Raw genomic sequence first — 140,607 nt, forward strand, 5'->3', positions numbered from 1 at the left:
CTCGCGGAGCCGTCGAATCGATGTGTGATGTTACACTTCCCAGCTGTCTTTTTTGATTCTGCGGATGTGCCCGCCGGTGCCGCCATCTGGCGGCGGTTTCGCGGACCACGCCGTTCGGAATTCGGCGGGAACGTTCGAACGGCTGTTACGAAATACGCGCGAAAACGTTTGAACGCGGAACGGAAACGGAAGCAGTCGAAATAATGCTACGCACATCGTATTCTAAATGTCTCAATAAATCGTAAAAATGATATAACGTGACTAACGTAATGCTGTAGTTTGAAATTGCGTGCACAAGGATATAATAAGAATATGAGTTTGCAGAACAGATTATACTTTGTGATATAATTTATTTGCGTATATAGTCTCATTTTCCACAGCATTATATAAGAACATAATTTAAATTTGTAATTTTACGTTCTTTAATCGTAGTATTAGTGTTTAACCGTTATGTCACGAAGCTCCATCGCATTTCGTTAGTAATGAATAATCATATCACAAGGACTTAGCTTACAAGCATTTAATTACGTATTCCCTGTCACAAGCGCGGTAAAAATGCATTCGTCCTTGTAACCGATATATTACAAGCGTTATATATCTTCGTATTTACATAAAAATTAAAGGGAGGTAAATTGTAGTAGAATTAAGTCACGCATGTTTTTGCCAACATATACGTATGCATAAGTATATAAATCGGTCGTGTATGGTACGAGATTAAATAATCTTACGAAAAAGTTAAGTCACCTTTCATCGACGTTACAACGATTTTATCTTGCAATGTGTCTTAATAAGAATAAATATAAGCCAGTGATGGATGCAATGTATCATCCGGTAAAATATGCGAATACTCGTAAATTAGAACGAAAGAAAAGACAATTAAGTAGATCGTTAGATAACATATGTGACTAATAGTCCCAACTAAAGATTTTCTCTATAATACTCGAATATTGCCTGTTCACGGAATTAATACGTCAAGATATATCGTTCACCCGCGATTATACATTTATAAATACATAATTCGAATCTTCGTTATAGAAAAACACAAAATACGCAAAATCTAAAGTAACCGGAATTTAAGGCCACCAAATTTCTGTCGTAATAATAATATTTATTATCTAACGGGACGTATCTGTTTACAATAAAATAAGCTGTACAAACAGGATGGAATGTTTCGTTAGCTTTAAGTGCTAAACGTCTTCTAGAATGTTTGTTACATTCTTGGAATAGCTATTATCGTACAAAGTAGGCATTTACAAGGTTACGCTAATCGCGGCATATTTCGATCAATTAACTTCATGCATTGTATATATCATTTTTGACAAAACAATTGAATATCTTCGTTTCTTTTATATATTGTCAAAATGTACAAATGGTTAAATTTCACCGTTCAAGCAGCTCCGTATCTACTTTCTTATCTTATTTAATACTATATGTATACAATGTGCTAAGCATAATGTGGTTTCCCGCTACAAGTTCTTAGAAAAACATACAAGAAGAACTCTGTTCTATGTCCAAAGTTCTTGGATCAGTTACGCGAATAGATCATGGAACAGATACGTCTGAAATATATTTTATTTACTATTAAGTTTGAATATATCCTTAAATTAAATAATATGCATTTCATAATAAATAAACGAATCGATCGAAAATAAAACAGATTACATATTTTACAGCGACCATAATTCTTCTTGCTATATCTTCTAATAGTATGATTAATTTTTTAAAATCTTCCAGCTTTCTGCCTGTACATTCTTTCTTTCTTTTTTTTCTTTTATCGACACAACGTATTTTCTAGTCTTTATCACTACGATAAAAGATCCACAAGATATTTTCTAAATGCGAATAACCTGTGAATACTAAGTGTTTAGATATTGCCTTATGCAAGAAAAGGAAAGAAATATTAATCTTATATTGTACACACTGTTACAAAATATTGAGAAAGATTAAACTGATTTGATGTAAAAACTTCGTAGTGTAGTGTGAAAAGTATAATAAATAAAGAACATTGTGTTTCAAGAATAGAAAAAAACAATAATCCTTCCTTTCAAGTTTAAAAATGTACAGATAAATTTTGAAATTAATAATGCAGTATGATTTCTTTCAAACAACATAGCATCATTGTATATGAAATAGTTTTCTAAGTCTTGTTTTTTAGAATTCAATGTTTCATAAAACATCGTAAATCATCATATAAAGCAGCTTATATCCTTTTTTAAACACTCTATACTTTCGTTTAAAATTTTATCGCTTAAATCTGCGATCTTATATTGTTCGTAAATTCCTTCGATAACAAGGCATTCTCCGCGCCATTCAACAAATTAAGATTATTAATTAATAGATCGTTACTTTATCTTAAAATTATTTACAGTTAATATCAGATTAATATTTGTCTATCGTGACAACCAAAATTTTTCCCCCAGAAGAAAAAAAAAAAAAATACCTCTTCGAAGCGTAATAATCAAAACATGGAATTACACGTAGAAAGTGAACAAGTTAATAAATTGTAATTCATCAACTGCTCCGAAACAGCATTTGAGATTACTTGTAAATGTTTCGTTAAATATAGCTTATAATTTTAAAAGTGCATTATGCATAAGATACTTTTGAATTATTGGTAACAGTTAAGTAATATTTAAACATACTTTTCATTGATTTGTCTCAATGATGTAACTAGCAGTCAAGAGACACCTAAGTCTTCAGAGTGCAGAAAAATGTTAATCCTGTTAAACAGTTAATCGTATTAGACAGTATACATGTTTTTTTTTGTATCTATGTGTATGTATATATGTACATTATATTACAGATATCATCATGAAAAGGGGTATTTCGTGCTAATCCACTCCAGCAAAGCCTTGTGAACCTTCGATTGCTTTTATCAATTTTTCCCTGAGCTGCTGATAATTTTCGTAAGGAGGAAGGTCAATGCGATTAAAACTGAAATGGGAATATTAACTATTAGATCTAATACGTACCTTTTTATGGTTTAACGGAAAATTCTACGTTCAAATTCGTAATATGCACTTAACATCTCCGACCAGCCGACATTTTCACTACTTCTGGCAAAACTACTCGTGTGTTCGGATTTAACGTATTTTCAATATCAGTGGAAACACTATCACTATCAGAATCACTACTAATTTCAGATTTAGAAAATTTTGTTCAAGGTCCTGAGCTTAATTCTTGTTGCTATGGCTACTAAGATTAACAAGTTAATCGTTGCAACGAAAAAATGAATTCTAACTGTATTTGAGTTCTATATAAAATTCTTATCGTTATTTTTAAATAAACAGAGCTATTCTAAGCTGATTCTGGGATATATGACATCAGAAACTTTAGAAAGTAAGTGAGACAAGAAACTCCCGCGCAAAATTTTCTCGGTCGTAACTGTCCTTCTCGTTACCATGGTTACTAGGCTAACAAGTTGACCGTTGCAACGACGAAACGAATTCGAACCATACGTATTTGATTTGTATATAAAACTTTTAACACAATTTTTAAATAAATATTGCTATTCTAAATTAATTCTGGGATCTACGATATCAGAAACTTTAGAAAGTAAGTGAGACAAGAAACTCCCGCGCAAAATTTTCTCGGTCGTAACTGTCCTTCTCGTTACCATGGTTACTAGGCTAACAAGTTGACCGTTGCAACGACGAAACGAATTCGAACCATACGTATTTGATTTGTGCATAAAACTTTTATCACAATTTTTAAATAAATATTACTATTCTAAATTGATTCTGGGAACTATGATATCAGAAACTTTAGAAAGTAAGTGAGACAAGAAACTCCCGCGCAAAATTTTCTCAGTCGTAACTGTCCTTCTCGTTACCATGGTTACTAGGCTAACAAGTTGACCGTTGCAACGACGAAACGAATTCGAACCGTACGTATTTGATTTGCCCATCAAATTCTTATCACAGTTTTTAAATAAACGGGGCTATTCTGAAGAAAAGTAAGACTGAAGAAACTCTGGAAAATTTTCTCGAAGCACGACTTTACTTCTTGTTGCCATGGCTACTGAGATTAACAAGTGATCGTTGGAACGAACAAATGAATTCGAATGGTACGTATCTGATTTGTCCATAAAATTCTTATCGCAATTTTAAATAAACGGGGGATGTCTCATGACATCAGAAACTTTAGAAAGTAAGACTGAAGAAACTCCCGCGTAAAATGTGGTTAGGTTTCTGGAGTTACGAGTGAAAGAAAAAATACAAATTGGAAGAAATTAACTTTGTTTGAAATACGTATCATGAGTTGATATAACTGAGAATTCTCAAATTCGGTAGGTCGGTAGATCGGAGAGGTTAAGATGAGCATTTTTGAAATCGTGACTTACCAAGTATGAGCTCTTGGATAATTGTCCGGCGTACCCCATTTTTCGATCGTAAATAACTGCGGCCCATTGCTGCCGTAAAGTTCCTTAAAACCGTTCATCGGTACTCGCGATGTTCCAGTAACAAATTGTAAAAGTCTAGAGCGCATTTCATTGCTAAACGAAAGTACCACCCGCCAGAACCACTGAACGACAATGTGATTGGCGTGATAGTCTCCTTTATACAACGTGTTCTGTTTCCAGTCTTTCACGTCAATATGTTGTATACCGCACATAAGCAATTCTAATTCGTGCTCGTCAAATATTTTCACCAATGTCGGCGGTACAAGAGCGTTGAATCCTTCCAAAAATGCATTCATTTGCTCTTGAACTCTCGATACGAATCGCCATTGTATAACTAAACCTATGTATTCGTCTTTGTTTACGTCTGTTAATGGTATATTAGCACCATCAGGCTTAAGTTCTCTTTGAGAGGTGTGCCCAAAGCTTTCTTCGTCGACACAAAACGTGAGTTCTAATTCGCTAGGGTCGTTTTCTTTGATCCACAATAACGAATTATAATATTCCGAGTCGACGCTTTCCATGTCTTTCAAGTCAATAGATTTACCTAACATCATTTTATAAAATGGCCGTATGAAAAATGCTGAAAATAAAATAGTTTTATTTATATTCATACTGCATGAAATGTATGCTTCTGAGGTAATTAAAATAATTTTTACCATCTAACAGTTTGCCGTGGTAAACAGCCATACCAGCTATACGACCGATAAATTTAAAGTAATTTAGATGTTCTTCGTTACATACTCCCGAGAAAGGATTAATTTGTAGTGTATAATTGTCCCTACAAGTATTTTAATCGTGATTACTATTTATATATTAGCGTAGATAATAGTTTAGCGTACGATACACTTACGTGGCGGAATATTCGAACAATCCGTAATAGGGATTGAACATTTCCTTAGATAAAAGGAAAAACCATTCTCGAGCAAGGCCTCCATAATCTAAGCCGATTTCTCCCTCAAATTCAACCCACAATTTAGTTTTCAATATTTCCACTCTATTAACAGAACTAATTATACGATACGAATCTTCCAGGATGTTATTTCGGCCAACTTTTATTTCAAATTTATTAGGAACATTATTCTAGAATAACACAATAATTACTGTAAAAATAGTAATCAAATTTCATTTGTCAAATACTTACAGGCTTTCTCAACTGAGACTTAAGATATTCGTATTTTCGTTTATAATCTCTCGAATATGGAACAGCCTATAACGCGACAAAATAATGTTTATTTAAATCGAAGTTTGATTTATACAATTACAAACTAATATACTTACCGGGCCAGCAATTTGTGGATTGGACATACGTGGATCTTCCCACTGAGTTGTTCTCGAATCTATTGCACAAAGAAATATTGTACAAATCAAACCTGAAATTCTAGAAAATAATTTTTGATAAATATAAACGTACTGTGATCGATAAAAAATATTCTGCCGTCTGTGTGAACCCTCTCTTCCCAACCTTCGGGAAGTGGTCCAAGTTGGTCTAAATCACTCCTTGGTGTAGTCGAAGGAGCAATGTGATTAGGTATAGAACTTGGACACCCTGTTCGAGGATCGATCCATGTTGTTGTCCTTTTAATATGATCGATAAAAAATACTCTACCGTTCGGAGCTAATTGCATACCCCACCCAGGTGGCATTCCATCGTTGCTTGACACGGGAAGCGTGGGTTTATGCATTTCAATCTAAAAATCACAACGCTCGATGTTGAAATAAAATATTTCGTTGCAGTTTATACGAATGCAAATTCCACTGGAAGCAGTACTTGCCTGTTCAGAGGATCGTCTAGATCCAGCTGGGCTATCCACATTATCATCAGTCTGTAAGTATAACGTGAGACTATAGTAACATAAAACTACACAATCCTGATAAAAATAAATACTAATTTACACCACAAATATGCTGATCTAATATTATCAGGCAACTCTGCAAATGAGGTAAATTATATTGTAAATGTTTTTAACACTTGTCGACACCATCATGCAACATGCCAATTATTAGAATTAATTCAAGAAACATAATCCAGAATCATGCCCAAAAATTACGTTTCTGTTTAAGACAAGGTAAATATACAGTACAGAAACGTATAGTAGAAAGTACATAATCTTTTATCTAAAAATTAAACACATAAAACTATTAGAGATTCTTCTTGATAACATTTGTTTTATTACAAGTGAACGTATGACGATGTTTCGTAGTTAATACTATCTCGAATATATTAATGGAAAAGATATTGTTATAAGAAGCGATGTTCTGTGTGGTAAATGCAGTTTCTTTATAAATTCTATATTTTACACGATTTGTACAAAAAAAAAAGCTATAGAAAGAAGCATTTTACAAAACTGAAAATAATCGTGTCTACATGTACGAGTACCTGGTCTTCGCATTCACTAAGGTAGCCATGTTGATCAACAGAACGTCCAGAGTCTGAAGAAGTATCCCCAATACCCCCTCCCCTATGATTCTCAATGTCATAATCTCTTGCTTCCGAATCTTCATCTTCCTTGCGGAGAACTTCACCATCCTTACACACACATGCACAAAATTGCTACATACTGCATGCCAATTATTCTTTTAGTAAGAGATTTATTATGTCATGTTTGGTAGGTCATTCGTATTCGCCATATTTATTGTTAGGTAAATCATGCATATCTAACTGAATTGATTAGTAAATAGTTTGTTATTATTGTAGTATTTGTTACGATGTTACAGCACGTTACCATAAACACGTATCAAAGCACAAGCCTATAATTAAAGAAAACATAACGCGTCCATGTTTATTAAGCTGACATATAAGAAAATTGGAGTTATTTGAGGCAATTTTCGATTTTTGTTAATTTACATGACCAATGCAGTTATGCATTATTTTGTAATGTTAAACGCACAGTAAGCAATAATGAGAATATTTACATAATACTTTTCCGGTATTTTTATATCATCCAAAACTATATTGACGTTACATAATCGCGTACTTGAAAATAACGAAGTAATGCCTGTATTTTGTGCGTGTGTGTGTGTGACTATTTACACACATATACTTTACGCAGACTATGAACATTATAATAAAATATAAAAGATAATATATTTTCATGATATGGAGATTTGAAAGCAAAGAGTGCTAGCTACGCAACATTGTAATCTACGCGTTTGACGGAATATCGAAGAATGATAAATTAGCAACATATACTACATAAAGTAACATTTAGGACGTTCATATAAACATAATTGATATTACAACTGAATGTCAAACAATTTATTCTGCTAACAAAGTCTATGCCAACTATTTAAAAATTAATGCAAATAAATTAAATAACAGACACTACATTTTTATACTTAAACTTCAATAATCATTTTACTGTAAAAGTGGACGTCATGGAATTTTAACTATATAAAATTTGTTTGCAGATTTTACTTTGGGACTTCATGATGCGAATCGTATATATAAAAAAATCGTTAATATTACCTGGTTAATCGAACTTCTATGTCTGTTTTCGTTATCCGCGCTAATATGAAAACGTCGTTGAAACTCTGTCGCAGCAGTACTGAAATTTCGCTCAACTGCAACATTTGCACTGGGCGAAGTATTGCTGTAAATGAATTTTAACGTTTTAAAACAATTAGTATTTACGCCTTAGTAAGCGGCTAGATTAAAGTCGAATATAAAACGCGCGAAACTCGTATATCTAGAACTTGTTATTATATCTATTACATACGATTCTACTGGTCGTTCCCATTGAGTAAATCGTGCTATATGATTAACATAATACGTTCGCCCGTTTGCATCCTGCCTTTCTTCCCATCCTGGTGGTAGCGGTGGCAACGGTGAGTCAAATACAACCTAAAAACAATTTCGCATAAAATGTTATTTTATACATAAATACGTAGTTACGACCACTAAGATTTTTTATTTAAAGCACGGTGTACACGTAACTGTCTGCATAGGACGATTGACATTTACTGGTTGAACCATTTCCCACCCTCCTGAGTCCGATGCAGCATCCCCATTGTCGCTGTCTACGGTCGATGAATCCGAAATATACGCGTGGTATACTTCCAAAGTACCTTTTACTCTCGAACGCTGACTGGAATGATTACTAGCCATATCCTCGTAAGTTATTCATTTTGCATTTGCAAACGAAAGGTACGAAAGAAACGTTTTAATGAACTAAATATAAAAATTGGTGAGATGCAACCAATAAATATGAACGAGATATCGTTTAGAAATTGTGCGTAACAGTGTGCATGAAACGATCAAAATGAAAATCAATTTTAAACTAACACGAACAGAGAACTATCGTAAAGTAAAATCTATTATTTATGGATAAATGATATTTGAAGATAAAGCTGAAAGGATCAAACTTGCAAAATATATCAAAATACACAGCTTGAAGCGCACATTGAAGAAAATACTTACCTACGTGGTCGAAGTAAATAACGTCTAGCAGGGATCGTTTGACCCTCTTGCTCTTTAGGTAGATGAATTAACGTTAATTCCACCATTCCGAGAAAATCATCTCTTGTCAATCTGTTCTCGTCAAAAACTTGTAGCACCAATTTATGATCGACAGGCTTAACCTGATAGATATAAGCTTTTTAACAAAATTTTATGTTCATTGCTATTACCATCGAAAGATGTTAATAATAGGCTTACTCTAAATACAAATTCCTCCTCCCATACTGGATTCAAAGTCTTTTTTTTAGTTTTTGTAAGCGCAGAATCCACTGTCTGATCGCCGTTTACAGTATTTAAGTCGACACGTACATAAGGATCGCTGGCACCGAAGATGTCTTTCTTAGCTAATTGGTGCCCAGCAATTACCTTTAATCTCAGCTTGCTAGTAGCCTCATCTCTCTAAAGAGATTGTAAATAAATCGAAAACAAAATTATTGCAACCAAATACAATCGATAATTTAGCTCTAGCATTATAAATACAAGTTCTCTATACATTTAAAAAGAATTAAAGCTCTATTTACGAGCAGTTAATTAAACAATCGCTCTATTTATGTTTAAGTGTTTATGCAATAATTTTTTATTAATTTCTGTGCATCCGATGCAATAAACTCGCTTTAAGTTATTTTATTATGATATAATTAGTTTAATGATAAGGTGGACACGTACGAAATAAAAAATATACAAAGAACACGCGAATATACACGCAAAATGTTGAAAACAGGTAATCCGTCTTAGTTTGCTTGTGTATGTACAATATAAATATAGAAGAATTTATATTGGCAAGTGTGATCCGCGTTTCGGGATAAATAAACACTACGAGGACAATTTCTGTTTTGATTCTCGTCTATACGACGTAGTCTTTCGTTCGGTGCAACGGTATCTTTAATCGTCGAATCAACAACTTTCTGGAAGTAACACCCTTTCTGGAGCCTATCAATCAAAAATCCAACCTGTACTTGTCAAACTGTCAAAATAGTTACGTACAGATTCCCCGTCAACTCCGGGCGGCGGATTATATCCGTAAACATGTTCCTCTGCCATTAACGTTATGTATAATTGATTTGTTTCTAATCGTCGACTTCTGCTTCTTACAATTTAACGAGGTTCACAGTTTCTTATGTGCCATCAAGAAACCTATTTTGGCTTAGCCCCTCTCCGTTGCTATTGCACGAACGAAACGGATATGACATACTCGCGTTTAAAGATGGCCAGCTTCCTTTTAAATATTCAAATATCCCTGAGGTTTACCCTTCCCGTTCGATCTGTTTTTCAAATCGCCGAATTCATGCTGTTCGTCGCGATACCGGCGTCTACTTCAAAATGCGCGTTCGTTCTGGTCGCGGAAATTCCATCGACGACGAGAAATGAATATTTTTAGAACCGGGTGCCTGCGAAACGATTCTGTGTACCGCTGAAACGACAGCTCCTAATGCGCCTGCGAACGTCTCTGCGAATTTTCCTAGACGTTTTTTATCATCGTTTTGCAGCAGGATGCGGGACGTTGTGAAAATTGTACTGTCGGCATGAACAGTAACTTTTCGCGACGTTTCCGGTACGTTTTAACGATCGAAACGCGTGAAAGTGACGCATGGTTTGGAATGCATTTTTCTCGACTGTTCCTCGATATCTCGTCGCATTGTCTTAATATTAAAAGGATTTCATGTTGACAGTGATAAGGAGATTATAACAATGCGTATGATAATCTACGGTTATTTTTTCATTCAATTCTACATGTAGATACAATAGGTATAATTGTAAGGATAAACCATCTATACTGTGAATACATTTACGATTTTAACATGTTTATATAATTTTTTACATACCACAGGCTCTGCCAACGACAATCGTCCAGGTCTTCTATTATCTGGCAATACTCGAGATCCAGAACGATGCTCGTTACTCCAACTGTAGGACCGGTGTCTTTGTGGAGGTGATTCTACACCAGCATATATTGGGTAGGTCAATGTTCCTGGCATCTTGTTTTGTTACATACGTTCTATTTTCTAGTCTTAATATTTAGTACCGCGACCGCCTTTAGTACTTGTACATGTTAAAACTCTTTGTATACGCTCGTGCGTAGCTTCAACAGAGATTAAAATGTGTCAATGACTAATCTTGCTACTCTTTGTTATATAAGAATTTATTTCTAGAGTAGAACCACATATTTAGCAAACTTCTAACGCAAATTTTAAACAACTGTATAGGATGCTTGCAACACAATGCACAATATTATCGGAACTACCAATTTTATATACATATGAACACTATAAAACCACGAGTTTGTAACAAATTTTAATCAAAGGATGCAAAGTAGAACGCAAATACGATATTTATATGTTTAATTAATAACTGATATTTGCACGTAATTATTAATGAGTTAATCACGGATATATTTTTATTTATATTTAAACTTTTAATGGATAGAAGCATAACAGTATGTAGTCTTCCACAACAGCAATATCACTAATTTCCGATCTGAATCTTAAATATAATATTCACTTGAGATAAGAATGCTTTAAATCATTGACGCGATAACGCGCACTTAGAAAACGGAATTAACTAGTACATTGAAACTTTGATAAACACATGTATTTACAAGTAATTCTTCCACGAACTAAAAACATATCAAACAAAAGGTGTAAGAAGTGATTGAAATTAAAAATAGTAAAATTAGGGCTACAATTAAAAGCTTATTAAGTATACTAACTTATATTCTAAATATTTGTGTATCATTTTATGCTACATTAGGATTGTATATTTAATATTATACAGAGTGTTTGGCCATACCTGGGAAAAATTTTAATGGGAGATTCTAGAGACCAAAATAAGACGAAAATAAAGAATACCAATTTATTGATCAAGGCTTTGTTAATAAGTTATTAACATTTAAAGTTCCGCCTGTAGAACGGCTACGCACGCGTGATAGTGGTTCTCATTCACAAAACTGTGAGACTGTCGATACGTCAGTTAGTAGAGTTTCTCATGCTGAATGAGAACCACTGCCACGCACACGCAGCTGTGCGCCGTTCTACAGGTGGAACTTTAAACGATAATAACTTTTTAACGAAGCCTCAATCAACAAATGAGTATTCTTGATTTTCGTCTTATTTTAGCTACTAGAATCTCCTATTAAAATTTTTCCCAGGATTGATAACTTCAATTGATATAGTTTTCGTATTTCTTTTATAGATACACGGTGACGCTTTTAATGTTTTTAAAAGTCAACTTTCGGTTGTTTCTGAAGAATTCGATAATCGTTGCAAGGAAAAATGTTTAAAATTTATACCTTATCGAACTTCCGCTTATCGACATGTGAATACGTGGCGCGTTGAACATTTACATTTAAAACATTTCATAAAGACGCTTTTCTCGCAATTGAAATAACAATACATTTGTAAATATGTACATACCGTTATTGGTTGATATAAAACAAAGGCGTGAATATTAACAGTTGATTTTATAATTAACACGCGTGCGTTTCGGTTTGTTTTTACGTATGATATAGGTTAACAGATGACGAATAAATGTTGTTCTCCGGTTTAATCTGATTCCTTATAAGTTGTAACAATGTTGAGAAGACGGAAAGTTAATATTAAAGCTGTCAAAGAGCTAGATGCATTTCCCAAAGTTCCTGAACCGTATGTTGATAAAACTGCAGTTGGAGGAACTTGTAAGTTTCGTACAATGTAATTCGATATCTCGTTTACGCCTGAATATAAAATTGCATGTTTTTACTTGCAGTTTCCATATTCACGATCTGCACTATTATATATCTAATAATAGCAGAAACAAATTATTACCTCGATAGTAGATTACAGTTTAAATTTGAACCAGACACAGACATCGATGCGAAGCTAAAAATAAATATCGATATAACTGTTGCAATGCCATGTGGTCGCATAGGTGCAGACGTTTTAGATTCTACTAATCAAAATATGAAAGGCCACCAAACGTTAGAAGAAGAAGATACATGGTGGGAATTAACGCAAGAGCAAAGATCTCATTTCAAAGCTTTAAAACATATGAATTCTTATTTAAGAGAAGAATATCATGCCATTCACGAACTGCTGTGGAAATCTAATCAAGTTACCTTGTATAGCGAAATGCCAAAGAGGTATAAAAAACACTGTTCCCCGACGGTATATAAGAACATACTGTTACAATTCTAGAAATTTACTTGTATGTTTGTATATTATTAGAACTCATCAGCCTAGTTACGCCCCAAACGCGTGTCGTGTTTACGGTAGTTTAAACGTTAACAAAGTCGCTGGAAATTTTCACATAACGGCTGGAAGATCGTTGCCTATTCTCAGAGAACACATACATATTTCAGCTTTTATGACTGGTAATGATTATAACTTCACTCATAGAATAAATAAGTTTTCGTTTGGAGGGCCTAGTCCAGGCATTGTTCATCCTTTAGAGGGGGACGAAAAAATTGCCGACGATAGTGAGTTGAGATGATAGATAAGATACAATTAGGAACATCGTGACGTGTATATTTACGGAAAATTGTATTTTAGATATGATTCTATATCAGTACTTTGTAGAGGTAGTTCCCACCGACATACAAACTTTATTTAGTACTTCTAAAACGTACCAGTATAGCGTGAAGGATCATTATAGACCTATCGATCATCAAAAGGGATCTCATGGGATTCCAGGAATCTTTTTTAAATATGACATGAGTGCATTGAAAGTAAAAGTCACTCAACAACGTGATACAGTGTGTCAATTTTTAGTGAAATTGTGTGCCACAATCGGAGGCATTTTTGTTACAAGCGGCAAGTATTCGTTTGTTCAAACTACACGATTTATCAGAGATAATCTAAACCTATTAAACTTTGCAGGATTGGTAAAGAATATTGTGCAGAGTTTTTGGTACATTGTATGCTGCAAATTCCTAACACCCAAAGATGTAAAAAACGATCAGAAATATCCGATTCCAGTGGCTCGACAGAAGTTACGAGTTCCTGGAACGATAAATCTCTTGGATGTTCCGACACCGGAAGGTGTAGACATCATTTAAACCTCGATGAAAATAATATTCTAATTTAATTTTTAAATGATTTTCAGACATTGCATGATACTCTTAAATTCGTAATATTTGTAAGCAAAAATGGCCTTGAATAATATATTTGTAACGATCTTGTATATAACAATCGATTATTAATAATAGTAATTTTATATCCATGATTTATGTTTAGAACCCGCTGCATGGATCGCATCGCGTCTCCATTTTTCCTCGTTTTCTTTAATAGAATAATTATAGAATTGGACGAAGAGATCGAAGGAATTTTGATTCCTTTTATCTATTCATTTGAATAATATAAGAATATACGTATAACAGATTGAAAGGATTAGGATTTCTTTGTCCTCTGATACTTCGCAAGTACAAGGTCGTTAGATACGAATCCCAACTCGAATAAACTATTATCTAAAGAATATTTTGCATATTTCTCGAAACGTTAGATATTTAAAAAATAATTTGTTCGTTGGATTAATTGTTATAAAGTTCGAATGACACCATCTAGCGTTTTATTTACCGAGGGATTCGAAAAAGAAAATATTTGGCGCGACGTATTCCCCTCGATCGTCAAGAATTATGGGTAGTTGCGTGGAAACATGGAAGAAGAAATGTCGAGTGATAATCGTGCCCTAATCACATTAGAAACGTTTGATCGAGAGATACTTGCTGAGTATAATTTACGTTTGTTAAATCGATGCGTTTATGTTCTGCCGTCTTTGTAACAAAAGCATCGGTCGATTGGAAATCTTCGCATGCGCTTGACCGAAGTATTCGGCAGGACGGAATTCATTTTATCCTCGAACGGGAGTGCGTAAACGTAAACTTTTCGAAATGGCAGATATCAAACAGGAACATAAAGGCGAGGACACCGACAATTATGGAATGGGCAACAGCGCCGATCCAAAGAATATGCAAGAATTGACGCAATATGTGAGTCGGATAATGCGGTTCATTGTTATGACATTTATTTTTTTTTTTTCGATGACTCAATATTTGTAATCGATCAATCGTCCTTTTCTTTTTCTGTTTAGGTACAAACGCTATTACAAAACATGCAGGACAAGTTTCAAACAATGTCAGATCAAATTCTCGGACGAAATATCCTTTTCTCGAATTGATTGCGTTTCCTTGTATAACCTCAAAAATGTAAATCAAATTTACATTTTACTTCGTATATGAATACCTTATACGATAAAATGTTAATGTTTTGCGTTTATGGGGAATCGAGTTTGTTTAGGAAAATCAGATATTATTTCAGTAAACAAAATATGTGTTGTGTCCTTAATAAGAAACAATAGATGAAATGGGTAACAGAATAGACGATCTCGAAAAGAACATCGCGGATTTAATGACCCAAGCTGGAGTGGAAGGGGGAGAAAAATAATTGTATTCTTTACAAAGTTAACATTGATATTTGAATAAGGACATCTCTATCGACATCGACAGATATCATAAAAAAAGAACATTTGTAGGATACTAAAATGCATCTTTTGAATACAAAAAAATAAACTAACAATTTTTACAATAACTTTATAAACATAATTCACTTTTTATTTTGTTTTTTTTTATATATAAATATTACGTGGTACAATGCACTGCCGAACATTAAACTAAACATACTTAACAGTTAAAGGCATTGTTAACGACTTCTGATAGGCAGGAATTGGTGGTACCGCTTTAAATACAAAACGCGTTGGAGTTTTGTGTCCAGAGATCGCTTTCATCTAGAATTATATAAAATATTTAGGTTAAACATTATTTGGTATTACATAGATTTGTGCCTGGTTCTCACAGGCTTTTCTTTGATAGACTCAGATTCCGTTTCTTCGGAGCTGTCCCCGTATTCTTCGATTTGTACAGATTCCGAAGAATTTGTTTTTAAGCTGGACTTTGTAGAATCCTGGAAATGCGTTCATTTAATTATCAGACGTCGACATTAAGTAATATTTTACTTACTATGGAATCAGCAGTACGACTGCCCATGTTTTGCGGAGACATAGGGGAAGATGCAAAACGACTGGCTAAGTTTGTGAGAGAGTAAGCCTGTCTAAACGAAGTTCGGCCAACGGTAGTCAATCTGGCAATAGAATCGGGTACCCGCATCGTTTCGCGAAATTCCTAAGCACAATTATCAATTTTATCGTCTCAAAATATGGGAACATAAGTATTTAGAGGATTTTTTATAAATTCATTTCAATAAAATACATGTAACTAGTCAGGCAAGAATTTACCCCGTTCATGTTTCCTCTTGTCACTTGGAAGTCCTGCGAGAAGAATGTTAAAACAATCCTAATTTTAAATCTATGCGATTGCAGAATAGATTTGACATAATTTGCGAATATACTAACATTTGACTAGAACAATTTACAAACATTACGCGTCTCACCTCTAGATCCTTAGCTTCGTCGATCTCGGCAATATCTTGGTAAGCTTTCGTTAACAATTCGAGAGTTTTCGAGTGAAAACTCAACTGGATAACGACGAAGTCTAAAAGGACAGTTTTCAAATCGTGTAGCTTTCGCTTCTCGAACGAGTCGATTTGTTCTTCTAAGCCTTTTACGACCCGCGAAACTTCGACGGAAGCTTTCACAAGTTCCGATTCTGCTTGCGACTGTTGTTCAATTTTAAGGACGTGCTATAGACGACACAGTCGTTTTAACAAATTTCTTTGATGAGAAAATACATATCTGTTTAATTACATTTATACTTAAGGATACGATCATTTGTTTGTTTCTAGGATTTCGTTCCCTGAGCCTGTCCAGGTGCCTTTTCCTCGTCAACTCCTTATCCCGGGCTGTGAACGTGTTTTTAACATCGTCGCGGGCATGTTTGCAAATCGTCGAGTACTGAGACAGTGGAGCGATTATTTTCGCGTCGAATCTCTGCACTTCAGCATCCCTAATAATAACAAATAGAAATTGCAAATGACAATTCGTGCAGGAAACTTATTTTAGTTTTTCTTACTTTTCTAGATTTAAAAAGCAGATTCGTGTACCTATAGTCGCCTATTACCGACAAAGTCGCCGAGAAATTTGTCAACCCATTAGTGAGCGATCGATTCACGGTTTCCGATTGCGCGTAAGCTTGTATCGCTTTTGCGATTTCGTCTCCCTTGTCGCGTAATCTGCAAATAACAAAACGATAGTTACGACGTGCCATAGAGAAACAAAAGAAATAATCGATGCACAAACCTAGCCGCTTTTCTCGTGTACGCTGCAAACGTCGTGCACAGTTCAGCAAAATGTTTCTCCACGTTGGATATTCGGTCTTGTACAAATTTAGCTTCGTGTTCCCTGAATAACGAATGTAATACGTCAACTATCGATTCGAATTTCGCTCGAATTTGTAAAAAGAAATTTGAAACGCTTACCAGACGCTGCTTTGGGACCTCGAGCGTAACATTTTGCGACATACAGTTTCGCGATTTTTTTTTTTTTCAAATTTGAAACGATCGATTATTCGTGTGAAACTAGCACGCTTTTAACGTTACGTTCGCTCGAAGTCCCCACTGACAGTTTACTGTTGGCAGGTGGTGCATTGTGGCCGCAGGTGAGGTCGATTTTCGTCTATACTCTGTTTCCCTTAACTGCCTTTGTGCATACGCTTTCAAGCGTCTATTGACAAAACTGTCGTGTTATTTCAAGGACGGGGTTCTTTAAAAATTATTTCCCATTATAAATGATGAGAGACGTTCGACCAGCAATGTGTGTTTTATTTATGTACATGTCGGAAGTAATATACATTTATAAATTAGTCAAGATTTTTTTATTACAGCAAACGAGTGACCTGCGCCACTTCCAACGCGAACCGCCGAAAAGTTAGAAGGCAATGGAAGCTGTTCTGGAATTTTGGTGTCCTTCGTGTGACCGTTCCCGCAGTTCCCATGCTCGTTCCAACCCCAGCAGAAAATTCTTCCATCCTCTGTAACATTAGTAAATGTAATTTCCTTTTTACTTTTTCTCCGTCTTACACGTTCATATTTTACTTATAATTTCCAATACCATTTAAGGCGACATTGTGTTCCGAGCCAGCAGCAACTTGTCGAACCCTCCCAAGATCCTTAACACGCATGATTTTCCAAGATGACGGGCCCTCGATCTCTCCGACACCCAATTGACCGTACGTATTTCGACCCCATGAAAAAATCTGACCATCTGAAACCAGGTTAATTTCACTTTTCAAGAGACCCCATGTGATGCTCGAATTTAATTACCGCTCAGTGCAACCGTATGCGACCAGCCGCTGTCCACTTTAACCGATGGATCAAATCGAACATCAGGTAGCTTGATCGGGAAGGGCGTCTCCGAGGTGTTAGTATCTAACCCTAATTGGCCATGTTTATTATCGCCGAAACCATAAAGATTCCCGTCCCCCGTTATCGCGATCGTGTGGCGTTGGCCACAAGCAACATCTCGTACATTCGCCAGCATTGGAACTATTTAGAAAATACCAGGAAACCCTTATCGTCAAGTTTATTTTCATTAACAAATTACGTCCTTTACCTTCCGTGAAAGCGTATGCAGCGTTCCCCGAGGCATTTAAACCTAATTGCCCTTTGTTACCTGAACCTGCCACTAGAACTTTACGATCCTCTGTTACCAGAGCCATGTGTCTTAAGCCGACGGATACTCGTTCGATTTTTCGATCTATTACGGCCTCGAAAGGTTCGTGTGTCCATTGAACGACGCAGGGTTGTTTCCCCAATTGTCCAAAATGATTCGCGCCCCATAGAAATAAAGTGCCTCCTATTGTCAACGCTGCTGAACAATCCCAGCCGCATGCTACGTCCACGATACGCTCGCCTTTCAATTTGCCCCCTATTTCCCGAAACGAAAGCGTGTCCTCGTTTACTGGGAAACCCGCTTGCCCTTTATTATTCCAGCCGCATGAGTAAACGCGACCGTCGTTGTCCAAAATTAACGTGTGCCCAGCCCCGCCGACTATCTTGTTTATTTTACGCGATTCTAACGAGCATCCAGATAGATCGATTTCGCGAGCCAACAGGCATTCCTCCGTACGAACGCCTTGTCCCAGTTGACCGTGAGAATTGGCACCCTAGAAACCACAAACAGCGTTTGAAAGTTTAATTTTCTTAAAAAGGTGAAGCGGAACGGGGCTCCACCCGCGCTTCATTTTGGCGCCATTTTGGCTCGCGAGTAGTAGCCTCGATAACAGTTGTCAAGGTTACGACGTTCCCGCGTAAATTCTGTTTTATCGATCAGGATACGCGACCTACGCCAACTGCACGCTCGAATGCGTACGTACGATCTAATCGTACTTAATAATTCGTGACAACGAAAATAATTGCACGTGCAACGCGTATAGAGAGAACAATTCGTTACATTACCCATGAAATTAAACAATAGCTCATTGTTACTTGTTTCTTTGCGCATCGTACGACTTCGGATACTTATATTTAGATTGTAACACGGAATACATATCGCGATTTTCTTTGGACTGAAATGTGAGTACCAGCATACCGAAGCAAAAACTCACAAGAATCGAATTATGAGACTAAAGTGTTTGATTAGACGCTGTAGATGGCGGCAAACATGTGTGTCTGTATGTCGTCCTTGTATTCTGTGTGTATTTAATACGTAAAAGGATCAGTTCCTTTCTTGGGATGCGTATCGTAGTTGAAATGTAGCTATTTGAACGATTAAACAAAAGATCGATGAAAGTTATTTGCACGATATGGAAGAAGGTATAAAGTTTGATATAAAAGAGGTTAAGTCCGATCTTTTGCGCGCGATAAACGAATGTTCTCAGCGTGGGTTGTTGCATACCACAAAGTGGTATGTAAAATTTTTGGGATAGAAACTCGACGAGACGATAGTCTAATTATCGAAATATATAAAACGTGTGCGTCTTTTGCAGGTTAGCAGAATTGAGTTACTCTTTAAAAGATGTTAAACTAAACATGCATGATATTACACCTGATATGTACGTATCAGATCTGAGCGAAGAAGAAGATACATACATTTTGGCTAAATCTTATTTTGACTCGAAAGAATATGATAGGGCGGCTTATTTTACGAAGGAATGCAAAAGTTCAAAAGTTAGGTTTCTGCACTTGTATTCTCGGTATTTGTCCGAAGAGACGAAAAAGATATATGACACAACGGTAGTGCCTCCAGACCCTCTAAAAAACGACAGTTTGAAATTGTTGTGTACCGATTTGCGAAATGATCATCTGGCAGATAAGTTAGATGGTTTTGGTTTATATCTTTTCGGCGTGACCTTGAAAAAATTACAACTGGGACGGGAAGCTATGGATGTATTGGTCGAAGCAACGCACAAGCAACCTATGCATTGGGGATCGTGGTTAGAATTAGCTTCTTTAGTAACCGATAGAGAAAAATTAGAAAACCTATGTTTACCCAATCATTGGATGAAACATTTTTTTGTGGCTCACATGTATTTAGAATTACAATTAATAGACGAGGGTTTAGCTTTATATTGCGACTTACAATCAATGGGATTCGAGAAGAATGGTTACGTACGCGCTCAAACTGCAATTGCAGTACATTATAGGAGAGGCGAGTCGACTAGTCCAGAATTATAAATAATATTTTAACTTAATATATATGCTAAAGCATGGTTTCACTTCAGATGTTGACAATGCTATAGAGACATTTAAAAGAATAATTAAAGAAGACCCCTATTGTTTGGATAATATGGACACATATTCCAATTTACTTTACGTAAAAGAAATGAGAGTTGAATTGGCAAACTTAGCTCACAGAGCAACAGAAATAGATAAATATAGATTAGAAACGTGTTGTATAGTAGGTAAGTTTGCCGCACTTTTAATAATAGAAATTAAACGCCCATTATTTTTCTATCCGGTAGAATTAATATTCTCTAGGGAATTACTACAGTTTAAGAGGGGATCATCAAAAGGCAGTGATGTATTTTCACAGGGCATTGAAAATGAATCCGCAGTATCTTTCAGCTTGGACGTTACTTGGTCATGAATTTATGGAAATGAAAAACACTAATGGCGCTATTCATAGTTATCGTCAAGCTATTGGTCCGTATATAAGTGTATGCAACTAAATATGGGTATTCGTGTATCTGACTTTATTTTTATATAGAAGTGAATAGGCGGGATTATAGGGCTTGGTACGGTTTGGGTCAAACGTATGAAATCTTGAAAATGCCGTTCTACGCGATCTATTATTATAAACAGGCGCAACTTTTGAGGCCACACGACAGTAGAATGGTATTAGCTTTAGGAGAAGCGTATGAAAAACAAGACAAAATACAAGATGCTCTCAAATGTTATTACAAAGCATGCAGCGTTGGCGACATCGAAGGAATGGCATTGTTAAAATTAGCTACGTACGTGCTAACGTTTAATAACATTCGAGATATAAGTATACGTTCTAACTGAAGTTTTTGTAGGCTGTATGAGAAGTTGGGTGAACACGATAGCGCGGCAGCAGCTTACAATGACTTCGTTATGGACGAGTCTAGAAACGCGGATAGAACCGATTTGAGTCACGCGTATAAGTATTTGACACAGTATCATTTGAAACGGGAACAGTTGGACCAAGCTAATCATTACGCACAAAAGTGTTTGCAATTCGATGAAACGAAAGAAGAAGCTAAAGCACTACTGAGAACGATCGCTCAAAAGAGAGTAAAAGTAGAGGAGACTTCGATGGTGGTAATTAGAGAACACTTATTATACTTGAAGAATTTAATTATCAGATTTCATAGATTACGTTCGTTGCAGGTAGAGGATATGAACGAAACGGATCCTATAATCGATCGAGGAGAAAGAACCGATTCTACTCCGGGGAATCAGTTGTCGCCGATGAATCTATCGTTTATGCCCACGCCATAAGGCATTATGATAGGGGGAAACACACGCGTCAATTGTTAAAGTTGTCGCTTTGTACGTTGTATATATTTCTAATAAACTTTTGAAACGGATGCGACAGGGAGGATGAAAAAAAATGCGCCGATCTGTTTGCATCGTCTTTATTGCACATTTGTTCGTAATTCTGTATATACATACACGCATATATGTATGTTTTTTCTTTGTCAATCACCGATAGTAGTTGTTCCTTAAAATATTTTTTAAAATTTTTGAAGACTCAACGTTCACAGGAAGGTCCATGAATTCAGGATAATTGTAATAAAGGTGTCTCATAGGCGAGGGAGCTCGCGGTACGTTCGCCGCCGTTTGGACGACCGACGAATAATTATCTTTCGAAGTCACCGCCACCGCAAACTGCTGTTTGGAGTCGTAGTTGGAGGACGTCAGCGGCGGATTCTGAGGCAGTTCAGGGAAACCTGGCGGGGCCCGACTGCATATTCGAAAAGCGTTATCGGAAAGCGTGTCCGGAGTCGCGGATACGCGTTCGTCGAAGCCAAGATCCGTCGAAGAGGAGGACGTACTGCACGACGAGATCCGTTTGCGCGTGACCCTTTTAAACCCGTCGGCGGAATCCTCGTTGTCCGCTATATAATTCAATTCCTGCTCCACCTCCTTGCCCTAAACAGAGAAGTAATAAACGATAATAAACAATTACAGAGACTCGTCGACGCGAATAAAGCAAGACAATCAACGCACCTGTAAGTGATTGGACAGCGATTTCCGGGCAGCGTGTTTGCAGCAGAATAGTTTATCAGCCAACTTGACATCGATTGGAATCATTTCGACGTCATCGTCCGAGAAAGCGCTGTCCGTTTGCGTAGCCGTTTCCTTGTACTTGGTATCCTTCCGTTTCGATTCCTTATTTTTCACCGGTGTCCTCGACGATCGCGACCTGTGTTTGCTAGGAGTATCGTGACGCGAGCCATGCTTCTCTTCCCGCGTTTTCGTCTCGGTCTTACGATCGTTTTGCCTCTCGTGTCTATCCTCGTCGCGCGTCACCTTTCTTCTCTTGTGCTGGGCAACGTCGGAGGACGGTTTCTTCGTCCGTTCTCTGTCGTTGTCCTGCTGCTCCTTCTTCGATCGCGAATAGTTGCTCTTCTCGTTGCAAAGGAAATTAGTCTGTTTCGCCCTCTCGCGTTTGTGGGCGACGAAAGGCTTGCAACGATCGGACGCGATTTCGTCCTCGGAGGATGTGCACTGCTTTTGAAAGATCCTCGCGATCTCCTCGTCCACCGAGGAATTACTGCTCGAGGATTTATTTTCAACCGCGCTGTCACGCGACGTCTTTATCGCGGAATACGATTTCTCGTGAGTCTGTTCCTCCATTGATATGTCCATAGGTTCCGTCGCTATCGCGTACGACATTGATCTTTCAATGTTATCGTAGTCCATGGACGCTGTGAGCATTGTGCTAGTCGCGTTGCTCCAATGCTCCATGGATGAATCGGAATCCTCCTCGGCGGTGACCATGTCGTCGGTGGATTCCTCGTCGTTTTTATCCTCCGCTTTCGAACGTTCTTTGGAGGTCGATTCGTTCTCCCTAGATTTCGAACTCCTCCGCGACTCCCGCGACTTATCTCTGGAGGTTTCGACGCCCTTCGTGCCCCTTTCCTCTCTTACCTTCGCGCTCTTCTCTTCCCGCACCTTCGTGCCCTTCTCATCTCGTTTATTATCTCGCGTTTCGTCTTTCTCGTTGCTCGAATTCGCTGGCCTTGCTTCTCCGCTTTTCTCGGAATCGATGGCCCCCGAGATCGTGCCGAATATGCAAAACCGTAAAAGATGTAACGGGAACATGATGTATTTGATACCATTTTCGATGATTCCACCGCTAATCGAGTGAAGTACCTCGATCGACGGCATGGTCACGATCTGTTTTTCCATTCTGGAGTCTCTCTTCTGCGATTCACGGACAAAGGGGCTGTAGCGATTGCTTCCGATCGCGGGTTTCGTCGATCCACGTTCACCAGAGGACGCAGCTTCCTGTCGAATTTACAGAAATACAATCTTTATTATCTATTCTAACTTCGATTTTGTTTCGCAGGTTGCGAACAACGATGCAACAGAGTCCCCGAGCGTCGTAATCCCCGCAATGACGCGAGTAACGTGCAGGAATCCTGGAAGACGGTCGAAGCTACGCGAGATGATGATACACCGGCGTGCACGAGCGCGAAACTATAAACTATTCGTCATCAAAGCGCCCGGAACGTGTTGCAGATCGGATCGCCTGACGAAACACAATTGGCGAATTTCGCTCGAACATTGCCCGAGGAGATAATCTTGTCAAAAGTAAGCGTGTTCCTTCGCGAACCAAAGAAATTTATCGTTACGTAAATATTATTAACACCGAGATAATTTAAAACATAATTAGCGTTTATTTATCTAGCGAGTGACATCACCGTACACCAGATGCTGTTACCGTTCGCTGCTACCGGACGATAAGTATTTAATTATTGGAATTCCCTTGGTCTCCGCTGTTCGGTAAATAGTACACAAACCGAGCGCAATCGACGACGTTTATTGCGAAACGTTCGCGCTCGGTCTCGCGTCTACGATCTTTCGAATTTAATCCGGTTTGTACGCACGAAAGTACTTACGTTATCGACTTCGGGGCACTGACGTCTGCTTCTTCTGTTCGTGTTTTTGTTTTCTTTAGGCATGATTGCTGACACTTTACTCTCGTTATCGTCGCGTCGCCGCCAAGAGAAAAACGATCGATTCGAATTTCCGTTCTCGTCACTGATGCACGACACACCTGAGGAATCGCAAATGAACTGGAAAATGAATGTGGTGTTGTATGTAAGGCGCTCGTACACCCCGTGTCCCGTTCCCTGATTGGTTGACCGACGCCGGTAGGTAGCAGGAGAAATATAATATCGAGACTCAAAGGATCCAGGGGTGATTATCCCTTCTGACGAGTCTTGACCGTAATGTTTTGTACTCCTTCGCTTTCAGGTCAATTCGCTCCCCTCGATACCTTGTCCATTTATTATTAGACACGTTGATTAGACCGAGGTCGATCCGCCTTTTAAAACAACGATTCACTCTAGTTAAATTTCCAGAATTTTTACTCCATTGTTTGCTCCGACGTTCGAGAACGATATTATGTGTTTTTGTGATTTTTATATCACTCACGTATGTATCTATTCACTTATCGCCAGGCACATCAGATTAATTTTTCGTTACTCACGGTGATGCTATAATCATCGCAGAAGTGCAATCGCAATACTAATAACAACGGTCATGGTACAGATATCTTATAGACTCATTCGATTACTGAATCTCTTTTCTCTCCTCTTTCCTTTCAGACTAACGCATTAATGTAATCAGAATTTTTGTTGTTTACCCTTTTATATCTGTGCATTTTGCGTAGGCAGCATAACTTACGTAAAATAATGGATTTCTACCCGTTCAATAAATGAATCGATAAATGAAAAGTATTCGTTTGATAAAACAGACATTCTGCATATTTTAACGCGTCTATCAGAATGATTGCACAGCGTATAAATTTCGTGTGATCCTGCATATATCGATGCTTACAGCAAACATATAACTTTTAATATTCTTAAAAAAACAGGTTTAAAAATTTAACGATACTCTAAAATTGAATATACAGGGTGTTCGGCCAGTTCTGGGGAAAATTTTAATGGGAGATTCTAGAGGCCAAAATAAGACGAAAATCAAGAATAAATAATTAAATTAAAAAATATCAAATCGTTCTGAAAAAATTATTTTTGGTTGCGGGGCTCAATAACAATCATTTTTGGTGAACACACATACCCTTAAAATCCTACCCACTTTCGAGAAAAAAATTCAGAAAGGTGCGTAAATTTTCCGACGAAAAAAAAATTTTTCAAATCGTTTTAAAAAAATTATATTTCGTTACAGGGGTCAATTACAAGCATTTTTGGTGAATAGACATACTTCGAAATCCTACGCACTTTCGAGAAAAAAATTAATCAATAAAAAAGTTAATAACTTTTTTACGAAGCCTCCATCAACAAATTAGTCTTATTTTGGCCTCTAGAATCTCCCATTAAAATTTTTCCCAAGGGTGGTCGAACACCCTGTATTGAGTTTTATTTTATTGATATTTAGAATTACAATAAATACATGTAAATATTAGTAAACAATAAACAGCATCTTTAATCAATAAATGACACATCGATAAACATTGGACGGTCATTGCCATCATTCGCGATAGTGGGTTAATTAGTAATGATATAATAGTAAACATAAACAATCAGGAACTACTTGTAGCATATAAAAATCTAAATTTAACAAATCGTAGATGCACAGAATGCATTCTTCCTGTTTACCGATAGAATATCCAGGTAAAAGCGGCGATTGCACCTAAAACAAAAGGACATCGTGTACCTGACTTGCTTTGTACCCTTTAATACAGGCCCACTAGGGCATTAAGAATAACAACCTTGTTTTGGCAAGTCCTGTCCACGAGACACGAGTTACGACTGTTATAATTTGTAACCAGTTTTCGAATATTAATTAGCACGATGATTCGGACAAATGTTTGTTTGCGAAGCAGAATTTATTAGCCGCGTCTCGTCGTATTAAAATATTTATCGCGGCGCAATTACATCGAGTAAAGATCGCGCATCTGTGACATCGAATAAAGTTCTTCGCGCATTAATCATTCGTCTCTCTTTTTCTTTTTTTGTTTTTACAGGCTCAGCAATATTTTTCCCGTGTACTTCGGTATATCTACATTGGAGACGCAAAGGCAGAACCTTAACGATTACGGAACAGTGTTACGGGATACGAACTCACGCAAGCATGCCACATGCGAGAGTGCACGCACGCATGCACGCACGCATGTAGTTGCGCACGCACGCGAGAATTGACGATCGTGTACACCTGTACACTTGACGCACGCACGCAAGCACGCGCGCATGGTTTGTAGCCTTAATATAATTTTTACATGCTGACAAATTCTCTTTTTCTTATTTCTTAAATGCGTTGCTTTCCTCGACGAACATAACGATCTCTTTCAGCGGTTCGAAGAGAATTTAAGAATTGCATCCCTAAAAATCACAAATAGAAGTAGAAATATTAAAGTTTCGCCGATTTTCCCCCATTTCTCGAACAAATCAGTCGAAGCAGCTCAAATTCAAACATCTAACGGATTTTACTGATTAGTGTAGTTCTTCCCCCCCTCGTCCCTTCCCCCGACGTCTTTGTAACCGCCATTACTTTCTTTTAGTAACGCGAACACGAGTAATCGGAACGAATTTTCGAAACGAAGAATTTCTCTCGAGCGAGTAAATCGAACACGAGCAAGATGTTTCTCCGCTAGTTTTTTCGGCCAGCATGCAAGAAAACAATTAGTTTCATCGATTATTCGTCGTTTCTAGTGAGATTACTTCAAAAGTGAGTGTTGTTATAAGAAATTTAGTGTTCGGTATATCGATAACCGTTTCTAACGTCCGCGCGCATTTCAACGAGCAGATCATGGCGGCCATATTGACTATGTATTCCCAACCCAGCACCAAGGCACCAAGGATGTTTGTGCGTGCCTGGCACGGCTGCTGTTACATCGTGATCGTTGTCGTCGTCGTCCTCGGTATCGTTGTCGTTGTTACCCCTTCGTTGTCGTCGTCGACGACGTTGTTGTTGTCGTCGTTAAGTTTTAATCGCGACGACGCGAGAACGTGCCGAAGATATTACGTACGGGACCCAGTGATAACGTTTTGACAGATTCGACACTATCCGCGAGATGTCAAGTCAAATATGTCTAAAATGGAACAGTTTCTTGAACAACATCGCGACGAGCTTCGAGAGCCTCTGGGAAGAAGAAGGTCTAGTTGATGTGACATTGGCGAGCGATGGACAGTGTCTCACTGCACACAAAGTGATTCTTTCAGCCAGTAGCCCATTCTTCAAGAAGGTATTCCAGGTTAGTAATTTGCATTCTTTGCTTTACCCTCGACTACGCGATTACGTTCACGTTTCGATCGTTGTTCCGTTGTTCGTTGATATTCTTTGTCGTATCGATTGATCGGTAAGATGTAACGAAGAGATATTTCGTCAAGTATTGTACTCTAGGTTAGTTTAGTTTGGTTCGTAAGTCCATCCAGATCTCGATTTTGCTGCTCCGTTTTCCGAGCGAATAGAGACGTTTATGTCGTTGGTTGCAGACAAATCCGTGTCAGCATCCGGTTATAATACTGCAAGATGTACACTTCAGCGAGTTAGAAGCTTTACTTATATTTATATACAAAGGTGAAGTAAATATCGAACAGAAAAATTTGCCGGCCTTGTTGAAAGCTGCTGAGACCTTGCAGATTCGGGGACTTTCCGGAGGAGATATATTTGCTAAGGAATCGTATAAAAGATTAGCAGAATTAGAGCAGGCGGTGGAAGAAGCAACAACCCCTGCTAAGGAGGAAACACCAAAAAAGAAGCAGAAGCTCAGTAAACATCACAATAATTCTATTCTGGAGACTGCACTGACGCCTAAGGTATCTCAATTGGACAGTACAGACGAGTCCACGACCAGTGAGCAAGGTGGGAAAGAAGGGGATTGCCCGTTGCAAAAGAATTTACAGAATCCTCTCTATCATGGGTTGGAGATGAAGGTTAGTCAAGGCCAATGGTAGTACTTGAAATTATATAATAAACTGGGCCTGGTAGTTACTTCATTTGTATTATAGATAGAACCATTGGAAGCAGTGGTGGAGGAAATTCAGAAACAGTCTGCAGCGGATAAAGATCCAGTGGAAAGATTAGACACCGGTCAAATTGACGGAAGTCAAGGTTAGTGCATAGAAAATTTACTCTTGTTTCATAATAAAGAATGGGATAAGGATAAGCATCGATATCTGATCTGTGGAATATATTATTATTATTTTGTTCCTTGCAATTTGTGTATATTTTATGCTCAATATTTATGTGCAATTTGTTGTGTCTTATTTTCAATGGTAGTCTGTTGTTTCATGTTTTGTTTTTAAATTTTATTCAGCGAAGTTTAAAACCTGGTGCAACGTAATTTACGTATCTACATTTATCGAAATCATACCTGAATATTCAGTCTGGACAACGCAAAATGTTTATTTGAGGTGTACTTGATTGAAAAAAGCTTACGCTATTAGAAATTTTCCTGTTCCTGCGACCTAGATACGTACAAACGTATGAAATTGATTGTGATACCACGCGACAATATCCCCGATTCGAATCTAAAGCCAACGAGCACCAAAACACCATTTGGTTTCGATTCACTCGTATCGTTTTGTTTTTTGGACGCTTGTCGAATCGTTGAGTTAGCTTTGATCGTTTCTTCTGCTTTATTCGATTGGTGTGGCACGTATTTCTTTCGTTTCTTTTGGTTGTTGCGCTAAGCGAGTCGCTAGAGATGAGGATGGGCGCGTGCAATTCAGGCGTTAAACGAAATCGAAAGGAGAGATCAAGGCGAAGGCAGCGTTACTTTATCGAGCTAGACTAGTGACTAGACGAGAGACAAAAAAAAAAAAAGAATGTAGTCGAATCGTTCCGTTTGTCGTTGTATCACTTGCGCGTCGTTTCTCGCTAGAGGTTCAAACTTCTAGCTGTTGAGAGTGAAGTAAATATACGTGCACGCGGGACAGAAGAGACAAATGGAATGATAACGCGGCATTAAAGAACCTCGCCGAACCTTTGCTTTATCGCTCGGTGCAACTCGCTGCAACCTAGCCACGCGCCAGGGGGATCCGTGTCTAAAGCAGGCTGTGCTCTGATGTGTGTGGCAGGGTCTGGGAACAGCCCTGCTGAAGACATTTCCGGTTTATCTGGGTTATCCGGCCTAACTGGATTCTCGGACGTGAAGCCACTGCTTTACGCGTATCAACAGCTACCTTACGCCGATCTTCTGCCGAGTCCGGAGATTATCTCAACCTGGGCGTCCTCTCGACCGATGGATCATTTGGCCTGTGACCTTATGAAGATCCTCTTCACCCCGGAGGAGAGGATTCTCTGTAACGTAAACGGCAAGATGGGCAAACAGCAGTTCGATAGTAACAAAATACATTTGATAAGAGAAGTTCTGTTGCACTTTAGTGGTATTGCACCCAATAGCGTCGAGTGGGAGGAGACGTGGAAGAATTGCGTAACGAAAATCGACACTAGCAATAGGGGCTTGAAAAGGTATCTGTTCCAGAGGCGGTCGGTTTACACTCAATGACTAGGGCGTTTCAGGTCAGGGGTAAAACGGAAACGTTTTCACTGGCTAGAATGAACTCTCTTTCTCTCGCTGAGGATTTAGGATCATCTTCTGGATCGCCTCGAGGTTTCCGTATCCTTTCTTCTCTTGCAGATCTTCGACTCTCGAGCGCGATAATAGGAAACGGATATAGGAGACACACGCGCGACTCACGAAACGTGATCGTTTGCTTGGGGGGGGCGTGGCTAGGCAGGGAGGGGTGTCCAAGAGACAGAATATCTCCAAGGTCGGGTTAAGCCGGGGGCACGCGAGCAATCGAAGCGACGTGCGTCTCTGTGTTCTTCCTTGTCTTGCAACTGAAAACAACAAACGGCGTTCCTGTCTTTTCAATTGCAAGACAAGGTGCCCCCGGCCTTAAAGCACACGAGCGTCGAAACGACATGCATTTTTATGTTTCTCCTTGCTTACAATTGAAAACAGACGTAGGAACGCCAGTTGTTCTCAAATGCAAGGCAAGAAAGAAGATAGAAAAGTGCGTCGTTGGGACGCTCGCGCGACCCTAGCCTAATAAAGAGACAGTAGGGAGACGGAAAGCATTCCAGGCAGGGGTCCAGGTTACCTACACGCTTCACGTTTGCTTTCACGTGGCGAATGATCGTGTAACTTGGAAATTGTTTATTCGATACGAATCTTTGTACCATTGTCTTTCGTTTGTTGGTGAACGATCCGCGCAACGCGTGCCTCGATAAACCGTTTTCACTTCGTCCATTCCGTTTTCTTTCTTTCTCCTGTTCCTCGTACCTGGTAACTCGAGCAACGTAACATTCCTTCCGTTCATTTTACAAATGTTCACGCAACTACGCACTCTCGTTGTAGACGATCTACATAAACACGCATTAATATTAAGCGCGCTGTGTCGCTGAGGCACGCCGGAGTCTTTCCTACACACACGCATTTACCGTACACGCGCGTAGCTACACACGTAGGTGTGCGTCACCGTCGCACGGGTCACACGCGGTCGAAATATTATTCAAACGGCCGATAAATTGTTCGTGTCGTGTCGCGAATGACGATGTTTCATTCGTGGAATAATCTAGATAGAAATCTGTCCGAATAACGGTCAACTCTCTGTTGCGTGTGCGCGCAAACGCGTGTACGTACGCGTTGAATGCGACCCTACGTACGCATAAAAAAGAATAAATCGTAGCTCGTACGATGAAGGAACTAGTATAAGATATGCTTGTAGAGTATTTAAAAGCAAAGAGTATAAACGCGACGATGCTCGTACCGCGTATCGTTCGCATCTGTCGCGACGTTGCACGGATAACATTCGTGAACAAAGAAGCTGCTCTGTCGCGTTTGTTTGCCACTTTTCCTTTCGTTCGATCCCGCGAGGTTACGCTTCGAGTTGATTATTATTTAAATCTATACGATTGTAGACGAAACACAACACGACTGGTTACAAATAAACCTATTTTACATTTTTAATTGTCTCGTCATTTCCCGGCTGGTCGCTTTCCCCGTGCGCGCGCGCGCGGGATACGCGACAGCCTTTCGACTTCCTACTGTATCCTTTCAACTCCAGATGGATGGGGGATTAAAATTAAAATTTTCCAATTACAAGTTTCCCCCTCCACTCCTGATCTAGATAAACATCTCTGCTACCAACATTCCCCGGGTAGTAAATTGTTGAAGTGGTCGCAGTTGCGTAGATTCGAAAAAAAATGAACACCCAAGAAGATCCCTGCCCGAACCATCATCCTTCGAAAAGTCGAGTCTCCAAGGTTGATCGAGGAAAGTTTGAAGTCCCGGACTGGAATTACTTGCAGGGTCGTCGTCGAAGCCTGGCGTAACGGTGATCGCCGAAGCGCGGGAGATCTCTACGCCCTCGCCAGGTCGAACCCCACCCTGGAGCAGCTCTAAATCCGCGGAGGGGCTTCACTCGCCCAGTCGCTCGTACTCAGAGTCGATGGCCGACCAACAGGAGTCGAGCGTCCTTGGCGCGGAACAGGACGGCAGGGTTCTGCGTTCCGCTTTCCCCAACCGCGCCGCAGTCGCTGGTAATTCCGATTTCCCGGAAGAGACCTTAAAGGGCGCCGCTGCGTACCCGCCGTTTCCGTGCCCCTTCTGCGACAGAGCGTACACGAGCTGGGGCTTCCGACGGAGGCACATCAAAGCGGTTCACACGATCTCGCCGTCTCTTAATTGCAAATGGTGCTTGCAAGTACGTGGGGGGGGGACGAGGTGAAGACGGTCACCCAACGAACCGGCGTATTGACTGTGATCCTGTTTCAGGTTCTGCCCACGCATGCGGCCTGGAGACGACACGTGATACTGGCGCACAATCTGTCCGCCAGCGACGCGCACAACGGCCTTCTGATTTTGGAGGAGGCGCACATGGTTTTGCAAATCGCGCGCCCTACCAGGTTGGACACTTTGCTCCAGGGTAGAGCTTAGATATCCCAATGTACCGGGTGCTCTTACCCCTTGTTGTATCCATGCTCGATGAAAGAAATTTATTAGTTTTAAGGAGTTAATAACATACATGTAATTCCACTGTTTTCATACTAGCAAGTAAAAATTGTGTGTGGGTGTTGTTGCATTGTTGCGAAAGGATACCGAATTTATTAAGAAACAACCGAAGTAAGTAGAATGAAAGTTAAATTGATTTTTGTTTATTTTAAGGGTGCCTGCGCGGGCGACTTTTGCCCCCTCCCTTGCCACAGGCCTGTTTTGGTTAACGCAATTAAAACAGAATATAATTTATACACTACGTAAATTACTAATATATATTTCTTAAGTATAGGGTCCTGCGGAAGTATTCCACGATTTTGATCGTGCAACGATCGTTGCTGTGATTCGCGAGTGAAATTGGAACTGTTTATTTTTATTTTACAAGTGCCTCGTCGCCTTTTTGGCGATAGTTGTTTATTTTTCATTAATTTTTTATATATGTATATTGTCGTTATACTCTTTGTACATATCGCTTTTATAGTCACCATCGACGGCCAGTATTGTACTGTGTTGCGTACAGTATTTTTATTGTTGTATTAATAGGAGTTTTATAAAATAAACGTTTAACGCGCGACTAATACTCCTTTCGGTGTGTTGGTATAAATTACGTAATTAAAAAAGAAGCTTATAAGATTTTAGAAAAAAAACTATCGTCTTAATCAGGTTGTTGAGTATATGAACACATAGTTAGAATGTATTTAATAACTGACTAGGTGTTAGTATTAAAGAAGCGGGCGGACTTTTTAAAATTGTTTATTCTTTAAAATATTTCTGACAATATCGTGCATCAGTCGATTGAAACTTTTTATAAATATTTATTTCGTAAAAGTGACGGGAGTTTCGTGCTTTTCGATAGAACCGATCGTGCAAGGGTGCACTTTTACCAATAATTTCATTTAGTCGGGTATAACTGTTCGATTCTTTCGGTGAACTGTTGCGTGCGATGAGTGTGGGTGCGAAAGCGTCGTCCTCGAATCAAAACACGTACGTCTAAGTGACGCAATTTCATCCGAGAGGAACAAAGATTCATCTTATTGTCAAATATTCTCTTCTGTATTTTAGAATCACGATCGATGTGTCGCCAATGTAAAAAAAGTGACCAAAAATGTTCGGCGTCTGTAAGGAGCATTGCTAACTGTTGGAGAAACCGTTTGGCGCGTTTTAGAGTCGAATACCGTTTTGACGAAAATCATTCGTATGTCGGACAAAAGTGCCGGGCTTCGCGGTCGCTCGAGGCACGGATGAAAAAATTACAAAAGAGAAGTAGCGTCACGTTTCTATCTCTTTCTTTTTTTTCTCTCCAGTTAAAAAAAGGGCAAATAAAAGCAATAAAAAATATACGTATGTACATATTTTCAGGGTAAAAAGAAACATCTCCGAGTCAGCAACGTCGATGGAATTGGGTAACGTTCGTTCAGAATCATACGAGTCGTGCATTTGTTCCCGTCGGGACAGCTACAGGCATCTTTCAGGCTTCTCGTCGGTTTTTTATCTCTCACTCTCTCTTTCTCTCTCTTTCTCGCGCGATATTAGCAATTCCAACTGGTCCAGTTTTTGCCCCTCGGTTCGATACGCAAGAAGCTTTTCGGTTGTTGGCTCGAATTTTACAACTCGGCCACGTAACCTTCGATAACGATCCCTGGCGCGATCTCAGCGGTGGTGACACTCTCGGAGACGTTTCTTCGTCCACCGCTGGCCCGATCCTCTCCCCAGGCACCCTCTTTCCCGTACTTCTCGGACATCCTCACCATCTCGTTGGGACTCCACTCGGGGGAGTCTCTGCGGCTTCCTCCGCTTCTGTAAACGACGTTCGACTCGCTACGGTACCCAGAACCTGGCAGTGGTGACGGAGAATAGCTGTCGTAGACAGGAGTGCGCTTCATCGATGCTCGCTGATGGCTAGTCTTCCTCAGCATCCCCTGTTCAGAAATAGTACAAGAAACATGTGAGATACGAATTGTTGTATCTAGGATAAATGCATAAACGTGTGTATATTAGCTGCAATTCAACTTGGAAAACGGCCATCTTGGATCATAATATAAAATAAATATAACAGATCTTTTAAATGTACTGTACAAATATCAGAAATTTCTATAAAAACAATTGTATAGTTCCATATCATCGAAAAGTGATCGAAAAGAATGCTGAGAAGGAACCTGGGTTTTCTCAAAATTCTTTTCGAACATTTTTTGAGAAATAGAACTGTACAATTCTTTTTATACAAATTTCTGATATTTATTAAGTATATTTAAGATATCTACTGTATTTTTTTCTACCCTCGTGGCGTTAAAATAGAAATTTAGATAGAATATTGTGATCCAAGATGGCCGCCGTCTTCCAGGCGAGTTGTAGAATATTGTGATCCAAGATGGCCGCCGAAAGACACCACGTGACATCTTCCAGGGCGAGTTACAGCTAATATGAGATTCGTAGTCTGGTAATATCAGTAAAAAAATTCCTGAAATTTGTTCTCACCTGAAAGTTGAAAGGTGGGTCGTCGTCCTCGTGGCCCTCGTTGTTTCTTCGACCTATCATCTGCATTTCCTGAATCGGATTTATACTGAAGCGAAAGAAAAACACGAAAGTAGAACAGTAGAGTTTAATAATCAGGTTGGTGCGTATGAAAAGTGATGCTCGATGAAAAAGTTGTACGCTTTAAGGAGCAACAATTTTATAAGCGTCAACCTGACCGCGAATTTACGTATGCATGATCGAACCGATTAGCGGTGTTCCTATTAACTCTGTCCTCGAACTCCCAATCGTTGCTGCCGGTGTTCACGTTGCTTTTACTTCGACTGTCCGAGCTATAGTTGTCGGCGCTACGTATCGGGGGTGGTTGTGTCTGATTGAACGGAATGGGTGGAGGCGGTGCGTGTTTTCTAGAGCGTATCGACCCGGTGCTATCGTAATCATTCTGAAAAGACAGACGATCATATAGGAGAGAACGCGAAAAATACTAACAAGAGGAGTGCAAGGCTTCAGGATCACCGATTTACTTAAAACTTCGCAAGAAGGGTAGATTTTGCTCCCCTGTCGATGAAGGCACACGATCACATAGACCACTATTCAATAATTGTTTAGATCAATCCTTAAATTCTTACAAAAATCATTCCGTTAATTCGACGAATCTTTATTGTTTCCAGACACGATTATCTAAAAAATTATTGAGTAGTGGTCCACATAATCGTCTATCTTCAGCAACAGGGTAGAAAAATCCACCCCTCTTGCAAAGTTTCAACTTAATTGACGAAGGTGTTGCACTCTTCTTGTGAGTAACGATGGAAACAAAAAGGATTGGAGAAGAAATGGGCACGTCGAACTTACTGAGCGAGGATTATGAGCGTTAGCAGATGGTACAGGACTACGGTTGCTCGAATGATGTTGAAATCCGGTGTTACCCATTCTGCTTCGGGACGTGTCTTCTGGTGGGCATCGGACCGAGATATTCGGGTCTCTGGAAAACGGAGTGTCGATCAGACTCTTTCCCTCGGCGCCTGAATGCGCCACTCGATGTGGCGAGTTCGTCGTTTGAACCTCGACGTCTGAAAAATGCAGAGCAATCCGATTGGAGAGTGAGTTCTCTCCGGGGAACAGAACAGTCGCCACTCGGTTCAGGCAATCGAGACTTTCTCGTTTTTTTTCTCTCGACGCCCGACTATGCGTCTCCTAAGGACCCAGTCTGGTACTTTTCGTCCAAAATAGCAATCTTTTGCGTTTGGTCTATGCCTTTATCCTGTAAATTGCTATTACAGAGTTTTATAGAATCTTTATCAACACTTCCATTACGCGTAGGAGCTTATTTGCGATGAAATAAGAATTGTTAATTTATGTACGTATCTCTTATACATTCCTGTCCGGAATTTAACGGTATTCGTACAATAGACATTTTTAAAAAGTGCTCGACGAGCCCAAAGTACCGGTGGGCAATAAACTGCATCGTTTTCACACCTGGCAAACAGGTGTTAACTATCGTGCCTCGGGTCAAAAGTAATTAACGTTCGTCCGTAGTCAAGATTCCAACTCCGGAGTACAAGTTTTTACAATTGTGCGCAGTTTTCTCTGCAAATTCAGTGTACAAAAAAGTCAAAAACAACGATAGTAGTGAAAAATGAAGCTAGTTTATAGGTGTGATCGTTATACGTATGGATGGAAGATTCAAAAATCTACAAAGCTGGCAATGATGCTGTAGAAAAAAAAGAAATTTGAAAAAAGAAGAATAGGCGAAGGCTGTTGGAAAATGAAAAAAGAAATTTTGGGCCACGTATCTTTATAAAATGCCTGGAACAAGTCTGGAACTCAATTTCAAGCAGAACCCAAAAGATTACAAAAATTCAAGGATCACGGCGGCAGATTTAACAATAAAAGACAATGTTATACGTAAAGTGGACCTCCGTTTCAAGATACTTTTAAAGTACCAGACTGGTCCTGGAAGAGGAACGCGATTCAACGAAACTAATATTGCAGTTAACCGGGCGAACGAAGCTCCGATGAAAACGTATCGAGTCGGAGGAGTCATACAGGACATGGAAATGCTATCGTTCAACGTATCCTTTGTTTCGTTTTGTTAGCATTTTCTTGTCCGCCATTTTGGTAAATCGAGAGCAAAAAGATAGGGCGAGCGATAGTTGAGAATGTACGAAAAATGTATAAAAAAGGGGGTTGCTTCGAGAATGTTGGCACCGATGCGTCCTGGATGAAACATAATGTGATAGGCACCTCTGGTACGAGTGTTCCTGATGGCCCAAGGCACCGTTTGTCTCCGTAATGGCGCGTCCCAGGCCTCGTGCTCGTCGTCAGACGCCGATGACGACGCGGATCTGCGAGAACGTATTTCTCAGTTGACGCCAGAAGTCTCCGAAAGAGTTCTTAAGCGACTCTTACTTCGATAGAGACGGCACACAACGGAGAACGGAAAACAACGGAACAAAACGCTCGACACGATAAAAAATACAACACAAGAAGCGCATGAGACAAAACCAAGCAACCGAGAGATTCGTGTTTTTTTATTTTTTACGAACAAATTACCGCGACAAATTACCAAATGACGTCTACGCACGGCACGATGAGCTCAATGAAGGATGATATCTACTGTTCAGGGGTACGAATATTTAACTAGAAACGATCACTCTCGTTTAAGCCCTTCTATCAAAAACAAGAAACATCGTGGAACAACGCGAAGTCAACTTACCCAAGACCTTTCATTCCGCTAGTGCTCTTCAGGTTGGAAAATGGTAACTCGAGATAAAAGTTGAAAGGTAACTTGTGCACTTGGGGTGGTCGCGCGTCGCCTAGGAAATCGAGCTTCGAAACATTTTTGTTGACTTTGTCTAGGGATGCTTGCTCACTCGTCGCATCCAGACTTGCTACTATCGCTTGATTGAACAGATGCACCTGTTAAAAGAGTTCTCCTTTTCAGCGAGGCGTGTCTCAATGCGGTTGGACTACTTAATTGGAAGAGGATCCACTCACTTGCTGCGAGAACTGCACGAGGTCTTGATAGCGGGCTGCACGGTAGCGTAGGAGGACTTGGAACATGCTCTTCGACCTCCATTTGCTGCTGTAGAACTTCATCATGTCCATCGTCTCCGGATCCATCTGACTCTTCCCCATCAGAGGCCCCATTTCCTTCCTCACCGTGTGACCCCTGTACGCTGTTCATGAAATCATCTGTCATAGAATTGTCAGGACACGGTCGAACGAAAGACAGAAAAAGAATAGCTTTTGGAACTACCCAGACTCGTCAAAAATCAAATCTCCGTTCTCTGATCGCGCCTCGACGGCCCTACCTTTCTGTATCATTATCGCCGCCTCGTCCTCCGACATATCCACCGTGTCCTTCTTCTTTATAGACGCTTTCTTCACTGAAACAATACCCGTTAAATTCCCCGTAATGGAACAAAATACGAGCCTCTCGAAAAAAGATGAAAACCGACGCGAAAAATAGGAATCGGCTCGCACCCCAGGGTCGATCGATCTACCTACCGATATCCTTCTTCACCGTCGTCGTGATCTTCGACGCCATGTTTTTCCGTGCTAGAAACGCTCTCATCATACACTGAACCTTCACGATCTTTTTCACCTGCGTCTCGTACAACCTCGACAAATATTCTTCGTTATAATATTTAAGGAAGACCTTAGTCTTCCCGATCATCCAACCCTCCATTTTCAATCTGATTAACAACAAACGGCAGTTGTCCTTGGTGATCTCGACGTTCTCGTCGAAGTCGAACGCCAGGAACTGGTACCTAGGAAAAGTCGCGAGAATCAAGGCTAATTATTATCGAATTACAGGCAAATCACCTTCGAAGGAATTCTTGGAAAGATATTCTGCAAGGGTAGCCGCGTTGCCTGGCTTTGGCAGTGTCCAGAATGGCCAGAGCTCTGATCTGCTGTCTGACGACGTCCCGATAGAAGCCTCGAGGCGCCCCTTCGAGATCTGATCTCAAACACCTGACGAAATGGATCCCTCCGCTTCCACCGCCAGTTGAAAAATTCTTCAGGATCTCGAGGCTGGTGGATTTAAAGGTAGCTGCACACGTTCTCATCTTCCTTGTCTGGGAGTATTGTCCTCTGGATGCAGTGTTAAACTTCTGTTTACAAAAACAACAAATGCTAACTTTGGAAGGCAATTGCCACCAATTGGCAAATTGTAAAAGAAACTTAAGCAAGCCTCACCCTTGGTTTAGACGTCTCTTGCATCAACGCGCCCCATTTCCCTTTGCTGGTCTTCTTCTCCGCGATTTTGGGATGGTCCACGACTATAGTCAAGTTTCCAGACTTGGTCAGCTTGTTGGTGAACATTTCCTTCATGGTTTCTAGGCTCGATTGCCTGAGGGTCTCGACCATTTCCGGCGGGACAAAGTCCCGGTTCTTCTCGGCGATCTCGCTAGCGTCGTAGACCAGCTTCCCCGTGTAATGAGCGACGGTAAATTCGTGAGAGCTCACCGGTTTCACGTAAAGATTGTCCGACTGTTGCTGTATCTTCGTCAGAACGTACTGATAATCCATGGCGTGTTTCGAAGCGTCGTCTATTATGCTGAACAGTCCTCTGCTCTTGCTCAGCAGCTGATCAATCGCGTCCTTGTTGTCGTAAAAGTGTAAACGTTGCACCGGTATATCCTCCTCTTCTTGTTCTTGCTACGAAAGAGGATCGTTCGTAACCTGCGTACCTATGGAATTCGTTTCTCGAGACTCACCATCTCCCATGCGAATATCCTCTGGTTGTAATAGCACTGCATCTGTTCGTTCATGGTGTTCGCTATCAGCTGCTCGAGCCGGTTCACCGCGAAGCACTCGAATCCGAAAAGATCCATCACGTTGATGGCGTACTTGTCGCCGCTGAAAGGCAGACGCATCTTAATTAAGCGGCTCGCGAATCCTCGATTCCGCTTCGAAACTCACAATAAAGCACGCGTAACCGTAAACTTATGATTGATAGTGTTCACTATCCAGTCGACCAGCCGCTGGTAGATCGTGTTCGCCAGCACGTCTCTTGCCTCCTTCGCCTCCTCCAAGCTGTGCTTCCTCCGTACAACGCTCCCTTTGACAATCACGCAGTAATTCACCAGGGCCCAGACAAACTTCTTCTCGTCCAGATTCAGAAGTTTCGCCGCTGAGAACGTTAGCAATTTCGTAAACAAAACGTCTTCAGGGTTTATCAGAGCTATGGAACTTCCAATGACGATTCAAAATAGATACAAGGTAGGTTCAATTTGATTCGAGATACACCAGGATACACAAAAATATGAATTATTTTTTGTAGGCCTAGAAAGTCTTCCTACCTCTGTTGGCCGCCTCGTTGTTGTCCATGTCAGCTTCTCCGTTGTTGCCCTCGACGAATCGGATCTCGCCCAGCGTGAGGATCGCGGCCAACACCTTCCAGATGGTCTCGCAATACTCCTCCATCTCCAGGACCCGTAGATTTTCCATCAGCTCCTCGAACTTGACCACGTTTCCCCGCGGATCGTTCCTGACTTTGAACGATCGTTTCCGTTCCGTTCCTTTGTCGCTGATCCTCAGATACCTCATCCTTCTGCCCGGCGGCAGATCGTACTGCTTCAATTTGCTCGTCGAGTCGAGGCCGTCGTAGAAGTAGTAGAACACGTGAAAATTCGATTGATTTCTGTCGGGAACGCATTACGGTGACTACCGCGTCCAATCGATAAACGCGCGATTAAAGCGAGCCGCCGCTCGTAACGCGATTCTGAAATCTAATTTGCAAGCAAATTGCTGGTTTCTAGTCGCGCGGAACGATTGTCAGGCATTAGATAACGCAACGGTACGAGCAACGGATTCTTAATGCGATCTTAACCTGTCGCGGGTAGAAACGCGCCATTTTTCCAGCTGATACAACCAGAATATACCGCCGGAAGCCTTCCCGGACGATCCGTACGTGGTCTGGATTTCCAGGATGCATCTGGTCGAGTTAGGATTCAGCGGCGTGGCTGCGTTGCTGAACGCGTGGACCACCTTGATGGCACGGAACAATCTCGCCCCGGTGTCCTGCAAACTCTGAAATCCAACGACTCGTGGAATATTCTACTTGCCCTGTGTTTTCATTGTAACGATTAATTACTTTTCCCAGGTACATGAGATGTCGAACGAGATGCATCATGTTCGTGGTCTTCCCCGAGTTGCTTTCGCCAGCTAGGAGGATGTGTTGAGGTTCCTCGTTGTGCAACACGTCCTGATAAGCGCTGTCCGCCACGGAGTATATGTGAGGCGCGTTGTCCGATCGCGATTTGCATTGATACTTCGTGTGAAACTGCAAGGGACATTAGTTTTATTTTTGCAATACCGATCGTTAGAGATACTCACGTCACATCCGTAAATGTCCTGCTGTTCGTTGGGATTTAAGACTAATAGTATGTCGCCAACGAAGCTGTGATAGTATCCTTGGCGCAGTCTTTCGTGAAGCTCGTCCAAAATGGTGTCCTCGGTCAACGTCTCCAGCGCCGCCACGTCCTCCATGAACATGGGCTCCAGGGGATCGGTTTGATGAACCTCGAGAAAAGCAAAGAAGTTACGTGTGTTTAATCTAGGAGTTGCAACGGAGTTAGTTTGAAACGTTACCTTTAAGAAATTCTTTCGAACTATCACTTCCGCTCGCCTGTCCTGTTTACCTTTCGGGCAGGCGTCCATCATTAGCACCTTGATCTCCTTAGCCAGCTAAAACCCATCGTTATCAGTGCTTTCACGCTTTCGTAATCTTCTACAAACGTTGTATTACCAAGAATTCGTTGTCGGGCAGTTCCGATAAAAAAGGGTGCTCGAAGATTTCCGCCATGAACGGTCTGTTCTCCGGATTCTTCTCCAGGCACCTGAAACCAAAGCAATCGGTTAGTAAATTTTCTACGAATATTCTTTAAACCTGTACTGATTGTAAATATATGTTTTAGAATGTATCGGACGAACGTACTCAGCGATGAAGTCGTTGAAGGTTTGCGTCCAGTTGGAGGGCCTGTACAAATTAGGGGGAGGATTGCGAACGATTTGAAAGAGCGCCCTGGTGGGGTGCATGTCTTGAAAGGGTGGTTTCCCGTCAGCCAGCTCGATGGCGGTGATTCCAATCGCCCAGACGTCCGCTCGACTTCCGTAGCCGCTGTCGGAAGCGTTCCCTTTGCTAATGGCGACTTCCGGCGCCATCCAGCATGGCGATCCCACGCAGGTGTACCGTTTACCCATCTCGCCTTGTATCATCCTCGATAGCCCGAAGTCGACCAGCTTCACTTCCCCCTCTTTGGTCAGCAGGATGTTACTGCCGCGTATGTCGCGGTGGATCACGTTGTTCTCGTGCAGATGGATCACTGCCTGAGGAACATGGCCACTCCGTTATTATTAGACTGCGGATCTTCATGGAAATTCAGATTTTTATTGATAGAACTAACGAAATAGGAGCATTCTTATATTTCTGTAGTCTTCGGAGGGGTAAAGTTACCTATAAACGCATAAATATCCGCAGTGCAACCTCGTCGGTTGAAATTTCTTGTCGCCGACCGAAAGAGGATCGAGGAAGATTCTTTCTTCTTCGCGCGTTTCCCCGCGATTTCGCCCGTGCAGTAGAGACACCGGGTGCCTCGTTCTTTGCGAGCATTTATTTCGCGTGTAATTTGCCGGCATTAAACGTCAACGTGGTCTGATTTACCGCGCGAGCAACCGTGGACGAATCGCTACTGGGTCCATGGAACACGTACCAACGCGAACAAGAAGGACTCCGGGGGAGAAGAAGAAGGGGTTGCGTGTATTTTACGAGAAGGGACGGGTGGAACGGGCGAAGAAAGAGAAGAAGACCGAGGCGGGACAGGAACGGAGAACGCAAGAAGCATCGTGCGTGCGCGTGGTATACTCGAAAAGCGGACTCGCGCAATGATTTAGCGACAAACTGCTCGACGCGTAAATTTCAGCGAGGACGAAGCTCGTCGCTGGTTCTTACGGATCGGCTTGGGAACGAATCGAAGACGGCACGAAACCGTGGAGGTGAATGGCGCTCGTAATGTTCGACGTTAACTCGTTTGCGTCCGTTCGAAAGCATAAGATATACACTCTCGTCGCCAAATTGTTTCCTATTAAATCCTCCCAAGCCACGGTAGACTGTTAGTTTTTTTCCTTCGATGTAATTACCGTTTACGAAAGAAATAGTAATGTTGCAAATGGGTCAGAGGATCTATACGATCTCCGCGATCTACGCTCGTAACGTAATAGGTTAGATCGTAGGAAAAGTCGATTCGCGATTTATCGATGGATCTTTGAAAGTAAATTCGAAGTGCGAGTAATACGAGGCGTGTGGAACGAAATGGTTGTGAAACTCGTAAAAGGGGACCAACGGGACCAATTTTCATGGGGGCACGAGGCTGGAATGGGACTTCCTGGATTTAAACAGGTCTAAAACCTCGATTAAGCTGATGTTCCTTTATATCTGGGCTGTTGTTTCGAATGATAGTCTGGTGCAGGGAATTTCGGCGAAGTTGGTGGGCTCATTCCGGCCAAATCCACTCACCTCACCTCCTCGTGGGGCCCCTGGGACCCTGTATTAGATACAGGGTGCGAAAGAGTGAGTGGTAGGAGTCAACAGAAGATTTGAAGGTGAACGTCCTTATATGCAACTTTGTTTAGAGTCATATATTGAATTTGGGGCAGTTAGTGGGTCAGTTAGATGCTTGAAGCAACATTCACTGTTGGATTTTCGTGTAATTCAATGTAATTTTTGATTATAAGTTCTAATAAACTCAACTGACCCTTGGATTCTACTTGCAACAAAGTTTTGGTTATGTAAACGTCCTTATATGCAACTTTACTTGGAGTCATATACTGAATTTGGGGCACCTACTATTACTTGGAGCAAAGGTTTGGTCATATAATTAAAATATGTGACATTTTGTACAATATAAATTTAGTCTCCTGATATTGTTAGTGTTATCAGTTTGATATTTCTCGACACGAGTATATTTATAAAAATGAACTTTGTTGCAGGGAAACGTGTCGAAACCAGCGTGGAATTGCAGAGAATTTTCCCCGATCGTAGAATGCCCGGATCGATCCGCCAGGCGTTGCGTTAAATTGTACGGCGGTTCGCTTTCGTTCTATACAATTTGTCGTGCGCGGTTTCTCGTACGATAAATCATAGCGTGTACGGGCCCTAAAACGGGGTTGGTCCGAGTGCCATTTATCTCGCAACCGGAGGCCTTGAGCGACGTTAAATCGCGAACCTTCGAAACCCGAGGCGGTAAGGCGAAGCCTAGGGTATGCTGTAAAAATACGTCTAAGGTCGTCAGCATCTGGTGAAACCGTACTAAGCATAAACAGATTAGCGAGATCGTCGATAAATGCAATAAAAAAGCATCGACCGCGGAGTAAACCGCTAGGCACGGAATACGGATTTAACAGTGACGCGTATCGAGCGTCTACCGTTGGATGCCATTTGACAGTTACATCGATCCGATCTCCCCCGTCGCGCGTCGATTGAAAGTCGATAGGTTGATAGGTGTTGCAAGTACCATGTACAGTCGACGGTAGAAAGTAATCCACGGATCGTCGATCGAGGGATCAGGTTCGCGGGATTCCCACGCCACGGGTAGATAATTAGCAGAATCCATTTTATCGATTTTACGGCGGCCCCTCTCGGCGTTTTTGTCCGCGAAGAACGGAAGCTGCACCGCGCACGATTCGAACCGGAAACGCTCGTTCTACCCTCGGCGATCAGGTTCGCGGCGCTTGACGCGCAAATGACACCCGTCGTCCGTGGATTTTTTCTTTAATTGTTTGCTTCTGTTCCCGTCTCCATTACGCGGTTTGTTTCACGACGACATTACGGTAAATTATATTCAGCGGGTATGGGGAACGGAATTATGGAACATTATCTCATTGTAAACCGAGCGAATCGTTTCCCTCGGCGAAATTATACACGACGACGGGAAACGTTCGCTCAAACAATTCGCTCTTCGTTTTCGTTCTCTTTCTGTTCGCCCGGGGGAGGCGAGCGTTGCGCGCGCTCGCGGTTTTGCCCGCGACTGTAACGCGGGGCTTCTCTTGGAAGCGAAGAAACGCAGGTACGCGTCGGAGGAGAACGGGACGGAAGTCTTTGCGCTCTTGATCCTCCGGGTGAACGCAGAAGAGAGAACCGCGGAGAAGGGCGAACGGAGCGGGCAGCCTTTCATTTGCGAGCAGGTTAATTAGCGAGCCATCTCGCCTGTCTTATTTGTAATTTATACGCCGTAGAATGCTGCCCCATTGACGCGCGATCCTTCGACTTCTACGATTTTTCGCGCACGATCGGCAAAATGTCGGCCACGTTGCCCCCCCTCCCTCACCGATCGAGAACTCTTTTCGTCGAGCTTGCGTAATACTTTGCATCGCATTTGCTCTTTTATGGTCCCCCGTTTCACGCCAAGACCCCCACTTTCAAGCTTAACATTTTACAAACAAATATTAACTCTGCGTTAACAAATCGTCGATGATAAATTATCTATAGTTGTGAATATTCGGAGTATCTCAATGAGAAATTGTGGATAGCCGGTTACCCAGTTTTTAAAGTGAGTTAGAACTTCCCCTGCAATTAGCAGATCCGGTCAGACAACGATGCTCAACGAGGGATAAGTGATTTTATTTATTCTCTAATAATAATGCTAATAATTGCCACGTTAAATCGCGCGTGAGCCTCGTCAGAGCGTTTCTTACTGCGCACGTACACGACCCATACATAGTCGGATTAATTAACGACTAGGATCCGACTGCATTAGCTCGATGTCTGAACCCGTAATCTAAGCTTAATCGATTTTAATTTAATATATAGTTCGTGTTTTCTCAAGCACCTGCCATATTAATTGCATGCTCTCCTTATTGCAACGAACATTAGTGTGCTCCTCGTCGGCGAACCGCGAGCCCTCCATTTTGTATTTCATCGAGGATACTCCGGAGGTATAATTTTTCTCATAAAAATCAAAATTACTCGAAATTTTGCCCATGTTCGACGCTTATAGCGTTGTTTTGTAAGTTAAACAGTTTCATTGTACCAATTTTAGGTACACGTCGTAAACACGTTTAAATTCAATCTTCGGTACGAAGTCGAAGTACGAAAAGGGAAGATCAAGAGACCGCCGCCTCTGATTTTGATCCAAGAAACGGAGGTATCTAATTTTCGAAAATTTACCTTGATCACTTCCTTCAGGATATAACCTATATGTTCCTCGCGCAGTTTCTTGTCCATGGATACGAGGCCTCGCACGAGGTCCATCACGGGTCCTCCATCGCAAAGCTGTAAATCACAAAATGAAGACGATTACATGTTCGTTCTTCGCCGGAGTAAGTGGCTTCTATATTACAAGCATATTGCAGTAGTTCAGGAAAGCAATCTTCGATTTGCATCGCCGCTTCGTACGTCGCGGATAGTTGTACGCGAAATTGCGGAAGCAATTTAGATTGACTATTCCGGGACGGGATTTCATTTTCCACCGTGATTTTATGTAATTGTTCGCTTTGTCCTATTCCTGGCGTATCTCTACTCTACAGAAGCTTTGGATAAAGGAAACAGAGGAGTCTGCGATCATAATTACTGCCTCTCGGGTTCCTACGGTGGACTTCCGGCGACTTAGGTTCCGTCTTAATATTGTTTTCGATCATTTTTCAAGAAATAGTATCATACAACTATTTTTACCGTAATTTCTGGTATTTGTTAAGTGTTTTCAAGAGATTTGGTGTGTTTGTTTTTACCCTCGTGGCGTTAAAATTGAAATTTAGATAGAATATTGTGATCCAAGATGGCCGCCGTCTTCCAGGCGAGTTGAAGAATATTGTAATTCAAGATGGCCGTCGATAATTACCACGTGTTTTACAATCTTATTATTAGACTACAAATGTAATGGGAAATTTTACTTCTCAAAACACAAATGTAAGAAATACTTAACGTAACAGGTTATAGAAATGAACATAAGTGAAAGTGAGACAGAAAATTAAATTACAGAAACATTTCTGGCCATACATTACATTTTCAGTAATGAATTTTTTTTCTCGAAACTGAGTAGAATTTCGGGGGTATGTCTGTTGACCAAAAATGCTTGCAATTGACCCCTGCAACTAAAAATAATTTTTTCAAGACGATTCGAAAGTCTTTTTTTTCATCCAAAATTTTCAGCACTCGAATTTTTTTCTCGAAAATGAATAGGATTTCGAGGGTATATCTAATGACAAAAAATGATTGTAATTGAGCCCCGCATCCAAAAATAATTTTTTCAGAATGATTTGAAATTTTTAAGTTTCGCTGCACCTATCCTCCATCGATTTATCTTAAAAATTCAATTTTTAATTTCTAATAAATTACTTTGAAGCTCCACGAAATTGTCGTTTAATATCTCTTTGTAAGTATCCATGACGTCCACTTCATAAATAAATTTCAATGAAGTACGCTCACTACTTAGTAAATAAATAATCGTACGATTTCAATCAGTTTGTGAATTCATTTTAGGTTTCGTGATCGATGGATGTGGATGGAAGCACACTCGAGCTGTAAGCGGATTGGACGAGCACGCGATGCACGGCAGTTGGATGCATTCTCGTCGCAGCACGAAAAGTTCGCCTACTGCAGGCCGTGTACGTGCCCGTAAAATTCGTTCGCGATACGATATGAAATACCATCGGCCATAAATCTTTGCCACATTGTCGTTGCGTGTCGTTCCTCTTTTCCAACTCGCTCCCAGCCCCGTCCTTTCTCCTGGTCGAGCATCCGCGAACGTTTACCGAGCTTTTTACCGCGGCTGATTGACTCGCAAAACCGTTGTTATTTCCTTCGATGCTTGTACCCGGCCACCTATTTCACATCTGTTTTTTGCACGCGTTCACCATCTTCGCTCGTACAGTTGCGCCGCGAGCGTCTATAATCTTCGGGAAACGAACGATCCGGCGCGTAACTTTCCTTCAAACGTTTCCTTCGTTTCCAGATTGTTTATTAGAATCCAACATTTAATACTCGCACGTCTCCCGGCGTCCCCGTCGGTTGGATCAACCCTTTATGGTCTTCACGAGTCACATTTTTGTTTCTGAATTTTTGGCGAGGGAACATTTAACGATACATCAATATCTCGAGTAGTAAATTGTGAAGTAACAATTGATGCCCGTGGTATTGTGGTTTATGGACGACGGTGCCTCCATATTTTACTCCAGTAGACAGACTTAATGATTTTTAAACGGATAGGTCGTAAAGGACCCGACCTGCTCGATCGCCAGACTCTTATTTCCGAAGCCATTTGTAGATTGTTTATTCAACACCCTTCGCTAGTGTTGAACTACTTCACAGAGCAGCCTCTGTAATCAAGCCGTCCGCTAATCAGACACGTCCAGTAATTAGTTACTCGACTGGTTCTGCAGTTTCCAGCGTGGATTCTTTACTTTCTCACAGTGCATTCATTCTTCTCAGAAATCACGCGTAATACGTTTTCGATTTAAAAAATTTTAAGTAGAGACCAGTATCTTTGAACACTTGTAATTTCTTTTAATTTCTATGGTTTCAGGGGAAGCTTGAAGAGCTCCAGCCAGGCGACTCAGGGGTTGAAACGCACCCCATGCATTAAATTGTGTTTGGGCGACCGTCGAAGGTCGTACGTGCGCGCGTACGCGTTAAATCGAATATCGACGCTTTGGTTAAGATAAGTAATAAGATTTCGTGCGCACCGCGGAGGTCCACCCGTAAATTAGGGTCGCGACGTGCCGGGGCTCACCTGCGTACACGAACGAGTTTAATGATTGTTTAATGGCCGCGCGTGTCGTAAATTATCCGTGTATTCGACCGTCTCAAATGCTTGAAATTGCCTCCAGGTCCTGGCATGGTTACGTACAGCAACTCTTCCCTCGACGCTGCCTTCCTTTTTCTCTTTTTTTCCTTCTTTCTCCTCGTCCTCCCCCACCCCCGTTCTCCTCCAGCTTCACCCTTCATGTTCCGTGTCTGTTCTCGGTCTCCGGGCTTTTCTTTTTTCCTCGGGAGAATTACGATGTTAAAGGAGTTACGGATATACCGTCGACGTCGATAGGCGTCCCGACGCGGTATTCGATATAAATAACGAGGACGACCGTCGCGACGATAAAGTTCGCGATCCAAGAATGCATCCAAAGGAGCGTCAAAGTGGTTCTAATAAGCTCCAACGATGAACAAGTTTTATTTGAATCATGAGTTTCTAAGCTCTCACCTCCATGACGAACCATATTTGATCGTACTCCGTCTTCTTTCCAGATCTTCTGCGATAAATCCCGTAAAACTCTGGCAAATTCGGATGGGTGGCCAGGTCACGGAGGACCTTGTACTCCTCGATGATCAACGACTGCGACTCCGGAGTCAGTTTCTGCACCTTCACCGCGACCTTCTTGTTCCCTGAAAAGGAAACAGTGATAAACAGCGGGTTCTAAATTTGTTAGCACTAATTGCATTTTTTAAACGCACCGGCCTGCTGGTCGATGGCCTCGTAGACGTCTCCGCAGACGCCAGAGCCTATGCACTCTCTGAGAAGATATCGTTTTCCAGGATCTTGGACGCTGTCGAGCCTCTGGAGGGTGGTTCTTCGATCCCGATCATCGTACTCGTCCTCGTCACCCCTGCTTCTGCTTCGTCTGTCGTGCTCCCTTCCGCCTCTCTTGCCGTATCCGTAGTCGTTCATTCTCAGGATCACCTGAACGCCGAACAGAGTCGTTCCAAGAAACTATAAATTTCGTAAAAGCGTTTTAGAGATAGAACGAAATTTAAGAGGAATAATTGTAGAGCATGTGTCGATTTCCAATTATTTGACATCGAGTGAAATAATCCAATTGATATCGAGGGTCCTCGTAAGGGTCGAAAGCGATTTTCCAACCGAACGAGTTCCCATGAGAAGGACTCGGGATCGAGGAATAAACGGTTCCGATCGAGTCGCCGCGCGGAGCGAAAAAACCTGGAATTTCGGGTGGAAGACGCGCGACAAAAAGTTCATTAATTTCGTTCTCGTTTCCGAGCCTGGAGTGCTCGTCGATGCAGCGGGACACGAAGGCACGAAGAGGTCGTCGCGCAACCTCTTCACGCTCACGGGGAACGCAGGGTCCGCGCCTCTTTCCATCTGTTCGACCGACGACGAGAAGGTCGAGAATGACTCTTCGAAGAGGACGCTCTACCGGATTTTTTTACGAGAGGCCAGGTTCGGCCGGTCGAGGGCTTCACGGCGCATCGGCACAAAGGTGAGCGCTAATTATATTCTTTCTCGAGTGCCGCGTGAACGAGTGGTAATCGCTAATTAGTAGCTCGCTTTCAGAATGCTTCGACGAGGGAAGCCTAAAGCCGCGGAAAGATATCGTGTGGTCGACTCGAGATCGACTCGTGCACCCACCCTCCTCCTCGTTGGGTGCACCGTAATCCGGCCGTGGAACTGTTTTCCCCAACATTTTCCGCGCCTAGAAACATCCTCTGTACGGTGCAACGCGTATGTACGGTTGCATCGACGCCGGCACGGGGTCAGCAAGCCCGCGACGGAACTTGCGGGATTTCTATGGACTTCAATTTCTAAGCTGCAGCGAGGCAGCCATCTCGGGATTCGAGACCGAGGGAACAATCGTTTGTCGACGATCTAAATAGTTCGGGTCTCCATCAGCGTTCTCGACGTCTACAATTACCGTTTTTTACGGCTTCGTCTGAACACCTGGGTGGCTCGTCAGGCCCCGTTCTTGGGTCCTTAACACGTCGCGTATGCAATCCTACTTGTATTCGTACGCTGCGATGGTGATTTGTAAATGGAAAGTATCTTGTTTCTTATACAAGTAATGCCCAATTACATATAATAACGGGAGCAAGTGGTGTTCTCAAACAGTCAGCCATTTTAGTTGTTTGACTTCGGTGGTCGACAAGTTTTTGTTTCTAATTTATTCAAATAAGCTCGATTCATAAGAAACAAGCTTTTTCTAGGGAATCGTCATTGTAGTGCATGGATACAAGTGGAAGTAACTATGACGTCTTCATTTTCTTATCTTGTATTTCTTTATCCAGCGACACTTGTGTGTTTAGGCTTCTAAAATTGCTAATTTCACCTATTTAGAACGTTATAAATCCCTCCAAAATTAATAATTAGCATCTAAGTAACAGAACTTCTACGTTGAAATGAACATGTTACTATTTAATATCTATGTTACCTCCATTGATTTTACTGAAAAAAACTATTTTGCAGGTGAAATGGAGCAATTGGTATCTAACTGATAGAACATCTAGCTGGAACGAATGCATTAATATCTAAGTTACTTCCATTCTGGTATAATATGCATGATTAATATAGAGCAAACTATTTTGCAGGTGAAATGAAGCCGATACATGTCCGGACCGGTCAATTTGGAGTAGTTCTCCCGTCCCCGAAAATGAAGAGAATCTTTTAGCGCGCGTCTGGCAGCTTTTCTTCTGTTGTTCATGCCTCCGGGGAACTTGTAGGGCTGCGGAAACGTTGCAGGGTACTACATATCCCATTTATCGGATCCCACGGATTGCGTAAGGGTATTTAATGGGTTACGCGAGTTCGCGGGTAACGGGTGGCTCGCTCAGCCGCTTTGCGTTTCGCGGTCCCGTCTTCGTAGACGATGGAGGACCTCCTCGTTTCTTTTCCCGCCGTTTATCGCGCGAGGGGGGCAGTTGATAAGCTTCATCGACGCGACGGTGCTCAGCAATATCCACCGTTATTGGATCATTAGCCGTCGGTGCGTAATCCTTCGGGCGATCGTATCGATCAGCAAGCAACATTCGTCGAGCGTTCCTGGGCCCGCTTTCGCGCGAGGTTTCCGCAAAATCTCGCAGGTCTGCGAAAAAGGAAAGAGGGGCGAGAAATGAGAGGATCCGCGTCGTTAGCCAATTCATTTATTCCCGGTGGGTCGGCGCTCGTCCGGCATAATCCGTCGATTTGTCGGCGCGACGTGTCCCGTGTAATGCTGCTTCCTGCCGCTTCTTGCCGCTTGTAATCGAAGAAGGAAAGGGAAAGGGAGAAAGGGCGAACGAGAGAAGAGGAGGGCGACGCGTCGGTGACTATATGTGAACGAACGTACGCAAGAAACCCGGGTTGATCCACGACGTACGCACGGTGGCTCTGTTCTCCTCAGTTTTCTCAGTCGTCTCGCGACCCCCTACCCCCTTCGCGTCTCTGTTCCTTTTCCTCGTTGCAGTCGTGCAGGTTTATCGGTACGACAGGGCGTTAAATTATTGATGCCCGACCGCGCGTCGCGGGAAGAAAGAGAGACGGGTCCCCGTGATTTCAGAAAAAGCTTTCCGTGCCACTCGGTCCATCGGTTCTTTCTCCTTCCAGTCTTTGTGCAGCGAACCACGCTCTTTAAAAGGGAAGATGCGTAGGGGGGGGAGGAGGGGGAGTGAGAGGGAGAAAGGGGGGGACGTAACGCCCGTTGTGGGAAAGTTTCGCGGCTCGAAAAATCGGTCCTCCTCGTTCCTGAGGGCCTATTCCCTGCGCGCCTCCCTTCGCTCCCGATAAGACTAAGCGAAGCGAAACGAAAGAGGGGCGGGCTCAGGGAAGCTGTGGGAAAGTTGATATTCGTTGGCCGCGTTCGGTCCCCCGCTACAGCCGGAATGTTAGCACCGCGAATCCCTGGGAAGACTGCGCGCAACGGTAGTGGCGGTGGACGGAGGTGGAAGAGGAGGAAATAAAAAGAGGCGCGTAGGCCCCGAAAACGATCGGCAGCCGACCGGTTCGGCCCGTTTGAAAAGGGTTCGACACTCCTTTCGCCCCGGAAAGTACGGTAAACTCGGTGACAAGTGGCCTTCGGTTGGTCGTTTCCGTGAAAAACCGCTAATCGAATTGGCCGCCATCTTCCGTTAAAAAGTGGTACCAAGTTCCGTTTCTTGCGCCCCCCTATATCTCTTTCTCGAACCTTTTACAGATTCGAGGATCGATCCATTCGGCAGATAACGTTCCCTCGGATTCCGTGGCGGAGGTGTCGGTGTTCTCGCGATCGAAAAATCGGCTCGTACGTCGCCTGGTCGTACGTTATTTCCGTCAGGGGGTTAATCGATACCGGGAATCTCGCCGCTGTGTTCTTCTTCCCCGAAGCTCATGCAACATTTAACTTTTCGCTATATTCTTCCCCTCCCCCCCCCCCTTCCTCTTCGAGCGTCTCTCTTTCCGTACCACAATGTAATCTTCTGTTTTTCTCTGTCCAGGGATCCTCGTTCACGTTGGAAATACCGATACGTCGCGCGTCCGTCTTCGTCGTTCTTGCCGCGGCCCGAAGTTGGCTCGAGACGACACCTGCCTGGATTTACCTCCGATGGACGCTCGCCTCCGTTCCCTCTGTATTTACGGGTTTCTCTCTTTTTACCCGGGCAAAACATCCTGAAACACATGTTCCGGCACCTCCGAGACGCGCACCGTGGAACGTAAAGCACCGTACATACACCACCTCTTCCCTCTCGTCGTTCTTTTTCCCCTCTTCGTCGCACTCTCTGTTAAAACTCGTCGATCGTAATCATCGTAAGATGCAGGAATTCTTCTAAATAAGATTTTCCACACGTATCGCGTGAATTAATCGCGAGCACCGCGGTCGTAGGCGGATGTAGACGCGGCAGAGGGCTCGTATAAGATCTAGGCGACGGACGAAACGAAGGGGTTTTGCGGAAGGTGCAAAACACTTACCCGTAAGGGACAAGTAACGGGTTCTTGGGTGCTCTTAGGTTGGCTCGCGATGAAACTCACCTCTAATTAAAACGTCTGGCAGGTTGTGCAGGCCCTGCGGCGTCCACCCTCGCAGTGTTCGCAATGCTCGTGTGCCGGAGTAAGAGCCGAGCTCTACGACGCTCGTGTAGGGCGGTGTAGTCACGATTGCGTCGAGGGGGTGCCACTGGGGTGGGGTGCTTGGCTTCCATGATCCAATAACGCCGACTTAATGAACTAACTGCTAACTCGCAAGCCTGTTAGCTCATTGATTTCGTCCCCGAGATCGTCGTCCAGCCCCAACACACCCTCTCTTTGTCTTCGCGGATCTATCTTCTCCCCTTCATCGCAGTTTCTCGCTTTTCTGGATACTTGTCCCCGAATTATATATTTTTAAACCGGTCCAAAGTTCCCCCAATGGCTCGTTGCAATTTCGAGGAGTTATAGCCGAACGTATTGGACGTGTCGCGAATCATGATCTAACGGAAATAATTATTGTTCAGGTTGGAGAGTAGCTGTAAAAAGCGTCGCGTCGTGCTCCCGCTTCTAATCTCGTTGGACGGATCGATGCGCCTTGAAAAAGATCTCTCGAGGGTCGCGCGATAAATTAATGCGCTTTATCGCGGCTTCTTCAGGGTCGTCCTGGCTGGCGTAGTTGTCAAAGGGAGCCGCGGTTAATGCGAATACGCGTCGTACCGCGACCCCGCGCCGCCATCCTCTTTTTTTCAACGCGGTTTCCTCGGAGTTTCGCCTTCGACACCGCTCGAAACGGCCTCGGAGCTTCTCATCTTGAAATTTCTCTTATGAGACGATTTCTTTCTAAATTAAGAATACTCAGAACACAGAAATTCGGTGATTAATTATTTGTTAAGCAAAAGACTAGTGTATAGGGGTAGGTTTCATAAATCAACAAGAGTCACTGTCTTTTACCGCAACTTAAAAAATATGTTTATTAAAACGAGTAATTGATTTAGGTATTGCACGTTGATAGTACACTGAGGTGGTTAATTATTTGTAAAAGAAAGGACTAGTGTATAGGGGTAGGTTTCATAAATCAACGAGAGTTACTGTCTTTTTCCATAACTTATAAAATATGTTTATTAAAACGAGTAATTGATTTAGGTATTGCACGTTGATAGTACATCGAGGTGGTTAATTATTTGTAAAACAAAGGACTAATAAGGGTAGGTTCCGTAAATCAACAAGAATTACTCTCTTTTTCCATAACTTATAAAATATGTTTATTGAAACAAGTAATTGAGTCAGGTTACTTTGCACCTTGATATTACATAATATTTTCTTCTTCGTTGCTAAACAAGGGCTTCTTTCTGAGGAAATATCATCCCCTGAGCTTTCCCTTTGATCTCAAGAAGTATCAACAACCTCTTGATTTTTTGAAGTTCCTTTTTAGACTTGAAGCTTGTTTCAGTGGGAGGGATTTAGCAACCAGAGTTCCAATTTACCTTTCTAGAGTAAAATTATAAGTTTCAGGGTTCTAAAATCATTACTAAATGGTCATTAATAGACACCCAGATGTTTGTGCACTTATGAGGAATTTTAGTTCTCAAGAAAACTACAGAATGCACTTAATATGCAAAAATATAAGAAATACTTAAAGTAAGAAACTAATTATTCAGTGATCGAGACAGTCTTCTACAAAGTTTCTAATTTATTAATTCTATTAATAGAAACGTTTGCTTAAAGATCCGCAATCTAGTTATTATTTATGTATTTTGGTATTTCTGATCAATTAGTTCGCTGAATGATGAAGGAAGGTAAATAAGTAATAGTTCATCAAATAGTAATATTTCACAGAATACTATTTAGAATAATAGTACACCAAGTAATAGTATTGAAAATAAGAGGTTTATTTTCTGTGTAAATAACTGGAACCATTAAAATCTGAATGTCTCATTTTCCGTTCACTATTTTCTATATTTTATCCGAGTGCAAGCAGTAAATAGTATTCTCTCATGATTCAAACATTTAATCAAATAGTATTTGTGCAAATATTTCAATGTTTACTATATTTTATATCAAATTATTTCAAATTTTCCTCAGCCTTGCACTGTACAGCTTATCGAACAATTATCCAGAGCTTCCATTAACGAGTAACGTACTTCCCCTTTTACTTCCTGGAGGATAAAAAATATTCCTGGACGTCTTCGTCTTCCTATTTAAAGATAAATTAAAATACGTGCATTTCTGTTCTCAGGTTCATCGATGGACGAAGAAGTTGTTTAAAATCGCCGGTGGCAGCGCTTTGGATTATCCTGTAGGGGTTGACGTCGCGGGAAATGCACCGACCCGCGCGAAATACGATTATAAAAGTCTTCGTCCGATTTCGGAGCTAATCTAGACTCGAATACCCAATTTACCGTCTGCGATTTCCAGGGGCTTTCAGCTAGTCGATCCGGGCCAGCGAAGCGTGTAACGTGAAACGCGTTTCGACGGTAGAGATAATTATTCCGTTTGTTATCGGATGTTATCGAGCAGCCGGAAGCCCTTGTTGGAATCGTACCGTGTAGAAAATAAGAGCCGCGAGTCGGAAGATTATCGCGAAAGCGCACATTTCAAAGTTTCGTCGCGTCCGAACGGTCTCGTATCGCTCCGGTATGTAAGAGGGATTGGCACAGATTTTTTCCAAGGTTTTAACAGAGGGAGGGGGAGGAGAGGGACAATTCATCGTTACGATCGATGAAAAAGAAGGCCGAACAAATCTACCGGTGCCAGGAATAAAAGTATCGGAAAGGCTTCGGTCGTCTGTAAATCTGCCCGAAAGCATTATGAATTTCAGCGACTTCCGGCGTACACCGAAATTTCGAACGGAAAGATATGAGAAAAGAGACAATCGTCGATCGAAGGAACTCTTTATTGTACGCGCATTATCGAGTTGTATACAATCGCATCCATTCGCAATTTCTTAAGACACACGCGCAATTGCTTCGTCTAATAATACTGTGGCGGAGGTGTTACAGTTGGTGTTGGATATTAAAATTATCTACTAATTAAATAGAGCAACGTTATAAATAAATTATAGGCTCGCTTAGACTACCGATTAAATTATATTACTCGCGCGATTGATAAAAGTACGGGTCACCGAAACCCGCGTGCAAGGCTCACGCCGTCGTTGTGTCCCGGGCGGAAAACGTTTTACGATTACCGTACGCGGATCTCGATGAATTTTTCTCAGTCGAGTATCATCCTCTTAGGCGATTAAAATGTCGTGATTCTCAACGACAGGGTAACGACCGAACTGGGTAATCAGATTGTACACGGAGAGCACCGTTCCCGTACCGTGATCCGCTTTAATCCGTGTATCGGGCGTTATTACACGCGACCATTATCCCGGCGCGTCGTACTCGATCCGCCGTTTGTCGTGCCCGACGAAAGGTTCGATTATCTTCGATCGTTCGCGATCCGCGAAAGAAAACCGAGGAGAAACGATTCCCGTAGAGCGTGTCCCGTTCACTTGCAAACAGTGATCCACTCTTCCACGGTGCAGTTCTGGCACTGCACCACGCAACACCAGTGAAACTTGCATCTACACCTCTCGACGCGACGTTGCCTCACGACATTGTAACCCCGTCCGCAGCAGAGGCTGCCGCATCCGTCGCCGCCGGAGCTGGTTTTGTTGCACCTGCGACCAGCGGTGCCCGGGATGTCCGCCGCGGGGTCCCTCTCGCAGAAATTGGGCGACTTTTGGTAGTAGAAGAGCTGCTTCGCGAGATCTCTGGGCCTCCTTTTGCGTCCGCCGTTCCCGGCGCCGCCACCGCGATGCTTCCTCTGTCTGTGTCGGTCGGGCCTCCTCCTCCTCGATCCCCTCACTCTGGTCAACGGGGTCACGCTGCCCAGGTTGCTCTGCGCCACCAGCACGGCGTTCCGGAAACGGTCCTTGAGCGTCTTGCCCACCAGCCGGAAGTCCGGCGCCACTTTCCAGCAGGTCTTGAGCTCGCAGGAACCCGACATACCGTGGCACTTGCAGCGCACTTGCATGTTGCTCGCCACCGCCTGAAATTCCATGGTGTTTTACAGGTCCCCATCGAGGCGAGGAGGGATTAGAGGAACACGTCCACGACCCGAACGCGACGAGAGAATGGCTACGGGAACACCATTCGACGCAGGAAGCTCGCGCGGAGTGGTCAAGAGTCGCACGAACAGCGGCGGAAGAGAAAGGGGGCAATTTCTTTTAGACAAAGAGGTGTCGCGTACCAAACAGTTAATGAGTCTACGGCTGGGTGGTCCAGCCCCGGGCCTCGTCTTAATAACGTCGAGGCGAGACCGAGCGTGAAGAGGCGTACGGAGGAGAGGAACGGACTCCGGCTGCTCTCCTGCTCCTCTCCACCCCTATATTCACCTTCTTCTTCTGCCCTGCTCTCCCGCCGTCTGTCTTTCTTTTCGCCACGGAACCAGGAGGCAAGGATCGCCCCGTTAAAACGCGAGAAGGATGTATATTGTCGCTGGAATGAAATATTTATCGCGAACAGGAGACGCCCGGGACTGCAAAGAGAGGGCGAAATCAAAGGGAAGATTAATCAAACGGGCTTACCAAGCGGCCAGCTTGATTGTTGTGGAGATTGACCGTCGACTGTATGTCCCCGGCCCTCTCGCGCGTGTCTAGGAACTGTCTCGAGAACTCCATGCCGTAGTCGAGGTTGTGAGAGCAGCCGCCCCACTTCCATTGCGTGCCCCTGGCCTTGGCTGGCGGCTTACCCTTGTAGCTCGACGGGTCGCATCCGCAGGAGAGCAGCCGGCCCATGCTGCACGCGCGGGCCACGCTGTGCGCCACCCCCGCCGCCGAAATCGCGAACGCGAACGCCGTCTCTCTATATCCTGTAACCAACGATCTTTCATTTACGGTCAAATATTGACACGCAACTTGTTCTTTACCCCGTTACTGACTCAGTCTTGTTACTTCGTAGGAACCTCTGCTGTGCTTCTGCTGCTGGAGGCCGAAGACATCACGACATTGAATAATCGATCGAGGAGCGTCAAATAGCTTGCGAGAGAGATTAGAGCGTGGCCCTCTGATGGCGAGTACGGGAACTGTCGTCACACCAGCAATTATTCTTCAGAATCGTTTCGAACGTTGTATATTTTTCGCGCGTGCTGGAGTCGCAAAGGAGGAACAATTGGTAGGAGGGTATGATCGAGACGCCGGGGACCGGTTAGCAAATTGCTGCTCGTCCACGGTGACGCCGGGGACGAGAGTAATATACGCAACGCATCGCGACAGCGGCGATCGCGTTCGTCCGTTTCTCTCGCGAGCGACGAGAACGCGAAGGCAGCGGGACACCGTGGAGCCGGGCTTCCGTAGAAGGAGCTCCGGTAGCGAGCACCGACGGATCGTTCGACGGATCGGCCGACAGACAGCCATCAGACGAAGTTCAGAGGTAGATTATTCAGCCGTCCGTCAAAACAAAGCGTGGCCATCAGCAGCGGCGGCCGGCGGGCATCCATTGACTGCATGTATAAACGATCGCTCGGCGGGGTGCCCGAAGACGCAATGCCAAACTCTGATCACGGCCAATTTTATTCCGATAGTCCAGCTCCGAGGATTCTCGCCACCTCAGTAACCTCAAACTTTGTCTCAACTACTCTAGGTTAGGTCTGGATAGGGATTCTCACCTTCTGAGATACCTGGAACCATGCTTTAGGTCTTCTAGACTAGGTTTAGGTTAGATTTGGTTTGACTCCAGAGGCCTATAACAGTACAGTTCTCAAGATTTGCTTCAAGTAGAGACCTAAAACTAATACTGTATACTTATTGTAATTGCGTTGCTAGTTTCTAAGCTCCCAAATCTAATTTATCTTGCATTATAATAGGGGCAATTCTGTGATGAAGAGGACGTGGAGTACAAATAAACGAAGATCAACTCGCGGATGGAGGAACTATACCAGTACAGTTCTAGAGATCTAATAGTAATTACATTACTAGTTTCTAAGCTTCCAAGTCTCATACACGCACATTTTAATAGGGACAACTCGGTGATGAAGATGACGTGGAATACAAATAAAGGAAGATCAGGCATGTAGAGAGGAAGAATTTGGAAATTCGCGGATGGAGGAATGGGAGGTTGGAGGGCCCGGGCCATTTCGATAAGTAATGCGACGTCAAACGCACTTTTTCTTCGGTTACCTCCAAGGTCTCTCGTCTCCCGAAGCGTCGCTGGAGTCGGATTGACGAATGGCCGATCGTCAAACCGCAATGGTGGCTGTCAACTTACAAACGATACGACACACGACTGCCCGCGGACCCTCGGAATACGCGGTTCGAACTGTCCCTTTCTCCCGGCGACTCCTCGACAATGCCCACACATTACTCTACCCCTCTTGTCCCTCGTTGGAAAGAGCTACTCCAATCCACGGATACCGGGCGGTATTTGCAGTATTCATGAGAGCGAGATACCGGGGAGACGCGCTAAAGGCACATTCGAAAGGATTTGTGGTATTCGTTCCCGACACCCGATGAAGCACTGCGCGCTGTCGTTACGCCGTCCCCCTTACGACGACCACCCCTTTTGTTCCTTCCGTTTTGAATCCATGTTTCGAACGCGACTCGCGACAGGGACCGGCGCTGGGCAAACGATTTCCAACGATCCTCCTTAATTTCGCCTTTGAAAAAAGGAGGCTCGCGATAGTACCCGGTACTTGTTCCGCGATTCCATTGGAGATTCCACGAACGTCTCCTTTTACCTCGTCGGATATTCCGGCGGGGCAAAGATTCGTTGGTCTCTCGTCCAACGATCGACAGGACGAGCCGGCTCCGGGGAGCGAGATTGGACAGCCGGTAGTCGATTACGTCGCCCTTCGTCGATCGTACGAAACACGGCGACGTTAAAGAGTCGAGCCTCGCCACGGCCTCCGGGAGTCGGGCAGATTTTTTGGAAGATCGCTGGCACGATAAAAACGTCGACGACGCGGACCGATCCAGGAGGGTTCCCGAGGCGGACCGATATCGCCTGCCTCCGTTTCGGAGGATGATAACCTTCTTCGTTGCGGCGAGGACCGGCTTCCAAGACGAAAGGGAACGAAAACGCGCAGCTCTTTATATGGCCTCGCGGTGGGAGGGGTTGCTGAAAGCTTACGCTTTATACGGCTATTGGCAGCAACTGTTTTATAATGCAGATAGCTGCTGGAGGGCTACAGCTACTGCAACTGCCGTTGCTCCTGCTACCGATGGTAAGAGGAGCACCGGGGACTCGTAATAAATCCTCCACGGGGAGTTGTACGTCTCTTCTCCTGGACAGTGGAGAGAAACCGAGGCAGAAGGAAGAGGAGGATGAGGCTGAGGTGCGCGCAGGGCCACACAGCCTCTTTACTCTTCGGCCCTTGACGCGGGGACCTGGTGACGGATGGCGCGCAGACCTTACCCTGCTACCCTGTGTCAAGCCCAAATCACTGTTTAGATAACTCAATAGATAGCGTGCTCGCTAACGTCTACGGGAGCGTGCGCCTCCTTTTCGGGTCGCCTAGCCTCGACTCTCTTATCCCTCCGTAGACGGGTTTTCGAATTAGGCTCCCTCGTCCACGTTTCTACTCGTATCTGATAAGCAGTTTACACCCGGAAGCCCCGGGTCCTTAGTTTTACTTTATGCTTATAGAATATAAGAGCCTCGAATAATGTAAACATCTCTCTGTTAACGCTTCACCTACCGGTAGCTGTTAAACGTTAAATTGAATCTAGTAACATTTTTTATTTTCGTGACAACCGATTGATAAGCTACCGGTCGATAAAGTGTATTAATATTAGACTGTCACCTCCCGTACTCGCCGCCAGAGGGCCACGTTCTTGTCTCTCTCGCAAGCGCTCGACCGACCCTTTCGTTTGCAACAAAAGTCGACTGACTGTCCAATAACTCGGTGTCTAACCCAGACCTTGTAGAAGGAATTCCGTCGTTCGTATCCGGCGGAGCGAATCCTATCGCGCTTTTATAACCGTAAACCCTGTCATCGTTCGTCGGGTGTCTCGTAGTAGGTCGCCTTGTGCGGGCCTTTGAGGCCCCCCGGAGGAGAGGGAGGACCGTTTCGTGTACATTTCATAATACATTAAGTCGTTTTGCCGAGGTTTAACGAATACGTGGCAAAAGAGAAGGTCGAGGAGGGGGGGAGACGGAACAAGCCGGGCGAACGGGACCCGCGGGGAGAATGAAAGAAGGAGCAACGAGAGGGCAAGGAGAACCGTGTCCGAGAGATTTAACGACGCGCGTTCTCTTGGAGATACGCAGCCAGCACGAATTTGACACGGTGGATTTCTCGAACGACCGCCGCGGACCCTCACCTGGGCCACCGATGTCGTCCTTAAAAAGCCCCCGCGCGGAACCGTTGGGTAAATGGTGAAGTACGGCCCCGTTTCTCGGAAGCTGCTGCCCTCTGACTTCTCTCGGATAATCGGCGGATCGACCTCCTCCTCCTCCTCCTCCCCGCACGTAAGCGTTTCACTCGTGGTCGTTTGAGGGGGGCGGCCGGGAAAAAGAGTCGTGGAATCGACACCTCTTGTTGACCGGTGGGCAAAAAAAGGTGTACCGATCCACGGAGACAGATAACGCCCGGAGACAGACGTGGCGGGCACCGAGATCGTGGCTGAGGACGGAACGATGTTAAGCTTTCAGGTCAGGTGCGCTCGATGTCGCGCTCTCGCGCACTCGTCCGACACGATATATGTTTCCTCTTTCGACGCACGTACGCGCCGCGACGAATTTATATGTCACACTGGAATAGGACAGCCGAGGGGGCAATCTTTTCTCCTCTCGTCTCGCCTCGTCGTCTTCCTTTCTCTCAGGGATTTTGGGGACAGGTTCTCGGGGCCGGACGCGCACACACGGCGTATTCTGATTTAAGGAAGCGCGGACCGTCTCTCGCCTACGCCGTTTCGTCGACGTCAACGACGTCGTAAAAGATTTCACCTTTCCTCCACCGCCCCCTCCGTCCTCCTCTAGCGTGATGGTCCCAAACGAGACACCACAAAAGTTCTGCGTGCGTTCGTTTTTTTTTCTCATTTTTCTTACCTCTTTGTAGAAGAACGCTGCTCTGCTGGGTTCTGCTGCTGGGCGTCAGGGACGAGCAGTTCCACCTGTGCCACGTGAACTGATGCTGGCACTCCGATATAGCCATTTGCAGGCCCTTGATCGCCGCCACCGTCACGTCCGGATTTCTGTGGCATAGCTCGCGCTGCTCCTTCGACAGGCCTGGAATTATGCCCTTGCAGACCACGGCGTTCCCGCTCGCCCAATCGTCCACGGAGTTGCTCATTAAGCAGGTCGCGCTGCAAATCAAGCGAAATTTACCAATTAAAGTTCCCCTTTCGCGCGGTCCAAGGACTTTTCCCACGGGAGCGCACGCGTTCTCGATCGCTTTGAGTGATTTTGTGTCCGCGGAATTCACCCGGGACACATTCCTCGTACTTACGGCGCGATCTCCTTCCGAACCCTCTCTGCTCCCCTTTACCGTACCGCGCGGACCACGGTTATCGAATTCCCGATCGCGAGCGCGGCCGCTTTCGGATTCATCGCCGATTAAACGAACACTGTAGCCTTTAAGTACCTCCGCCACGCCTTTGACGTTTCCACAAACTCGCGACGCGATGCTCTCGAGGGCTGCCGGGGGGTGCAAACACTGTAAATGTTCATTCTGAACTTGTTAGAATTTCTCTGTCGCGAGATTCGATACAAACAACCCCTAAATATTATTTTCAGTTCAATAGCTTGTTTTGTTTCATAGATTATAAGGAACTTCTGAAAACAACCCCCAAATATTATCTTCACCCTGTTCAATAGGTTGGTTTGTTTCACACATTAATTATAAAGAGCTAATTTCCTGAGAAATGAAATAGATGATATAAATGACCAAATACAAGAGTCTATTCTTCATCTCAAATCAAATTAATAGCATTAAATTTACTTGCTTGATACATTCTTCATGTAGAATGGATAAATATAAGGGGTTGGTCAACGTTGCTTTTATAATTGACTAAGGTTGGTGAGAAGATCATTGCTATAAAGAAATAGTTTTCTATAATTTAACAATTCTAAAATATTTGTTACTCTGTTGCAGGGAGAACTGTGCTTTGAGAGACGTCCTTGCCCCTATAAGGGGTTGGCCACCGTTTCTTTCATAATTGACTAAGGTTATTGAGAAGATCATTGCTATAAAAGAATAGTTTTCTATAATTTAACAATTCTATTTTGCAAATTCTAAAATATTTATCACTCTGTTGCAGGGAGAACTGTGCTTTGAGAGGCGTCCTTGCCCCTACAAGGGGTTGGCCACCGTTTCTTTTATAATTAAGGTTGTTGAGAAGATCATTGCTATAAAAGAATAGTTTTCTATAATTTAACAATTCTATTTTGCAAATTCTGAAATATTTGTTACTCTTGCAGTAGAAATTGTGCTTTGAGAGGCGTCCTTGCCCCTACAAGGGGTTGGCCGCCGTTTCTTTTATAATTAAGGTTGTTGAGAAGATCATTGCTCCAAAAAAATAGTTTTCTATAATTTAACAATTCTATTCTGCAAATTCTAAAATATTTATCACTCTGTTGCAGGGAGAACTGTGCTTTGAGAGACGTCCTTGCCCCTATAAGGAGTTGCCCTCCGTTTCTTTTATAATTAAGGTTGTTGAGAAGATCATTGCTATAAAAGAATAGTTTTCTACAATTTAACAATTCTATTTTGCCAATTCTAAAATATTTATTACTCTGTTGCAGGGAGAACTGTGCTTTGAGAGGCGTCCTTGCCCCTACAAGGGGTTGGCCGCCGTTTCTTTTATAATTAAGGTTGTTGAGAAGATCATTGCTCCAAAAAAATAGTTTTCTATAATTTAACAATTCTATTCTGCAAATTCTAAAATATTTATCACTCTGTTGCAGGGAGAACTGTGCTTTGAGAGGCGTCCTTGCCCCTATAAGGGGTTGGCCACCGTTTCTTTTATAATTAAGGTTGTTGAGAAGATCATTGCTACAAAAAAATAGTTTTCTACAATTAAACAATTCTATTTTGCAAATTCTAAAATATTTATCACTCTGTTGCAGGGAGAAGTGTGCTTTGAGAGGCGTCCTTGCCCCTATAAGGGGTTGGCCACCGTTTCTTTTATAATTAAGGTTGTTGAGAAGATCATTGCTCTAAAAAAATAGTTTTCTATAATTTAATAATTCTATTTTGCAAATTCTGAAATATTTGTTACTCTTGCAGTGGAAATTGTGCTTTGAGAGGCGTCCTTGCGCAGGAATCGTCGATAAATTCCGAGGGTGAGGCGGCTGCAGCGGTGCACTTTAATACGCGCGTGCATCTTGCGCGCGTCTGCTTTCCTTTAGGCAATTTTACGAGGCCGGGGTCGAAAGGTGCGATAGCTCTCAAAGAGCCGCTCGAATATATCTGTTCGCCTCTTTCTTCGTCCGCATCCACCACCCCCTCTCCGTATCGGTCGCCTCCCCCGGTTACCCTTTTTCCAGCCCCCGTCTGCTGCCCTCTCGCATCGTCGGCGATAACGTTATTCACCTCTCGGAAGAAGAGCTCTTAAACCGCTATCTTAAGCGACAGCTTCTGCCTAATGGCGGAGCATTACGAGGCTCCGGGTGTTAATTAATTTTCAGATAAAATAAAAGTATCCCGGGCCCGAAAATCTCCTCGATACGAACGTGCGTTGATTTGTTGCGGTTCTTTGCGCTTTTATACACCAATTACTCGTACAATTTTATTGTCTCGGCTATCGTATGTTTACAAAATAATGTACCATTAAAATCGCATCAGTTTTTTGCGAATATCGCCAAAGAGAATGACTCGTCTGGGTCAGGATGAAGCAACAGACAGGTCGTTCGTCGAGAGAGATTTGGGGTTCGTTTATTTGCTCGCGGCGAGCAGGAATGGTCAATTTTCTTGCGGAGAGGGTCCTCGTGGTGGACGTGTCACGGACGGGTGCAAGATTCTCGGTGGGTCGGTGGTTATCTGCGGGTACAAATTAGCCGACGAGCTTCTCCTAAAGTAAAAGCTGTGTATAGCACCCGCGCGAACGAGGAAAAGAGAGAAATGAAAGGTATAAAGGGACCTCGGGGACAAAAGGGAGAAAAGGAACGAAGAGAGGCCCTGCGCGACTCGGTTTCTGCGTAGTGTGGGAAAAGAACGGCGGAGGAGGACCAAGATTTTAGGGTCGCGGAGGTTATTGAGGGCTCCCATTACCGATACACCGTTGCATCGCCGCTATCTTTCGCGCTATTGATGATCTACCGAAAGCAGATTAATGATCTTAACTCCACGAAACAAATTACCGAAGACATCGCGTACCTGTGGAAGTCCGACCGCGTCGACGGATTCCTCTGCGTTACCCTTTCCTCCCCGTTGTGCTCTTTTGACCTTCGTTTCTTATTTCTTTCCTGCGATGTCGCGCTATCTTTTTACGGGGCACCACGAATAGATCGGTTGCGTTCCACAGCCACGCGAAATATATTAAATAATCCCCGGCGGTTGGTGCATTTTTCAACGAGACTGCGCGATAAAGCGATACAACCTGACGCAACGTGTATCCATCTGTTCGTTTAGATTATTCTGCAGTCGTGCCCCATTTATCTGAACGCGTCCGGGAACTACAAGGTTCGGATAACTGGTACATTTGTGTAATAGCTAGAAAACGTTTCCTTGTTCGAATAACAGGGACTTGGAATAATTATCTCATATCTCAAGCCTTACTCTACTGGTTCATCTTAGCTATTATCGTTCAGATATGTAAAATCGTGCAAATTAATATTTTTGTTAGTACAATGGAAGCTTTTTTATACCTAAATAATTCTAAGGCTTGCTAACAGGCCCTGAGATATTAAATAGCCTGTCGAGGAGCGTATATGTGCAAACTAGAGGTCAATCGAGCACTTGCGAGAGAGTTAAGAGCGTAGCCCTCTGGTGGCGACTACGAGAGATGACACTATCTCACGTATTTCTTATATTTGTACATATTACATCTACAATCTAATAATAATGTTTGACTCTATGGTTAAAATTAATTAATTCCTGTGCATGATTGAAAAAACTACTGTAATTCTTTGATCTATGTTTAGAGATAAATTAATAATTTGTCACGTTTCACGGATGAAGCGAACCTTTCGAAACACAGGAGGATTATTTAATACAAGAATTTATCACTTCTTTCAGGTATTTTTCCTGATATTCATGAAGAAAGTCTTAATGATACTGCTTGATATACTTCTGTACCCATCCATTCATTCTTTCGTGGCTGATAAATGACGGCTGGATTGGAGACATGCTTGAAACACCTGGGCTTCTGTAATTTTCCAATCATGAGTAATGGAATTTATGCGACCCGGTGGCATTAGAGCAAATCATAATGGTTTACGGGCCTTACGCTTGGTAATGGTTACCGCATCCGAAGCTAATGACTTTCGAAGTAATCTTCGATAAATGCCACTTTCATCAACATTGTATACGCAATCTTTTGAATACTGTATTTCGCGTTTGCTGAAAGTCTTTCTTCTTTGATACTTAATCCTTTCGGACGTGACAGTAACATATGTTTACGTGACATTTTAGTCTGTAATTAATGATATATAATTACGAAATTATGCAATTACGTTTCCCAATATATTTTGCACGTTTGTCAACAATTACCGCGATGGAAATTATTATTAACCGAAAACTAGGTCTGCAATTCAGGTCCGTCTAATTTTACATTAAATTACCAGACGTTTTCGCATAAAGTTGGCCCCAGGTGTATCATTAGCGCTCTTCTGCGAAAGTCATAAATTAATTGTAGCTTCCAAACATATTGTTTTCTAGAGTTAATACGATTTTACTTTCACATTTGCCCATTTACTGTTACTGCCTCACACTTTTGTATTTTATTTTTATCAGGCTTTATGTAAGGCATGATTTTTGATGTTTTTAGCGTGTCGCGGTGATTTTAGCACTCCATAATATAAACATCTTTTATTTCACTATCTTTAGGCATAACAGTATTTTCTAGCAACTTGTAAGATTCTATTAAAAGCACAGAACATCCTAAATTTAATTTACAGTACTACATATACAGTATTCGTTCTATGCATTTTATAAATTTAAATAACAACTATAAATTCTACGTTAAGTATATAAATCTCCATATTGTACGAATTGTATAATTTTAAGTTGAAGTCATGTTATCGAATGCATCCAAAAAATGCGTGAGAAAGTGCTAAGAACGAAAGTATTGTAATTAAAAGATCGTTTAATAACAGGAAGTCGATTACGTATCGAAGAGAGCGACTCTGTTTACGATATGCGCGGCAAAAATGATAAGAGCGTAAGTCGTGAGAAGATCTTTGGAGCAAATCGAAGGTCGCCTTTCGCGAGACCGTCGTTGCATTTTTGCAATGACCCAATGGGTCGTCGAAGAATCCAAGATGGCGGACGGGGGTTTGCACGTATTTTATTCAAGTTGCTCGCAAGCAAACGAACTCGAAAGAGAGCGGGGACGAGGAGAAAAAAAAATAAAGAGAGAAAATCACGGAACGGAATTTCGCGTTTAATGGAGGTATACCCGCGGAGAGAGAACTCGTTACGCCTGACTCGCGAGAATTCCACCGCGGCAGATATCGAATCCGCTTTGCTTCTCTCGTTTTCGCGCGAGATCGGTTCCCTTTTGCTCGACACGGCGATTCCTTTCATCGTGTCGCGATTTTCTACTTTCGTTAAGCCTCTCTAGCTTCCTGTATTAATTGCATTTAACTCCTTGTTTACAGTTAGTTTCCATATTCTTGGAATTGTAGTCAATTGGTATTTCAGATTTGTTAGCACCGATGATCCCATTTGCTTTCTTACTAATAGTTATTTATTGCATTTCAGGTGTAGCAAGACTGGAGCAACCCATTAAAGAAACATCAACGATGAACACAAAGTATTTCCACACAAAAAAGGAGCAGCTACATTAAATGAAACATTCACTAACGACCTATATGTAGTTGGGGGTACATTAGAGCAGAGTAAACAATTCACTAATCATCCACTTTACTTCAGAGTAATCTGAGGTCCAAGACACTGGATTCTGGATACATATTGCAACGATGACCTCATTTGTTTTTTCACTAATGATTCTTATTTATTATATTTAAGGTGTAGCAAGACTGGAGCCCATTAAAGAGACATCAACGATGAACACAAAGTATTTTCATACAAAAAAGGAGCAGCTACATTAAATGAAACATTCACTAACGACCTATATGTAGTTGGGGGTACATTAGAGCAGAGTAAACAATTCACTAATCATCCACTTTACTTCAGAGTAATCTGAGGTCCAAGACACTGGATTCTGGATACATACTGCAACGATGACCTCATTTGTTTTCTTACTAATAGTTATTTATTGCATTTAAGGTGTAGCAAGACCGAAGCAGCCCATTAAAGAGACATCAACGATGAACACACAAAGTATTTTCACCCAAAAAGGAGCAACTACATTAAATGAAGCTATATCTAGTTGGAAGTATATTTTTGTTAGAGTATGGAAGCCATAAAGAATTAGAAGGTAAACAATTCACTAATGATCCACTTTGTAACAGGATATGGAACCGCGACCTGTCATGGCGTCACAGGGGGGTCCGGAGTCAGCGACACAATGGGAGGGAGAAGCGTTTGACGGCGTTTCGAGGCGGAAGCCGTCAAAGAGACGGCGAGGAACGAGGCCAGGCCTCGAAAGACGAGTCCTATTCGGTTAACCGGAATCGGTGCACCGGCTGGCGTCGGGGTGCTAAGCGGTCGTGTCGCGCAAACTGGTTTATCGGCCGTTACATCACGGGAATTATTCGATGCCGTAATTCAATGCCGTTCCGTAAATACGCCGAAGCGCACGCGTGCCTATATCTACGCGCGTCGGTGCGCGTACGGCCTTGTTCCAGGATGCTGTTTGTAATTATTTACGAGGAGCACCGCGTGGGCACGGAGGAGTATGTCTGGGGGTCCGCGTCGCGGCCGGACGGCATCATTGTACGCCCGTGACGCGCTCGTATCTCTGAGACACAACATTGTCGTAGATAGTCGACAGAATGTTTACCCTTTCATCTGCGCGCGATTCGTGTTCTCGGAAGGTGACGCAGGAATTTAACGCGATTCGGGGAACCTCAGAGGTTTGCGCAACAAATATTTAAGCTTTGGAACCACCGATACACCATCTCAAAAATTGCAATTAGAATGATCTCCGAATGGGAAGTATTTTTTAGAACTCAAGTTGTAATTTACAATGTTTGGAACGTTGGGGAGTCTGATCTGCTTTTAACATCCCCCAGGATGCACTTTTAAGGTGTTAGTCACCTGTAAATCAAATATTTCAGCTTTGGAACCACCGATACACCACAAAATTGCAATTAGAATAATCTCTAGGTAGAAATATTGTCAATGTAAGATCTCAGTAGTTTTCAATGTTTGTAATCTTAGACGAACTTTTAAGATTCCTTTTGCTAGAAACAGATTATGAACAGGGACTCCTTGCAAACCAGATATCTGAGCTCTTGTAACCACCGATAGAATCCTACACCGCCTCGAAAATTGCAATTAGAATAATTCCTAGTTATAAGTATCTTATAGGATCTCAAGTAGCGTCCAATGTTTGTAGCCTTAGGGGGTGTTTCTGCTTTTGACGTCCCCCCCCTAGGACTTGTAGGGTTCTCTTTGCTAGGACCAGAGTGTGAATAGAGACTCTTCGTCCCGATTCGCGGGTCGAGGCTTCCGGAAAACGGACTTTGGCGATCACGCTGGCAAAGAATGTCGGTCGCGCGAGACGAACCGGACGGTCCAGCGATTCTTTGGCGAGAGAAAGATTCGATTAGAGCGTGCAGGGTGTTCGACACAGTGCTTGGGCGAGATCGGGGAGGCATAATGAAGATCGCAGCGGGATCGTTCGTTGTTCGTGCCACGGAGCCGGTTGAAAGGGCCTATTTGCACTCAGTCATTGTGCTCTGGCTCGGAGCCGTCGATGCGACCGCCGCCTCGACGAAGCGTCTCTATTGACAGATTCTTTCCGCAAGAGGCGGAAAGAGAAGAGCCTCGCCATCAACGCGCTCGTAAATTTCTCTCAACGAAATTCGACACGACAGTTTGCGTCCATGACATCTTTCAGTCTTTATTCTGCTCTGGTCGTTGTCTTCATCGTTCTAGTCACCTTCCATTAACTTCTTGGCATTCAGCGTACTGATCGAATGCCTTCAGCTTTTGATTCGCAGGGGGGATGCACGACCCACGCATTTATTTAACCCTTTGAGAATTTTTTGGCACTCAAGACTGTGACACACCTCGTTACATCATGGTTTATCAATATTGACTGCTCGTTTTTTTTCAACAGCCTTGAACTCTCTGAAAGACTGTGTTTAATAGTTTTTAATTGACTGATAGAGCTCTGCTGGTCAGTAGAATTATTGTTAATAAGTAGAGAGAACTGTAACTGATCTAGATAGTTTGGATTTTATGTGAAAAGTAGCACTTGACAATCTGCGTTCATTTAAATAGCTTTGTAGAAATCTGGTGTTAGGTGATGTTGATCTCTGATAGAAGTTTAGTGATTGATAGCTTTGAAAGGCTATTTATTATTATTCTTTTAGAATGTGCATAATTCCAGAATAAAAAGAATGGATCTTGCTTAATTTAATATAAATTTAACTGAGAGGCATTATTTGAATGATCTTCATGTCTTCTTCATTGACAAATGTGTAAATACTCAATCTTGACCATGTATGGGCCCTTTAAGGCCCCGCCACTCGATATTCGCTAATATTAGAACGACATCGTAAACAATGGCGAAACTGTCCGCATAGCAACGAGGCGACGATGGTCTCGCGAACAGATCCCCGATGAAAGGACCATTATACTGCTAAACTTTGCAAAACAAAGTACTCAACGAGGTCGTATCCGACTGTTTACATTGTTGTTTCAGCCAGAGTGAATATTCCCATGCATTTGCATTGCTCGATGCTATTTCGCGTTTATGTAAATTGGTCGTAAAATATTTATTTTGCCAGTGAGTAGTTTTGAAAGCAGTTTCTAGTATTGCGGATAATTTGCCTCGAATTGCTGGGGGGCATAACTCGAGTCAGCTTGGATTTTATTTAACATGGAATGCCTTTTAATTCAAATTAACTCAGATTCTGTTTTATTGACAATAGAGATACTTTGTACGACAAAATGTACATTAAAGATAATGAAGCTTCAATCCCTCGTGTATGGGGGGCACCCAACAGGGATTCGTTGATCCTTTAATTTGCTATTCAGGGGGATGAAGAAAAATATTTGCCCTTCAGAGATGTACCTTGTGATTTTATTTAGGATTTAATATTTTAAGATTGTTGACAATATTTAGAATTCTTTTTAGGATTACATAACAAATTAATTTCAATTATCTAGAGGGAAAAATCCCCAATTTACTCCTCGAGGTTTTCATCTAATTACAATAACAATTGATTTGGTATTTAAGTTGCATTCCTCTGCTTCAAACGTCTCATTTGGTGATTTCAATCCCTTCCAAAAATTATGCTAGGACCCTGACTACTGCTACCCCTTTCTACACTCGTGCAAACGTTCTATACTTCTCGATATTATCTTACAAAAATTCAGTACCGTTCTATTCAAGTTTCCACTTGTTCCTATTTACATAAACTCAAAATGGTCGCGTTTAACGTTCTAAGTTCCACGAATCTCGATCCTGGTCTACAATCTACAGATAAATAAATATCCCTGAACACGATACTCGATCGAGACGCTGCCGGGCGATAGTCGAACGCAAACGATTTCTTTCGGGTGGCGAGATGCGACCGGTGCAATAACAAACGCGAGAAGGATAAGATAAAAAGGCGTGTTCGATCGTGTCGAGAAAGTTCCATCTTCTAGTTTTTCATTTCATCCAAGAACTCGATGAAACCGATAAATACAGAGTAGTTCGAAAAAAACTGTTCAAACACGTGTAGAGATAATTGCGTTAATGTAATAGAATATCTCCGTTTTTAGTAATTGTTCATGTTGAATCATCGATATTGTTGTTTCATATTAATCGTGTCATCTGTTGTCAAATATGAATGATAACACTAGGTGCTCTGTATCACTTGTGTGATTATTACTTTTAGTATTTTATAATTACTTATCTTGCTTTGGTAGCTAAACAGTTCAGACGTGTATAGCGGTAGCTTGTAGAAAGAATATAGTAATGCAGTTCAGTTTTTAGTATCCCTATTCAAAGTGTTACAATTCAAAGTGTTGGCCTCTATTTTTTGGTGTGAGAAAGGGATCTGTTTTGTGAGACATATGATGATAGAATCTGTTTCATTGCATAATTAAAATTCAAAGTCTTGTCCTTTATTTTCTAGTGTGAGGAAGGTTGCAAATCTGTTATAAGTTCTATGAGACATCATCATAGGATATGATGATAGACAATATGATAGAATTCTTAGTACAAGCGTGTCTGTTCTGTTTCAGTTTATAATTACAATTCAAAGTCTTGGCCTCCATTTTTTCGTGTGAGAAAGGAATCTGTTGCAAGTTCTGTGAGATGTATGATGATAGTATGATAGAGTTTCTAGCACAAGTGTGCTTATTCTGCTTCATTTTATAATTACAACAGTATGATAGAGTTTCTAGTATTATTGTGCCCAGTTTGTTTCACTTTATAATTGCATAAGTATGATAGAGTTTCTAGTATTATTGTGCCTAGTCTGTTTTATTTTATAATTACAACAGTATGATAGAGTTTCTAGTATTATAGTGCCTAGTCTGTCTCACTTTATAATTGCAACAGTTCAAAGTCTTCCTTAGTTTTCAGTGCAAATCTCTATCGTTAAACAATTGTACAAGACATAGGATGATATTTAGCTGGAACTGTTCGGTTTCTCTCGAGTTCTCGGACGGTTTCGCTGACGATACCTCGGTAGAACCGAGTTTTCCTCGAGCCTTAGCCGTAGGGACGGTACTTACCGACGATTCTCGAGGAGAATCAGCAACAGGGCGATGGTGGGCCCGATCCTCGTGGCGATCCTAGACGGTGGTCCTTCGTAGACGCGTCCTGATCGAGGCATCCTGTCATCGCCCCGAGGACGTCTCTTATTCTTTGCGCGGTTTGCCCACTTTAAAAAAAGAGTCGAGTGCGACCCCTCGTCCAGGGCTGCACACCCCTAGCACCCGAACGGAAGGACCCCTCGCTCGACGATGCCGCGCGTCTCTCACTTTCTTTCTCTCTGTTTTCCTTGCACGGGGTTTCTTTCTTTTTTCCCCGAATCCCTCTCCTACTCTTCCGTCTCTCGTCTCCAGCGGGCGCGGTGCCTGTGATCAGCCGCCTGGCACGCGTCGAGGACTCCTCCTCGCCCCGGGCACCGGCGCTTCTGCTTTGACGTTCCGTACGGATTCGAGAGCTTCCAGTTTCGCCGCTTCGAGGGGTCGAAACACTACACCCCGGGGACACAGTATCTCGATGAACGGTCCTCGGTTCCCGACGCCGTCTCTCCTCGTCCACGGAGAAAAAGGAATAAATACCCGGTACTTCACTGACACTTAGGTCGTCGCGGACGTTGCAACGGCAACATCGTTTTCCCGGGCAGTCGACGTCCCACGGAGAGGCACACAAGTTTTACGGAGGACTCGGTGGATTTCTCAACGACGGATACGCGCGTGCAGGGGCACCCTCAGGTCCCCCAGGTACCGTGTCATTCCGCTCCCGATCTCGTCGTGGCAAAAGAGGAGGACCGCCCCGGGGACGCACGGGCTCCGGGTACTTCCGGTGTGTGCGCGCGTTCACGGCGAAGTGTCAAGCTCAAATAAAAGAAAAGTCGCCCTCCGGGATCTCTTACTCCTCCCACGCACACGTCCCCCTCCTTCGGCTCGTGTTCCTCTTCCACCGTTGGTCTCGTCCCGTCTCTCTCTAGCCTCTCGCGCGCGCGTAACCACCTATCGTTTCGTCGCGCAAACAGTCGAATAGCAAACTTCCCCGAACAAGGTCGAGAAAAACGTAGAAATAATCGAGAAACAAATTTTTTCAGGGAGGGGGATGTAAAGCGAAGAAGTAAACAAGAAGAAGAAGAAGTGGAGGAGAGAGAGAGAGAGAGAGAGAGAGCTATCACTTCCGTTATCCCCGTACGCGTTTCCGCGTTCGTTGTCCCGCCACTGCGAGCCGAAGAAGAGATGGACAGAATCTGATGATTCCACCTCCGTTCAAGCCCGACGAGGAGCTGTCAGGGAGATCGGTCTGTCTATGATGAACTCGGTGCGCAGTGCGCGGCTACGGGGGCCCTCCTCGCCCTCCCATAGGGAGAGAAAGGAGAGATAGGGAACTACCCTCCCCACCATAACCACCACCATCCGGACACGACCACCACCACCACCCTGAGATTCAAACCACGGAACAAGGACGGGAAGAGCGCCGGAGAAAACCAGACGCGGACAGGGAGAGGCCCTCTGGCACGGCCTGTGCTTCTCTGCGTCTCCCACTTCTCCCCGTCTTTTTCTCTCTCGCTCTGCCTCCTTCCCCCCTTCTACTTTTTTTTTTTCTCTTCCTCGGAGGCTGAAAACGCCTCTTCGCGGACCAACAGGTACTCCCCGGATCGTTTCGCGCGTCGCGGTCTACGAAATTTTGAGTTTCCCGCCGCGCGAAAGGTTCGTCGACTGGCCTGGTTCGTCCATCTTGAGAATGAGGAAGGAAGGAAGGAAGGAAGGAAGGTTGCTCTCGATCACGTGGCAGGAAAAGTGGGAGGAGCTTCCCCTACCTGCCATCCCCCCCCATAAGAGGATGCTCAATCGGCATAATTGAAGTTTATCTCGTTCCCTAACTCTCCGCTTTCCGCCTACGTAACCCCACCGTGCGCGTCTCTCCGATTTCCGTCCAATTCCGCGCACGCGCAGCCCGCCGGGGATCCACCGGGTAGATCTGGATCCAGGGAAACAAAGACACCAGAGGGGGGGCTGGTGCGCGGGCACCTGGGACTTGAAAATGCTTAAATACTTTTATCAATTCTCTCGAATCGATTCTCCCGTAGCCAATTAGCAGCGCTTTCCGATATAATAGTCGAAGATCCGAGTCGGTTTCGCGATTACGGGACGTAAGGGAGCACCTAGCTCCCCCTTGGAACCAACTTTGCCCCCTCTACGCCCCCCCCCCCTCCCCCTGGGGCCATGGTTCCCCTTTGTCCACTTTGTTGTCCTTTTTCCTCCGCCGTTCCTTCGCCTGGAATCAGAGTAGATTTCATTGACGTGGTCGCTGAGCTGGCAATTAGTCGCATCGACCCTGTCCGCGTACCACGGCTCTATATAGCCACCCCAACCGTGCCACGTGGTCGAAGATCAAACGACGTCCTGATACAAAGCGAACGCGGTTGGGGTCTGTCGCGGTCCGCGGCCCCGTTGATCCTCCGGGATCGAGACAAGACGGAACTCGTTTGATACGCCGCGATTTACCTTCGTCTAATTAGACTACGAGTCCAAATTCCTCTTCCAGGTTTAAACGTGCTATTTTATCGAGGAATGCCTGGCAATTAAGGGTGCATCCTAGGCTGCATCTCAATACTCCTTCGATAATGTCTTCATCCACTGTGTTTCGGTACGCTTCTCTAGACTTCTGTGTGCCCCTTCAATTTTAATTAATATTAATATAGTTATGTTTAATTTTAGTGGACGAGTTGCAAGACAAACCACAAGCTTGGACGGAACATCTATAGAGACTTCAGAGTTTGTTGCTTTTCTGGGGATGCATAGCAATTACGGGTCCTTTCATAATGTCTTATGTCGCGATTTACCTTCGTCTAATTAGACTACGAGTCCAAATTCCTCTTCCAGGTTTAAACGTGCTATTTTATCGAGGAATGCCTGGCAATTAAGGGTGCATCCTAGGTTGCATCTCAATACTCCTTCGATAATGTCTTCATCCACTGTGTTTTGGTACGCTTCTCTAGACTTCTGTGTGCCCCTTCAATTTCAATTAATATTAATATAGTTATGTTTCATTTTAGTGGACGAGTTGCAAGAGAAACTACAAGCTTGGACAGAACATCTATAGAGACTTCAGAGTTTGTTGCTTTTCTGGGGATGCATAGCAATCAGGGGTCCTTTCATAATGTCTTATGTCGCGATTTACCTTCGTCCAATTAGACTACGAGTCCAAATTCCTCTTCCAGGTTTAAACGTGCTATTTTATCGAGGAATGCCTGGCAATTAAGGGTGCATCCTAGGCTGCATCTCAATACTCCTTCGATAATGTCTTCATCCACTGTGTTTTGGTACGCTTCTCTAGATTTCTGTGTGCCCCTTCAATTTTAATTAATATTAATATAGTTATGTTTAATTTTAGTGGACGAGTTGCAGGAGAAACCACAAGCTTGGACGGAACATCTATAGGGATTTCAGAGTTTGTTGCTTTTCTGGGGATGCATAGCAATTAGGGGTCCTTTCATAATGCCTTCATCCACCACTGTTTTAACGCTTCTAATTATTCTATTCTCCTTCAATCTCCATTCATATTAATATACTTACTTTTTATTTGCAAGAGGAGGCTGAGGCTTGAACAGAACTATGAAGGCTTCAAACTTTGATAGCATACTGGAAATGCATAGCAATTGAGGGTCCATTTAAGCTTGTATGTCAACTCACCAATAATATCTTGATCCACCACTGTGTTTTGGTACACTTCCAATTTCTCTATGCTCCTTCAATCTTTATTGATATTAATATACATATTCTTAATTTTGGTTGGTAATATCAAGCTTTAGCTTTAATGAATTGCTTGCAAAGGGAGGTAGAATCTGATTAGATGCTTGCTCCCCATATTTGCAAGTATCTTCCTAGAATATTCATTTCTCCAATTAACAGACTAATCAATTCCAACTAGCCTCTTCTCTTTGCAGAATTAACACGGAAATCTGGCAATGCCCTCCATTTTTGTTGAAACTATGATGCACCAGTAACTTCAACTTTACATATTTTATATATTTCATAGGTAATATCCTCCATTTCTATTAAACTATACCAGTAACTGTTCTCATTTCATATATTTTGTAGGTTCCTAATGATCTATATTCTTCTCTGCAAGATCTAAATCCTCTCATTAGGTAATCTCCCCAATTTCTATTAAAACTATCGTACATCAATAACTTCTTCTCACATATTTCATATATTCTATAGGTTCCCAATGGCAATATAAAACATTGTTGCACACAATGTACCTAAAAACAACATATGACCTCCTGCATGCTCATCAACCCTAAACTCCGTCTCAAGATCCACAAGCTTACCAAAAGGGACAGAAGAAAGAAGATTAACAGCCTCCAGCGTTACAATACCATAACAAACAATAATACAAAGTCCCCAGAGATGGCGTAAGCGATACAGGGGTAGAAAATGAACCGCCTCGGCGCGGTCAGTTCGGTATTCCGGGTATGCGTCTCGCGGTTTCCGGGGCGACAGGAGGAACTATCGACGGTCGTCGCTGGCCGTGGAATCGGCGAAACTCGTTTGGTTCCGCGCGCCGCGATTATTAGCTGTAGCTAATTAGAATCCCCGAGCGAACAAACGAGCGTGCGTTGGAGCTCTCGAGGGTCTCTCTCGTCCCTTGACGAGGGAAGAGGAAGAAGGGTTCAGGGATGCCTGGTCGGTCGAGGCGAACGACTGTTCCCCCGGACGCAAACGAATTTCGTAGCCGGGGCAATCGCGTACGCCTGGCGGACGCGGCGATATCGTTAAAAAGTATTTGTCGAGGCACGCCGGGCCCAGCGAGTCTTTCTTTTTTTTCGTCGTGCACGCGAGAACCGACGACTACGTTCCATTCGTTTGGTGGACGCTCATTGCCCGGGCCAGGTACCTCCTCGCGATAAGATCGTTCCTCCTCTCTCCTCTCTGCTCCTTTTAGTCGGATCGTGCTCCCTCTCCTTTGCACCGTGTACCCTCCGTCATCCTATCTGGGTGCATTACTTATCGGGCTATCGAGTGTCCCGACCATGATCTTGGCACGCGAGCGCCGATACCATCGAACCGCTCGATCATCCTATCGCCGTGCAATGCGACCCGCGGTGCACTTCTGCTCGGGAGCCTAATTGGCCAGGGTTCAAAAAGGGGTACCAACTCGCCTGGCACCTGCTGCCCTCTGGAAAACACGTTCACGCGTGCTTTCCCCGGCGCTCGCGCGAACACTGCCAGTTTGCAGGCTGCTCCGTCCCTTCGTAGCACGAAAATCCCTGTAAACGAATTATCTTTCGCTGGCGGAGGGCGTCAGTTATCGCGCCCTCCTCCCCGCCGCCCGTCTCGCCGGTTTCTTCTCCCGCAATTACAAGACCCCTCGCGTCCCGGCTCGATCGAGATGCTCGAGGTTCGACCGCGACTCAGAAAAACGATCACGTTTCGAGCGTGATAATCGATCGATCCTCGGTCGCGCGGTGTCGCGAATCGTTTTCGCGGGACGGGAGCCAATCGCTTTCGACCTTAATTGAGACGTCAGCCGGGTAACGAGAAGTCCCTAACGAGAAACGCGGAAAAAACTAGCCACCTGATCGGTTATCGCCAAAAACCTGACGCGGTACAACTTTTTGTCGAGATCAGACTGCCGATTGAGGTTGGTACTATGAGATAGGGTTCAGATTAAACCCACGAGTCATTTTTAGATTAGGATGTAATTCGGGTAATGACTAGATACTTTTTAAATGTCAGCGTTAACAATTATAGAGATTTCAGGGGGAAATAGGTAACTTGTTTCAAGTTTTTATCATGCAAAATCCAACTGTTGATAGGTCAAGTTTGGTAGCCTGAAATAGGGTTAATATTGGGGAATCCCCTACGTCCATTTTAGACTAGTCTATATTCTAGATTATCTATTGTATCTCTACAGAGATTTGAGAAGAGAATGGAGGTGCAAGGCAACAAATATAACTGCCATGGCAATGAAAGTATCAAATGAGGTATTTCCCATAAAATTCAATATTAGGGCACCTCTTGAGTCCTTGTTAGACTGATTAGCATAAAATTCAGGGACCATTTAGGTATTTTAAAAGCATCACCATTAATAATTACAGAGATTTGAGAAGAAAATGGAGGTGCAAGGCAACAAATATGACTGCCATGGCAATGAAAGTATCAAATAAGGTATTTCCCATAAAATTCAATATTAGGGCATCTCTTGAGTCATTTTTAGACTGATTAGCATAAAATTCAGGGACCATTTAGGTATTTTAAAAGCATCACCATTAATAATTACAGAGATTTGAGAAGAAAATGGAGGTGCAAGGCAACAAATATGACTGCCATGGCAATGGAAGTATCAAATGAGGTATTTTCCATAAAATTCAATAGACATGAGATATTGCTTCCAGTAAAAAACTCGAACTTATTGTCTGACCTAATAGAGGTGTCTGTTGAACAGAGAGAAGCCTGACAATTCCAGCGATTCATTCACCATGGAAACGTCAAAGGGAGCTACGCGGGATCCACCGAGACAGAGAACTGTCCGGAATGTTTTAATAATATGCATTCCTGCTGGCTGAACGCGTCTAGAGCACCTCTGAGGGGGGGTTGGTTCTACAATAACTCCGATAGAATTAACCCAGCCATTTTTCTCGTGTCGGAAGAATGCCTTTCTCGAACAATGATTCGTCGGAACGCCGGGTAACGCGATACACTTATGGATGCAATATTTAAGGGGGTGGTTACTTCCTACGTTTTGTAGGATCAACATTGTGCGCTTTGAGGAACGCGGATCGGTGGACGAATTCGCTGGATGCTAGACGGGGCCCCGTCATTAAGTATTATGTCGTACAACGGTGCGTCAAGTGAGCGCAACACCCACGCACGATGGATGAAAGGTGCACGCACGACGCTCTGTCACGCCCCCATCCTTTTAGCGGAGGCTCGCTGCCTTGTTCTTCGCGATTATTTCGGCTCAGACGCTGAACGATGAAAAGGATCGATGCCAGAATCCCACCGGAAAGGAATCGAAGAGGTGTTCCCGCGAGAACCTCGTGGAGCCTCCTGGAACACGGTCTCGTTTGACCCACATTCTTCTGCGTCTCCTTAGTCGTATTCTACTGATAAAACTTGTATCTCGCGAACTTCTATACCAATTACCCTTTTATCAAGGTCCACCAGTTCTCTAGTCACAGAAAGGTGAATTGCAGCTCTCAAACTAGGGATTTTTTGGCTACTCTTGGGGGGAGTCTAGATTAGGAGATTCTTTGCTCAACGGTCGAGTATTTGCGTACATTTAAAATAGAATTTAAGGGTTGGTAGGCACTAGAACTCTCTTTACGCCAAACAGTCCCTCACTTTTATGATTGTTAAATCAGAGCTCCGAGTCTAGCGATAGATCCTAGCATTTGCGTAGATTTAAAATAGAATTTAAGGCTAGATTAACGCTAGAACGTAGAATATTGATATCTTCGCGCCATGTAAACTCCGATTCTCGCAATTTCACGAGTCTTGTAAGATTTGGAGCGGCTCTGTTTCCGAGAACCGATCGCTCCCAAGCGTCCGTCGCATCTCAGCGTAACGTCCGTCGTTTCTTGCGTTGGTCGCGGGTCGGCAAAGCCGTTGTTATTATCTCGAACGGCGCGTAAAGCGATCTTGAGGGAAGAGTCGATCCCCATTGAGAGCTGGACGCGTCGTTAAACGGCTGTCGATCGGACGTCTTCTTTCTTTCGAAACGATGCGTGGCGAAGGGGGAGTCTTAGAGAATGGATCCCCGGTATTTTTCACTCTGTATTGCGAGAGCGGCGCGGTCGAAAAGATATCCGTTACAAAATGGTAACGCTCGATCGCACGATCGACGAGGAAAGATGCGCCGGGACGCGGGCATCGTTTCCGTTAAAAGCCACTTGTTGGAGTGCGCTCGGCCATGATCGATTTCCCGGGCTAAAAGTAGCTGCCGGATAATCTGCTTTCGAGGATCATAGACCAGGGCTTGTTTATTATTTGCTCCGTCGTGCGTGGCCGGGCTCATGCGTCTGTAAAATGTCTCGACACTTCAAAGAAGTTTTTGCCCCTCGAACAAGTTGGAAAAACACCGGGAAACCGGGCACGACGTTGCTTATTTCGCACGGGATTGTGTCGCGAACAATACCCGCCTCGAGAGTATCGGCCGATCCGCCTGTAATGACTTAAGAGGATAAGAGGATCTCCACCGAGATTTTGCTTCCGTGTTCCTATTGTTCGCGCCGCTATTGCCTACTGTACACGTAGTAATTCTCAGGTGGATTCCATTTGAAACAGAAACGTTTGTATTAGGAGACTCGCAGATTGTTTATCTTGTTATTGAGTAGGTTGCAAACTCTGTTGTTGTGAGCAATTCTATCCTTCAATAGTTGGAATAAACATGAGTTCCTCCATTTTTGATAGCTGATTGTCTTTTCTACAGACTGATGGTGCAACAGTGGGGGTTCCATTGCAAGCAGTGTCTATGCAAGAGGAGATGGTTCATCTGGTTATTAACTATGTTGCAAACGCTGTTATTGTGAGCAATTCCATCCTTCAATAGTTGGAATAAGCATGAGTTCCTCCATTTTTGATAGCTGATTGTCTTTTCTACAGAACGATGGTGCAACAGTGGGGGTTCCATTGCAAGCAGTGTCTATGCAAGAGGAGGTGGTTCATCTGGTTATTAACTATGTTGCAAACGCTGTTATTGTGAGCAATTCCATCCTTCAATAGTTGGAATAAACATGGGTTCCTCCATTTTTGATAGCTGATTGTCTTTTCTACAGACTGATGGTGCAACAGTGGAGGTTCCATCGCAAGCAGAGAATATTTGAATCAGAAGACTAGTTATTGGCCATGCTGTGAACTCTATTATTGTAAGCAAATGGGCTGATCAATTCTGCCCTCTGTTTATTGACAGCAATAAACTTCCTCCATTTTTGCTGAGTGATCTTTTGCAGAGATGGTGCAACAATGGAGGTTCCATTGCACCGGCAGAGCGTCTAAACAAGAAGGGACCGGAGCAGAGGAGGAAAAAAATCAGCATTCCAGGGAAGCGAAGGGGGCAGGGAATGGCGTGGCTGAAAATAAGGAGCATCCATGGATGAGGAATGGTAGCCCGGGAGATAGAGGGAAGGCCGAGGAGACGATGGGCCACCATGCTCGCCTATTATGGCAAAGGAGCCATGGGGATTCGAAGAGTGGCCCTCGACCAACGGCAATTCGAATAAATAAAGAGGAAAAATAAGATATATGCGCGTGGGTGTGGCGGCAGGCGGGACCCAAGCTCATTGCCACCTCCGAAGCTGTCGGATCTCACACTCCCCGTAGATGTGGCTATCTTGCTATGCATATGTATAGGGATCCAGCTCGATCCTATGGATCGGACCGTTTCTTTTCCCGCTGCCTCTCCACCCACCCCTCTCCGTCCGTCGATGCTCATCTTTCTCGACCTCTTTCGCTCCTACGTCGACCTCGACCAGGTCCACTCTACAACGAATTTTATTAATCCAAGCTTAGGCTATTTCGACAAATATCAGTTCCTTTCTTTTATTCAATTGCAAATTATATAGTAGCGATAAGCAAACTAGGTGACAATGTTAGGTCTGGGATTATATGTTACAATATTGCTTCTTTCTTTTCTTTGATTCCACAGTTGCAAACTATATAGTAGTAATAAGCAAACTAGGTGACAATGTTAGGTCTGGGATTATATGTTACAAAATTGTTTCTTCCTTTTCTTTGATTCCACAGTTGCAAGCTATATAGTAGCAATAAGCAAACTAGGTGACAATGTTAGGTCTGGGTTTATATGTTACAACATTGCTTCTTTCTTTGTAGGTGTCGGTGTTGGTTAGTGTAATCTTTGTTATGTATCAGAGGCTCTTTACAAGCGTGAAATTAATGATTAACTGACTGCACAGAGGTGGAGAACAAAAAATAGATATCATTGATTTGTTGACGATAATCAATTATGGATTTAATAGGTGGCGACGTTGTCACTGTTGGAAATGATGGATTCCTTGTAACGAGATAATCGATACGAATGGTCCTTTCTACTGCTGCAACTATTGCTAATGGAAGTTGTTTGTAAGACTTCAATTTTATTATAGGAAGAACTGAAGGAAACAAATCTGAATTCACAGTTGGAGCACAATTCTATCTAGAGGACTAGATTTATAGAAACAACTCAATGAAACAAGTCTGAAAGTCTGAAAGTTGTCTGAAAGTTTTCTGTACTGACTAGATTTACAGAAACAACTGAACGAAACAAGTCTGAAAGTCTGAAAGTAGTTTGTAAGTTTGCTATATTGACTAGATTTACAGAGACAATTAAACGAAACAAAAATTCGAATTTACAGCACAATTCTATGAAGAGGACTCGAAAGTTAAAGTGTCGATAGCGTTCCAAGATGGAGAAGAAGGCAGCCTAATCGTTGTTGTTCTACTCGCGAGCGCGTCAGATTAGGATCTCGACACCCACGCCGAGATCGCCGGGGAAACGCGTTTCTCATGCTGGCTTCCCCCCTCGTTGTCCACCCCCTCTGCCCCCCTGTTTGGGGTTCTTGTGTTTCTCGGTATCGGTAGTGTTGTCTGCATTTAGTTGGTATGTTAAATACGCAACGAAAGGAAGGGTGCTCGAACGTCTGGGCAAAACGGAAGGAAGGGGGACAGATAAAACGAGTTTATTGGCTCGTTTGTTCTCGAAGGTGGCGGTTTCTTTGTCGCGACTAGTAACGATCGTTTTACTACCGGTTTCGACGATTAGGGCTATCGTGACGTTTCGCGAATAAACAGAAAAAAAGAGAGACGGGGAGTGATTTACCGGTCGTAAACGATCGTAATCAACCGGAGAGCCAGGCTCGAGAGCCGGTGCATCGGGCACTTCGGGGTGTTCGAGAATTACGAAGAGATATATATTAATTAAAATATTATGCAGCCTCTTTATATTCCTCTCGAACGATTCTCGATAATTTCTCGTCTCTCTCTTTTCTTTTTTTTTAAGGAAAGTCGTCGCTTTTTGACTCTGCGTGAGTCTCGTTTCGCGACAAGCGAATGAAAATTGATCGAACAATGAAGTGTTAATTGCGTTATTATGGCCGAGCGCTTATCGAGCCACGTCTACCGAAACGATCGCGATCTTATCGGCTCGCGTCGACCCATTGTACGATTATTAAATACGATGATGCGGCTCTATTATCCGAGAGCATCGCTCGATCCGATCGGATCGCGATCCGATCGAGCGCCACGAGAAGATCGAGAGGACGCTCCGAGCGGCGCGCGGTAGGTCTGTCGTCCTCGATCCAGCGCCGATTTCATCGCGGACAGATCTCCTCGTTGCCACTCAATCCGTTATTTCAACAGTCGAAGTCGCAACGCGTCCAACCGCGCCATTGCAACTAGAGCTGGACCAGCTCTGAGCCAATCAGAGCTCTGCAAAAGGGATTCAAACATTTTTTATTGTAATTACTTTCGTCGTAGAAAATATCTATTGAGCGCCAGAAATGTACAAACTATAGTCCTCAACGTCAACCCTTTGACGTATACTATTTAATTTTGTTCTAGAATGTGAAGACTTGATGATAGGCTAGAGCTGGTTTAGGTCTGGGTTAGAGCAAAAGTACTGTAGTTGCTAACATTAGCCCCCTGACGATTCAATTCCAAATAATATTGTCAAAACGTGTTGATTTTAATAGATAAGACTTAATGTCAAGTTGATATCCCCATGATTGTAAAACTTGACATCAAGAACTTCAACAACAAGCAGTTACAACAACAGAACAAATGATATAGAGAAGGATTAACTGCTTTCAAATGATGTGCATAGTATTGTCAAAACGTGTTGATTTTAATAGATAAGATTTGATGTCAAGTTGATATCCTCATGATGGTAAAACTTGACATCAAGAACTTCAACAAGAAGCAGTTACAACAGAACAAAAATTATATTGAGATAACTGCTTTCACGTGATGTGCATAATATTGTAAAAACCTGTTGATTTCAATACATAAGGCTTGATGTCAACTTGATATCCCCATGATTGTAAAACTTGACATCAAGAACTTCAACAAGAAGCAGTTACAACAGAACAAAAATTATATTGAGATAACTGCTTTCACATGATGTGCATAATATTGTCAGAACGTGTTGATTTCAATAGATAAGGCTTGATGTCAAGTTGATACCTCCATGATTGTAAAACTTGACATGAAGAACTTCAACAAGAAGCAGTTACAACAGAACAAAAATTATATTGAGATAACTGCTTTCACATGATGTGCATAATATTGTAAAAACCTGTTGATTTCAATACATAAGGCTTGATGTCAACTTGATATCCCCATGATTGTAAAACTTGACATCAAGAACTTCAACAAGAAGCAGTTACAACAGAACAAATCATATAGAGAAGGATGAACTGCTTTCAAATGATGTGCATAGTATTGTAAAAACCTGTTGATTCCAATACATAAGGCTTGATATCAACTTGATATCCCCATGATTCAACATCAAGAACTTAAACAACAAGGGGATACAACGACAGAACAAAAATTATACAGAGAAGGATTAACTGTTTTCACATGATGCGCATCTGCAATAATATTTATCCATAGGTCTGAACCATCATTCATACCGACTGTAGCAGTTCATCCTTCCCAGTAGCAATAAAAAAAAAAAATGAGGACCCGACGTCCGGTTTCAGTTTCCAGCTACTCGAGTGCACCGAGTTTCGGAACGGCTCTAGTTGTAACGCACAGTCCCGGCTTTTTCTCGATTTTAAAGTAGAAACAGCAAAAGCTGTTGTTCCCGATCCCGGTTATTCAACGAATCAAGGCCCCGAGACCACCCGCCGGTCCGCGTACACGACGAGGCTCGCGCGTTTCTTCGTGTACCGATGACCATCGATCCGGATTCGCGATCGATGTTCGAACCACCCGTAGAGTCCCCGGAGACTCGCGACGGGATTTATCGCGATCCGTGCGTTCCGTCTAGATCGTTTAATGCGAAACGGTGTGGGTTTTACTCGAATCGACAGCTTGGAGACGGTTTTTTACCCCGATTTCGCGGAATCCCCCTTGCGCCGTCGTTTCGAAAGCGCGCGAAATTTGAATGCCCGACTCGAGAACGCGATTATCGATAAGTTCCAGCCATCGGGGATCGTTTGTCGTTCGATCGTCGAAACTCGCCGCGACTAATCGATACTTAATCGCGGCGCTGGTGCTCACGTACACGTACACGTGCGTGCAGCACGTGCGAGAAACACGTGTCACGTGCTCGCGGCGCGCGCACACAAGCGGAATACCTATACGAGCGCGCGACCGAGGACACGCTCGATCCCCGAGAGCCGGTTAATTTCTTTCTAGCTCCCATTCCCCCCTTATTCTCGTTCCCTTTCGCGGGCTTTCGCGAAACAAGTCCCGGGGAAGGGACGCGGAACGGAGCAACGTTTATTAACGTTTTGTTTGTACATCTCGATTAGAGCTAATCGATCCTCCGGCGAAATGAGGCATAATATAGAGCCGTGGCGCGCTCATAAATACTCATTTGTGCGGGCAGCCTGGCCATATCCCCCCCCTTGGCATTTCCACCGCCGCCCAAGTCGACTTCGTTACGCTTATGCGAGTGGCAGCCTCGAATATACGAATTTGTGTACATAATTAATGAGGGCTATTAGCTCGTAACTGTTTTTATCGCCGCTCCTCGCGGACGGGATTTAACGCGCGACACCTTGTAAGTCGATGAACGACGATCGGTATTAATAAGCCGATCCGATAGCCAGGACTGAAAATGGTCGAAGGAATGCCATTGGTATAGATATATTGAAAAATAATGAGAGATACAATTAATAGCGAACGGTATGAGCATATATTAAGATGGCGTCTGTTTGCTTTAGTTGACGATTGATCTGGCAGGTGGCATCTTCAACTTCTGCCCTCTGAAATCATATGCAGTATTGGTTTAAGAGTTCAGGCATTTGTCAGGATGAAAATGATCATATAAGAATGTTATTGCAATGAATATATTGAAGAATAGTCATAGATGCAATCAATATTGAATACTGTAACTGTAAACCAAGATGGCGTCTATGTGTTTCAATTGCCAATTGATCTGACCTGCAGAATCCTCAATGTTTGCTACTTGGAAGCATATTTAGGGTCTCTACAGGTGTTCAGGCATTTACCAGGATGAAAATGGTCGCAGAGGAATGGTATTCTAAAGGATAAGTTAAAGAATAATCATAGATGCAATTAATATTCAATACTGTAATCGTATACCAAGATGGCGTCTATTTGCTTTAGATCCCAATTCATCTGACAGGTGGTATCCTCAACGTTTGCTACTTGGGATCATATTTAGGGTCTGTACAGGTGTTCTGGCATTTTCCAGGATGAGAATGATCATATAAGAATGTCTTTGTAATGGATACATTGAAAAATAATCATAGATACAATCAATATTGAATACTGTAATCGTATACCAAGATGGCGTCTATTTCTTCTAGGTCCCAATTCATCTGACAGGTGGTATCCTTAACCTTTGCCCTCTGAAATCATATGCAGAATCTATCCAGGATTTCAAACGTTTTCTAGAGTACAAATGGTCATACAGGAATGTCATTCTAAAGGATATATTGAAGAATAATGACAGATACTGTGAACTCTACTTTGAACAGAACAAAATGAAAAAAATAGAGATTGTAAACTTTGTTAACGATTACAAAAGTGAAAAAGTCGAGCTTTTCATGACACATATGCTAGTATTTAAGGGGTTTGGGCACTTCATGCACAGGCAAGTATAGTGTGACATGATCGCTATCTAAAATAAATATACATACGGTAGGAAATAGTAGATACCTTAAAAGTAGATGAAACTAGACAATGAAGTACCTAAACTACACATTATAAATTATTAAATCAATTGGTATAAATTTGATTTCAAAGGCAACCGTTTTAAAACATTCCGTTCAAAGCCTCTTCGGTTATTTGTTGCTTGGAATACTTTGTAGAGTCGTGGATTCAATGTTGATCGTAGAAGATGTTTTGCTTGGAAGAAGCTAAACGACTGTACAAGTTTTCTATCCCGTCGAGCGTTGGCCGTCTCGCAGCGGATTACTCGCGGATCGGGGTCCAATCTGCGATTCGTCTCGGCCGCGATGCTTGACCCTTTCCCACGCTACCGCCACTTCGAGCAAGGAAGTACCATCTTCGAGGCTTCTATTAATCACAGTACGCGTCTCTCGTCTCGCGCGGTCACGGAAAATCGACCGACGAGAGCGAAATTAATTTCTGTTTGATTTTAAAGTAGCTCGACTCTCTGAACTTTGCCCTCTCGCCTCCCCCTTTCTCGTTTCTATTCAACGAATTATTTGGCGTCTCGAGAGCACCTAATCTCATTGTGATACAAATATCAAATTAGATCAAATGCAATCATTTTTATAATATTGCACAAATGTATTCATACAGTAGGAAATAGTAGATAAAACTAGACAATGATATACCCAAACTTTAATTTAAAAAATTCTGTTCACAGTTGCCCTTTTATTCAATTGCGTTACTTTGTGAAATCGTGTGTTCGATGTTGATTGTAGAAGATGTTTTGCTTGGAAGAAAAACAAAGGGTCTGCAGCGAGCAGGGACCTATGACGAGGCTGTTTCCGCGCGTAACGTGGCATCGGAGCTCACAATGCGCTGGCCACTACAGGTACCTAATCGTGAAAGATGTTTCTCATTGTCTCCCAAGTCCTGTGGGAACCAATTTTCGTAGAAAACGAGATAAAGGATTTCATGAATGAAGCCGATCCCCACGGATCCTTTCTATTTTCCTCGGTTTCTCTTTCAGCCTTTTGGATCCTCCCTGTATCGTTCTTCTTCTCTTTCACACTCGTTGCGGCTTCCTCGGAGGATCCGAACGATCGTTTCGAAAGGTGGAGCTTTCTCCCTGCGTCCCCCCCCCTCCGCCTCTTCCCCTCCGTTTTCGACTCTGTCACTCCTTTTTTACCCCATCTGCCGAACCAGCATTATCTTATAATCGACCGGATGATTCTCCTGTCCGCCAGAATCGCGCGACCCGCTGCGCCACACGTTTCACTTCGTTATCGTTCGCTCTTCACAGCGAGTCCAAACGATTTGATGACTTCCTTCCAGACTTTGCCCCCAGGCAAACGTCTTTACCCCTTACTTATCACTTTAGCCTCTTTGGGACGAAATTGTCTTGTTCTTAATAAACAAAAATGCAAATTGGCATTCATTCCTAATTTTAGTGATTATTATTATGATGTAATATTCAAAATAACTTGTATACTAAATGTACACATACGAGTCAGTCTTCTGGAAGAGGCTGAGGGATGACTTTGGCGGTGATAGGCTTTTCTAGAGCCTAGGATTTCATATATTCACAGATTTTTGTGTTGTACTCGTGTCTACGTACATGTACTGTCGATACAATTTATATTTGAGTATATTTAGATATTGTTTTAGAGGTATAGAGTGCAGAACTGGTATAGTGCTTGTTAGAATAATGAAGAGGATTAATAGGGAAGGTTTTGTTACTACATTACTTGTACTGTTGATATAATTTACGTTTCACTATATCTATGTTTCTTTACAGGTGCAGAATGCAGAACAAATATATAGGGTGTTCGGTCAACCGTGGGAAAAATTTTAATGAGAGATTCTAGAGGTCAAAATAAGACGAAAATCAAGAATACTAATTTGTTGGTGGAGGCTTCGTTAAAAAGTTATTAACGTTCAAAGTTGTGGCTGTAGAACCGTCATTTGTCCATCTATTTGAATTTTTTTCTCGAAAATGGGTAGGATTTCGGGGGTATGTCTATTCACAAAAAATGTTTGTAATTAACCCTCTTAGCTAAAAATAATTTTTCCAGAACGATTTGAAATTTTTTAATTTTGTCGAAAAATTTCACACATTCTCGAATTTTTTTCTCGAAAGTGGGTAGGATTTCGAAGGTATGTCTAATGACCAAAAATGATTCTAATTGACCCCTGCAACCAAAAATAATTTTTTTAGATCGATTTGAAATTTTTTAATTTTCTAGAAAAATTTGCTTCCTACTCTATTTTTTTTCTCGAAAGTGGGTAAGATTTTGGGGGTAGGTTTATTCACCAAAAATGCTTGCAATTGACTCCTGCAACCGAAAATAATTTTTCCAGAACGATTTGAAATTTTTGAATTTAATTGTTAATAACTTCTTAACAAAGCCTCCATCAACAAATTGGTATTCTTGATTTTCGTCTTAATTTGGCCTCTAGAATCCCCCATTAAAATTTCAGGATGGCTGAACACCCTGTATATGCTTGTCAGAATAGTGAGAGGATAAATAGAAAAGATTTTGGTTTGCCACTCATCACTACATACATATGATACAATTTACACTGGATTACATCTACATATTTCTTTACAGGTGGAAGGACATTTCAGGTAGAATGCACAAGTATGCTTCTGAGAATGATGAAGAGGATAACTTGAGAAGATATTGAAGACAATCTACAGACTTCCGTACTTTATTATATTGTTCAGCTGAGACCCCAAGTCTCAAATTTTGTTAATTTAGCCTGCAGTCCCAAAGTCTCGTCCCTTAATAGCAATAAGCATATCCGTATGGAACACCTGTCGCGTCCACTAGTCCTAGATTTCTCGAGCTATCGGTCCGTTTCGCGCCGAACAATCCGTTCTTGTGTTCGGCTCACCTGATCGCGACGTGTGCGGTCCGTGACGTCATAATTCGAGGCCCCTTCGAGGCGTTCCGCCCCCTTAATGCGGGCTCCGACACCTCTCAACTCCGCGATCCAGCACGCACTTTCCTCTCTTCTTCTTCATCTTCCAGCCTCGCGCTTCTTCCCTTCTGCCTCCCCCCCTCGCGTCCTTCTCTCTCTCTGGAACCGTGGTTTCCTTTTTATCCGTTCCAACAACGTCGAAGGGTACCAGGGGAGGAACGAGGGTGAAAGAGAGGCGAACCCCGGGTTCCCTCCTCTGGCTCTGCCAGTGTCTCGTACCCCCTTTTCTCCTCTGCCTTCTCGTAGTGACTGAAGACGCCTCGATGGGTATATACACCTCGAAGGCGGCCAGGGGGGATATAATGGCTCGGTCGGACTTCACACGATGCCGACCGGGTACGTCGGCCCCGCAGGATGATACGGACTACAGTCAGCGAGAGACAGAGAGGCGAAACAACGCCGGACCTCCGGGGGAGGGCTTTGAATCGCGGAAGGAGCTACGCTCGTGCACGGCGTCCTCGCGACCGCGAGTCCCAGGCGTCCCCGGAGCGTCCCGGCGCGTCGTGTGCGTGTCCCGCGACGGGAACGGAAACCGAGTAACCGAAAATAGACGGAAGGAGCGAAAAGGAGGCGAAGCGGCTCGGGAGGAAGATTAGGGTACTCGAAGGCGTCGGTGAGGAGTCGACGGTGGGGCCTCTCGTGCAGAAGAGTCGGAGGGTGGGCACCGTTAGCCGGTTTTGTACGAGGAGCCCTCGCCGCTGTCAGCCCGCGGGGGCCTTATTTCAAGACCGTACCGAATCAGGCACGACAATCGCTCTAATATCCACACGAATGCCATGCCGGAGGCCCCCGTGGGCCCAACGGGCCCCTCCCCACCCTCCGTCCCTCGCTCCTGCCCTCTATCAACAGCCACGGACCATCCTTACCCACGAGTAAGAGATCTCTCTTCATTTTTACCTTCCACGGACTCTACCACCTTCCACGCCTTTTCTATTAGGTCATCGAGCGGGTAATGAGTTGACCACGTTATAATGTACTGGGGTTCCTCCGAAAGTAGGCGTTCATTAACCCTTTGATTGCTTTAGTACTTTATTATAGTAGCAAATATATGAAACGAATAATTGTAGTCTTATAATTTGATAATATTCTTTGCGTGGAGGCGATAATGGAAACTGTTTTTAGTGCTTTATTATGGTAGCAAGTATGTAAACAAGGAAACTGAAATCATATAATTTGACAATGTTCTTTGTGTATGGGTGGTACAATACAATGCATTCTGCTGACATTCATGGGATATGGAACAATTGGAATAGACTCTGCATTGGTAGGAAAAACAGGCTATAACATAATAGAACTTGTTTTTAGTACTTAATCATACAGACAAATATGTAACCTAGAAAACAGTATTCTTTGTATACAGGTGATGCAATGAAATGGATTCTGCTAATATTCATGGGATATGGAACAATTGGAATAGACTCTGCACTAGTAGGAAAAACAGGCCATAACATAATAGAACTTGTTTTTAGTACTTAATCATACAGACAAATATGTAACCTAGAAAACAGTATTCTTTGTATACAGGTGGTACAATACCAATGCATTCTGCTAATATTCATGGGATATGAAACAATTGGAATAGACTCTAGTAGGAATAATTGGCGATAGTCTAATAGAACCTGTTTTTAGAAACTGAAATCATATAATCTGACAATGTTCTTTGTGTACAGGTGGTATAATACAATGGATTCTGCTGACATTCATGGAATATGGAACAGACTCAGCACTAGTAGGAATAATTGGCGATAATTTAATAGAACCTGTTTTTAGAAACTGAAATCATATAATCTGACAATGTTCTTTGTGTACAGGTGGTGCAATACAATGGATTCTGCTGACATTCATGGAATATGGAGCAATTGGAACAGACTCAGCACTAGCAGTAAAAATGAGTAGCAATTTAATAAAACCTGTCTTTAGTACTGTATTACAATAACAAATATATAAAATATAAAGCTGAAATCCTGTAATTTGACAATATCTTTTGTACATAGGTGGAGTCTGCAAGCATTCATGGGATACGGATTAATTGGAATGGACTCAGCGCTAGGAAAAATTGGCGATAATCTAATCGAGCCTGTTTTTCTTGTTGGGGAGATTAATGGGTCAATCTCGTGTCAATTTCTTGAGTAATCACCCGGATGACCTATAGGAAGAAGCCCCACTGTTGAACGTCACATATAGTTTGCACATAATACTGCACCGCATCAGCTCGGGCCTTACGAGCGATTTTCTACCAGCTAATTACTGCTCAATTAACCGCGCTCATAGATTTAAGAGTTAATACCTCCCCAAAACAGGCGCCATTATCGCGAAAGTAACCTTTCCTCTAACAAATGCTGTTACGACCGTTCGCTTCTAATCTTGACCAGTAAAGTCTTTGTTGTATGCATCGGATAATGGCGACCGTTTACGATATTTGCGCCCGGAATTACAGTTTGTTTTCCCGTGATCGGGATATCTTTTCCATTTGCACCGGGGATAAACCGTCGCGCCAGAAATTTCCCCCTCGATAGACGACTAGTGGATTAATACATAATGCATTCTCGAGCTTACATATACAGAGGCATTCCTCGCGATCGGATTCAACCGTTCCTCGGCTCGAACTCGAAAGCTCTTTTATCCGTTCCGATGAAAGAGGCTCGTGCACCGTGGCGCGGCTGATAAACGGATTAAGAACTTTGGATCTAATTGGCCCCCGGTCCGATTGTAAAAGAAACCCTCGACGGCCTTATTGCCAGCCGGCGAGATTAGGATACGTTCGTATGTACACATATATACGTGTATACATACCCTTCGAAAGCTTATCTCTCTTTGGACGTTGCTTTCCAACCTGCGGCGGAGAGAACCTGCCTCTATTTACTCGCGTATCCCGTCGGTTTCGAATCGTTTTACGGTCCTCTAATCGTCACTTCCGCATAGTTGGCCGGCCCCGTTCGGTCCCTAACGGCGGATCGTTATCGTTTCCGTTATCGCGAGCCAATCGTTACGTTTCGTTCGGAAATTGTTAACAGGACCGGGACACTTTTCATCGACCCATACTTTATCCTTCCTCTCTCGCCACCGACAAAAGGATCTCTGCGGGCCTCACGGTGGTGAAATCCGCGGATACGAGACGAGGGATACCCAGGGAGGACCGCGTGGAAGAAAGAAGCGAAGATGGTGCCGCGGTACCACGGTATAATAACAGAGCACCCAGGCCCCGACTAGCTGATGACTTCATTGAACTGGTCTCGCTCGGCCCCCGGGCTCAGGACCTCCCTGAAACCGTCTGAAATTATAACGCCGGCCTCGGGCCAGGACCGCTTTTGATGCGCCCCAGACACGTTTCCGAACATTTAAACGGGCCCGTACACGTTTCGATTTCTCCTACCAAATGTCCTCAGTCTCCGTAACACCCCATGGTATGTTCATTCAACTCAGGCAACGCAAATTAATGGAAACGTACAAATTTTTTGGAGGATCTACAAGCCTTTCCAATTGTAAACATACAATATACACGGAGGCATTGTTAGGTATTAATTATTATTCATTTGTTCAGGGAGTAAAGATTCCTCATACTTGTTCAATTTAGGCAAGTTAATTAAATATACATTTGGAGGGTTTGACAGTCTCTCCAATTGTAAAGATACAGTGTACATATTGGGGACATTGTTATTAATTCCTCATACTTGTTCAATTTAGTAAAATTCATTAAATATATATTTGGAGGGTTTGACAGACTCTCCAATTGTAAAGATACAGTGTACACAGTGGGAGCATTGTTGGATATTAATTGTTATTCATCTGTTTTGAAGAGAAATTCTTTAAGACAAGAAGAAGTGATATGTAAAGACAAACAAAGTAAAAATTCCCAATACTTGTTCAACAAAGATACCATGTACACATTGGGAGCTTTGTTAGATGTAATTATTATTCATTTATTCACAGCAAAACACCTTTAGTACAAACAGAGAAGTGTGTAAGAACAAACAAAGCAAAAATTACACAAGAGAATCGTGAAAGCTGCTGAAGTAATTACTGTGCCTTGCAAGAACAGTTTTAGACTTCTTGAGGACTGTCGTATCCTTGACGATGAAGTTATCCTTGAGTTTAATGAATGAAGCCAGTTAAGTATTGAATTAGTAACCTGTGAAAATAATTACTGAACCTTGCCAAGATAGTTTTAGACTTTACATTCTTTGTTCATAGGTTAAGCAGTAAAATGGAGGACTTGAGGACTGTCGTATCCTTGAGTTTAACAAATTAAGTCAACGTAGCTCGATTAGTACCTGAAAATAATTACTGTACCCTGCCAAGGATAGTTTTAAACCACCCAAGAACTCCCATTCTTAATGATGAAGACATCCTTGAGTGTAATTAATGAAGTAACCAATTGGTAACTGGTGAAAATAATTACTGAACCTTGCCAAGATAGTTTTAGACTTTACATTTTTTGTTCATAGGTTATGCAGTAAAATGGAGGACTTGAGGACTGTCGTATCCTTGAGTTTAACGAATGAAGTCAACGTAGCTCGATTGGTACCTGAAAATAATTACTGTACCCTGCCAAGGATAGTTTTAAACCACCCAAGGACTCCCATTCTTAATGATGAAGACATTCTTGAGTTTAATTAATGAAGTAACCAATTGGTAACTGGTGAAAATAATTACTGAACCTTGCCAAGATAGTTTTAGACTTTACATTCTTTGTTCATAGGTTATGCAGTAAAATGGAGGACTTGAGGACTGTCGTATCCTTGAGTTTAACGAATGAAGTCAACGTAGCTCGATTGGTACCTGAAAATAATTACTGTACCCTGCCAAGGATAGTTTTAAACCACCCAAGAACTCCCATTCTTAATGATGAAGACATCCTTGAGTGTAATTAATGAAGTAACCAATTGGTAACTGGTGAAAATAATTACTGAACCTTGCCAAGATAGTTTTAGACTTTACATTCTTTGTTCATAGGCTATACAGTAAAATGGAGGACTTGAGAACTGTCGTATCCTTGAGTTTAACGAATGAAGTCAACGTAGCTCGATTGGTACCTGAAAATAATTACTGTACCCTGCTAAGGATTGTTTTAAACCACCCAAGAACTCCCGTTCTTAATGACGAAGACATCCTTAAGTGTAATTAACAAAATGAACGAAGCATCCGATTGGTAACCGGTGCAACTCTATAAAACGACAATTTTTACTAAATCATAGTGTCCCTATGTGATATTTAAAAACTTGCAGAGTGGAAAATCGATTGGGGGGGGTGGAATGGCCCATACACGGATCTGGCGTTTGCGCTTCCGCGTGGTCCCCTAGTGCCAATAAATCGAACATCGAGAGAGGTACAACGCAACGGATCGCGGGAAACACGAGCGTTTCATAAGGAACGGTCGTTGTTAGGCCGTGGCCTATAAACTCGCGGCTTACAAGCCACGATCGCTTCCCTCTTTCGTCCGTAGATATCTCGTGGACGGGGCGACCTTCGCGTAGGTTCCCCGGCGTACGTTCCACGAAATGTAATGGAACGCTCGGTCGCCTATCCGTCTCGCTGTCCCCCGTGGTCGCGATAGACTTTCTTTCTACCCGCGGTATAACATGGTTCCCCGGTCTATGGGCGATTCATCGTGCCAAAACCTGTGAGAACCGTTCCGTGTGCGGCGGGATAGACGGTCGTGATCGCTCTTTGGATCGTGTACTCGTATCGGGGCTCAGCGTTCGATGAATAAGAGGAAAGCTCCGAGCCGTTCGAGGGACAACGTTAAACCGTGGAAAGAGAAACGAGGGGGAACGAGCATCGGGGACAAGTGGAGAACACGGGGCACGCGGAGTCGTTTAACCCGAGCGGGTCAGCCGGGGTCGTCCGTTGGATCGAAACGTATCGATTCGTGTATGCCTCTCCCGCGAACGAGAGAGGAGAGAGATCCTATGGGAAATAGAAAGTGGCCACGCGGTGTGTGCTCGCGGTTGGCCGTGCGTGCGTTTAGCCTACGTGAAATTTACGAGCGGACTGCCTCGTAATTACCATTGTGGAAACTCGAGAGAAACAGGGAACGTGGAAGGGAAGGGGGGGGGGGAGGGGAGGACGGAGAATAAAAAGAGGGTACCCGAAGGTATACCCGCGGGGGAGGAGGGGGGGGACGATAAAAAGCGAGAGGGGAAGGACGAAAAGGGGGAAGAGAAGGTGGACGGAGGAGGGGGAAACTTAGATTCTCGGGACTATATACGCCGGGGCCTGTAAGTGCCGTGTAATTGCTACGGCGCGTTTACTCGGGCATCTGTTTACCCACTTCGATCGCGAAACGTCCAGCTGTAAACGCCCATTCGAGATCGGTTTCCATCTCGGCGAGAGCGCGCTTATTATCCGCAGAAACCGCCGTGGCTGCCGATCGGTATCTGTTTCGTATTTAACGACGCTACCACAGTTCTTTCGAAACCGTTCGACACGGTGGCCTTCGGTAATTAGGAATGGAAACGCGGATCGAATAATTATTAGTTTCGATATCTCCCGGCGGTTAAAGTTTGTACGCGAGACGTTCGACCAGATAACGCGGCCGATACAGCGAGTTACGGGCCGACCGTACGACACACCGGGTACCGTTTGTCCGCGCGATCGTTCCACCGTAATTGCCCGTGCGTCTATCTGTCGGGCCCCCTGGATAAAAGATCGCCGGCGGATCGCGTAAAACTCGTCGTAACTCGCTGATTTGCCCGCAAACGTGTCCACGACGCGTCCGAATACCGAAAAGGGGCCCTACGAGAGGGGGCCTTACGGGGCCCTGCGGCGCCCGGATCGTCCAACGCGAAATTCTTCGAGGATATATCGGATCGTGGATGACAGGGAGAGGCGCAATAAATCGGCGAAACGTCACGGGCGCAGAAAAACAGGCGGATCCAGCTCGTCTCGGTGTTTCTTTGTCGTGGGACCGATCCCGTGTCATCGGTCCCAAAGTCCGCGGGTCTCCTTTCGTGTCCACCACTCGGTCACGAGGTCCCCGCTCGAACCGTCTGCGACGCGGCCTTGCGAGATTCGCGACAAAAACCGTTTGCGGTTCCCTCCGATTCTCTTCCTTCCTCCCCCTGCCTGCCCCGCCGCCGCTTCTTCTGTTCCTTCTTCTTCGAACGGGCCCCGCGATTCGGTGTTAGAATCGCTTTAATAATAATAATTTTATTAAGGCCCCCTCGGGGCGCGCCAGGCGACGCGCGATTAATTAAAATAATCGCTCGACGTTATCTTTTATTTTCGTACGATACTTTAAACTCCGTCTACGAAATGTTCCTCGCGACAGTGGTTCTCAAACTTAAATAAGCGCTGCGATTGTTATATAGAGTCAAAAAATTGTTATTCTTCCTCGTGTAATTTACTGTTAACCCTTTGACTACGTCTTTATAGGTTTATTAATATATACAGATGTATTATGTTACCTATTATTATTGAAGGAATGTGCAAGTTAAGTAAATTAAAAATAGGTTAGAATTTATGAGTGCACCGTAGTCAAAGGGTGAAAGATTCACTATCTAATCGTGTTCCAAGATTATAACTATGATAGTCTAGTTTTAACCCTCGTACGGCTGAGACTGGGTCATACATGACCCGTAAACAAATTTCTACCGAATTTATTAGCAAATCATTATCTAAACTGGCATGTTATATTTCACAAATTCACTGATGGTTGCACTATTCCTTTTAAGTACCGAGGCATCAGATTCATTTGATTGAAATAATATCATTCTAATTTAACACTACTCCTACCGCAGTTACGATGCAAACTATATAATTTCAAGTTGAAATGAAATTTATCTAGACTTGCGTGTCCTTTTCTTTTCAACGTGTGAAGTCTGATACTAATAATGGGGTCAGGGGGGGCCCATTCTCCGCCGTTCGAGGGTCAAGTTTTCCAAAGCCGCCGCATTAGTTCCGAATCTCGCCACTCGGCGCTGTACAGTCCCATATTTCTGAAATGTCCCAGGTATCTCTTTCTCTGAGCATTTGCATCCGATCGCGGAGTTTAAATGGCTCGTTTTCGGTGCTATTGTGCGCGGGGGGGAGTGGTAGGCGAGGCAAGGATCGAAACTCGTCGAAAGAGCGTCCGTTCCGTGGCTCTATCGAGGCGAGTTCGTCACGCGCCGCTCCTTTTTTCCTCTTCTTCTTCGTCCCTCTCGATTCGTTCTCGTCATAATAGAGGAATCTGTTCGTGGCCGCGCGCTTTGGCCCGCCTCTATCGTTTCTGGAGCCGCCGACAGCCACCGGCGCGCCGCTGGCTGTCGAGGTTCCGAGCAGGTTCTCAGGAATTCACGGACTCATGCGACGACCGGGTGTCCAAGTGAAACGTATAATGGCATTTAACGAAGAGGAATCGGCGGCGGGGGCACCAACGTGCTCCAAATTGCTAGGTCAGGCTAATGCGGGGGATCGGTATTGTTCCGACACCCTCCGTAGCGATGGCTCGTGGGAACCCGTGTCCTTTTTTCTTTCCATTATTCCCTGTCGCGAGCGTCCTCGCCTTTTTTGGAAACCGCCATTTTCTTTTGTACTTTTCCCCGACACGATCGACGACCACCGATGGCGACACGTCCGCGGATCGAAAAGGGGGGAAGGCAACGACGAACTAAGACGAAGGTGGGCGAAGCTCCACTCTGAAAACTGGTCTGCCGGAGACGCGGGCCTTAGGACCCAAGGAGAGTCCGAGGAGCGGCATTCCCCGGTAATTAGTCTCACCCATAAATTACTGGCTATTCCGTGTCTGTGTTGGTCACAAACTCCCGTAACGTTCTCTCTTTCCTCTCTGCTCCCCCCTCTCCCCTCCATTTCCACTCTTTTTTATTCGCGTTTCCTTAGCGTCGCATCGAACGATAGTTCGTCATCGTAGGACGAATAAAGTATCTAGGTGGCAGGTTTCGAGTCTATGGGAACGAAACGGAACTCATCTTGGCCGTGGGTCCACGGGCCCAGTCTGATCCCGGAGAGGATCTCTCGGGCCGCCGAAGGGGCACAGGACCCCGCTGCTAAATGAGCTGTAATACGGACCCCCGCTGACCCCCTTGCTCCCCCCTCCCTCCAGCTCTTCCACCTCTTTCTCCGTCCTCTGTCCCCCTCTGTCTGCCTCCTCTTCGTCTCTCCGGCTTCCTCGCCCCCCCCTCGTCTCCCCCCGTCGAAAACTACTCGCCCCTCGGGGCAGGATTCGACGGTCATGATACGGCCACACCGGACGACTCCTTTTACCGTCACTCTTCCCGCGTGGTGCCTTTTGCTTTCCGCTGCTCCTTTTCATCGGCGTTGTTATCGCTTGTTCCTTCCGCGTCGGTTCGCCTTTCGACGCGCGCTTTGTCGGTGCAATCGGGCCGCTGCATCGCGCAACGCGACGCCATCGCGACAATTTCCAGCGTTCGGTTTCCCCTGACTCGATGCCCGGGAAATACGAGCCCCCATACTCTTTGCAACAAACGGTCCCCCCTTTATGGGACTCACGAACGTGGTATTAAAATATTTTTAATTTTACTGTTTTTAGAGGAGGGACCAAATCATAATTATGACCAAGTATGATGCATTGTACGATATGGATGAAATACTTTACCCTCGAAAGATATCTACAAGAAGAGTACGTCGATTAATTTGGTATTTACATCTCTATTCCAACTATATAAATTTGTAAAATTGTATTATTCATTACAGTGGCAGGTGTGTGATTAATTACGTTTATGGAAGATGGTGTTAGAAAAACTAGAGAAGAAAACCTGCTGCACTCGTCGCTAGAGGGCTACGCTCTTGACTTTCTCGCAAACGATTGAGTGACCCTTTAGTTCCCATATATGCTCCTCAATCGACTCTAAGGCAGGGCCTGCTAGGAAGCCTTAGTGATGAGTCCACTATTTATATCAGGCTCTCGGGGACTTGCTATCTCGTTTACAAGTCCCCCATCTATCAAGATGCAAAGTGCCACAAATGCGTTGCAAAAAGAATTCTGTATTAATCACAGCTTGACCATAGGATCGCGAGAGGTTAATAATAGTGGAGAGAGTCGTCTAGTCCTCCGAACTATTTTCTGTGGTGACATTTGTCTGGATGGCGACGTCGCGTCGCGTGGGTGAGAGAGGGGCCTGATGACAGTGGTGGGGTGACCCCTCCTGGAGGTCAATCGTCGCGTGCTAGCCCTGGAGGTCAACGAAGCAATTGACCCCGTGGTTCTGACGCGACGAGCGAGATCCCCCGTCAATTAGATCAGACCTCAACACTTTGGGCCCTCCGCTACCTATCGAAGCAACGACTAGAACACGCGAATCGATCTCTTCGTGAGACGCGTAGTTCGCTGTCTCCTCTTCGAAAAGGAGACGTACTCGAAGGATCAGGATCCCGGTAAAGGTCCACGGTCGGGGATCGCGGCTTTGTCGTGGCGGCGGAGATGAAAAGGATGTAGCGAGCCACACGCCGACAGCTTAAGCCCTCTCAATAGCCCTGTAAGATGCGCCTCCGCCGTGTACCACCGAGACACGATGCCCAGAGAGCGGGGATCGGGTTGTGGAACGGAGAGGAAAGGTGGACGGGAGAAGGAGGAAGAAGGATGAAGAATGTGGTGGATGAGAAGAGCGGTCCAAGTGCTCCGGTGTTAAAAAGAGACCCGAAGAAGAGGAACTCTGCTACCGGGGAAGCTTTTAGGTCCACGAAAGATAGGATAGGTCTTTCATAAAGAAAACTTATTAATTGCAGTGAAAGATAGAATGTTATATATGCAAAATTGATATTAGGGTTGAGAAATGATGTATTGTAGAATGGTAACAGACGCATAGATACTTTCATTGATATAATTGTGTACTAAGAAGATGTGTATTTATTTCAGTTGCAAATTCATCTAATCTGCGGCATCTAACTTCAAGTTTTGCCTTTTAGAATCATTGGTTCAAGAGTTCAGACGTTTCCCAGGATGAAAATGGCCATGAAGGAATGTTATTCTAATAGATATATTGAAGAATAATCTTACAATTAATACTGTACACTGGGAGCATGTACTAAAATGGTGTCTATTTGTTTCAGTTGCCAATTGGTCTGAGCTGTGGAATCTTCAACCTTTGTCTTCTGGAATCACATGCAGAATTGGTCTGGGACTTCAGGTGTTTGCCAGGGTGGCAATAGTAATGGAAGGAAGTGTTATTCTAAAGGGCATATTAAAGATTCATGGTACTATAATCCTGTACTAATGTAGTGTACATTTATTTCAGTTGCAAATTCATCTAATTTGCGGCATCTAACCTCAAGTTTTGCCTTTTAGAATCATGTGTAAGATTGGTTCAAGAGTTCAGACGTTTCCCAGGATGAAAATGGTCATGAGGGAATGTCATTCTAATAGATATATTGAAGAATAATCTTACAATTAATACTGTACACTGGGAGCATGTACTAAAATGGTGTCTATTTGTTTCAGTTGCCAATTGGTCTGAGCTGTGGAATCTTCAACCTTTGTCTCCTGGAATCACATGCAGAATTGATCTAGGACTTCAGGTGTTTGCCAGGGTAGCAATAGTGATGGAAGTGTCGTTCTAAAGGGCATATTAAAGATTCATGGTACTATAATCCTGTACTAATGTAGTGTACATTTATTTCAGTTGCAAATTCATCTAATCTGCGGCATCTAACCTCAAGTTTTGCCTTTTAGAATCATTGGTTCAAGAGTTCAGACGTTTCCCAGGATGAAAATGGTCATGAGGGAATGTTATTCTAATAGATATATTGAAGAATAATCTTACAATTAATACTGTACACTGGGAGCATGTACTAAAATGGTGTCTATTTGTTTCAGTTGCCAATTGGTCTGAGCTGTGGAATCTTCAACCTTTGTCTCCTGGAATCACATGCAGAGTTGGTCTAGGACTTCAGGTGTTTGCCAGGGTGGCAATAGTAATGGAAGGAAGTGTTATTCTAAAGGGCATATTAAAGATTCATGGTACTATAACCCTGTACTAATGTAGTGTACATTTATTTCAGTTGCAAATTCATCTAATCTGCGGCATCTAACTTCAAGTTTTGCCTTTTAGAATCATGTGTAAGATTGGTTCAAGAGTTCAGACGTTTCCCAGGATGAAAATGGTCAAAACAGTTTCCTAGGAATGTTGTTCTAATAGATATATTGAAGAATAATCGTAGATACAATTAATACTGTACACTAGGAGCATGTACTAAAATGGTGTCCATTTGTTTCAGTTGCCAATTGATCTGAGCTGTGGAATCTTCAACCTTTGTCTCCTGGAATCACATGCAGAGTTGATCTAGGACTTCAGGTGTTTGCCAGGATGACAATAGTGATGGAAGTGTCATTCTAGAGGGCATATTAAAGATTCATGGTACTATAACCCTGTACTAATGTAGTGTACATTTCAGTTGCAAATTCAATCCTCGAACCTCTGCCTCCATCATAAGCAGGAACATACCAGGATCAAATTTCAAACATTATTCAGGATAAAAACAGTTCCCTAGGGATGTCATTCTAACAAATACCCATCGAAGTGGCCGTTACCAAGAGCTTTCCATAGGGGGGGCTGAAATCGAAGGAAAATCGCGGGAATTTAGCATCGTTCTGAAAGATAGCGGCGCGCCGTAGGCCCCCTGGTCCTCCCCCCGCGGATCCCCAGGCGGCAGGTTGCGAAGCAAACTCGCCGAGAGTTTCGTAGGAGAGTCAAAAGAGGAAAAGAGGGGCTCGGTTGCGTCCCGTTGCCGCCGAGTGGCGCTCACCTGCCTAGCCCGCAACAGTCTCGTACGGTTCGCTCCGACCGGGAGCCTCGTCGCCGATCACGGACGAACGATTCTCCTCTCCTCTCCCCTACCAACGTGCACTTTCCACCTCCGCACGGATCGCGCCACGCCACGCGAGCTTTTCGACCTTCTTCCTCGCCCCCGTCTCTTACCCTTTCTTTCCTCCCCTTCTCCGGCCTCCTGCGTCTCCCTTCCCCTTGTTGGTCCTCCGTGTCTCTCGATACCACGCGGTCTCCGGCGATCCCGGAAAAATTGGAAATTCCCCCCCTCCGATGACGACACGATCGACAGTGACGTCGGTGGTGCAGTGAAGTGTCCAAGGGAAACACGAACAGAGAGGAACGAGACGAAGCAAAAGAAGAAAAAGGGAGGACGAAAGGCTAATGGTGGGGCAGATGTTCTCTACTCCTCGGTACATTCCTGGTGGGGGTAAGGCAACACTCAAAGTTCGTGGTGACGTAGTTCTGGCAGGAACGCGTCGCGTTTTTGTCCCCGCCGGAAGAAAACGCCAGCTTCCTAGATTCTGAGGGAAAGGGCGAGACGGTGGGGGGGGAACGTCTAGCCCCGAAGATACCGGAAACCGTCCTCTCTTCCGGGGTGATCCGCTGCTCGTCACGCGACAACGTGCGCCCTCCACGGGGGGGGACAATTGGATTGTTTATCCGGCGTCGAGCGCCGGGTCCCGTCCCGCGGACCATGCGGATCCCGCGCGTACGATATTTGTATCCGTCGGAGTGCTTCAAAGAGACTGTTTCGCTTTGATCGGCGGCGCTCTCGAAGCTGGAGAAGAAAGAAGAAGGCGAGGAAGAGGAACAGGCGGCGGAGAAGGAGGAAGAAGCGGGCTGCAACGACGCCCAGGAAGAAGAAGAAGAAAACGATCGTGCTTCGGTGAAGTGTCGGCAGAAGCGAAGACCAGATACGAGAAAGTAGTCGAGAGTGGACGGTCGAGGAGATCGGGTGCTCGATAAAGAATTTCTCCGGGGCGAGATCGAGGGAGAAGGACCGACCGGGTAATCGTTCGTGATAGGTTAGGAATCATCGCGGGTGCTACGCGACTTCCTGTCGCCCTCTGGGAACGGTTGTTCCGGCCACACGAACGGCCAGAGAAAGGAAGCAATCGGCAATTGTCCAAGACCAGTCCGCGGGGCGGAGGGGATGGAGATGCGCCTCGTTCTCGTGGCGATCTGCCTCCTTCTCGTCACCCCCATCGCCGGCTCTTTCTGGTACGTATTCCTTTGTTTACGGTCGCTCCTTCTAACGTCTAACCGGGCGACGAGTGACAGTACCGACACGGTGGCCTATCCGCCATATTTATTTCGTTCGCCTTAACCTCGAAATACGCGCGTCGATCAAACGAGCAGCGGGTACGCTCGCAATCAGGAATAAACCAGTAATTACGCGGAAAAGAGCGGTTAAACGTCGGTACTTTCCAAACGTGACGAACTAACGAGTGCTCCAGTTCCGAAGTACGTCATCTGGGTTATCAATTACGCGGGCCGCGTTACGCGTGCGCGCGGAATGATTAATGACGCCATAAATCCACCTTTGGTAGTTACTCTTGCGCTCCCGGTAAGTAAGACCTGTTCCGAGATTTACGGTTTCGTTTCGACTCGGCTAAATTGCTCGTTACCGTTACCGGGAAACCCGCCCGGACCTCCGCGACGCTCGGCGTATCGTCGAACCCGCGCCGCGAAATTCGTAACAGGGGGCACGTGACGCCACCTTCCGTAACCGCGTTACGTTACTCGTCGAGGTATCTCACCGGTTCAGTACAGTAAATTATTCCCCCGGTGGCTACGAGCGCGACGTGTGTGTACCCGAGTTTATTATGTAAACGTTTGTACGACGATAGACCCGTTATCGCAGCCAAGGTTCCAGCATCCAACCGTCGCTGCGTCTCGAAAACAGTCGCGGAAAATTCGAGACTTTCGAACGGTGACTCCTAACCTAACCTCCCACTGTTCTTTAACTCTTCGACGGCCGTTGTCACGCGTGAGTTCACTGTTTTATCATCGTTGGAATTTGTTCGGAATTAAATGTAATATGATATAGGAACGATCGAAACATAATTCATCTTTAATATTTCTCCTTGACAGTTTCCCGTCACTTTGATAGCCGTCGTCGTGCATACATGAGCTCACTGTTTCCCGTAGACACCATCGTTCGAATTTGTTCAGGATTAAATGCAACGAGGTATGGAAGCAATTGAATCATAATTCATCAAATTTTATTTTCTTCGTTAATAGTTTGCTATTACTTTGATGGTCGTTGTCACGTGTATGTGAGTCCATTGTTTCCCGTTACGATATCATCGTCGTTCAGGATTAAATGCAATAAGGTATAGAAGCAATTAAAACATTCGTCATGTTTAATATTCCTCCTTGACAGTGTCCTATCGATTGATGGCCGCTGTCACGCGTACGTGACTTTATTCTTTCCATAGCAATACTATTCGAATTTGTTTAAATATCTCGAAACCAATTTTCTAGGACACAGATGAATATGTGAGAGGCTCTGACTGTTTCCTACCGCTTTGGAGGCCGTTGTCACGCATTCGTGATTTCATTCTTTCCATAGCAATACTGTTGTTCAAATTCATTTGAATACAAATCAATTTTCTTGCGAGGGATGTTGGAAAAGACAACGTTGGAGACCTTTGACTGTTTCCTAACACGTTGACAGCCGCTGTCACGCGTACGTGATTTCATTCTTTCTATAGCAATACTATTCGAATTTGTTTAAATATCTCGAAACCAATTTTCTAGGACACAGGAGAGTATGTGTGAAGCTTTGACTATTTTCTAACACTTTGACAGCCGTTGTCACGTTTACGTGATTTCACTATTTCCCCAGCAATAGTACGAATTTGTTTAAATATCTCGAAACCAATTTTCTAGGATGAAGATGAGTATGTGGAAGGCTCTGACTGTTTCCTACCGCTTTGGCGGCCGTTGTCACGCATACGTGATTTCATTCTTTCCCCAGCAATAGTACGAATTTGTTTAAATATCTCGAAACCAATTTTCTAGGATGAAGATGAGTATGTGGAAGGCTCTGACTGTTTCCTACCGCTTTGGCGGCCGTTGTCACGCATACGTGATTTCATTCTTTCCATAGCAATACTATTGTTCAAATTCATTTGAATATCTCGAAATCAATTTTCTTGCGAGGGATGTTGGAAAAGACAACGTTGGAGACCTTTGACTGTTTCCTAACACGTTGACAGCCGTTGTCACGCATACGTGATTTCACTATTTCCCCAGCAATAGTACGAATTTGTTTAAATATCTCGAAACCAATTTTCTAGGATGAAGATGAGTATGTGGGAGGCATTGACTATTTTCTAACACGTTGACGGCCGTTGTCACGATTACGTGATTTCACTTTTTCCCCCAGCAATAGTACGAATTTGTTTAAATATCTCGAAACCAATTTTGTAGGTGGAAGATGAGTATGTGGGAGGCTTTGACTGTTTTCTAACACGTTGACGGCCGTTGTCACGTTTACGTGATTTCACTATTTCCCCCAGCAGTACCATCGTATGAATTTGTTTAAATATCTCTAAACCAATTTTCTGAGATACAGGGGAGTATGTGGGAGGCTTTGACTGTTTTCTAACACGTCAACGGCCGTTGTCACGTTCACGTGAACGAAATGTGTAACCGGTGGTTTCGTTTCGTGAAGGGCGAGGGACACAAGCGTGGCGGCTCGCGAGGTCGAGCAAATATTTGTCGACGATTTAAAGGGGATTTCTGCGCGCGACGTCGACACGACGCCGGAGTGTTTGATAAATATATTAGAAGGTCCGTGGTTTGTTTCGACGAGAGGTATTTAACAGGTATTTAAGCAGGTTCGAGGAACCTTTGCACGTCGGATGTTTTCGACTTTTTCGTCCGTAGGTTTATCGATCCGCGGCCGTTTCGCCCTCCCGATCCTCCAGGCTCGCATTCGAGGGCCGATTACTCGATCGGAACCGGATTCTCTTTCTCGATCGAGATTCCCCGGTTTTTTCGCGAAGGAATACTATCCTATCTCCGTTCCCCCCGTTTCTCCGGGCTACGGTCGATCCGTTTGGCTCCTCTCTCGTTCCGTTTCACGGCGCAGCGGAGGAGACACGCGGAGGAGCCGGACCCGGGACGATCCACGAGGACAAAGACGACCGAGTGGAAGAGTAAAGAGGTAAAGAAGCGAGCGAGGATGGACAATGGTCTCGCTCGAAGCGTCACCCGTAAATCTCGTTGAGCGCGTATAATTTGTAAGTCGGCAGCAGCCCCGTTTCGCCTCTTCCCTCTCGCCTTCTCTTTTCCTTGCCTCCTCCAAGCTGATCCTCCTCGCGTCCCTCCCCCTCGATGCCCCACGGGACCGCGGAACCGTCTCGAAACACCAAAATCCAGAGCGAATCGTCCAACGTGTCCTTCCCTAACAAAAGTGACCAAAAATCGCCATTTTTAAACGTTCTTTTCGTTTCTAGACCTATCTGTAACACTGCATTTATAAAACGTGTCGATTCGATGGGTCTCAGATTCCAAATTTTACGTTTTGGAACTTTGGAATTGTTATTTAGATTAGGGTACCTTTGGCTGTCGTGGAGGCCATTTTGGTTCTTTCGTTTGTAGATATTTTCATTTTTATAATGCTAGATTTATGAAATGAGGCTATTAGATGGGTCTCAGATTTCAAATTTAACGTTTGCAGACATTGGAAATATTATTTCAGTCGTTTGGGGTAGCTTGAGTTCTCCAACGACGACAGCCATTTTGGTTCTTTCGTTCCATAGATATTTTCATTTCTATAATACTAGATTTATGAAATGGAGCAATTCAATGGGTCTCAGATTTCAAATTTAACGTTTGCAGACTCAGAAAATATTATTTAAATCGTTTGGGGTAGCTTGAGTTCTCCAACGACGTCGGCCATCTTGGTTCTTTCGTTTCTATGACACTAGATTTACAAAATGCGTCAATTTGATGCATCTAAAAGTCTAAATTTACCGTTTTGAGACCCCGAAAATATTATTTAAACCTCCTTTTGAGGTACCTCGAGTTCTCCCAACAATGGCGGCCATTTTGGTTCTGTTTTTCACAGATATTTTCCTTTCTGTAACACTAGATTCATAAAACCTGTGAATTTGATGCATCTAAAATTCTAAATTTACCATTTTGAGACTCTGAAAATATTATTTAGATCGTTCGAGATAGGCGGCCATTTTGGTACCTTCGTTTGTGGGTTATAATTGTTTAATCAATGGTCAGATAAATATGTGACGTGGAAGCTTAGTTTATGAATGGATGTAACATTGTAATTTGCTGTTCGTTCACTCTTTCACTTTCGAATCGACGCTAATTGATCTACGCGACCTATACTAACCGCGTATGATCGAAACATAGCAACTGTCGAGTTATTACAAACGGTAACTTTCTATTAACCCTTCGTAATAACGCGTGACACTAACCTCAGAGCCATTATCTGAACATTGTACGTCTAATTTAACCTCATTATCAATATGTGTCCATTGTAGAAGCAATTTAGCATGATCAAGAAACTATTTCATTAGAATAACAATTCTCCAATTTATCAAAATGGGTACAATTTTCCTTCCAATTAATATTTCATTACAAAATTGGGTACTTTTTACTCGATAATCAGTAATAAATCATCTAGAATAATACTGTGCTTTAGCAACTCGAGTTCACCCATGAAATAACTATTTATAAAATAAATACTGCTATAAATAATCAGTATTTTATTATTCAAAATTTCAACGACATTTAACAGGTCACAATATTACTAATTATGTTGTAACTCGAGCACTTTGTATCGTCAGATTTTAATACTGTAAATAATTTATTATTATTAATTAATACCTGGAAGCATATTCTTTCTTGAGTCATTTATCTCGTCGTTAGTTAAGACATGATAGTAAAATATAATTGCTTGCTAATTCCAGTTGAAAAGCTTATTAAACAGCAGACGATTTGATAATGTTCAATTATTATCGTTCACCAATGGTCTCGTAAAGTTTTCTCTTAGAAGCTAAATATAATTTCGGTTATAGAAGGTTAACACACTCCGTTCCACGTTAATTCTGTGTGACTTTCTATTTAGACCGACGGTCCACGCGGCAGAACGTAATTTAAATCTGTATAATTTCTGTTTTATAATACTTACAGGCAGCAAACATCGTTATTAGACTCTGGGATTTTATTTATTCACGGCCTGCGCGAATTTAAAAACGTAATAAAGGTATCCAGAATTAAAGTAAAGTTATAAATTAGTGTAAAATGTTAATTTATAACGCGTACTTTAAATAATGCATAAAATTCACAAGATAGAATTATCAAGAAAAAATGGCTGACGTGTAAAATGTGCTGTCTTAGTAGTCGGCCATTTTTTCGTGATTTGGGACGTTTTAAGTAAGGTTAGTAACAAGTTTAATCTTACTTTCAGCTAAACGAGTTACGAGAATCGTGTTTCCTTTGTCCTTATTCTTCTGCTTGATCTTGATGGATCCACTGAATTTTAAATCTGTTTCCTTTCTTTTTCTATATTAATAATCAACGCAATTTCACTGGAGTATTAATTGAAAACTCCATAATGGCTGTACATGCAACTATAAGTAATATTTCAGAGTGGGATTAAATAAATTAAATTTTAATTATAGAATAGTGTCATTCCATGTATGTTATATTATTTTGAATATTTACTTTGAATATTTTAGAGTGGGATTAAATAAATAAAATTAAAATTATAGAATAGTGTCATTCCATGTGTGTTGTATTAGTCTGAATATTTACTTTGAATATTTTAGAGTGGGATTAAATAAATAAAATTAAAATTACAGAATAGTGTCATTCCATGTGTGTTGTATTATTTTGAGTATTTACTTTGTTATTTCATTTTATTAAACGAAAGTTAGACAATTTTTCACTCGAACAGTGATAGCAAACGTGTTAATAAGTTAAGGTTTGAGACCCAGAATATTTTCTAGGACAATCCATTATCTCTCTCGAACCTAGAACACTTTCAGCGTCCTCTTTCGACCAATTCTTAACATTCTGGAGAAAGTGTACGTCGAGCACACGTTGCGCGATTCATAATTTCCCAATCCGGAGTCTTGTAACTTTTGCGTCGCACAGTCTAACGCCGACGACCTAATTGCTCGTAAAAAAAATATTATTTTCCATCCAAACGTGGGTAAAAAAATTAAAATTTTAAATTTCTTACTTTCAAATTTATTTTTAAATAAATCCTCCATCCTAGTGTTCATAAAATCTTCTATTCGAGCTAAAATTCCACCTCAAAGTTGGCATTGTTAATCAAGTAAATTAATTTCTATACTTTGTATTTTTTCATTGTTTACAAAAATGTAACGTAGGAAGAATTTGAAGTCTAAATCATTATTTTATAGCAGATTTATTCAAAACAAAATATTTGGCCATGTTGATAGATGTCGACTAAATTAATTTCTATAATAGCGTTAGTATTATGTATATTTTTTCCTTGAAACTTTTAAATACACTTATGCATCGTAGGAGGCCAGGTAAAACAATTTAGAAGCAAACTTATTATTTTATTTTTGATTTATTCAAACAAAACATTCGACCACTTTAATCAACATCAATTAATTTCTATACATGTGCTAGTATTATATTTTCCCCCTGAAATTGATAAAAACACTTAGTACATCGTAGGAGGCCAGGTAAAAAAATTTAGAAGCAAACTTATTATTTTATTTTTTATTTATTCAAACAAAACATTCGACCACTTTAATCAACATCAACCAAGTTAATTTCTATAGATCTGTTAGTATCATATTTCCCCCCTGAAATTGGTAAAAACACTTAGTACATCGTAGGAGGCCAGGTAAAACAATTTACAAGCAAACTTATTATTTTATTTTTTATTTATTCAAACAAAACATTCGACCACTTTAATCAACATCAACCAAGTTAATTTCTATAGATCTGCTAGTATCATATTTCCCCCTGAAATTGATAAAAACACTTATGGAGGTCAGGAAAATCGTTATTTGACATCCGATTTGTTCGACAAAACCTGCAATCGTCGATCGAGTATTTCACTTATGAACGATCCAATTGCTCGAGACGCGTCTAGGGGTAATTCGTGGTGAAAAGACCGCATTGCTCGTCTCGGTGACCCACTAGTTGTCTCTCGTTCGGCCTCTCTTGCTTCCTCTCGCCTGGTGGCAACCTGTTCGGCGGGTCGCAGGTGGAAAAGGCGTCCAGGAGATCGTCGATCGGCGGTATCGGTAACGACCAGTTGCCGATAATACGATAGCGTTCGGTCGGGTCGCGAAGTCGGCCAATGAGCCGCGGTGGGCAGTCCACGGCTACCTTCTCCCTGGTTGGACAAACCCGATACTCCCACCCGATGCACTCTCTCTCACCTGGCCTCTCTCTTTCTTTACCGCTGCTTTATAATCATAATCATAAGAACGCGCAGACCGTGTGACGCGAGGGTCACGCGTTCCGCTTTGATACTCGTCCGCGATCCACGCGAATCGCCTCCTCGACGGACCTTTCGGCTCACTCGAGCACCAAGAGTTGCTTCACGAACTCGAAAATCACCTCTTTCGTTCGAAATCATCCACAATTGGCCTCCACGATCTTCTGTTAGAATCATTTCTAAGACTTTGTTTATTTATTTGTTTATTTAGTGTAAACGCGGTCTAGTCACATTAGTGTGCAGGAAGCGTGAAAGCAGTTATATATAATTCCTGAAATTTAATTTTTCTCTTTGCTAGTTTCCCAATTCTTTGACGGCCGTTGTCACGCATACGTGAGTTCACTGTTTTTCGTGATAATGTCATAGTTTGTGTTTGTTCAGGTTTACATACAGTTAGGTATGGGAGCAATTGAAACATAATTCGTTAAATTTAATTTTCCTCCACGGTTTTTACAACTCTTTGACGGCCATTCTCACGCATACGTGACTTCATCGTTTTCGTAAGAATATTATCGTTCGAATTTGTTCCTCAGCACATTCAAACACCTAGAATCGTTTTAGAAACTCGAAAATCACCTCTTTCGTTCGAAATCATCCACAATTGGTCTCCACGATCTTCTGTTTGAATCATTCCTAAGACTTTGTTTATTTATTTGTTTATTTAGTGTAAACGTGGCCTAGTCACATTAGTGTGCAGGAAGCGTGAAAGCAATTATATATAATTCCTGAAATTTAATTTTTCTTTTTGGTAGTTTCCCAATTCTTTGACGGCCGTTGTCACGCATACGTGAGTTCACTGTTTTTTGTGATAATGTCATAGTTTGTGTTTGTTCAGGTTTAAATACAGTTAGGTATGGGAGCTATTAAAACATAATTCGTTAAATTTAATTTTCCTCCACGGTTTTTACAACTCTTTGACGGCCATTCTCACGCATACGTGACTTCATCGTTTTCGTAAGAATATTATCGTTCGAATTTGTTCCTCAGCACATTCAAACACTTAGTATAGTTTTACAAACTCAAAAATGACCTCTTCAATAAGAAATCATCCACAATAAACCTCCACAATCGATAGATTTCAATCTTCTGTCTGGCAGGATTGTTCCTAATACAAATTTATTTATTCATTCATTACAGATGAGATCAAGATTATTAGTATACATAAGATATAAAAGGAATTAAGATATAGTTCATGAAATTTAATTTTTCTCTTTGCTAGTTTCCCAATTCTTTGACGGCCGTTGTCACGCATACGTGAGTTCACTATTTTTCGTGATAATGTCGTAGTTTGTATTTGTTCAGGTTTAAATACAGTTAGATATGGAAGCAATTAAAATATAATTCATCAAATTTAATTTTCCTCCACGGTTTTTACAACTCTTTGACGGCCATTCTCACGCATACGTGAGTTCACTGTTTTCCTCAACAAAATCATCGTACAAATTTGTTTAAATATCTCAAATCCATTTCTCTGAAGGAAGAGACAATGTAGAAGTCCCTAACTATTCCCTAATACCTTGACGGCCGTTGTCACGTATACGTGAGTTCACTGTTTCCTTAATACCATCGTACGAATTTGTTTAAGTATCTCAAAACTATTTCTCTAGTAAGATGTGAAGGAAAAGACACTGTAGAAGGACCTAACTGTTTCCTAATACCTTAACAGCCGTTGTCACGTATACGTGAGTTCACTGTTTCCTCAACAAAATCATCGTACAAATTTGTTTAAATATCTCAAAGCCATTAAGATCTGAAGGAAAAGACACTGTAAAAGACCCTAACTATTCCCTAGAACCCTGACGGCCGTTGTCACGCATATGTGAGTTCGCTGTTTTTCTCAACAAAATCATCGTACGAATTTGTTTAAATATCTCAAACCCATTAAGATCTGAAGGAAAAGACACTGTAGAAGGCCCTAACTATTCCCTAATATCTTCACGGCCGTTGTCACACATACGTGAGTTCACTGTTTTCCTCAACAAAATCATCGTACAAATTTGTTTAAATATCTCAAACCCATTAAGATCTGAAGGAAAAGACACTGTAGAAGACCCTAACTATTCCCTAGAACCTTGACGGCCGTTGTCACGCATACGTGAGTTCGCTGTTTTCCTCAACAAAATCGTACAAATTTGTTCACGTTCAAATACAACAATCGAATCCTATAAGAACGTCAGGGAGGCGATATCGTAAAATTGCAGGGACAATTTAAACATCTCTGAAACGAATTTTCTGGGAAGCACGAGGCCACAAAAGGTCGTAGGTTGGGCGGTCTTGCCCAGCCTCCGCCAACCTGCCAAATTGCTCTAGCACGTTCCGCGGCACGCCACGTGCGTAGTAACGGTTGTGCCGTAAACTCGTCCGTAGTGTATTTGCTCCCGATACAAGAGCGTATTTCGGTCAACCGGCGCTCGTAATGCTTATTTTCGCCGGCGAACGTTCCTCGAAGTTTCGCCGAGGATTAGTACACTCTCGCGTTCGTTTGTCTATTTGCGGTCGTAAAAGCTCGACCTTTTCGTACGTGGCAGGGATGCACGCACGGCGCCAACGTAAACACGGAAAACTCGTTTCCCTTTCGTTGCAGCCACCGCGAGCGAAACTTCCGTTTCATCCTCTTTGATTGCGGCGCGAAATCGCCTTTCGAACTTCGACTATTTTCTGATCGTTTATCCGGGGTCAGTTTCGATCCACGTCGCCTGGGGGAACGATAAATTTAGTGCTGCAACCCTCCACTCGCGAACGCACTCGATCATCCTCGCGACATACTCGATCCCCTGGACGAAAATAATTTTGTCCTGATTTACCGCCCAGCGAACAACATTTTCGAGATTCCTGCGTGAAACGAATACCAGAGCCCTCTACGTAATCGACTTTCGATATCAGAAAAAATGTGGTAGATCCTAGACAACTTTTAAAGCTCGAAAAGAAATTGGATTTGTTTTAAGCAGCTTCGATAGATAAATATATTAATTCACCTGTGCTCCGAACGTTTGGTATGAAAAAGCAGGGTTCCCCGTCGATCTATCACGCTCCGTGGCGGGAAAGATTGCTTCTGGCGAGCCGGTAATGGCTGCAACGCAATAAATAATGCGCGCAGCGAAATTGAATCGGTGCTCGAAAATATTTCCATCGCGATGGACGAGGCGAAAACGCCGGCACGCTAAAGAAATGCTCGATTTGTCACGATGGAACGCACGTCGATCACGGTCGGGTCAAAATATGGCGGGGCTCGCAATAACGCCAGTGAGCCGGCAATGACACGCGTGTTAGAAACGAAGCGGTTAACGACGAGTCCATTGACGGTCACGCGTTCTCCGTTTGCGCGAAATCGCCGTGGCGTGACGCAACCACGCGCACGAACCGACATCCTAACCTCCACTCCTATATTTTTCCCTTTTTTATTACGTTCGTGCGTCCCTGGGCCCTTTCGGGGACCCCAGGATCGGTGGATCCCATCTGGAAGTCGATCTTTTTGCTCCCTGAGGTTGGTAGACGTGGCGTCGTTAGAATCGGGGTTACCTTTTAACCTCCAAATGGGAGATTCGAGTTCCTTTAATGCGGGACCACGTTATTGGATGCTAGGAGACGCTAAAATGTATTTATTACTAGATGTTACTAGATCTAGTTACTAGAGCACACGGGGTGCATCGAGATTTCATAAAGAAATCGAGATCACTAAGTTTCTCGAATGGGGAATCACGTTATCATATGCTAGGAGACGTTAAAATGTATTTATTACTAGATGTTACTAGATCTAGTTACTAAAGCACACAGGGTGCATCGAGATTTCATAAAGAAATCGAAATCACTATGTTTCTCGAATGGGGAATCACGTTATCATATTCTAAGTAACGTCAAAATGTATTTATTACTAGATGTTACTAGATCTAGTTACTAGAGCTCATAAGCTGCATCGAGATTTCATAAAAAAACCAAGATCATTAAGTTTCTCGAATGGGGAATCACGTTATCATATGCTAAGTAACATCAAAATGTATTTATTACTAGATGTTACTAGATCTAGTTACTAAAGCACACAGTGTGCATCGAGATTTCATAAAGAAATCGAGATCACTAAGTTTCTCGAATGGGGAATCACGTTATCATATGCTAAGTAACATCAAAATGTATTTATTACTAGATGTTACTAGATCTAGTTTCTAGAGGTGCATCGAGTTTTCATAGCAATCTCAAGATCACAAAGTTTCTCAAATATGGGACCACATTGTCATATTCTAAGGAACATCGAGACATATTTGGTACTAAATGTTACTAGATCTCCCAGTTACTGGAGCATACACTAATTACTAGATCTAAGCTTCTCAAATGTGGAACATCAAGACGTGTTACTAGATGTTACTAGATCCCCAGTAGTAGAAACTGCCTACTCGTCATATGTCACTTTCAGACAGGGTAAATATATTTAACGCTGAAGAGATTACCCAAGTGCAAACACGGATCGTAACCACGAAATCCTAGTCCCACGTTTACATTCCGTAATCTAACCTCGAATATGTTTGTACTGTTTTCCCTAGCGTAAATCCACCTCTGAGCACGCCCCTTGATAAATGAAAAATCGCGCGTCGCAGGATCCAGCCAATAAAACCGCCCCAAAAAAAAGGGAAAAGTAATATTCGTCGGATCCCAGGTGCGGACGCGAAGGGTGGAGCCCCGGGGAATCGATTTTGGCGGAATGTTCGAGGGGGGTTCTGCGTTTCCCTAGAACGTTCCACGGAGAAGAATTTGAAATTGTTTCGACGTAGCGATGTATGGAATTTAAAGACCCCCGGCGCGCGTTATCCAAGGCTTACTCTAATTTTATTAGTGCTCTTCCGATTCGATCGGGTTTCATTAAGCCGCGTGCCTGGAATAATTGGCGGAGCGCGAGTACGCCGACGGCGAAACGGAAATAGAGGCGTGCACGGCGGCGTCCGGGAGCCTTCTTTCTTCCCTTTCGAGCGATCGAGAGCCTCCGCCAACGAAATTCCTGGAGGTTCTTGGGAAACGATGCTCGAAACGCAATCTAGGCTCGCGGTTGCCGGCTAACCCTTGGCACCAATTTGTTCGGGCATTCCCCAGCCGAGTTAAATTGGCCTTTTTACGCGAGCCGATCATCTCTCTCGGTACTTAGTTTCTTCCGTGCTCGAAACCGTTTCCTGGTATACAGGACACTCGCTGGTCGCGGTCAGCATCAGAGTTTGGAGGAGAAACATCCGCGAGACAATTTTATTTGAGGTTAACTTCTTAGATACTATGCTGTTTTCAAATTGATACGATAAAACTCGCAGAAATTTTAGTCAATTTCGAATAATTCACCTCTTAGAATACCAGATTAATTAAATTCAATGTTTATTTCACGATAGGTGCCTGTTTAATAGAGTCGTTAGACGCGAGGTGATGGAACAGAGATGATGGGGGTCGGCCATCTTTATAATACGTTGCACAGTGGATCGAGTTTAACAGATACTATGCTGTTTTCAAATTGATACGATAAAACTTGCAGAAATTTCAGTCGATTCTGAATAATTCACCTCTTAGAATACCAGATTAATTAAATTCAATGTTTATTTCACGATAGGTGCTTGTTTAATAGAGTCGTTAGACGCGAGGTGATGGAACAGAGATGATGGGGGTCGGCCATCTTTATAAGACGTTGCACAGTGGATCGAGTTTAACAAATACTATGCAATTTTCAAATTGATACGATAAAACTTGCAGAAATTTTAGTCGATTCTGAATAATTCACCTCTCAGAATACCAGATTAATTAAATTCAATGTTTATTTCACGATAGGTGCCTGTTTAATAGAGTCGTTTGACGCGAGGTGATGGAACAGAGATGATGGGGGTCGGCCATCTTTATAAGACGTTGCACAGTGGATCGAGTTTAACAGATACTATGCAATTTTCAAATTGATACGATAAAACTCGCAGAAATTTTAGTCGATTCTGAATAATTCACCTCTCAGAATACCAGATTAATTAAATTCAATGTTTATTTCACGATAAGTGCCTGTTTAATAGAGTCGTTAGACGCGAGGTGATAAAAATTACGTGGGCAGCCATCTTTGTTTTTTCAAACCGTAACCCTTTGCGCTCCAACAATCTTTACCGACGAACTAGTCAATACCAAAGCAATTTTGCGACGTGAAAATGAAGGAATACTCTCTTCCCTAACAAAATAGATAACTTAAATTTAAAACACGGATCAGAGATCGCAGAAACATCCGCGGGGAGGGTTTTGTTTGCTCGATTTCGCGCCTGCCGCGTGTCGTCGTGCCCAACGAGAGGATGATTTAGATTAAGTGCGCGTATTTAGCCGCCGCGGGCTGTTGTGACTTTCGACTTCCGTTGCCCGTATTTTTCCCCGTCTGCGTCCTCTTTTTTCGTCGAATTCCACCGCGGCGGAGGATCAACGCTCGTGGAAACGAGGAGGAATCGTGCCCGTCCTTGGAGCCCCGGGTTCCCGACTTCCGTCGTGTTTTCTTCCTATCCTCGAGGGTCTCGTTCGTACGGTGCGAGATATTCGAGGAATCCGGCGGCGGGCCCCTGGTTCGGGCGACCGTTCTTCTTCGACTCGTTCCTCTTCTTCTTCCCTGGAGCTCCTTTCGGCGGTCCGAGGACCGCGTTTCTCTCTATATTCTCTCCCTTTCCGGTGCTCGAGCGTGTACGAACCGACGAGGCGAGTGAGGCCAAGCAACGTTCGCTCTCTCGTCACTGTCTATCCGAGCAGACAGCGTGGAGCTGCCTTCGAGCAAAGTGAGTGCGTCTAATGAGGCAATAAATAAGTCGACCGCCCTAACCGGCCTCTCCACGCTTTTCGTTCGCGACGACGTGTCCATCCTCGGGTTCTTTTCTTGCCTCCGCGTACGCGGGGACAACCCCTTCCTTCCATCTAGTCCCGGATACCACCCACCCCATCCCACGATTCCCCTCCCCCCTTTGTTCGTTATCTCCGCTCGAGTTTGCTCCGTGGCCGCGTCCTCTTCGATCCACGTCGTTCCTCGTCAACCAGATAAACCACCGCGGGCGAAAATAAGTTACTCCGAAACGCAGGGACCCCGGGTTCTTGACCACTCCGATTCCGCTGACCAGCCGCTTGGCGTATTAATAGACGCCGGCGCGAAACGATCGTCAAACGACGCGACGTGTTTGCACTAATAACGTCGTAACGTTATACATACGTGCATCAGGCGAGAGGTGTATCGACAGAACCACGCGATCCTCGCGTTTATTTGAGTTAGGAGAGGTTAGCTGCACGGGTCGTTAAAGAACCAGCGCAAATATTCCACGGCTGTCATCCTTTGAACTGTTGTGGCCAGGACAGTGTCACGCAGCAGGGAGGCCCTCTAACAGCGCCCTCGTTTCGCGTTCCTAGCTCGGTTACAAACTAGGAACGCCATTTGTAATTTTGTTAGGATCAAACTTGCATAAATGTTAAGTTGTTTCGAATAATTCACTTCAGAGAAGCACGAATTGATTCGATTTATCGCGTGTTTCGCGATTAATGCTCTTAGAATGAAGTTCTAAGATGGCAGGTGATGGGGACAGAGATGACGAAGGCGGCCATCTTTGTAATCAGACGCTGCACAATAGATCGAGATTAACCCCTTACATACTATGCAATTTCTAAATATATAGGATAGAACCTGTAGAAATTTTGGTCGATTTTGAATAATTCACCTCGCAGAAGACAGGATTTATTATATTTACTGTGTATTTTACGATAATTGTCCGTTTAATTTAGTTCTTAGACGGGAGGTGGTAGAGCAGAGATAATGGGGGTGGCCATCTTTGTTTCTTCGAACTGTAACCCTTTGCACTTCAAGATTTCTTCTTATTAATATAAATAACTAATACCAGATAGAATTTTCGTGATGAGGCTTCTTTTTTCCAACGAAAACGTACCATAATTTAACGTGAAACGTAGTGTCATAGAAAAAGTGTTGACGTTGAACGTCTCGTTAATTCACAAGTTTGGAGGAGCGCCCGTTTCGGAGGTGGCTTTCGTCAGGAGAAATTGGCTATTTTTAGGGGGCCGCGTAAGAGCTAGTTCTTCCGTTAGCACGACGATAAGCCGCGACAACGAGCGTCGCGTCATAACTTTCGACTTCTTGGAAAGCGCGTCGGCTATTATCCCGGGCTCGTAAGAACTAACCGCCTTCGCCGCGTTCCCTCGCGGATTCCTGGAATGTTTCGCGAACCGTGATAGCCGCTCGAGCTCCTTGGAAGTCGCGATCGCGCTATCGAAGTCGCTTTCGAACGGTCAAAGTTCGACTCTTTGGTCGGTGGGAATTCAAAAGATAAAAAACATTCTTTGCGGTTCAAATGAGGTTCGCGAAGAAATTGGCGAGCATTAACAGCGAGGTAAAAGAAACTTTAATTTGTAACTGTATTCATCTTAAAATGGCGATCACTACATATTGAAAATGGGGTTAAATCAGGCTTCGAAGATGCAAATAACGCATATGTAAATCCAGAGTTGATTTACATCTAACAAAAATTTCAAATCGATCTAAAAAAATTATTTTTAGTTGCAGAGGTCAATTGGAATCATTTTTGGTCATTAGACGTACCCTCAAAATCCTACCCACTTTCGAGAAAAAAATTCGAGAAGGTGTGAAATTTTTCGACAAAATTCAAAAATTTCAAATCGTTCTGGAAAAATTATTTTCGGTTGCAGGGATCAATTTCAATCATTTTTGGTCAATAGACATACCCTCAAAATCCTACCCATTTTCGAGAAAAAAATTCAAATAGATGGACAAATTGCCGTTCTACGGCCGCAACTTTCGAACGTTAATAACTTTTTAACGAAGCTCCATCAACAAATTGGTATTCTTGATTTTCGTCTTATTTTGACCTCTAGAATCTCCCATTAAAATTTTTCCCATGGTTATCGAACACCCTGTATGCGATCTGGTACTTCGTACAACACAAAATACGAAAAAGTTTCTTCATTGTGAAAAACTCAAAATTCCAATTTATCCGTATTTTGTACATGTATGCGTAGTTTCTCTGTACAAATGGAGAAAAAAAAATCATTAATATCCAACGAGAAAAATAAAAAAATGTGCTATTTTTTAACATATTGTTTAAACAAATAAAAGTTTTGCAAATCTCTTTACGCCATCAAATTTGCCGTTTAAAAACATAAATTTCACCCATTTGAAGCACACCCCTATCTCTGATAGTTCCCGAGATATTCAACAAAGTATGTTTCGAACCCCCAACTTTGAGGGCTGATTTCAACCCCTTAAAGTGAATATTAGCAGCTACAAAAAAATACGTGTCTAATAGATTTACGAGAACTACATAATTGCGAAGTTTCATCAAAATTGGAGATTTACACCTCGAATTTTAGCTAAATATTAGATGAGCCCTGGTACCAGAGGACGCCATATTGTTTTTCTCTATCAAATTGCATCTCAACCACGAATATCAATCGATAGGTATTGACCCAGCTAGTCCGTAGGTAGTGCAGATAAATAAGAATCGCTGGTAGAGGCCTGTTTTTCAGCGTGTACGCGGTTCCGGTGTCCGGAGGGTTGATCCGTTATGGCGGACAGGGGCCCCCGGGGCAAGAATATCGACGACTCGAATGAAGTTCTTGCGCGTTGTTCACCGCCAGCGGGGCCGGATCGTCCCGCGAGACGTAACATGCGCCATATTTTGCTCTCCGAACGAGAGCAGAGCGTTTAGCCTTTTTTCCTTCGGCCTCCGCGTATCGCAACCGGCTCCACGAGCATCCCTCTTGCCGCGGCCAGTTTCGATCGTCTCCGTTCTGCGAGTTTCTCGAGAATTCCTGTCCGCGTATCCGACGTTCTTGTCCTCGCTGTTGCAGTCGCCCCGTTCCAGCGTGGAATCCTCGCCCAAATGACGATGTCACCGGTGCCCGTTGCTCCCGGCCGACCGTACAGCCGCGGACTTCTTCGTCCTCTTCTTCTGCCTTCGGTTCGTGCGGAACGAAAAGCGGCGGAGGCATCGTCTGCCCGCGAACCAGCGTCGTACACGGGCGCGAGCAACCGTCCTTAACGGAATTATTGCCATTAAGGTCGTTGCATTCCCGAGAGGCCGTCGTGTACGCGCCCCGGCATCCTACCGACGCAGAACTAATGATCTTAATTAACGTTTCGTAACGAAGGTCGCTCACGGACAGTCTTCCATCCTGTCCTCCGCCCTCCCCGACGGTTTCGTTCCTCTTCTTTCGATTCTATTCTTCTTTACCCCTCGAGGAACTTTTTTACTCGAGCATCTTGGTCCTCCGCAAGAGAGATATACGAAGTTACGTTGTTAGATACTGTGCAATGTTCGAAATGATACTTGTAGAAATGGTCACTTTTGAATTGTTCACTTCGTAGAAGATTAGATTGATTAAATTTTATGTGTATTTCGTGATATGTGTCTGTTTAATGGTAATCGAAAATGCGAGGTGAAAGGTGACGAGGGGCGGCCATCTTTATGAGACGTAAAAAATTTCAAATCATTCGGAAAAAATTATATTTGGATGTGGGGGTCAATTACAATTATTTTCTGTGGGAACACGTACCCCCGAAATCCTACTCAGTTTTGAGAAAAAAATTCGAGAATGTGTGAAATTTTTTGCCAAAAATAACAAATTTCAAATCGTTCTAAAAAAATTATTTTCGATTGCAGGGGTCGATTACAATAATTTTTGGTCATTACACATACCCCCAAAATCCTACGCATTTTCGAGAAAAAAATTCCTTAGCGAAAATGACAAGGCCAGAAATGTTTCCAATCTTCAAACGACCATAACTCCTATAATAGTGAGTGTATTTCATTGAAATTTATTTACGAACTATAGCTCATGGATGCCTACAAAAATGTATTAAACAACATTTCCGTGGACCGTCAAATAAACTTAGTAAAAATGAAAAACGAGTTTTTAAGAAAAATCGAGAGGGGGTTGTCGCAGAAATGTTTCCCTTCCTCTTCTTTCGATTCTATTCTCCTTTCCTCCTCTCTCTGGGACTTTTTTATGCGACCACGATCTTGGTCCTCCGGTTCGTTCGTCGTTCTTCTTGCACCTTGTTCTTCCCTGGTCCCGAAGGAGAGAACTCGAGGGATTGCTGGCCTCGGATCCCTTAGATCCGTTTCTCTTTTTGCTACCTTCCACCGAACAGTTTCTTTCGTTCGTTCGGTCTGACCGTTTCTGGCTAGTTCTTTGCTGGACAGCCACGAGCACAATGACTCGCGGATTTAATTATCGTAATGGCGTCCCTTGTCCTCTGATCGCGACCCCCTCGGAAAAACGGTCCCTCGGTGCACACGATGGCTCAGAATTTTAGGTTAGGTACCCACAGGCTACTGGAAACGGCTGCAAGAAATCCCAAAAGGGTTGTAAAGAATTAACAAAAAATTTATAGGGTCATACATAACTATTTTTGCAATTATTAAAATACTATTTTAAATATTGCAACATCTACACTTGCACTTAGATTTCAATTTCGTTTAGTGCAAATATCAATTTTTAAGAATAGTTTGTCGGTTCCATCAGCTTGTAGGGTTCATGGTCCTAATTTCGGGACTCTGGGGTTGAAAATGGCGCGATGCTGACTTCCGGTTTGTTCCAGGACCGTTGGAAATCAGGTGGTGATGGACCCCATGCTAATCTGCAAGAAAACCAGGAGACTGAAGGGCAAGATGGCGGACATTTGTCGCAAGGAGCCCTCTCTGCTCAAGGAAATCGCGAGGGGCGTCCAAGTGGGGACCAGAGAGTGCCAGTATCAGTTCCGGAACCGGAGGTGGAACTGCACGACGATCAGGAGATCCCTCAGGAAGATCCTACTGCGGGGTGAGTGACCTAACCTCGAACGAAAACCATCGTACTCCAAGCCTTTGTTACTCGAGCGATCCGCCATATCGGATCACCGCATTTAACGAGTTCCGATCGTTCTAAAAACTTACTAGAATCGAAGGTCTTCCTCCCAGAAAAAGTCCCCATTATGAAAACAAACACCAATCCCATCAATTTTGGCCGTTAATTCGAATAACAAAGGCTTCGAAGCGCCCAGAATCGACACAATGGACAATGCAGACTGGGGCCCAGCATTAGGCGAACCGGATGTCGATTACACACTTCCTTTGATGCCCCCCAGGTGGACCAGAGAAATCTTTTTCTCGCCTTGACATTGACCACTCTATCCCTGACGGATCGAATCGATCGTCGATCGAAGGGGGACTCGTTATTTTCGAATTAACCTCGATGAGGTCGGGAGGGAAAGTCTCGGAACGAGGGACGTTTTTTGCACGTTGTTGCGCAACAGCCCCGCACCATTAATCACAGAAATTGTTTGCGTACGCGTCGAGATGGCCGGCGAATGGCGAACGCTGTTCCGAAATCCATAGGCGGCGCGGTCGCGTTTTTTTAACGCTTCTTTTTCACCGCGATTCGCGCGGAAGGCGTTCCCTTTCGCGAAGCGTTCTTTAATTAACGCGGACGGATTTTATGGGCCAACCTCGCGCGCACGAGAGCTAGCAACACGCTGCTAAACTCACGAGAATAGACCTGATCGAGTTAAAGGGTCATCTTTCACAATTAATTACAAATGGTGGCCACGAAGTGGGAGATTTTTGAAATTGTAATTTTGGTTGATCGTGTCGATCTTCTTTGTTTCTAAGTGGCAGGGTAAATATTAAAAGTCGCGGGTAAATTGGGGTAAACAATAGTGTTTTTTAGTTTTATACGACCCTTTTTTATTTGTTTTTTAACTGTTTACAAATGAGATTATTACAATTATACTAAAAAGGATATCTGGATTTTTTTCAATAAATAAGATAAACAATACCACACTTTCACAGGATTTTATTATTTGCTTCTTTATTTCACGATTTCATGAATGAAAATTGTTGTCTAAAGATGATTATTAAGTCTCAAATAGGAGTTTATAGTCTCTTGCTTTCGTAGAAGGTTGAATTTCTTAATTATGTGAGGTTATGTTTGTGTAATAGCAGCTCAAAATGGAGTAGAGGTTCTTGTTAGTGAACGAATATATCTGAGCTGGTTTCAAACAATTTTAGTAGAGCAAAATGTATAATAAGAAAATGGTGGACAGTATATTGGGTGATACACTATCCCAAATCAGTAAAAATTAACAGAAATTAAAATTTAGGAAGTAATTTTAGGAAAGAATACAGGGTGTTCGGCCACCCCTGGGAAAAATTTTAACGGGAGATTCTAGAGGTCAAAATAAGACGAAAATCAAGAATACTAATTTGTTGATGGAGGCTTCGTTAAAAAGTTATTAACGTTCAAAGTTGCGGCTGTAGAACGGCAATTTGTCCATCTATTTGAATTTTTTTCTCGAAAATGCGTAGGATTTTGGGGGTATGTCTATTCACCAAAAATGATTGTAATTGACTCCTATAGCTAACAATATTTTTTTCAGAACGATTTGAAATTTTTTAATTTTGTCGAAAAATTTCACACCTTCTCGAATTTTTTTCTCGAAAATGCGTAGGATTTCGAGGGTATGTCTAACGACCAAAAACGATTGTAATTGCCCCCTGTAACTAAATATAATTTTTTTAATATGATTTGAAACTTTTTAATCCCATCGAAAAATTTCTGTACCTACTCGAATTTCCTTCCTATGGATGGATAAGGTAAACAATAGCACTTTCATACAATTTTTTTATTTACTTTCCAACTGTCTCTGTATAAATGAGATTGCATTAGAATGGAGAATTGTTAAATGTCTTCTTAAATGATTGAATTTACAACGGAAAAGCGTGGTCTCCAAAATGGAGGTTGGTCGGTTGTAGTGTCCCGATGAGCACTGGAGGCGCGCGTAAACGGTCGTGGAGGTAAACGGTGAACAAATTGAACCGTCGCGGCCCGTAGGAAAAGATTCTCACGCGGTTGGGTTAGCTCCACGTCGTGAGGAGACGAGAGGAGAGCGAACCTGTCCGCGTGGCTCCGCTTAGTTACCCGTCCGATGTATTAATTCCGGGTGATCGAGCACGACAACTAAATCGAAGACAGCGTGTCCAATAGGCCGGACCGCTCTCTAGGCTCCGCTATCAAGATCGGTGCCTTTTGGTAGCCTGACAGATTGACACTGTCCGTCGGATATTAGTGGCAATATGTTCCCTTAATTAAAGGCTTCATTGCCGTTGGCGAGTCGTCCTCTCGCCGGAACCGTTCCGTTTTTCGTCCTTCTGCCCTTCGTCTTCTGCTCTTTCGGCTCGCCCCGCGATCGAGAGATTACCATCGATCCTGTTAGATCCGTGATTCGAGAATATACGGACGCGTGGATTCCACCCTGGACGATCGATGATCGAATTATATCCGACACTGTCGGCGATGCCTGACGATCGGCGTTCGCCCGCTGAAAGATTCCCAGAGATACGCGGCGCTCTGTATTATTTCACGACTCGACGGGTTAATTAACCCTTAGACGAACGCTGAATCTCATTCTGCGCGAACTGGGCCCACCACTTGTCGATTTTTCATTTTATTACGTTGATTCGAAGATGCTCGAGTAACAAATTATTAGAACAAATATTTGATGACTTGAAGTGTTTTTAGTGAAACTTAAATTTATGGTAAACAGGGGGGGAAAGTATTGTATTCTTTCTTGAGGTTCTCTTACAAAATTTAGATTTTCTTTTTGGTAATTTGTGGCGGTTTAAAATAGCGTATAAATCAATTTGTATAACCTAAAGTCTTCCATTTTGTTTTGTTAAAATTGCTTGAAACTAGCTTAGGGTTGTTTGATCCAATACAACTAGAATCTTTACTCCATTTTGGATCGCTATTACACAAACATAACCTCACATAATCACCCAATCCAACCTTCTACGAAAGCAATAGACTATAAACTCCAATATGAGACTTAATAATCATCTTTAGCCAACAATTTTCATTCATGAAAACGAGAAATAAAAATAAAATCATTTTCATATATTCTTTCTTAAAATTACTTCCTAAATTTCAATTTCTGTTAATTTCTACTGATTTAAGATTGTGTATCACCCTATATACTGTCCACCATTTTCTTATTATACATTTTGTTCTACTAAAATTGTTCGAAACCAGCTCAGATATATTCGTCCACTAACAAGAACCTCTACTCCATTTTGAGCTGCTATCACACAAACATAACCTCACATAATCACCCAATCCAACCTTCTACGAAAGCAATAGACTATAAACTCCTATTTGAGACTTAATAATCATCTTTAGCCAACAATTTTCATTCATGAAAACGAGAAATAAAAATAAAATCATTTTCATATATTCTTTCTTAAAATTACTTCCTAAATTTCAATTTCTGTTAATTTCTACTGATTTAAGATTGTGTATCACCCACTATACTGTCCACCATTTTCTTATTATACATTTTGCTCTACTAAAATTGTTCGAAACCAGCTCAGATATATTCGTCCACTAACAAGAATCCTTACTCCATTTTGAGCTGCTATCACACAAACATAACCTCACATAATCACCCAATCCAACCTTCTACGAAAGCAATAGACTATAAACTCCTATTTGAGACTTAATAATCATCTTTAGCCAACAATTTTCATTCATGAAAACGAGAAATAAAAATAAAATCATTTTCATATATTCTTTCTTAAAATTACTTCCTAAATTTCAATTTCTGTTAATTTGTACTGATCTAAGATTGTGTATCACCCTATATACTGTCCACCATTTTCTTATTATACATTTTGTTCTACTAAAATTGTTCGAAACCAGCTCAGATATATTCGTCCACTAACAAGAACCTCTACTCCATTTTGAGCTGCTATCACACAAACATAACCTCACATAATCACCCAATCCAACCTTCTACGAAAATAGTATACTATAAACTCTTTAGCCAACAACTTCAGCCAACAATTTTTATTCGTGAAAGCAAGATATAAAAAGATCTGTTTGTAGCCATTTTCTCTGCAACAACTTAATAGAATCTGCTCCTTCCGGAGAACCACTGAGTCGATGCAGAGGAACAGGCCCTCATTGGACCGTCGTGGGCCCAATTTGCCTTCCACCTGGCACTTACGAGCCCCGGCTCAACCCCATAAAAACGATACCGCGCCGTAAAGACGACAAAGTCCGATTATATTGTGCTCCATCGAGGAATCGTAAACGTTCCGGCCGGCGGACCGCGTAACGAGCCTCCATCGCTAATGTAAGCACCCGCCATTCGTGTTTGCGCTGAAATCCGTTATTTTGCAACACTGTGCAAATAACAGAACGCTATCGATAACGAGAACTCCACGAATGCAGAAGCCCCCGTGTTTGCGTTGAACGGTTTTCCTCATTCCCGATATTCCATCTTATTTCGACTCCATTTTATCGTGTTTACTATCCTATTAGTCACCGTTCCCTGTTAATTATTCCTCGTCAATCTCATTCATATTTTAACAATGTTGACGAAAATAAAAAGTTCGGTTCTTGTATTCAATCGATAATTAATTTTTAATACATTATATGGTTTTCTATTTGCAAGATTTAAGTTATTATTCTTTTATAGGGAGTAGTCAGTCAGGGTATTTTAATTAGAAGGGTAACAAGTTCTATTTTTATGATATTTAGGACTTCATTTTGAATGTTTGTAGTTAATCTTATTTGGGGTATTTTAACAATTAAAAAAGGTCTCTATTTTTTATATTTAATTACCATCTAATTTTGAATAAATTTTCTCTATTTAGAAAATTAAATTTATCACTCTATTAATTATTTCTTTATTTAATAACTTCAATTTCTCATTTCCTCACATGGAATAGTGTTGTTATATTTCTCATATGAGTAACTATTTAATTTTAAATAAATTTTCTATCAATTATTTCCCCCATTTACAAAATTAAATTTCTAGCAGTATTTTTCACATGACTAATCAAATAATAAAACTAAAAATCCAACCGTACCCCAAGGATCTAAATTCTGGTGCCCCCCAAAATATTCAATATTAAAATAAAAATAAAAAATCAAGCTAGAGTAAAAAATTAGAAATGCATTATTGTCTACGTTTTATTTCACATGTAAACATTGAAAAAATTTCCAATAAATGTCACAGATTAGTCTGATTATCAGCACCCCCCACATTGCACAGTTTTGGGGTAGTTTTTAAAGCGTGGAAGGTATGAGATATCTATTTGTCCGTTGGTCGACCGACGTTTTCCATTCCATTCCATTTTTAGGGGCCAGTCGGGCCCCCGAAACGGTAGGTCGGTTCGGAAAAAGGTTGAACGGCAGGTACATAAATCCTGGCTGCCGGGTGCATTATTGGACGGCGCGGATCGATGACAGGGGCGGCGATGTGTTAACCGGTCGTTTCGGGTGACAATCCTCGACGTCGTCATTTATCTGCGACCCCGGGCGAAGACAGCTCGCCCTGGGAAGTCCGCAGCAAGAAATATACGACTCTCTGGCCCACCCTGGGCGAGGCCCCCCTCTACGTACACAATAGTCGCGTTTACGTTCGCGGGGGTCGCGGAAACTAAACAATTATAAACAGTACATACGCCTTTTATTTTGATCCATTGCTCCCATAGGTAAATAAAAATTTCAAATTTAATAAAATGTAGTGCATTGGAATTTTGAAGGGTTAATATGGGGGTGCAATAATTAAAAAATTTCAATTGTAAAATATTTAATGAAAGCTAGAGCATTGGAATTTTGGAGCAGGGTTAATATAGGGGCTGCAAAAGTTTTAAAATTCTTGCAATGACACGCTGCAAATATTTTTTTATTTTGATCCATTGCTCCCATAGGTAAATAAAAATTTCAAATTTAATAAAAAGTAGTGCATTGGAATTTTGAAGGGTTAATATAGGGGTGCAATAATTAAAAAATTTCAATTGTAAAATATTTAATGAAAACTAGAGCATTGGAATTTTTGAGCAGGGTTAATATAGGGGCTGCAAAAGTTTTAAAATTCTTGCAATGACACGCTACAAATATTTTTTTATTTTGATCCATTGCTCCCATAGATAAATAAAAATTAAAATTTCTCTAATAAAATGTAGTGCATTGGAATTTTGAAGGGTTAATATAGGGGTTGCAATAATTTTATTATTGTTTTAAGGACCATTGTTCCCATAGATGAATAAAAATTTGAATCTTAAAAAATTTAATAGAGATTGGAGTATTGTAAATATAGGAGCAGGACTTTTTATTTTAATTTGTACAATACATTTGGCAATTGCCACTCATTTGACAACAATTGTTACAGATCGATTGTTACTCTATTCTGTTTTTAACGATAAATATGGGTCTCCTAATTGTTATTTTCTAGGCCCCCAATGGGGGGGGGACACGGTGTTTAGAATAAATTTCCTCTCGCATGGACGACGTCTCGAATAAATTAGGCATCATCTTACAGGAATCCAGCATGATGAAGTATTCCTGTCGTGTTCCTTTTATTCGAAGTATTGAACATGAATCGCGTGGACGATACATCTTCTAAATACGTACCCTTGGCTCGAATGCTTCATCTCGGTCACTATGACAAACGCATTCCTCTGGAATACCGCTGGAAGACGAGCTCTTCTCTGAATCTCTGTGGATCCAACAGGTTGTGTTATTAATTACCCAACACGCGGTATCTGTAATTTCAATTTGTCGTTATTCTAATCCTCTAAACATACCCCCTACAAAATCTACTCAAATACAATATACTAAATATTAATTAAATGACCTCTCTATCCATCTGCAAATATTCACGTGAATTTACAATCCAGAGATCTAGGTTAGATTTCAGTTATTTCTGAGATCTCACATTCGACAAATCGAGCAATTGCAATAAATTTTACCCACAAAATTAACATAAACATCGTGTATAACAAGGGTTGAATACTCCTTTTGTTCTCCATTTACAAATATTAATCCCATTCACATGAATTTACAATCGAGAAATCTAGGTTAGGTTTCAGTTATTTCTAGTATCTCATATTCGACAAATCGATCAATTGCAATAAATTTTACCCACAAAATTACCATAAACATCATGTGCATACTCCTTTTGTTCTCCATCTACAAACATTAATCCCATTCACATGAATTTACAATCGAGAAATCTAGGTTAGGTTTCAGTTAGTTCTAGTATCTCATATTTGACAAATCGATCGATTGCAATAAATTTTGCCCACAAAATTACCATAAACATCGCATGCAACAAGGGTTGAATACCCCTCAGGAGATTTTTGTTCCCATCATTGAAGAAAATGGCGAAATTCGTGGAGGGTATCGCGCTGGGAGGTCGCAGACGCGAAAATCGAGGGGCGAATGCGATTTTCGGGGTTCGTCGATCTTGAGAGACGAAGGGGGGGGGGCAGAAAAATTCGTGGGAGCGTAACGGTGGAGTCGAAGCTTTTTGGAAAAATTCCTAACGGAGAGAAAAAGCGAGGGGGGGAGAGCTACTGGCGGCGCCTATCTTAATTCTCGATTGACGTTTATTTATCTGGCGACGTTTAATTTTTATGGGCGCGATCTGGCCGATAGGTTAGCCCCGCAGGTAGCTCCCGCTGTGTGGTCCGAGCTCAGAGGAAGATCCGAGGTTCGGACTGGTAGAACATTCGTGGACGAGCAGCACCTCTTAATTGAGGGGTGCCGCGTGTCGCGATAAGAGGAACACGGGCGTCAAAAACCCGTGGAAAGAGCTACCAAGGGGGGGAAAAGGAAAGGAGGAAGGAATTTATTGTGCCCCGTTCGTTCGGTATCCGGAGGATCCAGCGATCCCTGAATCCTCCACGGTCGATACCGTGGCCTGTCTCGGCCAAATTAAGAGAGTGGTTTTCTTCGTTCATCGGGATTCCGTGGAGTCTTACTCCCTAAAAACGGCCTCCTCGAATCAACAAATTGCTCTTTCTTCTCCTCGAAAGGCGGAGTTTCGGGGGACGATTTTATTCCCTACGTTTACGAAGGGTCGACGACCCTCTGTCCCTCAGGAATTTTCCCAAGGGCGCGTTTTTCAAGTTGGAAACAATCGTAGGCGCCAAAAGAATAAACTCATATTCAAAGAACTCGTTCATTGAACGATTATTGCAATTTTATTAGTCACAGAACATTTCATAAAAGATAAGACCATATTTAAACTTCATTCGTGTATCTAGTTTATCAGTTATGCGGGTCGATGGGTTTCAGTAAAGCGGGTGTTCAATCTTGCAAGACTTCTCCTACAGTTTCGTCGCCCAATTAATAAGAATAGTGGAGATTCCGGTAGCGTGCAGTTATACGAACCGCGATGAGTATCAGTAAAGCGGGTGTTCCATTTCCTGAAAAATTATTACAATTTCACTACTCGCAAAACATTTCATAAAAGACAAGACTATATTTAAACTTCATTCGTGTATCTATTTTATCAGTTATGCGGGTCGATGGGTATCAGTAAAGCGGGTGTTCAATTTTGCGAGACTTCTCCTACAGTTTCGTCGCCCAATTAATAAGAATAGTGGAGATTCCGGTAGTGTGCAGTTATACGAACCACGATGGGTATCAGTAAAGCGGGTGTTCCATTTCCTGAAAAATTATTACAATCTCACTACTCACAAAACATTTCATAAAAGATAAGACCGTATTTAAACTTCATTCGTATATCTATTTTATCAGTTATGCGGGTCGATGGGTATCAGTAAAGCGGGTATTCGGTTTTGCGAGACTTCTCCTACAGTTTCGTCCCCCAATTAATAAGAATAGTGGAGATTCCGGTAGTGTGCAGTTATACGAACCGCGATGGGTATCAGTAAAGCGGGTATTCGGTTTCGCGAAGGCTTTCTTACGGTTTCGTCCCCCAATTAATACGGATAATGGAGGTTCTGGTAGCGTGCATCACCTCGAAAACATTCTGTTCGCGGACGTTTCTCGGCTCTAACGAGGATGCTCACCTTGGCGCGTTAATAAACTCGGGCCCCGTTCGTTCGCTGTTCGTTTTCGCAACGATCCCGTCCGCGATAATTGCCGCGTTCTATTCCCGTGGGCGATGCGCGCGAGTTGTGCACGTCGATAGTTTTTCGCGAACGCGATAAGGATTAAGCAATCAAGCGCGAGCCTGTACACGCTCGGACGAACGTGTATCGATGGTCGATGGGCGGTCGAGTCGTCCCCCGTTCGCTGGTGTAATCCTCGCGCGGAATAAAGAGGACGGTTTACGCTTAATAAACCACGCTTTCGACCAAGGTGGTCCCCGGGAACCGTCGCGAACCGCTTCGAAACACACCAGGATCGCGTTTATCGGTAATAGGGCAGGAGCGGCGAGGTAAATGGGAATCGCCACTAAATCGGGAGCTAATTATTTGGCAGTAAGAGCGCGGTCAGCGGCGTCGCCGACTCGTAAAAACTCGCTCCTGAATATCTCACCGCAGCCCAGATCCCTGGCGACGCTTGGGAATCTTCCAGTAAACTCGATAACTTACGACGCGCGAGAACCCTACCACCAGGATTCAGGATTCAGGATTCTCGAGGTCCTTCGATCCGCTGGCCATCTTCCTCTAGCATCTTTGCCCGCGTCTAGATCCTCCCAATCCACTGTTTTTATTTTCCTTTCAAGCGTGAGACTCCCCCAACATATGCACAGAGACGTCTCTTCAACCCTTCACCAGAGTAATCGAGAAAATTCCATTTTTGTACAATCTAAAATAAATTATACGATGCAAGATACACGTTAGAATTGCAATAGTTTTCTTTCATTAGTGGGAATTGAATGGCCCGCCATTCTGTAATTTTTCGATACTTCTTCGACAGAGTAACTCGCGAAATTGTGCCTAAATTAATTCCCTGTTGCAAGATGCAAAATATTTCCACGATTTTCTTTGATAAGATGGCCCGCCATTTTGCGACGAGAACGTCTACCACCGCTGTTTACGACTCTGTTCCCTCTATAGACTAATTCCGGGGCGTCGGTAGATAGATCTTTCGAAATAATGAAGTCGTCCGCCCATGTTCAGGCTTCATCGACATTCCTGGACCGTGTGCCGCGCGGACCGTGTTGCATCGATCTGAATAGATGACGATCCGATGAAGCAACGCCCGAAGAGTACGCTGAGTGCGGAAGGAATCCCCTTCCAGCTCTGGAAACGTCTCGTAAATGGCCTCGGCTACACGAGCCTTCGCGCTATCGTCAAACGGAATCGAACCTGCGTCCATGTACAGCTACTAGTCTTTCCATCTCCGTTCTATTTTCCTAAATCTACCATATTTCACCCCGAATCGATCGCTTTTCTAACTGCAATCTCATCAAATTGCAATCTTACTACCTTGGAATTTACAAAACTACCTTCTGACACGGTTTGACACGGTTTGATACGGTTTGATGTGGTTTGGCAAGGTTTGGTACTGTTTGATAAGGTTTGACAATTCTTACATCACACAATCTTACAATCTTGCAATTGCAAAATTACTTTCTGATACGGTTTGATGTGGTTTGGTAAGGTTTGATAAGGTTTGACAAATCTTACATCACACAATCTTACAATCTTGCAATTGCAGAATTACTTTCTGATACGGTTTGATGTGGTCTGGTAAGGTTTAGTAAGGTTTGATACAGTTTAATACAGTTTGATACGGTTTGATATGGTTTGGTAAGGTTTTATACGGTTTGATATGGTTTGGTAAGGTTTCATATGGTTTGGTAAGGTTCGATAGCGTTTGACAACTCTTACATCATACAATCTTACAATCTTGCAATTTATAAAATTACTTTCTGATACGGTTTGATATGGTTCGATATGGTTTGATATGGTTTGATGTGGTTTGGCAAGGTTTGGTATGGTTTGATGTCGTTTGGTAAGATTTGATAAGGTTTGACAGATCTTGCATTACACAATCTTAGAAATCTTGCAATTGTAAAATTACTTTCTGATACGGTTTGATGTGGTTTGGTAAGGTTTGATACAGTTTAATAAGGTTTGATACCATTTGACAACTTTTACATCATACAATCTTACAATCTTGCAATTTGCAAAATTACTTTCTGATGCGGTTTGATATGGTTTGATATGGTTTGGTAAGGTTTAACTCCACGCTATTGGAGCTAAAAAATGATTGAGAAGGAACGGTTCGCCAAACTCGAAGCGACGGAGGGAACGGTTGCGAGTTGTTGGTCGCGCGCGTAGGCCACCGGGGCGACGCAACGAGACGAAACGCGGCGATAATGAGCGAGCTAAAACCTATTTAGCGCCGCGGCGCTAAGTGTTTTGTCGCCTCGCGAACACCGGTGCTAACTAATGCGCCCCGCGGAAGACGCGGGCGCGTCGGTTCTCGCCTCTCCGCTCGCCAACGCGCCCGAGTACGCCGTGAACACGCCACACACGTCGATCGTTTCGCGTACGCGGCCGTCTATTAACGTTGCGCGATTCTTTTCGCCGCTCGTTTAGACGCTTTTCAAACCGGAAGCCGCCGGTACGGCCCGGAATTTCGCGAACGGATTTTTCGCGCTGCAACTTCCACGAGACCCGGTGCCCGGTTTTTTTGCGATAATTGCCGAGCGTTTCGCGCGGAATTTCTCGTCTGGCGCAACGACCGCGGGCTGGAACGCGAGGGAACGTCGGCCGGACAGTGCTCAACTAGGTTCTCAACAATAGCAAACGAGATTGGTATCGATTATTGGGGAAAATTCAGCACTGGATGCTGGATATCTCATCAAACCGTATCAAACCATCGCAAACATTACCTAAAATCTCTTTGATATGACTGGAGGTACCTTAGAATGCTGTTAACTAACATTAAAGTCATTTCTAACAAGTTCAAACCACTTCAAACAAGTTCAAACCTGACCCAGACATGAATAACAGAGGTTTCTCAGGGACAGGTCAAACAAAAATGAGCCAAACCATTGCAAACATGTCCTGTACACCTAAAAGTTCTTTGATACTAACTGGAGGTGTTCCAATTGTGCTGTTAACGAATACTAGAGTCGCTTCGAACAAGTTCAAACCACTTCAAACGAGCTCGAACTTGGGCCAGACATGAATAACAGAGATTTCTCAGAAGTAAAACAAAAATGAGTGAGGAAAGTGCTAAATATCTTATTGCGTTGACTTGTTGTATGCATCAAACCATGTCAAACCATCACAAACATGTCCTGTACACCTAAAATCTCTTCGATACTAACTGGAGGTGCTCCAATTATGCTGTTAACGAATACTAGAGTCGCTTCGAACAAGTTCAAACCACTTCAAACGAGCTTGAACGAGCTCAAACCTGGGCCAGGCATAAATAACAGGTTTCCTCTGCAAGGTGAAACAAAAATGAGTGGGGCAAGCGCCGCCATGGGTGTTCCAGGGGCGAAACAAAGGTTTGATCCAGTCTTGGGCGGTTGTTGTTCGTTTGGAGCGCGATTTCGACACGAAGTTGGGCCCGTGGTGGGTCCTGTGCGTGGAAATCCTTCTTACGATTTATCCGTGGCGCTCCAACAGAGAAATGGTGGTACCCTCGCCACAGGAAACAACAATACGCGAGCCATGAGCGCCGATTATGGGGGGAGCGTGTCTTGCACGGTCGAAAAATGGGAAACCCCAATTTTTCTCGCTTCCAGCGGACCTGGATGGAAATTGCCCGTGACTAAACGCCAGGGGGCCCCTGGTGTCCACTGTCAGCGAGAACTATGGGATCTCTTTTCTCCTTTTCTTCTTTTTTTTTTTTTTACTCGCTCGTCATCGCCCGGGTCTTTTCTCGCTTCTTGACGCTTCTCCATTGTTCACGAGAGTTTACGACCCCGCATTCCGATACGCGTTCTCGATTTGGGACGGCGCGCGAAGGGCGGGGGTGACTAATAGAGACTCGTAAATTTCAGTAATAATAGCACCGTCTTTATTACCACATGCAGATACTGTTTTAACGCGTAACTTATCGTTTAATCGACATTGTGGTCGCAATTTGCTGGTATCGGTTTGTACGTATCATCGTATTCTATAAATTAGAAAGGTTTCACCGACAATCAGCTGACGCAGGATCCCGTGGCACCGCGAAAAACCGGTTCTCGGGGCATTTTGTTCATTTATTTATTCAATTAAACGTGGCTGTCCCATTGATTACAATAATTATAATATAATAGCGGGTTGATATCTGAAAAGGATAGCTTTTTACTTTATTACGAATGGCTCGAGATCTCGAATGGGGCGAAAGGGGAACGGGAGAGATTGCAGTTAGCACTTAACTCTTTTCCTGTCCGTGCACCGTGCATGTTCAAAGGAAAGGTTAGAATGATATTTCTATCAGCTTTCGGTGTTAACTTAATTGTCACGGTGTTCGGCCACCCCTGGGAAAAATTTTAATATGGAATTCTAGAGGCCAAAATAAGACGAAAATCAAGTATACTAATTTGTTGATAGAGGCTTCGTTGAAAAGTTATTAACGTTCGAAGTTGCGGCTGTTGAACGACAATTTGTCCATCTATTTGAATTTTTTTCTCGAAAGTGCGTAGGATTTCGAGGGTACGTGTAATAACTAAAAATGCTTGTAATTGACCCATGCAACTAAAAATAATTTTTTTAGATCGATTTGAAATTTTTTAATTTTGTCGAAAAATTTCACACCTTCTCGAATTTATTTCTCGAAAATGCGTAGGATTTCGAGGGTACATCTAATGACCAAAAATGATTCTAATTGACCTCTGTAACTAAAAATAATTTTTTTATATCGATTTGAAATTTTTTAATTTTGTAGAAAAATTTACCCCTTCTCTAATTTTTTTCTCGAAAGTGCGTAGCATTTCGAGGGTACATCTAATGACCAAAAATGATTCCAATTGACCTCTGTAACTAAAAATAATTTTTTTTGATCGATTTGAAATTTTTTAATTTTGTAGAAAAATTTACCCCTTCTCTAATTTTTTTCTCGAAAGTGGGTAGGATTTCGAGGGTATGTGTAATGACTAAAAATTATTGTAATTGACCCCCATAACCGAAAATAATTTTTTTAGAATGATTTGTAAAATTTTTTTTTCGCCGAAAAATTTAGGCACCTACCCCCTGTCGATTTTTCTTGAAAATTAGTTTTTCGTGTTTAATTAATTTGGTTGGCATTGTACAGAAAAGTTGTCTAATACTTTTTTGTGGATACCCATGAACTCTACTTCTCCCCAAAATTTTAATGAAATATATTCACTATTGTAGGAGTTATGGCTGTTTGAAAATTGGACCATTTTTATGGGGTTTTTTTAACATTACGAGGTCAAGGAACAACTTTTCGAATATTTTTATAGTTGCTATATATTCTACACTAAAATACGCGGCGTTTGGCTTTATGAACATTAAAATCGTCCAATCCGTTCAGAAGTTATGGTGTTTTAAAGATTTGCATGAAATTTTGGTCAAACATTTCTGGCCTCTCATTCGATTTTCGGTAAACAATTTTTTTCTCGAAAATGCGTAGGATTTCGAGGGTATGTCTAATGACCAAAATTGATTGGAATCAATCCCCGCAACTAAAAATATTTTTTTTAGAACGATTTGAAATTTTTAATTTTTGACAAAAAACTTCACACATTCTCGAATTTTTTTCTCGAAACTGAGTAGGATTTCGGGGATATGTCTATTGAACAAAAATGATTGTAATTAACCCCTCGAGGTAAAAATAATTTTTTTAGAATGATTTGTAATTTTTTAATTTTGTCGAAAAATTTGTCCACCTATTCGAATTTTTTTCTCGAAAATGCGTAGGATTTTGGGGGTATGTATAATAACCAAAAGTGATTGTAATTGACCCCTGCAACCGAAAATAATTTTTTTAGAATGATTTGAAATTTTTTAATTTTGTCTAAAAATTTCAGTACCTACTCGAATTTTTTTCTCGAAAGTGGGTGGGATTTCGAGGGTATGTATAATGACCAAAAATGCTTGCAATTGACCCCTGTAACTAAATATAATTTTTTTATTATGATTTGAAATTTTTTAATTTCGTCTAAAAATTTCAGTACCTACTCGAATTTTTTTCTCGAAAGTGGCTAGGATTTCGAGGGTATGTCTAATGACAAAAAATGCTTGCAATTGACCCCTGCAACCGAAAACAATTTTTCCAGAACGATTTGAAATTTTTTAATTTCGTCTAAAAATTTCAGTATCTACTCGAATTTTTTTCTCGAAAGCGAGTAGGATTTTGAGGATATGTGTAATGACCAAAAATAATTGTAATTGACCCCCGCAACTAAAAATAATTTTTTTAGATCGATTTGAAATTTTTTAATCTTGTTGAAAAATTTGCCCCTTACTCTAATTTTTTTCTCGAAAGTGGGTAGGATTTCGAAGGTACGTCTAACGACCAAAAATTACTGTAATTGACCCCCACAACCGAAAACAATTTTTCCAGAACGATTTGAAATTTCTGAATTTCCCCATTAAAATTTTTCCCAGGTGTGGTCGAACACCCTGTACAGTATCGATTAACGTAATTTTGCGGGGTTTCTGAAGGGTCCTGGTTACTTTCGAGGACGACTGTACTCGAAGGAGGTCCAACGTACGCCGAAGATGCGTGGCCGGGGTATCCCCCCACAAAGGATTGACAATAGCAAACAGTTTAATGTCCCGTACGTTTATTGTATCTCGGCTACCGGTGGCTTTAACTTCCACCGGTAGGGCCGGTGAAAGGGTGAAAGGAGGAGAAAGAAGGGAGACGGTCGGTGAAAGAGGAGAGCGGGAACCACCGGGACAGATCTGTTATTCTGTTAGACTCTGCCCGTTCGCCGGTGACATTTGAATGCTCGGTCGATTTCACGAGTCGCCGAAGGGTACACCGATGGGTGGAAGGGGAGGAGGGGGAGGTAGGGGGAGAAAACGAGAAGTTCCATATCCTTTGCGTTCACCCGTTCGCGGACGATGTCCCCCCCCCCCCCCTCCATCCTTGTCTCGATCTCTCGAACGCGCGTTTTCCCCGCGAATTCCGCGACTGGTCGAATCGCTCGTCGGTCTAGATGCGCCTATGTCGAGCGTCTCGCGCGAGAGAGAGGAGAGGAGACACGGGGAAGGTATAGAAGGAGGATTCGCCGTAATTACCGGCCCGGTATCTTCGAGTCCCAGGTCGCACGGGAATCGCGGCGACGACGGGTGTCGACCGAGGAAAGAGCGAGACGCCACGAGGGAGAAATTCCACCGCGGAGAGGAGAATCCGACCGTTGATACCGGCGGCCGCTCAAAAATCACGCGGAATCCCGTGGAAAAGGCGCAGCGCGCGTTGCCGCAATTGGTCATTGG

The 140,607-nt window shown here is 42.9% G+C and overlaps 11 protein-coding genes across 29 annotated transcripts in view; 5 read left to right on the plus strand and 6 right to left on the minus strand.

Moving 5' to 3' along the window:
• Positions 1-1,459: 1,459 nt before the first annotated feature.
• Nedd4 (E3 ubiquitin-protein ligase Nedd4) lies at positions 1,460-10,849 on the minus strand. Of its 5 annotated transcripts, XM_076779608.1 has the most exons (16): positions 10,682-10,849; positions 9,057-9,257; positions 8,820-8,980; positions 8,337-8,499; positions 8,119-8,243; positions 7,869-7,992; positions 6,780-6,929; positions 6,175-6,225; positions 5,814-6,090; positions 5,681-5,739; positions 5,544-5,609; positions 5,253-5,482; positions 5,059-5,180; positions 4,343-4,982; positions 2,792-2,934; positions 1,460-2,720 (listed from the first exon to the last, which is right to left on the minus strand). In XM_076779608.1, the coding sequence occupies exons 1-15, from the start codon at positions 10,832-10,834 to the stop codon at positions 2,832-2,834; spliced, it is 2,625 nt and encodes an 874-aa protein (XP_076635723.1). In that variant the 5' UTR covers positions 10,835-10,849; the 3' UTR covers positions 1,460-2,720; positions 2,792-2,831. The 5 variants fall into 5 exon arrangements, with proteins under 5 accessions (XP_076635723.1, XP_076635724.1, XP_076635722.1 ...); XM_076779609.1 differs by having other exon boundaries at positions 1,460-2,934; positions 8,337-8,487; XM_076779607.1 differs by having other exon boundaries at positions 1,460-2,934.
• Positions 10,295-14,054, plus strand: LOC143348900 (endoplasmic reticulum-Golgi intermediate compartment protein 2). 2 transcript variants are annotated; one of them, XM_076779624.1, is made up of 7 exons: positions 10,295-10,612; positions 10,687-10,813; positions 12,048-12,528; positions 12,600-12,972; positions 13,058-13,308; positions 13,382-13,642; positions 13,709-14,054. In XM_076779624.1, the coding sequence occupies exons 3-7, from the start codon at positions 12,426-12,428 to the stop codon at positions 13,885-13,887; spliced, it is 1,167 nt and encodes a 388-aa protein (XP_076635739.1). In that variant the 5' UTR covers positions 10,295-10,612; positions 10,687-10,813; positions 12,048-12,425; the 3' UTR covers positions 13,888-14,054. The 2 variants fall into 2 exon arrangements, with proteins under 2 accessions (XP_076635739.1, XP_076635738.1); XM_076779623.1 differs by lacking the exon at positions 10,295-10,612 and having other exon boundaries at positions 12,364-12,528.
• A 343-nt stretch (positions 14,055-14,397) lies between these two features.
• LOC143348904 (uncharacterized) lies at positions 14,398-16,105 on the plus strand. Of its 2 annotated transcripts, none has more exons than XM_076779631.1 (4): positions 14,398-14,817; positions 14,919-14,983; positions 15,181-15,273; positions 15,855-16,105. In XM_076779631.1, the coding sequence occupies exons 1-3, from the start codon at positions 14,719-14,721 to the stop codon at positions 15,269-15,271; spliced, it is 255 nt and encodes an 84-aa protein (XP_076635746.1). In that variant the 5' UTR covers positions 14,398-14,718; the 3' UTR covers positions 15,272-15,273; positions 15,855-16,105. The 2 variants fall into 2 exon arrangements, with proteins under 2 accessions (XP_076635746.1, XP_076635745.1); XM_076779630.1 differs by having other exon boundaries at positions 15,858-16,105.
• On the minus strand, positions 15,438-17,389 carry Fam92 (CBY1 interacting BAR domain containing protein Fam92). The gene is made up of 9 exons (XM_076779632.1): positions 17,258-17,389; positions 17,079-17,180; positions 16,883-17,011; positions 16,605-16,785; positions 16,274-16,498; positions 16,119-16,151; positions 15,844-16,005; positions 15,680-15,787; positions 15,438-15,611 (listed from the first exon to the last, which is right to left on the minus strand). The coding sequence occupies exons 1-9, from the start codon at positions 17,287-17,289 to the stop codon at positions 15,498-15,500; spliced, it is 1,086 nt and encodes a 361-aa protein (XP_076635747.1). The 5' UTR covers positions 17,290-17,389; the 3' UTR covers positions 15,438-15,497.
• A 201-nt stretch (positions 17,390-17,590) lies between these two features.
• On the minus strand, positions 17,591-19,385 carry Sergef (secretion regulating guanine nucleotide exchange factor). Its single transcript, XM_076779625.1, has 5 exons — positions 19,235-19,385; positions 18,390-18,942; positions 18,101-18,322; positions 17,889-18,041; positions 17,591-17,808 (listed from the first exon to the last, which is right to left on the minus strand). Exons 1-5 carry the CDS (start codon positions 19,256-19,258, stop codon positions 17,642-17,644), a joined length of 1,119 nt encoding a protein of 372 aa, XP_076635740.1. The 5' UTR covers positions 19,259-19,385; the 3' UTR covers positions 17,591-17,641.
• A 37-nt stretch (positions 19,386-19,422) lies between these two features.
• Cdc23 (cell division cycle protein 23) lies at positions 19,423-21,878 on the plus strand. The gene is made up of 7 exons (XM_076779617.1): positions 19,423-19,682; positions 19,765-20,426; positions 20,500-20,679; positions 20,756-20,920; positions 20,985-21,231; positions 21,295-21,559; positions 21,629-21,878. The coding sequence occupies exons 1-7, from the start codon at positions 19,582-19,584 to the stop codon at positions 21,737-21,739; spliced, it is 1,731 nt and encodes a 576-aa protein (XP_076635732.1). The 5' UTR covers positions 19,423-19,581; the 3' UTR covers positions 21,740-21,878.
• Positions 21,879-21,943: 65 nt separating this feature from the next.
• Positions 21,944-24,495, minus strand: LOC143348895 (uncharacterized). Its single transcript, XM_076779616.1, has 3 exons — positions 24,370-24,495; positions 22,472-23,755; positions 21,944-22,393 (listed from the first exon to the last, which is right to left on the minus strand). Exons 1-3 carry the CDS (start codon positions 24,430-24,432, stop codon positions 21,944-21,946), a joined length of 1,797 nt encoding a protein of 598 aa, XP_076635731.1. The 5' UTR covers positions 24,433-24,495.
• Positions 24,496-24,540: 45 nt separating this feature from the next.
• Positions 24,541-33,016, plus strand: LOC143348897 (uncharacterized). 3 transcript variants are annotated; one of them, XM_076779618.1, is made up of 8 exons: positions 24,541-24,624; positions 26,460-26,685; positions 26,994-27,160; positions 27,239-27,686; positions 27,928-28,368; positions 28,444-28,546; positions 31,754-32,148; positions 32,220-33,016. In XM_076779618.1, exons 4-8 carry the CDS (start codon positions 27,507-27,509, stop codon positions 32,379-32,381), a joined length of 1,281 nt encoding a protein of 426 aa, XP_076635733.1. In that variant the 5' UTR covers positions 24,541-24,624; positions 26,460-26,685; positions 26,994-27,160; positions 27,239-27,506; the 3' UTR covers positions 32,382-33,016. The 3 variants fall into 3 exon arrangements, with proteins under 3 accessions (XP_076635733.1, XP_076635734.1, XP_076635735.1); XM_076779619.1 differs by lacking the exon at positions 26,994-27,160; XM_076779620.1 differs by lacking the exons at positions 31,754-32,148; positions 32,220-33,016 and adding an exon at positions 29,515-31,408 and having other exon boundaries at positions 26,994-27,686.
• A 159-nt stretch (positions 33,017-33,175) lies between these two features.
• Ninac (STKc_myosinIII_N_like and MYSc_Myo21 domain-containing protein ninaC) lies at positions 33,176-53,753 on the minus strand. Of its 10 annotated transcripts, none has more exons than XM_076779600.1 (24): positions 53,618-53,753; positions 49,360-49,615; positions 49,109-49,290; positions 46,084-46,188; positions 41,857-42,248; positions 41,668-41,758; positions 41,511-41,606; positions 41,256-41,441; positions 41,014-41,202; positions 40,750-40,949; positions 40,220-40,560; positions 39,840-40,050; positions 39,635-39,776; positions 39,114-39,575; positions 38,739-39,028; positions 38,421-38,683; positions 38,225-38,299; positions 37,908-38,089; positions 37,627-37,829; positions 37,155-37,255; positions 35,763-35,980; positions 35,156-35,352; positions 34,914-34,998; positions 33,176-34,357 (listed from the first exon to the last, which is right to left on the minus strand). In XM_076779600.1, the coding sequence occupies exons 2-24, from the start codon at positions 49,571-49,573 to the stop codon at positions 34,043-34,045; spliced, it is 4,740 nt and encodes a 1,579-aa protein (XP_076635715.1). In that variant the 5' UTR covers positions 49,574-49,615; positions 53,618-53,753; the 3' UTR covers positions 33,176-34,042. The 10 variants fall into 10 exon arrangements, 7 of the variants coding, with proteins under 7 accessions (XP_076635715.1, XP_076635714.1, XP_076635716.1 ...); XM_076779599.1 differs by having other exon boundaries at positions 49,360-49,585; positions 53,618-53,740; XM_076779601.1 differs by lacking the exon at positions 38,225-38,299 and having other exon boundaries at positions 49,360-49,585; positions 53,618-53,740.
• A 2,793-nt stretch (positions 53,754-56,546) lies between these two features.
• Wnt10 (Wnt oncogene analog 10) lies at positions 56,547-74,436 on the minus strand. Its single transcript, XM_076779621.1, has 4 exons — positions 73,502-74,436; positions 62,584-62,840; positions 58,125-58,408; positions 56,547-57,586 (listed from the first exon to the last, which is right to left on the minus strand). Exons 1-4 carry the CDS (start codon positions 73,600-73,602, stop codon positions 57,044-57,046), a joined length of 1,185 nt encoding a protein of 394 aa, XP_076635736.1. The 5' UTR covers positions 73,603-74,436; the 3' UTR covers positions 56,547-57,043.
• Positions 74,437-104,651: 30,215 nt separating this feature from the next.
• LOC143348902 (protein Wnt-6) overlaps positions 104,652-140,607 on the plus strand; it is a 50,530-nt gene continuing 14,574 nt past the window's right edge. The window contains exons 1-3 of one of the 2 annotated variants that reach the window (XM_076779627.1): positions 105,920-105,973; positions 106,078-106,174; positions 124,044-124,264. In XM_076779627.1, the coding sequence (XP_076635742.1) occupies positions 106,113-106,174; positions 124,044-124,264 (283 nt within the window). In that variant the 5' untranslated portion in view covers positions 105,920-105,973; positions 106,078-106,112. Of the gene's footprint in view, positions 105,205-105,919; positions 105,974-106,077; positions 106,175-124,043; positions 124,265-140,607 lie in introns of those variants that run through there. The other variant, XM_076779626.1, reaches the window with a different exon arrangement.

This window comes from Colletes latitarsis, chromosome 12, assembly GCF_051014445.1.
Source record: "Colletes latitarsis isolate SP2378_abdomen chromosome 12, iyColLati1, whole genome shotgun sequence".
Lineage (NCBI taxonomy): Eukaryota > Metazoa > Arthropoda > Insecta > Hymenoptera > Colletidae > Colletes > Colletes latitarsis.

What these genes read in the sequence shown, in the direction of transcription:
- Nedd4 (XM_076779608.1), bottom strand. Translation starts at nt 10,834, where the DNA reads ATGCCAGGAACATTGACCTACCCAATATATGCTGGTGTAGAATCACCT. An exon ending in TTAGTGAATGCGAAGACCAG is followed by an intron (nt 6,226 to 6,779) that starts GTACTCGTACAT and finishes TTATACTTACAG; the next exon opens with ACTGATGATAATGTGGATAG. An exon ending in CTAGACGATCCTCTGAACAG is followed by an intron (nt 6,091 to 6,174) that starts GCAAGTACTGCT and finishes TGTGATTTTTAG; the next exon opens with ATTGAAATGCATAAACCCAC.
- Sergef (XM_076779625.1), bottom strand. Translation starts at nt 19,258, where the DNA reads ATGAGCTATTGTTTAATTTCATGG. An exon ending in TGCATACGCTTTCACGGAAG is followed by an intron (nt 18,323 to 18,389) that starts GTAAAGGACGTA and finishes TTTTCTAAATAG; the next exon opens with TTCCAATGCTGGCGAATGTA. An exon ending in GCATACGGTTGCACTGAGCG is followed by an intron (nt 18,042 to 18,100) that starts GTAATTAAATTC and finishes ACCTGGTTTCAG; the next exon opens with ATGGTCAGATTTTTTCATGG.
- LOC143348897 (XM_076779618.1), top strand. Translation starts at nt 27,507, where the DNA reads ATGTCAAGTCAAATATGTCTAAAATGGAACAGTTTCTTGAACAACATC. An exon ending in ATCATGGGTTGGAGATGAAG is followed by an intron (nt 28,369 to 28,443) that starts GTTAGTCAAGGC and finishes TTTGTATTATAG; the next exon opens with ATAGAACCATTGGAAGCAGT. An exon ending in TCAAATTGACGGAAGTCAAG is followed by an intron (nt 28,547 to 31,753) that starts GTTAGTGCATAG and finishes AATTACTTGCAG; the next exon opens with GGTCGTCGTCGAAGCCTGGC.
- Ninac (XM_076779600.1), bottom strand. Translation starts at nt 49,573, where the DNA reads ATGAACGACTACGGATACGGCAAGAGAGGCGGAAGGGAGCACGACAGA. An exon ending in TTCCAAGAATTCCTTCGAAG is followed by an intron (nt 38,684 to 38,738) that starts GTGATTTGCCTG and finishes GACTTTTCCTAG; the next exon opens with GTACCAGTTCCTGGCGTTCG. An exon ending in AATAGGAACACCGCTAATCG is followed by an intron (nt 34,999 to 35,155) that starts GTTCGATCATGC and finishes CTTTCGCTTCAG; the next exon opens with TATAAATCCGATTCAGGAAA.
- Wnt10 (XM_076779621.1), bottom strand. Translation starts at nt 73,602, where the DNA reads ATGCCTCGATCAGGACGCGTCTACGAAGGACCACCGTCTAGGATCGCC. An exon ending in ATTCTCCTCGAGAATCGTCG is followed by an intron (nt 62,841 to 73,501) that starts GTAAGTACCGTC and finishes CTTGATTTGCAG; the next exon opens with CGCGACCTGCTTAATGAGCA. An exon ending in ACAATCAAGCTGGCCGCTTG is followed by an intron (nt 57,587 to 58,124) that starts GTAAGCCCGTTT and finishes ATGGAATTTCAG; the next exon opens with GCGGTGGCGAGCAACATGCA.
- LOC143348895 (XM_076779616.1), bottom strand. Translation starts at nt 24,432, where the DNA reads ATGCCTAAAGAAAACAAAAACACGAACAGAAGAAGCAGACGTCAGTGC. An exon ending in AGTGCCCCGAAGTCGATAAC is followed by an intron (nt 23,756 to 24,369) that starts GTAAGTACTTTC and finishes TAAATTCGACAG; the next exon opens with GAAGCTGCGTCCTCTGGTGA. An exon ending in CGCTGTCCAATCACTTACAG is followed by an intron (nt 22,394 to 22,471) that starts GTGCGTTGATTG and finishes TTCTCTGTTTAG; the next exon opens with GGCAAGGAGGTGGAGCAGGA.
- Cdc23 (XM_076779617.1), top strand. Translation starts at nt 19,582, where the DNA reads ATGGAAGAAGGTATAAAGTTTGATATAAAAGAGGTTAAGTCCGATCTT. An exon ending in AGAAACGTGTTGTATAGTAG is followed by an intron (nt 20,680 to 20,755) that starts GTAAGTTTGCCG and finishes AATATTCTCTAG; the next exon opens with GGAATTACTACAGTTTAAGA. An exon ending in TAGTTATCGTCAAGCTATTG is followed by an intron (nt 20,921 to 20,984) that starts GTCCGTATATAA and finishes ATTTTTATATAG; the next exon opens with AAGTGAATAGGCGGGATTAT.
- LOC143348900 (XM_076779624.1), top strand. Translation starts at nt 12,426, where the DNA reads ATGTTGAGAAGACGGAAAGTTAATATTAAAGCTGTCAAAGAGCTAGAT. An exon ending in CGAAAAAATTGCCGACGATA is followed by an intron (nt 13,309 to 13,381) that starts GTGAGTTGAGAT and finishes ATTGTATTTTAG; the next exon opens with ATATGATTCTATATCAGTAC. An exon ending in AGGCATTTTTGTTACAAGCG is followed by an intron (nt 13,643 to 13,708) that starts GCAAGTATTCGT and finishes TAAACTTTGCAG; the next exon opens with GATTGGTAAAGAATATTGTG.
- Fam92 (XM_076779632.1), bottom strand. Translation starts at nt 17,289, where the DNA reads ATGTTACGCTCGAGGTCCCAAAGCAGCGTCTG. An exon ending in TCGGTAATAGGCGACTATAG is followed by an intron (nt 16,786 to 16,882) that starts GTACACGAATCT and finishes TGTTATTATTAG; the next exon opens with GGATGCTGAAGTGCAGAGAT. An exon ending in AGTCTATCAAAGAAAAGCCT is followed by an intron (nt 15,612 to 15,679) that starts GTGAGAACCAGG and finishes ATATAATTCTAG; the next exon opens with ATGAAAGCGATCTCTGGACA.
- LOC143348904 (XM_076779631.1), top strand. Translation starts at nt 14,719, where the DNA reads ATGGCAGATATCAAACAGGAACATAAAGGCGAGGACACCGACAATTAT. An exon ending in TGCAAGAATTGACGCAATAT is followed by an intron (nt 14,818 to 14,918) that starts GTGAGTCGGATA and finishes TTTTCTGTTTAG; the next exon opens with GTACAAACGCTATTACAAAA. An exon ending in TCAGATCAAATTCTCGGACG is followed by an intron (nt 14,984 to 15,180) that starts AAATATCCTTTT and finishes TTAATAAGAAAC; the next exon opens with AATAGATGAAATGGGTAACA.